Consider the following 144,179-nt stretch of genomic DNA (forward strand, 5'->3'; position numbering starts at 1 on the left):
TCAAGCCAAAGGTACAGTACCTGGGACACATCGTGAGTTCGGAGGGAGTAGCACCAGATCCCGAGAAAATAAGCGCCATAAGGGATTGGCCAAGACCTACCAGCGCAAAAGAAGTGAGACAATTCCTGGGATTGGTGGGTTACTATCGCAGATTTATAAAAGGATTTACCAAGTTGGCAGCACCCTTGCAAGACACCTTGGTAGGGCAGAGGAAGAAACCTTCAAACCAAAACCCTCCTTTTCAGTGGAACGACGAAAGGGAAGACTCCTTTGAACAACTAAAGAAGGCACTAACCGGAGAAGAGGTTCTGGCATACCCAGATTACCATCAACCTTTCATCCTCTACACCGATGCCAGTAATGTGGGACTAGGAGCGGTGCTGTCACAAAAGCAAGAAGGTCGGGAGAAAGTCATCGCCTTTGCAAGTAGAAAGCTCCGGCCTACTGAAAGAAATCCAGAAAATTATAGCTCCTTCAAATTGGAACTACTGGCAGTAGTTTGGGCTGTGACTGAACGTTTCAAACACTATCTGGCCGCTGCAGAATTTATTGTCTATACTGACAACAATCCGTTGACCCACCTGGACACAGCCAAATTAGGTGCGTTAGAACAGCGATGGATAGCCCGGTTATCTAATTACAACTTCAAGATCAAGTATCGAGCAGGTCGCAAGAATGGAAATGCCGATGCCCTATCCCGGATGCCACACTTGAGAGATGTAGAAGAAGAAACGGAGGAGCTTGAAGAAATTGAACTACCAGCCTTCCATCATCCCAAGGCAAAACATCATCAGTCAAGTACCTATCAGAAACAACAAGAGGTGAATTTTAATCCGTTAGCACACCATAGATGGGCTGACACCCAAGACAGCAATCCGGCTGTGAAGTTGGTGAAGGAACTGTTAACTGAGCAAAGTGCATATCCCGATGAGGATGCCCCAGAAGAGACGCATCAACTCTGGAAAGAGAGAGGCAAAATGTTCCTGTATCAAGGGAAGCTCTGTAGAAGGTACACCAATCCGAAAACACATGAATTGGTTTGGCAGATTATCGTGCCTAAACAAGATGTCAAGATGGTCCTCGAAGCTTACCATAATGGTGCTGGTCACTTTGGTTGGAAAAAGTTAGAAGTACTTCTAAGAGAAAGATTTTATTGGGTCGGGATGAGAAAATCAATCGAACAGTGGTGCAGAAATTGTGGCCCGTGCAACCTCAGAAGAAACGATCAAAAGAACCAAAGAGCACCACTGCAGCCCATAATCACCAAACAACCACTTGAACTTGTAGCCATAGACCACGTGAAGTTGACACCAAGCCGGTCCGGCTATGTCTATGCCTTGACCATCGTGGACCATTATTCACGCTTCTTGGTAGTAGTACCCGTAAAAGATCTGACAGCAAAAATAGCAGCCAAAGCGTTCCAAACATACTTTTGTAGACCCCATGGATATCCGGAACAGGTTCTCACCGACCAAGGTACAGCCTTTGAATCAGAGATCTTCAGAGAATTCTGTAATATGTATGGTTGCAAAAAGATCCGGACGACGGCCTATCATCCACAAACAAACGGCTTATGCGAGAAGATGAACCATATTGTAATAGAACTACTAAAGACTTTACCTGAGACAGAAAGGAATCAATGGCCAGAGAAATTGCCTGACTTGGTGGATCTGTATAATCATGTCCCTGTGAGCTCCACCAATTGCACCCCAGCTTACCTTATGCGTGCAAGACCCGGCCAATTACCAATCGATCTAGAAATGGGAATTCTGAAACCAGACGCAGAAGTTCAAGACTCCAATTGGGATATCATACGGCAAAAGCAGTATCGCCAAGTGCAAGAGAGTGTGGAAAGAAGCCTTCAGCAAACTAGAGAAAGACAAGAGCGAATTTTCAACCAGAATGCTCTAGCGACCCCATTAAGACCGGGTGACCAAGTGCTCAAGAGAAATCGTCGAACCAATAAACTAGACAATCAGTGGGAAACCGTACCCTACACAATTTTACCAACAAGAATGGATAATCCTAAAATGTGTCTCATTAGCAAAAACGGGGGCTTAACATCTGTACTAGTGTCAAGAGACAATCTTAAATTATGTCCAGAAGCATTGAAAGAGCCAGAAGTTGTCCAGCCAGAACCAGAAGTTATTCAACCCATACAGGTTCAACTAGTAAAGGAAAAAGAAGAGGAAATGTATCACACCTGTATAGGAGACTTTCCCAGAACCCTACTAACATACCATGGTGCAGTAGTGGTTCCCATGGTGGCCTTTTACCCAACACCGAACCCAATACCAGAAGTCCCAAGACAGGAAGAGGCTGACCCCGTACTACAGGAGATTCCAGGCCAGGAAGAACAGATTCCTGATCAGAGTGATCCCATTCACGGTGGACTTGCCAACTCCATAGTCGTGGAATTATCTTTAGCAGAGCGGGCAGATACTACATCCGCAGTAGACAGTAGTACACCACATGAAGAGATACCGCTATTACGTAGATCACAGCGTAGTACCCAGGGCCAATTACCGGCCAGGTATGCAGATTACCAACTATAAAGCTCATAATGTGAATTGTATATATGTTATGCCATATATAGTTAAACAGAAAATGTAGTATAGTCATTGTTATCAGTCTGCAACGTTTAAGCCCAGTACCTACAGAGACTTGTCTGTATGGACTTCTTGCATATTCTTGAACTTGTTATCAGCCCGGAGGCACTAAATCAAAGCTCCGGAAAGACTGCTTTTTGAACTTTGCTTTTTGCTTTTTTTGAACTTTCTTTAGACTTTCTATTGAGTACCTTCAAGGGTAGAACTGTATTAATGGACGCTATTTGAAGTGACTTTTTACAGAACTCTATTTTTGTTTCCTTGAGTGGTTTTTGTAACTTTTCATTTTTAAGACTCTGTACATATTAATTGTTATTTCGAAATGTTATCGTCCCACAGTCCCGGAGTACTGTTCTTAACTAAGGGGGAATGTGGCACCCCTAGGGGTATTTGCCACAAAAATAGTTACTGACACTAGACACAAATACTAAAATAGCAAGACTGCACTACCTCCTCCGGCCAGAAGGGGGAGCTCCAGAGACTCCCCTTAATCCATTCTGGTCTGAGAGAAGAAATGGCAGTTGGGCTAAGGAGCTGATAGTGAGAGGTCATACAGCTGAATTTCTAACAGCCCTATGACGGTTTCCAGGCCCAAATCACCGGCCTGAGGAGAAGAGGGACAGAGAAAAGGGACATTGTGAGAACCGGGTAGCATTAATCACTACCCAGAACAGGCGCAAAGACGGATACCGGATCCGTGGCTGTATTCATTATATATAATACAGCAACCGGAAAAACGTGAGGTGATATCAGCTTCACTAGGGCCGGACGCAGCAACAGACACAGAGTTCAGCGGTACTCCCGGAGGGGGTAAGCCGATAAAAGGACTCGGGTTGCCCGTCGAACCAGGACCCGGAGGGGACAGATTGGGCCGGCAGCCAGTTCACATACAGCAGCAGGGCCACACAGAAATTGCGCACAATAAGAGGCGAAGACCCCGGCAGGGTCAAAGTAACTCAGAGTTCCCATACAGACTCCGGTGACAGGACTGGTTGTAAATCCTTTTATGTTAAAGTAAACTGGTTAAACGTTTCAGTGCCTCAGTCTTTCATTTGGACAATAGCCATCTATCCAGGATCGGGATCGTCACCGCTGGGAGAACCTGCTGCTGATCAAGTAAGTGCCTGTCCCCTCACGATACCCCTTACACTGTGCATTGCCTGAGGCCACAGCACCGGGTCAAGCCACCTGTGACATCCCCCTCAAGAGACAGACCCCATTGGTCCGGTGCTGGGTATCCCGGTCTCCTGGGCGTCACACATGCATCACCCAGAAAGCGGTGGACGGGTGATTTAGCAGCATTGGAAAGTAGTTATTTTCCCAAAGGGGCATTTCAGCTATAATATCTGTATATCCAACAACTTTTTTTATTTGTCTCCAGATTAATCTTGCCAGTCGAAGCATGGGCAGCGGATGAGGGGTGGTCATCCTCTCCAATTCTAGAAAACTCAATGGACATTCCACCCGAGCAGAATGAAGCAGATGATGTTCAGAATTAGGAAGATAACCACCAGGCATCCACGTGGCCAATGTCTTAGCCTGCCCGGCCAGATAATATAGAAAAAAATCCGGTAACGCCGCTCCACCCCCCTGCTTAGGTCTCTGCAAAACAGAAAGTTTAAGTTTGGGCCTAGATTTTCCCCATACAAAAGAAGTTATTTGGGAGTTTAAATTAGTGAAGAGGGACTTAGGTACTGGTACTGCGCTATGTTGAAAACAATAACTAAGTTTAGGAAGCAGAATCATTTTAATTAGGTTGATACGGCCCGCAACAGATAGTGTGAGTTTGCTCCATGATGCAAATTTGGATTTGACTAGTTCTAACAATGGATAAATATTAAGTTGTAGATCATAATTGCTACTTTGGGACATATAGACACCTAAATACTTAAAATTGGATACGACCGGCAGTGAGGACAGAGTTTCAAGATTTAGCATGGGGGCACAAGAGAGAGGCAATAGAGCAGATTTGTCCCAGTTTATATACAGGCCAGAGTATTTACTAAAGACGTCTATAATAGCAATCACTTTGGGCAGTGTTTCCTTTGCCTTGTCCATGAATATTACCATATCGTCGGCATATAAGCCGATGGTATCCACCCGACCCGCTATATCTATGCCCCTGATATCCGGGGAGGATCTCATACGTATTGCCAGTGCCTCTATTGCGAGAGCGAAGAGAGCCGGCGAGAGGGGGCATCCCTGACGGGTTCCCCTAGACAATGAGAGGGACTTAGAGATGGAATTATTTATAATTATGCGCGCCTTAGGTTTCATATATAATACACTGATCCACCTTAGAAATTTATCTCCAAAGCCATATCTCTGTAGGCATGCTGACAGGAAGGGCCATTCAAGAGAATCGAAGGCCTTGGCCGCATCCAGGGATGCTACTGCCCAATTGTTATCTGACACCAAAGAACTATATTGAATTATGGATTGAACTCGTCTAATGTTAATGGAGGTATTTTTACCAGGCATAAAGCCAGTCTGATCTGGATGAATAAGGTCCAATATGATGGAATTCAGTCTAATGGCCAGAATTTTAGTGAAGATTTTATAATCTACATCAACTAACGATATGGGCCGATAGGAGCCACATTCCAGAAGGTCCTTCCCCTCTTTTTTAAGTATAACAATATTTGCCTCATAAAAAGTGTCAGGCATACATCCTCCCTCCCATATGCCCTGGAACACTTTCAATAGGAGTGGCGCTAGTATACCCCGATATCTCTTGTATAGCTCAACAGGAAACCCGTCCGGCCCAGGAGCTTTCCCAGAGGACATGTCCATTATGGCATATTCTACCTTTTCCAATGTGAATGCAGCATCCATAAGTTCTCGCTGAGTGGGATTCAATGTGGGGAATATTACATCTGATAAATAATCCAGACATTGTGAAACGCCAAGGCCACTTTTGGAGCTATATAATGATTCATAGTAGTCATAAAAACATTGAAGTATTTCTTCTGTCGTGGACACTAATGAGCCGTCTGGCGCACGAATCTGCAATACTGTATTAGATGTATTATGCTGACGCACCAGATAGGCTAGAAATTTACCGGTTTGATTTCCCAATTCAAAGTATGACTGACGTGCGAAGAACAGCTTACGTTTAGATTTGGTGTCCATGTGCTGAGTGTACAATCTCTGTGAGGTCAACCATTCAATTCTATTGCCATTAGTTTGGCTAGCTATGTATGCGGCCTCCGCATCTTTCAGTCTCTGTTCCACCCCATCATCCTCCCTCAAGGTCACCCTTTTTATGTATGTAATCGTGGAGGACAAACATCCCCTCAAGTATGCTTTGAGGGTATCCCAGAATAAATTAGTGTTCTGGGGCTCTGGGTGAGACGATATGAAACAATTTAACTGATCCTCTGTTCTGTCGTTATTATCCATTAGTTTTAGCCAAAAGGGGTTCAGCTTCCAGACCATGCCACTCCTTGGTTGTCCATATTTGAGTTTAAGTATAATCGGGCTATGGTCCGATATCCCCCTATTACCGTGTTCCACACTATCCACCCACGTTGCCAGCCCACTAGAACCGAATATGTAATCTATGCGGGATAGAGATTGTTTAGTAGATGAGTGACAGGTATACCCCCGCACTCCAGGGTGACGTATCCGCCATAGATCAAGCCATCCACTACCCTCTATAAATGATGCCAACTGGGTCGGGGCCGAAGAAAGGGGCTCCCCGTATCTCCCGTCGTCCAATCTCAATTTATCAAGGCTATTATCCATGACTAAGTTAAAGTCTCCCATACAAATGACTTGTGCGTCCGGATAATTTAGAGCAAAGCTCATTGCCATCCGGAGAATTGACATGCTAGCTGGGGGAGGGTTATAGACACATAAAATCACATATTCGCTAGAATTAATTAGTGCATGCACAAAAACAAATCGGCCATCAGGGTCCCTTCGAGCCTCCTTAGCTTCCCATCTAACATCTCTATGTATTAACAATGAAACTCCTCTCAAGTAACTGGTATGGAAAGCATGTATGTACCATTGTACCCACGGCTTCTGTACACATCGGGCTGTATCTCTGGTCAGATGAGTCTCTACTAGGGCTATTATATGGGGGTGGTGCCTGATTTGCGAAAAAACCTTAATTTTCTTTCGGGGGGATTTAATACCTCGTACATTCCATGTCATGCATACTATTTCAGACCCCATGTTTACTTATCCAAATATGATACATGCTATTACTCAGGCAAAGGTCAAGGGTGGTACATAGGAAGCAAGAGCATTGTCGGCGGCAGTTTCTACTTAAATAACAGAGAAAACCAATAAAAGAAGAAAAATTGAACAAGAACCAAACAGTATAGGAGCAACGTTCTGTGCTCCCATTGTTAAAGAGGTAAGGGGATACCCCCGCTGGATTCAGCGTCCGGTATAATTGGTAATCTGGACTTCTCCAGAGAGAGCTCCTTATTTAGTAATCCAAAGAATTCTACTTGACTAGACATATTCAGGATTCCTTTACTCAAGACTCCCCATGAGATCGTAACCATTCGGTCACCTCCGCTGGATCCATGAAGAACTCAGAAGAACCCTTATAGACAACACGGAGCCGGGCCGGGAAGATCATTGAATAGATGATATTTCTGTCCCTGAGTTGCCTCTTGATCTCCATAAATCTGGCCCTTTGCTTTTGAAGTTCCACAGAAAAGTCCGGGAAGATCGAGATTACAGCATTATCGAATTTAATGGGGCTTGTCTGTCGCGCCAGCCGTAAAATAGTATCTCTATCCTTGCAATTGAGGATCCGTGCCAGAAAAGGTCTAGGTGGGACCCCGGGAGGAAGAGGTTTTGTGGGTACTCGATGGGCTCTTTCCACAGCAAACGTCGATGAAAATTCATCTCCCAAAGAAGATTTGAGCCACCCCTCTAGGAATACCTCAGGTTGTTGACCCTCTGAGCGCTCCGGCAGTCCAATAATACGGATATTATTCCGGCGTAATCTGTTTTCTAGGTCATCTGCCTTTTGTTTCCAGGCATTTATAGAGCCAGCTACTTTTGTCAACTTGGCCTCCATGGGTGTGATGGTATCTTCTACATGTGATACCCTCGTCTCCACTTCTGTAATGCGTCCCTTCATATTCTGCATGTCTTGACGGAGGCGCCCCACCTCAGTGTGTACATCCTCTATCTTTTCGGTGAGAGATGTTCTGGTTAGGGAAATAGCTTGCATTAACTGGTCCGACGCTTGTTTAAGCGTCAGTTCCTCCTGTTCGCCTCCCTCAGTACCATCAGAGGGACGATTTTTGCGTTGCACTTGAGAGGAGTTATTTCTAAGATTACGTGTGTTATCAGAGGGATCAATTCTGGCAAATTCCTTCAGTTTGTCAGCTGCCCCTGAGCCCTTAGTGCGCTGCATGATTAGCAAGGTCAGAGTCACAATATATATATATATATAAGCCCAGCAGAGCTATCACAGGGTGGCGTCCGCAGCGAACTGAAAAGTTATAAATGGGACAATCTCAAAGCTCCACTAGGGTGCCGTGCACCAGGGAAGGTTCACCGTGCCCGCAGTGTCAGCAGCCAAAAGAGGGATCCAGAGCCCTCAGGAGTAATGGCACCGATAAGTGGAGTGTCTTAGATATGAGGAGCGCAGGGCCCAATTTTCCAGGGCACACACCGCGCGTCCTCCCAGTGTGTCCAGGGTATGTGCTCGCTCCCCCACTTCTACAGCGCTGCAGAGATGTTAAGATGGCGCCGCGTCTTCAACTGCCGAAGCGCGCGCTCTGAGGGTGACAGCCGCTCCACACAGGCACCGCTTCCGTCCCAGTCTCTCACTCACCCGGTGCACCACAAACCTACAGCACCTACCGCAGGCGTCGGCAACCGCCTGGGGATCAAAGTGGGGTCCCGTCCTGGCTCAGAGCAGCACCGCGTCTCTTCCAGCAAAGCGTGCTCTGCCCAAGATGGCCGCTTCCCAGCCGCAGGTCCGTCCTGAGATCTTCAATCTCCGCGGCTCCCCGGTCACAGCGATCCCCCGACAGGGTCCCGGAGAGTCGCCTGAGGTCAAGGGGGTCCAGCGGTGGTGAGTATATCACCGTATACAGGGGTCTTGGTGCAGGATATTAAAAAGGATTTGGGAGCTCTCTCACAGTGCGTCCTCTCTCCTTCACTACATAGCCACGCCCCCCTGTGTCCAGCATATTGCCCCTAGTTTAAAAAGCATTCTGCCCCAGTGTCTCCAGCATATTGCCCCCAGTGTGTCCAACATCCTGCCCCCAGTGTGTCCAGCATATTGCCCCCAGTGTGTCCAGCACATTGCCCCCAGTGTCTCCAGCATATTGCCCCCAGTTTGTCCAGCATTCTGCCCCAGTGTCTCCAGCAATCTGCCCCAGTGTCTCCAGCATATTGCCCCTAGTTTAAAAAGCATTCTGCCCCAGTGTGCCCAGCATCCTGCCCCCAGTATGTCTAGCATATTGCCCCCAGTGTGTCCAGCATCTCGGCCCCCAGTGTCCAGCATACTGGCCCGGGCCCCCCCCCCGGATTGCCGTTCGCAATAATAAGAAAAAGTTCTCCTCACCTGTCCGCGCTCCAGCGGCGAAGCTCTCTCCTCACAGCTGAAGCGTGCACTCGTCGATGACTGACAATGACATCAGACGCCAGCGACGTGCGCGCTGCGGCTGATGTCAGCTGCCAGCCTCCGATTGGCTGGCAGCTGTTAACTATTGACGTGCGGTCGCGCGCCCGCACCTCAATAGCGTTTAACTTCCGCAGCGCCGGTAGGAGCAGCTGAGACGGGGCCCGATGCAGGCCCCCTCTGCCCACCGGCCCATACGCCAGTCAGGGAAGTAATTATTATTATTTATTTACATAGCACCATTAATTCCATGGTGCTGTACATGTGAAAAGGGGTTACATACAGGGTTGTAGATATCGTTATCAGTAAACAAATTTACAGTGACAGACTGGTACAGAGGGGAGAGGACCCTGTCCTTGCGCACTTACATTCTTCAGGATAGTGGGGAAGAGACAGGAGGTTGGTGTGCTGCAGCACTGGTGAGGCGGCAGCTCGGGTGGTCGTGGCAGCTATGGTAACATAGTAACATAGTAACATAGTTAGTAACATAGTAACATAGTAACATAGTTAGTAAGGCCGAAAAAAGACATTTGTCCATCCAGTTCAGCCTATATTCCATCATAATAAATCCCCAGATCTACGTCCTTCTACAGAACCTAATTGTATGATACAATATTGTTCTGCTCCAGGAAGACATCCAGGCCTCTCTTGAACCCCCCGACTGAGTTCGCCATCACCACCTCCTCAGGCAAGCAATTCCAGATTCTCACTGCCCTAACAGTAAAGAATCCTCTTCTATGTTGGTGGAAAAACCTTCTCTCCTCCAGACGCAAAGAATGCCCCCTTGTGCCCGTCACCTTCCTTGGTATAAACAGATCCTCAGCGAGATATTTGTATTGTCCCCTTATATACTTATACATGGTTATTAGATCGCCCCTCAGTCGTCTTTTTTCTAGACTAAATAATCCTAATTTCGCTAATCTATCTGGGTATTGTAGTTCTCCCATCCCCTTTATTAATTTTGTTGCCCTCCTTTGTACTCTCTCTAGTTCCATTATATCCTTCCTGAGCACCGGTGCCCAAAACTGGACACAGTACTCCATGTGCGGTCTAACTAGGGATTTGTACAGAGGCAGTATAATGCTCTCATCATGTGTATCCAGACCTCTTTTAATGCACCCCATGATCCTGTTTGCCTTGGCAGCTGCTGCCTGGCACTGGCTGCTCCAGGTAAGTTTATCATTAACTTGGTGATAAGTGGTCAGTGACATGGCAGCAGCTCGGGTGGTCGGTGACATGGCGGCAGCTCGGGTGGTCAGTGACGTGGCGGCAGCTCGGGTAGTCGGTGACATGGCGGCAGCTCGGGTGGTCGGTGACGTGGCGGCAGCTCGGGTGGTCAGTGACATGGCGGCAGCTCGGGTGGTCGGTGACATGGCGGCAGCTCGGGTGGTCAGTGACGTGGTGGCAGCTCGGGTGGTCGGTGACATGTCGGCAGCTCGGGTGGTCGGTGACGTGGCGGCAGCTCGGGCAGTTGGTGAGGAGGCAGAATGGTTATTGCAGGCTGTAGGCTTTCCTGAAGAGATGGGTTTTCAGGTTCCGTCTGAAGGATCCGAGGGTGGTGGATAATCGGATGTGTTGAGGCGTGGAATTCCAGAGGATGGGGGATATTTGGGAGAAATCTTGGAGGCGGTTGTGTGAGGAACGAATAAGTGTGAGCAGAGAAGGAGGTCTTGGGAGGATCGAAGATTACGTGAGGGAAGATATTGGGAGATTGCGGGCTGAGGAAGGGACGGATTCTGGCAATATTTTTGAGTTGGAGGCGACAGGAGGTGGCCAGGGTTTGGACGTGCGGTTTGAAGGACAGGGCAGAATCGAGAGATACCCCGAGGCAGCGGATTTCAGGTGCGGGAGAGAGTGTGATATTGTTTACTATAATAGATAGTTCAGGTAGGGGGGATACGCGAGATGGGGGAAAGATGATGAGTCCGGTTTTGTCTACATTGAGTTTTAGGAAGCAAGAGTTGAAGAAGGAGGATATGTCTGACAGACACTCCGGGATTCTGGAAAGAAGAGAGGTGACATCTGAGCCAGAGAGGTAGATCTGAGTGTCGTCCGCGTATAGGTGGTACTGGAAGCCATGGGACTTTATGAGTTGTCCTAGGCCAAGGGTATAAATGGAAAAAAGAAGAGGCCCTAGGACAGAGCCTTGAGGGACTCCAACAGAGAGGGGGCGGGGTGAGGTGGTAGTGTGTGAGTGGGAAACGCTAAATGTGCGGTCGGAAAGGTATGAGGCATTCCAGGACAGGGCAAGGCCTTTGATGCTGAGGGAAGAAAGAATCTGTAGCAGTAGGAGGTGGTCTACTGTGTCCAAAGAAGAGGACAGATCGAGAAGGAGGAGGATGGAGAACTGTGTTAGCTTTGTCTTGTCATTAGTAATTTGACTATCAGTAACATCATAACATAACATCAGTAATGCCCTGATGGCGGTGGGCAATCTGAGCAGTAGCCCAGGGTTCCCCCACACCACTGGGCCCTGGGCTACCACCCAGATTGACCCTATTATAATCCGCCCCTGGTTACACCAAAATAATCTGTATACGTCTCTTCAGTTTAGGGCTCATACTTGCGAGCAAAACGGACGACTGCAATCCGATAAAAAAAATCAATAACCAATGTTATTCAATAGGTGACATCTCATTTGCGTTTTTTTTTTCAGCCGAAATCGGACTGAGAAAAAAAATTGCAGCATGCTGCATGCATGCGTATTAAAAACTGAACTCCTTGTGTTTTCCCCCTCTACTAACCTACCTTTGCCTGACCTTGCCATCTCCGTGTGCGGTTCCACCATTACTCCAAAGCAACATGCCCGCTGCCTTGGGGTCATACTTGATTCCGAGCTTTCATTCACCCCCCACATCCGATCACTGGCTCGCTCTTCTTATCTGCATCTCAAAAACATTTCTAGAATTCGCCCTTTTCTTACTTTCGACTCTGCAAAAACTCTTACTGTTTTACTTATTCATTGTCGTCTGGACTATTGTAACTCTCTACTAATCGGCCTCCCTCTTACCAAACTCTCCCCTCTCCAATCTGTCCTGAATGCTGCTGCCAGGATTATATTCCTCACCAACCGTTACACCGATGCCTCTACCTTGTGCCAGTCATTACACTGGCTACCCATCCACTCCAGAATCCAGTACAAAACTACTACCCTCATCCACAAAGCTCTCCATGGCTCAGCACCACCCTACATCTCCTCCCTGGTATCAATCTACCACCCTACCCGTGCCGTCCGCTCCACAAATGACCTCAGGTTAGCATCCTCAATAATCAGAACCTCCCACTCCTGTCTCCAAGATTTTACACGTGCTGCGCCGATTCTTTGGAATGCACTACCCAGGTTAATACGATTAATCCCCAATCCCCACAGTTTTAAGCGTGCCCTAAAAACTCATTTGTTCAGATTGGCCTACCGCCTCAATGCATTAACCTAACTATCCCTGTGTGGCCCATTCAAAAAAAAAAAAAACCATAATCAGGTTCCTTGGATCATGCTCTCATACACTTCATGCAGTTAATAGCCCTTTGTGTCTATACTGCTACACACTTAGGCAGTTAACTGGTTCATGCAGCTTTACATGAACACCCGAGCCTTACACTATGGCCGGTCCGAATAACTAAAGCAATTGTTACCATCCACCTCTCGTGTCTCCCCTTTTCCTCATAGTTTGTGAGCTTGCGAGCAGGGCCCTCATTCCTCCTGGTATCTATTTTGAACTGTGATTTCTGTTATGCTGTAAAGTCTATTGTCTGTACAAGTCCCCTCTATAAATTGTAAAGTGCTGCGGAATATGTTGGCGCTATATTAATAAAATTATTATTATTATTATTGCTGCGAGTCTCAGAGTCGCCATGCAAGTCAATGGGTGCGAGAAAAAAATGGACGGAATACGGACCATCTGTTTTTTACAGATACCTTACCATTCTGTGGCATAGAACACTGTATGGCTACGTTCACATTAGCGTCATGCGACGCAGCGTCGCCGACGCAACGCACGACGCATCGGAAACGCACGCAAAAACGCACCTTTTTTGACGCAAGCGTCGGACGGATGCGTCGTAAAACGCAGCGTTTTTGGTGCGTTTTTACAAAAAACGCAGCGTTTTACGACGCATGCGTTGTCAAACACTGATTAGATCTTTACACACAATTTAGTGTCTAGACACTAGATAACACCACCAATGAATAGAAGAGGGTGGGTTTAGTGTCTAGACAATCGATAATGCCACCAATGGGTAGATGGGGGTGGGTATTAATGTAATAGTGGTATATATACCCCGGCATACATTATTTCCAACCATAGAGCATCAAGATGGATCGTCCCATGGAGAGTATCTACCTCACTTTTCAGCTGGAATTAGCCCTTGCTATAGCTTATGCTTTTGCCTGTCATGAACAGAGGAGAAGAGACAAACTACGGAGAATGCTTCGTCGGCATTTTTGGCTACACCCTATAGTGGAAGTCCGAGAGAGTCGTGGAGCCTACCATTGTCTGTTTGGCGAATTAAATGAGAACCAGGACAAATACTTCGAATACACCAGGATGTCAAAAGACAGCTTCGGATATCTGCTGCGTCTGGTGGAAGGAACCATTTCCAGGCAGGACACGCAGCTCTGTAAATCGATTTCCCCTGAGGAACGTCTGCTGGTGACTCTACGGTACGTAATGGAATGTGAAGGATTTATATGTTCTTGCCATTTTTTAAAGTAACGTGTTTTGTTTTTGTGGGGTGGGGGATTGTAATTAAAAATGAAAAATGTTTTCATACCAATTTAATTAATTATATTTATTTATTTATCTTCTTGTCAGTTTCCTGGCTACCGGAGAGACATTGAGATCACTGCATTTCCAGTTTCGGATTGGAGTCTCCACACTGTCTGGGATTATTGCCGACACTTGCCGCGCATTGTGGGACAACCTCCGGGAGGAATTTTTACCCATCCCTACAAGAGAAATCTGGCTTGCCAACGCCCAAAAATTTGAACAATTGTGTTCTTTCCCTAACTGTATTGGAGCCGTGGACGGGAAGCACATTAGGATTACCAAGCCTTCCAGAAGTGGATCTCTTTTTTTTAATTATAAAAAATACTTTTCCACCGTGCTGATGGCAATTGCAGGTGCGGACTGCAGGTTTATCGCTGTGGACATTGGAGCTTTTGGTCGTGCAAATGATTCACGGACATTTAAGGAGTCTGATATGGGCCGAAGATTGTACAATAACAATTTTAATTTCCCCCAGCCACGACCTCTTCCCAACACCGACGGCCCGGCCCTGCCATTTGTTGTTGTTGGTGATGAGGCTTTTCAAATGAGTGGCAACCTACTTAAACCTTACTCAAGTCGTGGGTTGGACTGCACCAAAACTATATTTAATTACAGACTGTCCAGGGCCAGAAGAACTGTGGAGTGCGCCTTTGGCATCCTGGTCTCCAAATGGCGTATCTTAGGATCCGCCATAAATTTGAAAATTGAGACAGTGGATGAGGTGGTGAAGGCGTGTGTGGTTCTCCACAATTTTATTATTGATAAAGAGAGAGTCAACGTGGAACTTGATGAACCCATTCCAAATCCATTGCCTGATTACCAAGCTCATCCTCTGCGGACAACTGTGGAGATTGCTCATATGAGGGACCATTTTGCTGCATACTTTGTTTCAGATGTTGGCCGTGTTTCATGGCAAGATCAAATGGTTTAATTCTTCGTGTTTTATGATGTCATGTAAACACCGTGTAGTCCATGTCATTTAACCATCCTATGTTTGGTTATTGTTATAATGTCCCCTGATTTTCTAATGCGTTGTGTTTTGAAATAAAGTTCTTGTGCCTTTCCGTTTTCACCAAACAAATCTCCTATACGTTTTTTCATAGTAATAATAGAATTGTAAAATCCAATATTGAAAGTAATGTGTGTCACACAAAATTTGTGTGTTCCATAGTTTTGACGTATAATAACATGATCGGCTCCCACCTTGTCAAGCATTTTTAATCCTGCAGACTATTTGCATATGGAACCTGGCTTGACAAGGAGGGAGACGATCATGTTTGCAAAACTCTACAGAGTTAACACTATTGTACTCAGGATGGTAGAAATCGTCCTGAGTCAAATAGTGGCGACACTGTGAACATTGCTTCCACCTCACCTGACCAATAATCTTAAGGTACATTAATAAAAGTATTATCCAACGATACCGACCAGTGATACGACTGGATCGAGATCGTTGTTTAGTTGTCGCGTGGTTGCTGGAGAGCTGTCACACAGACAGCTCTCCAGCGACCAAAAAAGAGCAAGTCCCGTGTAATCTGGGTAAAAGCGCTTTGCCACACTCATGATGTTTACCATTGTAAATGTAATTTTAAAAATTACAAAAAAACCTTACACTCCGGTGTGTGAAACGTCCGTCGCCGTCAACTTCCCGTACTGTGGCAGCCCTAAAGCACAGCACAGCGTTTATTATTAAGTCAACGGTGTGCTCAGCTTTACGGGCGTTAATCACAGTGTCAGTGCGGAAAGATGACGGCGAGGGACGTGGTAGACACCTTTTTATATTTGTGGGGTATTGTTCACTTTTTATTTGAGTGTTTAAAACAGTGCGCTAGTAACCCAATATTCCCTTGTTTAAAACAAAGACATCGCTGGATCGGTCTAAACTCGCCGATCCAACAATGACAGCGTCTGATCAGTTACCCAAAAAAAATTCCAAATCATTCGCTGACACCAAAAAACTCACAGCAGGGGCTCGATCGTTTTACGATTTCAGAAAAGATAACGTTGGTTACACAGAAGAAACCAACTTTATCTATACTGAAATCGTTGTGTGATGGTACATTGTTAAAAACTTGACATATTGAGCAATGCTGTTTGTGTTTGTAACATCTGAGTACAATGAGCGACAGCCCTATAAAAAAAGGAAATAACAAAGTGATACAATATTGTCACACATTGCACATCAGGTGTTACAAAGACAAGATTTGTGTGTACGGCGCAAGGTGTGATTTGGTGCAAACTTTATTTGAGACAATAAAAACCAAATTTTTTTTGAAAAAATATAACAAATTTATTTAGGGTACAGAAATAAAATTGGGGAAAATGTTTTTATGGGGTACCAATATCCGCAACTAAAGGGGATTCATATCCCACAGTTTTTTGGGGTGTAAAGGAGACCGAGGAGGAGGAGGACGAGGGGGAGGAAGCAGCATACTCTATCACACTAGACGGGATGCCGACATCAATCCAGGAAGTGGATGGTGGTGAGACGTGGAAAGTAGCAGGTGAGGGAGGAGGAGGGACGACCAGTGTCCTTGGCTGGCTACTCCGGCTCCGGGTCGACCCAGGCTGTGTTGATGGTGTACTCCTCGTTGACCCAGGCTGGGTACTGGGTGTGCTCCGTGTAGACCCAGCCTGGGTACTTGGTGTGCTCCGGGTCGACCCGGGGTGTTTTCTGGTGGTACTTAGGGGAGCAGCCATAGCCAAGGACGTACTGGTTGTTGTTGTCGTCGTTCGCTTCTTCTTCTTTTTCCTCCTCTCTCCCTCTGGGTGTGGGTCGGCACCCCGTCTGTGTCCCCTTGAAGGCCTGTCAGGCTCAGAACTTTGGGGCTCTGTTCTGTGGTGGCGGTGGCCCTCAGCACGCGGAGCTCTGTGGTGGTGCTCTGCAGCAGGAGTCGGAGTCATGGCAGCCAGCGATGGTACTGCGGGCATATTTGTCGCTGACTGCATGACCCGAGCCTGCTGCAGAGCACTGACATATAAATTGTTGCAGCCCTGCATGAACGAAATCTGGAATTCCGGCGTAAGATGTTCAACCATGCCGTTGTGAATGGCACTAAAAAAATGTTTGGCCGGCCTCGAGAGATCCGTTTCGATGTTTTCAAGACGCCGTTCGATATTGCACATTTTATCGCACAGCGCCTTGAAACCATTCTGAAATACGGTGCTCAGATGTAAAAATTCGGACATGGGGCGCCCTGTCCGAGGCCCGCTGATGCTGTCGGGAAGACCCGAAGGAAGGAACGCCAGAGGCCTCGGCCAGGGGAACATCTGATGGACCGGCTGCCGGTTCGCCAGATTGTGTTGGTGCAGACCTGCTCTCGCTGTGGGATGGCTGCGACAGTTCAGATGGCGCTTCACAAAGGACCGCTCCAGAGGGTCGGACAGTCTCGCGGGTGCTGCTGTGTGTTCTGTGAAAACATAAGGAAGCCATTAGTATACAAAATATCACATTTCACATGCGTCATTAAACTTTACCGCCAGGTATCCATTGCCGCCATAAATATTAAACTATTTTTAATATTGACACTGCATATGCACCATCAAGATTAAAAAAAAGGTATTTCTAAATAGTCAACCAAGGTTGTGGTTTGCAACGCCAGACAATTATGCTTACGTTGGAACTGCCATGACGTCACGGTCATGTGACCGAGACGTCATCACAGGTCCTGCGAGCTGAGCAACCATGGGAACATAACCTGCCTTGCAGTAGAATGTATGCCGTATCTATTATATTTTACTTTTTTGTGTATAAAAAATCGTGGATACACCTGGATGGGCAATATACTACTCCACTATGAAATATTGGCTGGGCTTGGACAATCTACTATTTTTATGTATACTTCAGATTTTAGTGAAATTGCTAAAAGTCAAGCTCACCATTGCAGGAATCGAAGAAGGGAGCCGCTGTGTCAAGTGTGAGAAGACCAGAAATGAATTAAAGGTCAACGAGGTGTGAAAAGTAAAAACAAAATTCACTTTAATCAAAAGCAGAGGATGAAACATCTGCACAATACAATAAAAACACTATCTACGCGTTTCAGGGCTGATGTTCCCTGTCACCTGAAACGCGTAGATAGTGTCTATTGCATTGTGCTGATGTTTCATCCTCTGCTTATGATTGAAGTGGATAAAAGTATGTATTTTTTACTTTTCACACCTCGGTGAACTTGCCTTTTTTTCTTCATTTCTATACTTGGGACTTGCCAAAATAAATGGCTGGGCAATAAGCTACGTGGCTGGAATGTAGTATGTGAATATGCATGTTGTAAAAACTAGGTGTGTGCATAGGTACTATACTTACTCTCTGCTTTCAAGGACCGGTCGCAAGAACTGCAGTATACGGTTATACTTGTACACCGAGGTCCTTGAAGCGGCAGCACCACTACGAGTCTGTCCCTCCTTTTTCAGGCCCCTCCGGAAGCGGTCCTTCATGGAGCGCCATCTGGTCTTCAATTGTTTAACTGTGTATAAAGATAAAAAATAAAAAAGGTTTTAGATAATATATTGAAAACGATTACGCAACCGTGTGCAATCCCAATAGAAGACATCACAGACGGTTGTGTAATCCTGGCATGATGGGTCACAGCAGCATTTTGGAAATACTTACGGAAACTAGCTTTAGCCTTGGAGGAAGCGCTGTCGAAGCCATCCCACAGCAATTGTGCCACCTCCAACCACAGACGCCGCAATATGCCCTGGTCCGCGTGCTGGGGGTCACGGCTGTCCCACAACGGGCCCCGTGCTTCTATTGATGCCACCATAAGGTCGATATTAAGTGGCTCATCCAGGGCCCGTTGTGAAACCTAAAAAAAAATAGAAAATATTAATGTTTGAAAGATAAAAAAAATTGTCCCTACCTCCTCCACCGCCACCTACTACACACAACACCACAACCTCCCACCACCCCCCATACCCGCAAAAAATAAAAAAATCAAAAATTATAGGTTTGAAAGAAATACTTACGCTCCGTCCTGCAACCACAGCTTGGCCCCGTGGTCCCTGCTGCTGCTCCCTCTCTTCCTCCTGGTTCTCCTCCTCACTTGAAGAAGCCTGCAAAATAGTTTACCAAAAAGTTGAGTGACCCATCTACAAATGACGGGGAATATAGTAAGCAATAGTAGATCATGTACTCACCGGACTCCTCAGCGGTGGGGTATTGCTGGAATCAGTGCCGCTGGCCATGACTAATAATGCAAATCTGAAATAAAGAACAAAATAACATTGATACTATCCTCCTATGCACACTCCAGCAATAAATAAAAAAAACCCAAAAAAGTCATTTAAACCACAAAGAACATTGCACTCCAACTGAACTAACGCTGAGCAAACAACACTGCCACATTGATTAAATTAAAGAAACAATGGCAGAGACAACCCAATGGCAGAGTACAAAAGCCTAAAGATAAGAAAACTAATCTACAACAGACCCAATGTAGTAATCACAAAAAAGGTTTTTTTTTTTTTTAAAAGTACAGAATGAACGGAGCAACACAAAAAACACCATATTTTTTAAAAAAGTAACAACACACAAAAAGTAAGGGCATAAACATTAATAACACACCGTACTTTACAATAAAACCGACAGGGACGGAGACAATAAAAGGCCATACAACGCCATACATCGCAACCAGAAAACATACAACAATGTCTTTACACAACCACAGTGCTGAACATAATACACATCTTGCAATAAAAAATTTATAAATGTAATAAAAGGGCGCAGAATCATTCTATACTACCATACTTAACAATAAAACCGACAGGGCCGGAGACTATTAAACGCCATCATATAACGCAAGAAAACATCACAACTGAATTCAAAAAACACCACCAAACCAAAAAATGGAAACGAAAAATCTATCCTAGAAAGAACAATAATCTAGGCCGCAGACAATGAAACGCCATCCTTTACAACGCCATACATCACAACCAGACTAAAAATACCACAATATCTTTAACCACAGTGCAGAATATAAAACACAACTTGCAAAAATAATTTTAAAAAACATGTAGAAAATGCAGAGAATCATTCTATACTTACATCTCTGGACAGCAGATTCTGGTGTTCTGGTGTGATGTGTTGCCTCTAGATGCTACAGTAGAAGTGACCAACAATCCAACATTTTCTTTATATATGGGGGATGTTTTTATCACTGTTTGCACTGTCTAGACACTGTCTAGACTCTTTTTTGTTTCTTTTTATCTAACGACGCATGCGTCGCACAACGCACGCAAAACGAACACCCGCGACGCAAGTGCGTCGTCAATACGTTTCAATGGGAAATTGTAACGCATTGACGACGCACGAGCGACGCAAGTGCGACGCGCGCGTTTTTTTGACGCTACAAAAATGCTACATGTAGCGTCTCCGACGCCACCCAGGTGCGGTGAAACGACGCATGCGTCGTGCGTTTTACCGAAAACGCACGACAACGCAACGCATGCGTCCCCAATGATAGAGATAGGGGCGCATGACGCATGCGTTGCCGTGCGTCGACAACGCAGCGTCGTATGACGCTAATGTGAACGTAGCCTAAATGGTCCTGTAAATGATTGAAAAAAAAATTGTTGGACAAAAAAACGCAATGCCTACGGATGTAAAATGGATGGTGATCGCATTGAACTCGCATGACAATCGCATAGTTTGCATCCTATTTGGGTCCAGATCACGGACCGTTTTTTTCTCGCAAGTATGAGCCCTTAAAAAAACGACAGACACCGTAAAATTGTGTAGGCGCAGGACAAGGGCAGCATTTTTCGGGACTGTCCTGGAATTTGTGAACAGTTGGCAGCCCTGAGCATGTCACGGACCCCTACAGCCACTTGCGACCATGTGAGCGATGTCCGTCTCACTGATCGGGCAGTCGATAGAGGTTGCAGAGTACAGACTGGTTGCAGAGTACAGACTGCTGGAGCCGGCGCACCTGCGCAGTGCGGGGTAGCCCGGCTCCCTCAGTTTCCCGCCCTCCTCCCGCCTTTCCTGACGCTGCCAGCTGCATAGCCAATCACAAATCAGCACGGAGTCACGCGCGTCTGAGCCGACACAGCCGGCTATGAGGAGGCAGCTCAGCACCGGTCGCCTGACATGTGACTGTACCGTGTAACCTGCGTTACGCCATACTGCACTAGTCACCAGTGACTGGCGGCTCGGACTATCTCATAAGGGGCCTACTGCACATTTCTGCGCATGCGTCCTAGTGTCAGTCATAGTACTAGAGGAACACAGACTAAGCAGTAATGAATAAGGAAAGGTCATTCCCCTGCCCCTCGTAAGATGGCGTCCGTACGTCTGCGTGCCGATACAGGTGACGTCATTAGCCAGGGGGCGGGGTTCAAATCCTCCTTTTCAACCTTGTCCCGGCTCCGGCCTTCCAGGCGCCTTCAGCTCAGCCGTCCCTTGTCAGACGTTGCCAGTGCTCCGGGCCCAGACACGGCCACCGCCTTCCCCGGGAAAAGCTCCAAACGCCCGCCGCCCTCACAATGTCTCTCATCACCGCCGGACGCCTGTGCGCTCGTATTCTCGGGGCTAAGGTGAGTATAATAGTCCTGGCTACAGCCGCCATAATCACACAGTGACCGGGAGTCCCGTAGTTTGTGCGGCCGCCCTCCCCCTGTGCGAGCATTACAGCCGCGAGCTGTCACCACGGGGCACGTCCGTTACCGAGCACTGGTGGCGGCTCTGAGCATGGAGGTCACACAGGGCGGCTCCGCAGGTGTGAGGAGGTCGCCCTGTAACTGAGGCTCCTGCAGCCCCCCGAGTGCACTGTGTGGGGAGTCATTGGAAATTCAGAAAATCATCATTTTGCTCAGCACATAAAGTTATGAAGCTCTGCCATCTGCTTTATTGGGGGCTTGTGTAATTCATGCAGAATTCCCCAGTCTGTGCCTGTAGTGAGGTGAGGGTCTCCTTTGGAGCCCAGATGATGGCAGTGAGGGTCCGCACCTGTGCCCATATAACTGATAGCAGGAGACAGGCGCGGACCCATCACTGCCATCATCTGTGCTCTAAAGTGTATGTACTTTGTGGAAAAGCTGCATCTTTTCTTAAAGGGAACCTGTCACCCCCGTTTTTTGAGATTGAGCTATAAATACTGTTAAATAGGGCCTGCGCTGTGTGTTCCTATAGTGTATCCCGATTCCCCATGTATGCTGAGAAATAACTTACCAAAGTCGCCGTTTTCGCCTGTCAATCAGGCTGGTCAGGTCGGGAGGGCGTGGTGACATCGCTGGTTCTTCCTCAGCTTTACGTTGGTGGCGTAGTGGTGAACAAGCAGCGCGCGATCTGCGCTGTAATCCCTTGCATCGGTGGGGGTGGCCATCTTCCTGGGGCCGCGCGTGCACAGATCGAGTGCTCTGCTGCACGGGGCTTCAGGAAAATGGCCGCGGGATGCCGCGCGTGCGCATTAGAGATCGCGGCGGCCATTTTCCCAAAGCAGAGTTTGCATCTCGGCTTTGGGAAAATGGCCGCCGCGATCTCTAATGCGCACGCGCGGCATCCCGCGGCCATTTTCCTGAAGCCCCGTGCAGCAGAGCACTCGATCTGCGCACGCGCGGCCCCAGGAAGATGGCCGCCCCCACAGATGCAAGGGATTACAGCGCAGATCGCGCGCTGCTTGTTCACCACTACGCCACCAACGTAAAGCTGAGGAAGAACCAGCGATGTCACCACGCCCTCCCGACCTGACCAGCCTGATTGACAGGCGAAAACGGCGACTTTGGTAAGTTATTTCTCAGCATACATGGGGAATCGGGGTACACTACATACACTATAGGAACACACAGCGCAGGCCCTATTTAACAGTATTTATAGCTCAATCTCAAAAAACGGGGTGACAGGTTCCCTTTAAGGTACCGTCACACTAAGCGACGCTGCAGCGATACCGACAACGATCCGGATCGCTGCAGCGTCGCTGTTTGATCGCTGGAGAGCTGTCACACAGACAGCTCTCCAGCGACCAACGATCCCGAGATCCCTGGTAACCAGGGTAAATATCGGGTTACTAAGCGCAGGGCCGCGCTTAGTAACCCGATGTTTACCCTGGTTACCATCCTAAAAGTAAAAAAAACAAACACTACATACTTACCTACCGCTGTCTGTCCCCGGCGCTGTGCTCTGCTTCTCTGCTCTGGCTGTGAGCGCCGGGCAGCCGTAAAGCAGAGCGGTGACGTCACGGCTCTGCTTTCCGGCCGCTGTGCTCACAGCCAGAGCAGAGAAGCAGAGCACAGCGCCGGGGACAGACAGCGGTAGGTAAGTATGTAGTGTTTGTTTTTTTTACTTTTAGGATGGTAACCAGGGTAAACATCGGGTTACTAAGCGCGGCCCTGCGCTTAGTAACCCGATGTTTACCCTGGTTACCAGCGAAGACATCGCTGAATCGGTGTCACACACGCCGATTCAGCGATGTCAGCGGGAGATCCAGCGACGAAACAAAGTTCTGGACTTTCTTCCCCGACCAGCGACAGCACAGCAGGGGCCTGATCGCTGCTGCGTGTCACACTGGACGATATCGCTAGCGAGGACGCTGCAACGTCACGGATCGCTAGCGATATCGTCTAGTGTGACGGTACCTTTACATGAATGAAGACAAATCCTCTAAAAAAGCAATTGTGCCTAACTTTACAAATCACTTATAATGAAGGTTTAGTTACTCTCTAAATGGAGTCTGTCCCTCACAAAACTATTTTTAAACTAGTTATATGGAGGGCTGTGGTCTCGTGGAGAGCTTGTTCCCTGTAAAGACATGTATGAAGTCCAACTTTCTTTTTTTGCTCGGAAAACGCTCTTCATTCCATATACTAATTAGCGTTCTCAACGCCCCGTTCTGCCTCCTGTTACTTCGCTTTGTGGCTGTCTGGTGAGCAGCCATAGCTGACGGGAGACAGGGGTGATTGTGCTCGGCTCCTGCACTGCCCGTGTTGTTGTATGCACTCTAGGCCGAGGAGCCGATACAGGCAACGCTCACCCAGGGCAGTGTGAAGAGGCGCTAAGGACTAGGAGTGCTCTGCATAAGATCGGCTTCTGGATAACGGTCATGGAGGGCTTGACTAAGGGTACCTTCACACATAACGATTTCGTTAACGATATCGTTGCAACGTCACACTTTTTGTGACGTAGCAAGGATCCCGCTAACGATCTCGTTATGTGTGACAGCGACCAACGATCAGGCCCCTGCTGGGAGATCGTTGGTCGCTGGGGAATGATCAGGACCTTTTTTTGGTCGCTGATCACCCGCTGTCATCGCTGGATCGGCGTGTGTGACGCCGATCTAGCGATGTGTTCACTGGTAACCAGGGTAAATATCGGGTTACTAAGCGTAGGTCAGATGGACAGTATTGGACTGTTGGAGGTTACTATACCTGCCCGCTATGTTCTCAGGGGAGATGAGCACCCGACATGTCTGGCAGCGCCTGTTTGCTCTCTCCCAAGCCAAGTATGGGTTTGGGCATTGTGTGGTCTAGATGAAGGCTATATAATCTGTACCACCATCTTTCCACTGCTGCTGGGCACATGAGGTTTTGCAGACCCTCCAGCAGAACGGTTACATGCGATTCCTTCACTCCGTAGGTCAGATGTCACCTGATTAGTCATAGTGTACTCAGTGCACTTTAACAGTGGAGTCTCTGCTTGGTATAAAGATAAAAATGAAGAGTCCTGAGCAGCTGATACCTTTTAATGGTTAACTGATATCATAAGGACAAATTGTAAACTTTCCAGAAGGCTGTGGATTTCTTCATCTGCTTTGGTTTAGGCGAGAACAATAAAGCCTCAAGAAAACATTTGCTTTACTGCATAGTGTATTTGGCCTTCATAGGTCAGTAGAGGTGAGGTAGCCGTGTGCAGTGCGACCTTTCCAAGGGGACAGGATCCTACAGGTTATCCTATGAAATGGCTATGGTCAGCACATGATGCATGTCCACAGCTGGGCAGCTCATACATGGGTTATAAATACTGACATGTAATATCCTGAGCTGCCCATGTCCTGGCAGCGGTGTCCCGAGTGTTCCCGGGCAGAAGCAGCCGCTCCTTCCATCTGTCAGGTTTGATGCCACAGGGTCTGATCAGTCCCACTCTGATCAGTCCCACTCTGTACAGCATTCCTAAGGGAAGTATTGGCATCTTGTGACACTCTTGCTGATATCTTGTGTATTCCATATACCATTAATTATCCTAACCATACAAGAAGCGTTAGATAGGTCCCCACTGCAAATCTGCAGCAATGTACAGTACAATACAGGTAAATGGGGTTTTAAAAAATCCCATTTATACATTGAGGAAAATGAAAGTATGGTGCGGATTTGAAATCTAATTATTAAGGCCCATATTCATCTGCATTTAAATCAGACTAGTGTAATCTGATAAGTAGTATTGCACTCTGACTAATGTTACTCACTGAATCAGTGCTCATCTGCAGTTATTTTTCTCAGATCATAGTAAGAAAAAAATCTCAGCATGCTGCAATTGTCCTTGTACCTTGGATGAGACTCGCCAGTGCACGTCAGTGGGAGCGAGAAAAAAATCACGTATGCCACGCAGACCATCCATATCCCGTCTGATATTTTCAGATAAATTACCATTCTGTAGCATAGAGCACTGTAAATGATTGTAGAGTAATAGTTGCAGATAAAAAAACGCATTGCACTGTGATGCTGTCAGTCAGGGCCAGGGATGCTGTCTGTATTCTCAGCGGTGAATGAACCCACGCCCTGACTGACAGCCAGCCTTAATGCAGAGCCAGTGTCCGTGCCGGGTGTGCTGTTTCAGTTATGGGGGCCAGCGTAATAACACTATTGGGATATGTGCACACGTAGAAAGATCCTCTGCGGATTTTTCCGCAGCGGTTTTGATAAATCCGCATTGGAAAACTGCTGCGGTTTTTACTGCGGATTTATTGCGGTTTCTGCTGCGGATTCCGCAGCGGTTTTACATCTGTGGTTTTCTATTATGGAGCAGGTGTAAAACTGCTACGGATTCCGCACAAAGAATTGACATGCTGCGGAAAATAATCCGCTGCATTTCCGCGCATTTTTTTCCGCAGCACGTGCACAGCGTTTTTTTTGTTGCCCATAGGCTTACATTGTACTGTAAACTCATGGGAAACTGCTGCGGATCCGCAGCTGCGGAAATGCTGCGGATCTGCAGCAAAATCTGCATCGTGTGCACATAGCCTTAACCTGCAGGATAACAGCGTTTTTTTTTTCTTGTGAAAGGCTCTCTTTAAATGGAGTGGGGTAAAATCCACAGCCTACCACATGCAAATTCATTGTGGATTTCTAACCAAATTCGTAGCGAAAACGTTCTGCAACATAACTTTACATCTGTAGCATGTAGCAAGAGACTTCTTTCTCTGCTGAATTGATCAGTCGTCATAGAAATTTTGGATTTTGAGGTAAAATCTGTGCTCTGTGAAGACTGTTACATTACTGACATGGGTGATGGCGGCTGCTACTGAAGAGATTTCTATGTAGTTGGGAGTGAGGAGCTATTTAGATAGAATCTCATCAGTAGCCGCTGGCATCACCTATCTCTGTAAGGCTACATTCACATGTCCAGTAATTATCAGGTAGAACGGATCCAGCAGCAAGCCATCAACAACTAGTTGATGGCTTGCTGCTGGATCTGTTCTACTTAATGATTGCTGGACATATGAACGCAGCCTAATGGGAGAGTCTGTCTGGTCTGAATACAGATTTTTTACCCCAGAATTGTAATATGCAAATTACCTCTTCAGAGAGGAAGTGGGCTAGAACTCTGTAGCGCCACCTGTTGGAAGCAGCAATCCTACAAGTCGTTACCGACCCTTTAATATGACTTCGGATAAAAGCCAAATCAGAATTTCAATTTGCATCCACGATGTTTCGGGGTAATACCCCTCATCAGTGCAAAGTATGAATTGAGAATTTTGATAATGACCAATACTGTCAGAGAGAAGCAGATCTTCTCTGATAAGGCATCTTACAAAGTTGCTTATTTACACTTGTACTATTGATTCATGAAATAAAAAGTAAAACAACGGTTACACTTTAAGGTATCTTACCCCATATGACCCTCCTGCTACGTGCCCTCACTCATGCTGTGCAGCCAACAGAGGTCACTTTCCGGCACATGGCTCCTAACAGGAAGTGTCAACTTGCTTTAGGTGTGGTGGGGGGATGGGCAATGGGGCTTTTGCACAAAGGAAATCAACACTGCTAGATGGCAAAAATGGCCAAATATATACTGGGTTACATATATGACCTGTAGAGAAGAATAAAGCTGCTAGACCTTGATGCAGAGCTCCAGATGAGACTTGTTTATGGGGAAAATCCAGTTCTGGAACACATGCAGCCATTCACATGGCTTCCATACATAACCTACTCATGAAAAGTGAAGGCTGAAATAGAATTCATGTAGGTAATTGTGACTTATTTTGTAGAATAGTTTTGATGCACATGGCTCTTGCTATAATGGGTGTAGGGTGAGCTTGGCCCGTTGACAACTGAGCAGAAGGCATTGCCGTGCTGCGTCATGTCCCCTAGGAGCCGTCACTGGAGATATAACACAAGGGTGCAGTGGTAGAGAGGGGTCAGGAATATGCGGTGATCAGTTTGTGACTAGCTCTGTGATTAGAGTCCTCAGTAACTGGGCATATCCAACACTGTAAAAAGGCAAATTACAGATGGTAGGGAGTATAAGTTATGAGCTGACTGGTGGTGAGGATGGATGTTCCCTATAAGTCAATAGCCCCTTTGTAGTGTCCTCTGGTCAGACTAGTCTCAGCCGGACATGGTCTCTGGCAAACAATAGACTGAATATATCCATTTAATTTTTTAATCTGCAGAGAAACTTTCACGCATTTCCATTTCTCTGCAGACACGGAGATGTTCATGACCTAACTGTTGCAGCCTTATTTTTGGACTTTTTTTGCTGACAGCATAAACAAATCTTTTCATAGGGTTTGCTTGAAGCCTTTTTGTTAGCGGTCTGATGTATGAAACCTTTTTCTACCGAATACTATAATTTATTTTGATTCCTTCTCATTTTTTTTTTTTTAAAGATTTATAAGTGAAAAAAAAATTGGGCTATGTGATGAATCGTATGACAGAGTTTACAAGGATGCATTGCGACATTGCAAGTGATGATTGTAACTGTTGCAAAATGTGACTGCGATGCAATAGCTCCAAAAATGTCAAATCTGCTTGGGTGGTGCAAACTGATTGTGACTGCTCAGGTATGGATTTAAAGGGAATTTGTCAGCAGCAGTTTAACCCACAAACTATTTTTCTGCACATGTACGGTAATTCCACCAATACCTTTACATGGCCGGTGCTTTCTTCCTGAGAAATCTGCATTTGATGTGTAAACAAGTCCATAGATCTGAAACCTGTCGCTCCAGCTTTATTTCCTGCCCAGTGCCGCTGCCTCCTGCTTGCTTGACATGACACAGCATAGAGGCTGTCAGTCTCACACTGGAAACTCCTCCTTTTAATTTAAAATAACCTCTGGAGGCAAATTATTGGGGAGATCTATGTCCCGCCCATAGATTTTTAACAGCTCATTTTCATGTTAAGAAAAACATGAATTTCTTTGGAATAAGACAGCACATTGCAGATATTGAGGTATCATTTTATCGAGCTTCCTACGACCCGCATGCCCACATAGTCAGTTTAGGAGGGATGATCCTGCTGACTGATTCCCTTATAAAGAGGTTGTTTGAGACCAAACAATCGCTGACCTATTTTCTGCTTTGGCATTAGCCCAATGTAAGCGGTGTATGGAGCAGAACCCTGCAGTTACATACATTCAGGCACTGCTGAGTACAGCAGTTTGTTTCCATCTGTCCACTGCCGGAGCCGATTTCAGATGATTATTGCGGTTCTGGGCATTAGGTCATCGACATAAGATTGTGGGGTTTATCGGGTCCATTTTTTAGACCAGGACATTTCCTTTAACTGTGCAGCAGCATCATTTAGGCTATGTGCACACGTTGCGGATTAGCCTTAGGAATTTCTGGTGCGGATACTGCCTCTCCGGGCAGAAAACGCACCTGCGGATTTGTCGCTTTTTTTGTGCGGATCCGCAGGGTTTTTTGTGCATCTTTTTTTTTTTTTTTTTGCAGATTTTCAGCGTTTTTTTACCCCTGCGGTTTTCTATAATGGAATGGGTACAAAAACGCTGCAGATCCGCAAAAAAGTGACATGCTACTTCTTTTAATCCGCAGCGTTTCCGCACTGGATTTTCCGCAACATGTGCACATCTTTTTTTTTTTTTTCTCATTGATTTACATTGTACTGTAAATCAATTGCAGATCTGCAGCGTTTCTGCACCGCAAAAAAACGTTGCGGATCTGCAGAGAATCCGCAACGTGTGCACATACCCTTAAAGTCCGTGGAACTATAGACGATGAACACATTGCCTCCATGTAAAATCCTCCACACTGCAGCAGTGTTTTTCCAGGAGGGATAGGTGGCTAAAGACTCTGGCCCAGATGACTGCTAAGCACAGCATACAGACATTTACTCTTTCCTATGGATAGATAATAAATTGCAGTTTTGGGAAACCCTTTTTGGATGTTTTCACATATTGCAGAAAATTCTCCTTCTGAAAATTGGTTACATTCGTTTGCATGGAGTTGTTTCAGATAAATAGGACAGTCTGAAAACAAATCATTCTGTTGGCAGTGATCGCTCCCATACACAAAAGCACTTGTTCAGTTGAGCTCTGCTATGTTATCTGTCTGGTGGCAGTTTATCTTTGGCTGCTGGATTGAAAGTGCGCCTACCGGGAGGAAACTAACTTTATTTCTCCCAGGAGCCTCCGGCTTCAGTCATAAAGGCATGCTGGTGAGGCTACAGCCCAGCACTGGAATCATACACTGGCACTGTGCATTGATGCAGAGCTGGCTGTCAGTGCTGTAAGCGGTACCTACCGTAGTCGCCTGTACACCTCTATGACTGAAAGCTGGCGCCTCCAGGGCGGAATGAAGTTCATTTTCTGATTGCCACATTTTCAGTTTAGCGTATGGGCACGTAATGATAGTAACCTGTCGATTAACCCTACACCTGCAGTTAATAGCTTTATCAGATGTAACAAATGCAGTGACATAGAAAATGTTATAATGGCAATATACAACAGTGTGACAGTGCACAACTACTGAACGTCATAATGGAGTCTCATGGTTTGCACCAATGTTATACACAAATGTTGATTGTATGTTTTTTGGTAGCAAACAAGATTTGAGTATTTTTTTTTTTTTTTGTATGCAGTAAGTGTGCTAGGGTCGTACCAGACGTGACTCGCTATGCTGCATATTCACCTGGTTACTCAAGATGCTAGAAAAAAAGAAGAAATTCCAGCTCGACGAGGCGTGAAAAGTAAAAACTTGATACTTTATTCACTTCATATCAGAAGCAGAGGATGAAACATCAGCACAATACAATAAAAACACTATCTACGCGTTTCAGGTGACAGGGCACCCTTAATCATGATATCATCCTCTGCTTCTGATATGAAGTGAATAAAGTATCAAGTTTTTACTTTTCACGCCTCGTCGAGCTGGAATTTCTTTTTTTTTTTCTTTTTTTCTGGTCTCTTCACGCCTGACACAGCGTCTCCGTGCTCCGAGCTTTCTGGGATTACTACTATGGTGAGCTGGACTTTCCCTTTTTTTTCCTGTACTCAAGATGCTACAGCTTATTTGAGTGATGTGCCCTAAGGGTATGTGCACACGTCAGGATTTCTTGCAGAAATTTCCTGACGAAAACCGGAAATTTTCTGCAAGAAATCCGCATTTTTTTCGCGTTTTTTTTTTTAGCATTTTGCAAGCGAAATTAGCTTGCAGAATGCTAAAGTTTTCCAAGCGATCTGTAGCATCGCTTGGAAAACTGACTGACAGGTTGGTCACACTTGTCAAACATAGTGTTTGACAAGTGTGACCAACTTTTTACTATAGATGCTGCCTGAGCAGCATCTATAGTAAAAGATAGAATGTTTAAAAATAATAATTTTTTTTTTAAAAAAATGGTTATACTTACCTGCAGACAGCCGATCTCCTCAGCGGCGTCCGTTTCGATAGATGGTGTGTGTGTGCAGGACCTTCGATGATGTCGCGGTCACGCGACCAATCACAAGACAGCGACGTCATCGCAGGTCCTTCACACAAAGCATCTATAGGAACAGCACCGCTGAGAGGCGGGAAGACTCCGGGGCCATCAGAGGGTGAGTATATGACTATTTTTTATTTTAATTCTTTTTTTTTTTTTTTACCAATTATATGGTGCCCAGTCCGTGGAGGAGAGTCTCCTCTCCTCCACCCTGGGTACCAACCGCACATAATCTGCTTACTTCCAGCATGGTGTGCACAGCCCCAAGCGGAAAATAAGCAGATCAATGCACTCCTAGGTGTGCGGAATCCCCGCAATTCCGCAAATTTAATGAACATGTTGCTTTTTTTTCCCGCAATGCGATTTTTTTTTTTTCGCGGAAAAAAAATGCAACATTTGCACTAGAAATGCGGAATACACTGTAAATAATAGGAGGCATATGTAAGCGGTTTTTATCACGTTTTTATAGCGAAAAAACGTGAAAAAAACGCGAAAAATACTGAAGGCACATGGCTTTAAGGTCAGGCTGCAGATCAATCAGTGTGTTGTTAGATAAGGGAGTCATATGGCTCATTTGTTGTCATGTGGCTCATTTGTTACGTAACACAAGGGCATTGTCGGCATCTCCGCAGTGATAATTGAACACTTAGCTCCTGTGCACGTATCCAGTATTCACTTCTGCAGGTTACAGTAATACAGCAGTCGTGTTGATATGAGGACCTTGGCCGCGTACATTACATATGGTCAGAATATACAGTGGGGCAAAAAAGTATTTAGTCAGTCAGCAATAGTGCAAGTTCCACCACTTAAAAAGATGAGAGGCGTCTGTAATTTACATCATAGGTAGACCTCAACTATGGGAGACAAACTGAGAAAAAAAAATCCAGAAAATCACATTGCCTGTTTTTTTAACATTTTATTTGCATATTATGGTGGAAAATAAGTATTTGGTCAGAAACAAACAATCAAGATTTCTGGCTCTCACAGACCTGTAACTTCTTCTTTAAGAGTCTCCTCTTTCCTCCACTCATTACCTGTTGTAATGGCACCTGTTTAAACTTGTTATCAGTATAAAAAGACACCTGTGCACACCCTCAAACAGTCTGACTCCAAACTCCACTATGGTGAAGACCAAAGAGCTGTCAAAGGACACCAGAAACAAAATTGTAGCCCTGCACCAGGCTGGGAAGACTGAATCTGCAATAGCCAACCAGCTTGGAGTGAAGAAATCAACAGTGGGAGCAATAATTAGAAAATGGAAGACATACAAGACCACTGATAATCTCCCTCGATCTGGGGCTCCACGCAAAATCCCACCCTGTGGGGTCAGAATGATCACAAGAACGGTGAGCAAAAATCCCAGAACCACGCGGGGGGACCTAGTGAATGAACTGCAGAGAGCTGGGACCAATGTAACAAGGCCTACCATAAGTAACACACTACGCCACCATGGACTCAGATCCTGCAGTGCCAGACGTGTCCCACTGCTTAAGCCAGTACATGTCCGGGCCCGTCTGAAGTTTGCTAGAGAGCATTTGGATGATCCAGAGGAGTTTTGGGAGAATGTCCTATGGTTTGATGAAACCAAACTGGAACTGTTTGGTAGAAACACAACTTGTCGTGTTTGGAGGAAAAAGAATATTGAGTTGCATCCATCAAACACCATACCTACTGTAAAGCATGGTGGTGGAAACATCATGCTTTGGGGCTGTTTCTCTGCAAAGGGGCCAGGACGACTGATCCGGGTACATGAAAGAATGAATGGGGCCATGTATCGTGAGATTTTGAGTGCAAACCTCCTTCCATCAGCAAGGGCATTGAAGATGAAACGTGGCTGGGTCTTTCAACATGACAATGATCCAAAGCACACCGCCAGGGCAACGAAGGAGTGGCTTCGTAAGAAGCATTTCAAGGTCCTGGAGTGGCCTAGCCAGTCTCCAGATCTCAACCCTATAGAAAACCTTTGGAGGGAGTTGAAAGTCTGTGTTGCCAAGTGAAAAGCCAAAAACATCACTGCTCTAGAGGAGATCTGCATGGAGGAATGGGCCAACATACCAACAACAGTGTGTGGCAACCTTGTGAAGACTTACAGAAAACGTTTGACCTCTGTCATTGCCAACAAAGGATATATTACAAAGTATTGAGATGAAATTTTGTTTCTGACCAAATACTTATTTTCCACCATAATATGCAAATAAAATGTTAAAAAAACAGGCAATGTGATTTTCTGGATTTTTTTTTCTCAGTTTGTCTCCCATAGTTGAGGTCTACCTATGATGTAAATTACAGACGCCTCTCATCTTTTTAAGTGGTGGAACTTGCACTATTGCTGACTGACTAAATACTTTTTTGCCCCACTGTATACTGACATTTCCCGGGAGCACTCCTGGTCATATGATGCTAAGGAGCATGTGTAAATGTTGTAAGACCCCTCTCTTCTCGGTGTTGCATAATATAGAATAACAGGTAATATACAGTTATATGAAAAAGTTTGGGCACCCCTATTAATCTTAAGCTTAAAGGGAACCTGTCACCCCGGTTTTTCAGTACGAGATAAAAATACTGTTAAATAGCTGAGCTGTGCGTTACTATAGTGTATTTTGTGTACCCTGATTCCACCCCTAAGCTGCCGAAATAACTTGCCAAAGTCGCCGTTTTCGCCTGTCAATCAGCTGGTCAGGTCAGCTGGGAGTGGCGACATCGCTGTATCTTCCCCCAGATCTTGCATATATTTCCGTTGGTGGCGTAGTGGTTTGCGCATGCCCATCTTCTGAATCCACTGGGCAGGAGAAGAAAAAACGCGCGATCGGTGCTATTTCCCTGGTGATCTGTGGGGGCGGCCATCTTCCTGAGGCCGCGCGTGCGCATATGGAGTCCTCTGCTGCCCGGGGCTTCAGGAAAATGGCCGTGGTATGTCGCACGTGCGCAGATGGAGATCGCGGCGGCCATTTTCCTGAAGTTGAGATGCGAACTCGGGCTATTTCAGTTTCATATATCTAATAACTGTTGGACACAGTAATGTTTCTGCCTTGAAATGAGGTTTATTGTACTAACTGAAAATGTGCAATCTGCATTCAAACAAAATTTGACAGGTGCATAAGTATGGGCACCCTTATCATTTTCTTGTTTTAAATACTCCTACCTACTTTTACTGATTTACTAAAGCACTTTTTTTGGTTTTCTAACCTCATTGAGCTTTGAACTTCATAGCCAGGTGTATGCAATCATGAGAAAAACTACTTAAAGTGGTCACTTGCAAGTTGTTCTCCTGTTTGAATCTCCTCTGAAGAGTGGCATCATGGGCTCCTCAAAACAACTGTCTAATGATCTGAAAACAAAGATTATTCAACATAGTTGTTCAGGGGAAGGATACAAAAAGCTGTCTCAGAGATTTAACCTGTCAATTTCCACTGTGAGGAACATAGTAAGGAAATGGAAGAACACAGGTACAGTTGAGGCCAGAAGTGGCAGGCCAAGAAAAACATCAGAAAGGCAAAGAAGAAGAATGGTGAGATCAGTCAAGGACAATCCTCAGACCACCTCCAGAGAGCTGCAGCATCAACTTGCTGCAGATGGTGTCACTGTGCATCGGTCAACTATGCAACGCACTTTGCACAAGGAGAAGCTGTATGGGAGAGTGATGCGAAAGAAGCCGTTTCTGCAAGCACGCCACAAACCGAGTCGGCTGAGGTATGCAAAAGCACATTTGGAGAAGCCAATTTCTTTTTGGAAGAAGGTCCTATGGACTGATGAAACCAAGATTGAGAGGTTTGGTCATACAAAAAGGCGTTATGCATGGTGGCCAAAAAACACAGCATTCCAAGAAAAACACTTGCTACCCACAGTAAAATTTGGTGGAGGTTCCATCATGCTTTGAGGCTGTGTGGCCAATGCCGGCACCGAGAATCTTGTTAAAGTTGAGGGACGCATGGATTCCTCTCAGTATCAGCAGATTCTTGACAATAATGTTCATGAATCAGTGACAAAGTTGAAGTTACGCAGGGGATGGATCTTTCAGCAAGACAATGATCCAAAACACCGCTCCAAATCTTTTCAGACATTCATGCAGAGGAACAATTACACTGTTCTGGAATGGCCATCCCAGTCCCCAGACCTGAATATCATTGAACATCTGTGGGATCATTTGAAGAGGGCTGTCCATCAAACTTAACTGAACTGGAATTGTTTTGTAAAGAGGAATGGTCAAAAATACCTTTATCCATGATCCAGGAACTCATTAAAAGCTACAGGAAGCGACTAGAGGCTGTTATTTTTGCAAAAGGAGGATCTACTAAATATTAATGTCACTTTTCTGGTGGGGTGCCCATACTTATGCACCTGTCAAATTTTGTTTGAATGCAGATTGCACATTTTCTGTTAGTACAATAAACCTCATTTCAAGGCAGAAACATTACTGTGTCCAACAGTTATTAGATATATGAAACTGAAATGGCTGTTGCAAAAAACCCAATTTTTATAAAACATTAAGCTTAAGATTAATAGGGGTGCCCTAACTTTTTCATATAACTGTAGAGTACAGAGAAGACTTTTCCACTACAAATTCCATGTTGGCTTTTGCCTCAAATCTGAAAAATTCTAGTGACCCCCTTCACCCCAGTAAGGCAGGTCGGGTTGTGTGGATGCTGGATTATTGGGATTGTACGGTAATTTCTATTAAACCCATGTAACCTCTTGTGCTCGGATGACCAGGAGGTTGAGCGAGGTCGCTCTGAGCAGATTAACTGTGTGAAGTTGGCTATTCTGAGCGTTAGAGGTGCGAGTGATTGGAAATGTTATAGTTCTGTCTGAACTAGTTAGTAAGTGTATTGGATGGGTGTTGTCTTGTGCCGCCTTTGTTACAAACCTTTAGTTTCTAGGTCAGTGGGTGTGTGCGCGAATAACGTGTTGCATTTGTCACCACTTTGATTTGGGGAATGTTAACAACCAGTATAAAGCCTCTGCTGCTGAGCGAGTCACTTCTAGTTACACAATTTTACATTTGGCTATTTTTTTTTTACATTTTCTAAATGATTTCCTGTGTACATGGGTATAACGAGTGAGGATTGGTACCTTTATACTATGCCTTATGCTAGTTCTGTAGTGCAGTTGTACACACCCAATCTAAACTGGCAGAGATGGTCAGTGTTCCCCTACAGCAGCCCTCTGTATGCCAGTGCTTAATTGGAGGTAAAGTTTCGCAACAGCTTGAGAGCCCCAGGGTTGGGAACGGTGCCCTAAAGCTCCTTGTGTACACACAGATATCAATTCATGGTCACTTTTTTACATACAGATATCAATTCATGGTCACTTTTTTACTTGGTGACATCCTTAATTGGTTTATGTGTGTAGTAAAATGATTATCTGCTTCTCTTACTTCCTGATAGTTTTTTTTTTTTTGCTCATTTTATAATCTAGAAGCGGCATTGTAAAGAGAAATTATACAGGGGGCCATGCACCTTGGATAGCTGGTAGCTGTTACACCTTCTCCTCCCATCCATCCAAACTTGTAAATAACTGCTGCCAGACTCCTCAGGTACCAATTTATTTTCCTTGTAGAACCAGAGATCGGGCATAGTGAAATCCAACATGCCCAACCCCTCTTTTCTCCCAACAGCTGTTAGGAAAGAGTCTGCACCCTCCCATACAATGTAGATGTGGCCGACATTCTTGTGGGACCACCTTATTGATGGTCGAGATGGGAAGAACTCGTGACATGGCGGCAGGATTCTGGAAATGGTCAATCAGTTTGCACTAATGTGCCCAAAGCTCCTGTTAAAGTGAATGAGCTACTCTTTCCTATAGCGTTCTATGGAAGTTACAGAACTGGCATAGCACAGTCCTGACTGTTGTCCCAGAGCCACCCTTCTGTGGCTGATGTAGGGAGACGGAGGTAAAAGGCTGAGATGGGAAGAACTATGGTCCTGTTACTACATTAGCGCACATCAGCTGCCATAGTATGAATACGGCATGTATATGTGTGTGTGTGTGTACAGGTGAGCATGTTTCCTATTCGTAGTATATGGGCTGATGAGAAAATAATGGCTATCTAGGAACTAACATTACTTTGTCGTTGTTGTGAAATATCTAAAGGTTGTGCTGACCGAATGTACTTTGGAAGATGAAACTGTAAAGTGACAGGTTCGGTTTCAGACCTGCACGCTGCTGCAGCCATTTAGTGGTCAGGGACCGGGTCAGTTGGATGGAGGAGGAATGTTATTTTTCTAGCACACTCAGCCCATACGTACAATAGAAGGAAAGGGTGGAAAACACCTTTGTTGGGGTGTTCAAAGAAAGCATTTTCCACCATGAATTGGCACCAGTGTGCAGTAAAATCTGTATTGCAGGCGGATTCGTCCTGGATATGTTTACCACATATTTTATCGTCTGCATTGCAAAAAAAAAGTGAAATCTGCAGTGAATATTTACTGCATAAATTGATTTTCTGCAGAATGAAAATTTAGCACTGAAATTCACCTTTTGCTGCATGGTTTGTTTCCAATATGTAGGTGAGATTTGGTGAATTGCAAATTGGTAAATCCACATGCCAATCCATTTGGAAAATGTACAGTGCATCCTTCCTGTGTTATGTACCTTAAGGCTGTGTGCACACGTTGCGTTTTTTTCACGGTTTTTCCCGATAAAAACGCAATAAAACCGCAAAAAAAACCCCGCATACAATAAGCATCCCATCATTTAGAATGAATTCCGCATGTTTTGTGCAAATGATGCGTTTTTTTTCCGCGAAAAAAACGCATCGCGGTAAAAACCCGCAGCATGTTCATTAATTTTGCGTTTTTTTTTTTTTGCGGATTTCCCACTACTAAATGCATTGGGAAATGTCCGGAAAAAACTACGGCAAAACCGCATGCAGATTTCTCAGGAATTTTCTGCAAGAAATCCTGAACGTGTGCACATAGCCTAAATGTTAGCTAATGTATAGGGAAACTACAATGTTCTGTTCCTGGGACTCGAATGCTTGATAATGAGAAGTGCGGCCTTTCCTACCTCTTATTTACATGTGCTGTAGTAGCCATTAAAGCATAAAGCCTACAAATGGACAGATACCTCTACTGTACGAGATGCTCCCACTCTGTGTGCCAGGCAAGTTTCTTCATTTTACACATTAGTGCATCAGCCCTAAGGCTAGGTTCACGTTGCGTTAGGGCAATCCGTTAAGCGCATAGTGCTAGCGGATTGCGCTAACGCAATGTTTATTTTGGATCCGCGTTCGCCGTCCCCGCTAGTGCAGATCCCCGATCTGCGCTAGTGAGGGACGGACCTCAGACGCATCTCGAACGCTGCAAGCAGCATCCGAGCTCCGTCACAAAAGAATGGCACATCGCTAGCACGTGCCGAAAATGGCATGCGCTAGCGATGCGCTACAGGCACAAATCACATTGCTGTCAATGGGTGCGCTAACGGACCCGTTGCACGGCGTTAATTGCAACATTTTCGCCGTGCAACGCAGTCCGTTAGCGTTAACCCATTAATGCAATGTGTACCTAGCCTAACACACAAATGTATAGACGGGGCCCTCGTCCAAAATCCTAAATTTGCTCTGTGTATAGGTCAATTGTCATAGTATATGTAGAAACCAATCTGTGATATTTAAGTGACTTTTTTTTAATTACTATTCATCTTATTCATCAGATTTATAATAACATTTTTAGCTGTAAATGTCCTAAGAAGAAAATAAAAAATCTCTAGATGATATAAAGGGTTGCCCTATACTATAAAATATATTACTATTCATTGTAGAGATTATTCTCGGCTTCCAGACAGGGAAGGAGACTGATTCTGGCCAGAGCCCAGGCCTAGTCACAAAGGTTTGCAATAGCGCAAATAAAATGATGTTAGAAGCCCAGCAAATTATTTTCTTTATGAAATTGCTCATCTATAAATATGAAGTTGTCTTTTACACTGCCATAATACTGGTGTGCTGTGAGACTGTGTAATGCACTGTGTGCTGAGGTCATCTCTTGGCTGCACTGCGCTGATTTCTGACACCACATATTATGTCTGCAGATATGTTATACATCTCGTACTAATCCTGGAATCACCGAAAGAGGCCATAGTCACTGATATGACGAGCGGTACATCCACCACCCCCAGCAGTGACTATGGCCTATGTGTATATGTATATATGTGTGTCCCAGTGTTCTATAATGCTGTCATGTTGGTATGGTACATAACAAGTGTCTGGATATGTGGCAGCTCTGGGTGTGCGATCAGATAAAGCTGCCGTACTCCTGCTCCCATGCTGGCTATTGCGGATAAAACCAGATTGGCTTTTACTAAGCCAGTTTTTTTTTTTCTCTAGGAAAAACATGTGATATTTCAGGTACTCAATATCCAGTCCTTGCTAGGCAGCGTCGCTGTTTGGTCGCTGGAGAGCTGTCACACAGACCGCTCTCCAGCGACCAACGATGCCGGTAACCAGGGTAAACATCGGGTAACTAAGCGCAGGGCCGCGCTTAGTAACCCGATGTTTACCCTGGTTACCATGCTAAAAGTAAAAAAAAACAAACACTACATACTTACCTACCGCCGTCTGTCCTCCAGCGCTGCGCTCTGCTTCTCTGCTCTCCTCCTGTATTGTCTGTGAGCCGGAAAGCAGAGCGGTGACGTCACCGCTCTGCTTTCCGGCTCACAGACAGTACAGGAGGAGTGCAGAGCACAGCGCTGGAGGACAGACGGCTGTAGGTAAGTATGTAGTGTTTGTTTTTTTTTTACTTTTAGGATGGTAACCAGGGTAAACATCGGGTTACTAAGCGCGGCCCTGCGCTTAGTTACCCAATGTTTACCCTGGTTACCAGTGAAGACATCGCTGGATCGGTGTCACACACGCCGATCCAGCGATGTCTCCAGGGAGTCCAGCGACGAAATAAAGTTCTGGACTTTGTTCAGCGACCAACGATCTCCCAGCAGGGGCCTGATCGTTGGTCGCTGTCACACAGAACGATTTCATTAACGATATCGTTGCTACGTCACAAATAGCAACGATATCGTTAACAATATCGTTATGTGTGAAGGTACCTTAATGGTATGTTGGTTTGAGGAAAAAGACCCAATTACTGCAATATGCTGTTTGTCAGGGTATGTTCCCATGGTCAGTAAATTCTGCAGGTTGGGCGCTGCATACATCCGCAGCGTCCAGATGTTACAGCATAGTTTATGGGATTTCAAGAAATTCCATGTCCACTATGCGTGCACCGATGCCTGCGGCTTACCTGCAGAGACGGACATGCGGCGTGTCTTTTCAGACTGCAGCATATCAATGTATCTTGCGCAGACTCGCGTCACCCATAGAATGTATTGGACACGGTGATTCCGCACTGTTCAATGAGCACACGTGGAATCGCCTGCGCTGAAAAGCCGGCAACGCTTTGGATGCAGAGGACATGTGCTGCGTCCAAAATGCTGCCAATTACTGACCATGCACCCGGCCCCTCATGCTGGAAATGGGCTGTCCCTGTCCAGAATAGTTTCTTTCATAGACTTGCACCTATAAAAAAAAAAAAAAAAGGATTTCATACTCTTCCCAGGACCAGCGTTGGTTCTCCGCTGCTGCCCAGGTTTCAACAACAGTGCTGCTGTCTAAGCTCAGCAGCCTTGCCTGTGTAAACAACATGGACTACTGTTCTCACTGACTGGCTGCATCAACGCGACATCAGTGATGGAATCTCCGCACTGGACCCAGGGGGGGGGGGGGAAAGGTTTAAGAAATACTTTTTCCTTCTAGCCCGTTTGCTGTTAATTTGCTGTTTGTCACTATGACAGCACTGCAGACAGTCAGTGAGCTCAGTGGCTTGTGCGGTCTACAGAGGGAGTGTGGCTGAATTCATGAACTTCAGAGACCTACGCAATGGAGGAGGGTAAGAAATACTTGTGGTGGGCTTTGTGTTTTTTTTTTTTTTTTTTTAATAGGCAAAACCGCCTATGTGAATGTTTTCTAAAGAGACAGCACACTAGTATCACAGTGCTGTCCTATAGAAGATTTTCACCAAGGGCTTTTACCACTGTTAGAAATGATGGCATCTTACTCGGCCACATAATACCTTCCTAAGGGCTCATATTTTTTTTTTTTTTTTTATATGCATTTTTGTCCTGTGTCTGTTTTTGCCATCAATGTGAGATCCATTTTTATAGTATTCAAAACAAAAAAATCAATCTTCTGTCCATTGTGGCTCCTTCAGACATTTATGAATCACGTACGCGCATGGAAATCATTAATGAAACTGATAATGATGTGGCTAATTCATGCCTGCCCATCAACAAACGTCAAGGTGGTCTCAAAACTGATGGATCCCTACATAGGTAGGATCCTGCTATAATTAAAACAATCACATGTTGAAGGGCGCAGTGCTCGGACAGAGAGTGAACATAGATTTTACATTGACATGCTTTAGCACCATAGAGTGCAACTTTTTTGTATATTTTATATGGAGGTGGCTGCTCCTAGAATGCACCTATTCACACTAGCTTGGATGTGCCAGTCAGTCTTTTGTTATGTCTTGTGAATGAGGCATTAATCCACTTTTTTTTTTTTTCCACGAGTTCCTTGATCTCAGTAGTTTGATCCTTGACTATTGTATACTCAGTCCATATAGAAAGATGTATATATGAACATGGCCATAGACCATAGTCTGTATATGGCTGTGTGCACATGTTCAGGATTTTTCACTTTTTTTTGCGTTTTTTCGCTATGAAAACGCATACATAAGCATCCCATCAATTATAATGCATTCTGCAATTTTTGTGCACATGATGCTTTTTTCCCGCAAAAAAAAGCATTGCGGTAACAAAACGCATCATGTTCATTCATTTTGTGGATTTTTCGCTTTTTTGCCGCTGTTTAATGCATTGGGAAGCTCCGGAAAAAAAGCGGACAAAAACGCATGTGGATTTCTTGCAGAAAATGTCCAGTTTTGTTCAGGAAATTTCTGCAAGAAATCCTGACGTGTGCACGTAGCCTATATGTTATATCTCTCCAAATCTTGGTCATCCTCACCACATCCCCACAGTCAGCTCTACCTCCCATACACGCTCTATCACAAATTTCTGTAACCTCTCTAACCTTATACCCATTCGCCCAGCCCCCACTTCCCCAGTCCCACTATCGGGAGCTCTGTGGAACGCTCGCTCTGTCTGCAACAAGCTTTCCTATATCCACGATCTTTTTGTTACTACCAAACTTTCCTTCCTCGCCATCACCGAAACCTGGCTCACCCCTTCTGACACAGCCTCTCCTGCTGCACTTTCCTATGGTGGCTTCCACCTTTCTCACACACCCCGCCCCAGCAGCAAGCATGGTGGAGGAGTTGGTTTTCTCCTGTCAGATAACTGCTCCTTCACCCCAATCCCACTGCCACCCTCTGTTACCCTCCCTTCCTTTGAGGTGCACTCTGTGTGCATCTATGTCCCCACCAACCTCCAACTGGCTGTCATTTACCGCCCCCCAGAGCCAGCCACCAACTCCTTTGACCACTTCACCACCTGGATACTTCATTTCCTTTCTGCGGACATCCTCATTATCATCATGGGCGACTTCAACATACCCATTGACACTTCCCTCTCAGCTGCCACTAAACTTCTATCTCTCACTTCCTCCTTCGGCCTCACTCAGTGGTCTTCTGCAGCCACTCACAAAGATGGTTACACATTGGACCTCATCTTCACCCGCCTCTGCTCCCTATCTAACCTCTCTAACTCGCCTCTTCCTCTTTCTGACCACAATCTACTCACATTCTCTTCCCTCTCCACTCCTTGTCTACAGTCCCCACCCCACAAACTTGCACACCCTCGCAGAAATCTTAAACACATTGATCTACATTCACTCTCTGAATCCCTCCTCCCTCTCACAGACATAATTTCCCTACACAATGCGGATGACGCTGCCGCTCTATATAACACCACAATAGCTGCAGCTTTGGAAACTCTTGCCCCTCTCACACATATCAAAGCTAGCAAAATCAACAGACAGCCCTGGCTCACCAGCCTGACCAAAGAACTGAGGCGAACTTCCAGGGCTGCAGAGCGTAGATGGAAAAGATCCCACTCCAATGAGCACTTTATCGCATTCAAACAGTCCCTCACTACTTTCAAGACCACACTTGCCACAGCTAAACAAACCTACTTCTCATCTCATATCCTCCCTGTCTCACAACCCTAAACAGTTATTCAACACCTTCAACTCTCTCCCCCGTCCCCCAGCACCTCCTCCCTCCCCACTCATGTCAGCTGAAAACTTTGCCTCATTTTTCAAGCAGAAGATTGAGAACATCAGAGACAGTTTTAGTCGACAACCCCCAAAGCCCTTCCTCCCAACTACCCAGCCCTCCACCTCCAAAACCAACTTCTCCACTATTACAGAAGATCGACTCTACTCTCTAGATCGCATCTCACCACCTGTGCACTTGATCCGATCCCTCCCCACTTCATCCCAAACCTCGCCACAGTCTTCATCCCAACTCTAACCCATCTCTTCAACCTATCACTAACTGGTGTTTTCCCCTCAAGCTTTAAACATGCCTCAATCACACCTATCCTCAAAAAGCCCTCTCTTGACCCATCTTCTGTATCTAGCTATCACCCTATATCACCTCTCCCCTATGCCTCAAAACTACTGGAACAACACGTCCATCTTGAACTGTCCTCCCATCTATCTTCCTGCTCCCTTTTCGACCGCTTACAATCAGGCTTCCGGTCACACCACTCCACTGAAACTGCCCTAACTAAGGTCACCAATGACCTATTAAGCGCTAAGAGCAAGCGACACTACTCTGCTCCTCCTCCTGCTGGACCTGTCCTCTGCCTTTGACACAGTGGACCATTCCCTATTATTACAGACCCTCTCATCCCTTGGCATCACAGACTTGGCCCTATCCTGGATCTCGTCATACCTAACTGACCGAACATTCAGCGTCTCCCATTCACACACCACCTCCTCACCTCGCCCCCTATCTGTCGGAGTCCCGCAAGGTTCAGTTCTAGCGCCCGTGCTCTTCTCCATTTACACTTTTGGCCTGGGACAGTTCATAGAATATCACGGTTTTCAGTATCATCTCTATGCTGATGACACACAGATCTACATCTCAGGACCAGATATCACCACCCTACTAACCAGAATCCCTCAGTCTATCCGCTATTTCATCCTTCTCCGCTAGATTTCTAAAACTTAACATGGACAAAACAGAATTCATTGTCTTCCCCCAAAACAAACCCATCCATTACAGTAAACGGCTGCCCACTCTCCCCAGTCCCACAAGCTCGCTGTCTCGGGGTAATCCTTGACACTGATCTCTCCTTCAAACCGCATATCCAATCCCTTTCCACTTCCTGCCGCCTTCAACTCAAAAATATTTCACGGATCTGTACATTCCAAAAACCCTAGTCCATGCCCTCATCTCCCACCTCGACTACTGTAACTTCCCCCCCCCCCCCCCACTATTCCCCGGCTTCTCCCCTCTGTCAATCCCTTCACTGGCTCCCCTTTACCCAGAGACTCCAGTACAAAAGCCTAACCATGACCTACAAAGCCATCCACAACCTATCTCCTCCATACATCTGTGACCTCGTCTCCCGGTACTTACCTACACGCAACCTCCGATCCTCACAAGATCTCCTTCTCTACTCCCCTCTTATCCCCTCTTCCCACAATCGCATACAAGATTTCTCTTGCGCATCACCCCTACTCTGGAACTCTCTACCACAACATATCACTTTCACCTACCATCGAAACCTTCAAAAAGAACCTGAAGACCTACCTCTTCTGGCAAGCCTACAACCCACAGTAATCACCGATCGACCAAACCACTGCACGACCAGCTCTATCCTTACCTACTGTATCCTCACTCATCCCTTGTAGATTGTGAGCCCTCGCGGGCAGGGTCCTCTCTCCTCCTGTACCAGTTGTGACTTGTATTGTTCAAGATTATTGTATCTGTTTTTATGTATACCCCTCTTCACATGTAAAGCACCATGGAATAAATGGCGCTATAATAATAATAATCTCATGACCTTCAGTTAGACTGTTGTTCTACTCTACATACTCCTACATACTCTGGGTCGTGGGTCACACAGGCACTGACATTAGATTGGCGTGCTTAAGGTACCTTCACACTGACCAACTTCACAACGATATCGCTAGCGATTCGTGACGTTTTTTTTTACATTAGCACTGGTAACCAGGGTAAACATCGGGTTACTAAGCGCGGCCCTGCGCTTAGTAACCCGATGTTTACCCTGGTTACCAGGGGACTTCGCATAGTTGGTCGCTGGAGAGCTGTCTGTGTGACAGCTCTCCAGCGACCACACAGCGACGCTGCAGCGATCGGGATCGTTGTCTAGATCGCTGCAGCGTCGCTAAATGTGACGGTACCTTAACTCTAAAAGTCAGTTTTAGATGCATACCTGGATGTTCTGCACCCTCCCCTAGCCTCCACTTCCAGCATTTGTATGTAGCAAGTTTAACAAGTTGTCTTCTGGTTTCATATGTGGTGCTGGGTGAAACCTACAGGTGTCTTCCATGGTTACCTGTGTTGCCTTCAGCTCAGGTTTCCTTCTATGAACACCAAAGCAGATGGGAGGTGGCTTTTTAGGTCCATATTGTGTGAATGAAATTAGAGGCTTGGAAGTGCTGCAGTTGAGCTGCAGGTATTGCGAACACCTCAGAGAATGGTTACGTATTTGTGTATGGAGGCTATTCCATCCCTTGGGTTTCCTAGACTGCTTTTTATAATCACATTGGCAGGCAACAGCATGTTATTTTCATTCTCCGCTGTCCAAACAGCAGAATAATGGGCACAATCTCTTCATTCTTCTCCAAACAGAAATCCCCTTGTGTTTTGGTTGCTGCTCGCCATGCCAGCTCTTCCACGGTAAGCTCTGGGTCTCTTGTTTCCTTGTTGGGTTGATCTTGGGCACATTATTTAGTGTGATTGGTAACTCGCATTTGGTAAACTGCCAAGATTTCCTGCTTGGTTTCTTTTAACTTTTGTTTCTTGTTTCCATAAAGAATCTTAAAGATGTCCTGTCAGACCTCATTCCAAAAGAGCAAGCAAGAATTAAGAACTTTAGGCAACAACATGGGAAGACCGTCATCGGCCAAATCACCGTTGACATGGTAAGCCAGAAAAGTATTTGCACAGATTTTAATTTGGGCTAATGGGGACAGAACCATTGGGGGCAGATTTATGCAACTCATTTTATTTTCTTTTTTTTTTGTGATAACCCACTTAGTGCAAAACTTTACGGTGTGCCTGTCATCAGGTATTCCTTTTTTAATCTATAACCTGTCACCACATTATTTGCATCTTAATGCACATCCGTTTGTCCTCTTTATATCGGAACAGGAGCACAGAATACCTTTTCAAAGGGGCAAATATTAAGATGCAGGTAAGGTGGTTTCAGCTGTTTATAAAGGGGGATACCTTTTACATGGGACATGCATTTGCCATGTACTTTGTGGTTCTTTTATAGTATAGAGTGGGCCCTGTTCACATCACATTTACAGCCCACACTGGAGGCATCTGTTGGAAGTATTTCTTGACATATTCTTGCGACAGAAGACTGTGACATATTCACCGTGAAACATAAGAAAACTTGGCACTAAAAATATGCAATCCAACAGTAAACGTTCACAACCTTTCTGTTCTACATTGGTCCTTTCTCAGTGTGCTTATTATTGAAACTATATAAGATTGTTTGGGTTGTTTTGTTTGTTTTTTTTATCCCCTGGGCCAGGGGTGGCAGTGGAGCAGGGTCACAGGAAGCAGAAGTAGGGTCACATTTGTGTAATTTGACAGCAGGAAGGTGGGGTCTCCCAGCGATGTACGGCAGGAGCTGCGCACATTGATCTCCCAGTAGTCTTCAGTAAAATGGCGAAGGCGGTGCATGCACAGATTGAGATCTCATTATTGAGCGGAGATCTAAATCGGTGTATGTGCAGACAACTGGTGTGTGCATTGGGTACTAGTCTCCTGCCTCTCGCCAACAGGATACCCCTTCTAGCCCAGGGCTCGCAGCATCGCCCCACTCCTGCCGTCGCCAGCTTCCTACTGTGGCTACCCTACTCCTGCCTCATGTGACCCCGCTTCACCACCGCCCTCCCGGTAAGCTACATTTTGATTATAAGACACCCCCCTCCATTCTCCTCCAAAATTTATGGGGGGGAGAAGTGGGTCTTGTAATTTGAAAAATATGGTATGTTTTGCCCTATTACACTGTTCTTAGTTTACACTGTCAGTTTTTAGGGTGATAGACTCTACTTATAAGGGAACCTGTTACCATGAAAATGCTTTCTCATATGCAGGCACCATGTTATAGGGTAGGGGAGCCAAGCAGATTGATATATACCATATTTTTCCGACCATAAGACGCACTTTTTTCCCTCCAAATTTGGGAGGAAAGTGTGGGTGCGTCTTATGGTCGGAATGTAGCATGTGGGGAGGGGGCAGCAGTGAGTGGTATCACACTGTGATCCCACTTGCAGGAAGCAGAAAAATGGCCCAGCTGCTGGAATCCAGTGCTGGGGAAACCATGTGGTCCCCATGATTAAAGTGCAGTGAATATTCATTAGCCGCTTCCCCGCCCACCTGTCAGCTGAGCAGTGAGTGAGGAGCAGCACATGAATACTCCTTCACTGAAACACACATGGTTTCCCCAGCGCTGGATTCCTGCAGCAGCTGGGAAAATGTGTATCCAGTCAGTGAACAAGGGGGCAGCAGCAGGGGCCAGAGGGGACAAGATCGCTGCATACCTGCCTGGCTGTGCTGGATGCTGAGGCATAAGGACCTGTGTGATGTCATGAAGGAAGGGGGGGGGGGCTGGAGCATCACATGACAGCACAGAGCCCTCCCTCTTCTGATGTCATCACAGGTCCTTTAGATTCCCCACTAGAATCTGCTGGCTTCCTCTCCACCTGTGCTGTGGAGAGGCAGGGAGAGCTCTGTGTGTGCAGTCATGGGATGCTCCATTTGGCTGGCTGGCACAATTAAAAGGTTAGTCTTTACAACACACAATAAAGCACTCTGCCACTCCTGTGGTGAGCTATAAATCCTAGCAAGCCATAGGATCTGCAGGACATGATGGGAAATATAGTTCTCCCAATGGGATCTTAAAGCAGCACTGGAGTGCTGCTTTAAGATCCCATTGGGAGAACTATATTTCCCATCATGTCCTGATCTTAAAGGGATCTTAAAGCAGCACTCCAGTGTTATTTTTCAGCGCTGGAGTGGTGCTTTAAATATAAGCCCTGTGCCCCCATTCTTATACTCACCCTCCAGCGTCTTCATATCGTACTTTACAGACACCACACTGGTCCCGCAGCACAATCTTCTACCCGCAGCTTCCAACATAACATACTATTATGTATAATAACACCACATATAATAGTATGTTATTAAATTTTACCACATTTTTTTTTTTTTTTTGCTTCAAATATTTTTTCCCTATTTTCCACCTCTAAAACCTGGGTGCGTCTTATAGTCCGGTGCGTCTTATAGTCCGAAAAATACGGTAGTTTTGTGAGTAAATATTCAGTATAACGTTTTTAATACTTTATCCTTTGCTCTTTCAGGGATTTTCAGTCACTGATGGGCCCGCTCACTGGACTGAAAATCCCTGAAACTGCAAAGGATAAAATGATGGAAATACAAGTTATAAACAGTATCTTTTCTCACAAAACTATATCCATCTACTCCCCCCCCCCCCCCCCTCTCCCCTTCCTTGCTCTATAACAGGGTGTCTACAGATTAAATTGCACTTTCATGGTGACAGGTTCCCTTTAACTCTTTTCCTCCTCAGCAATTTTTAATTTATTTTTTTTTACAGCCATAACTTTTTTTTTTTTTAACACTGAACTAGACATGAGGACTTGATTTTTGCAGACTCCTAAAATATTTAACAAATTGGGTGCAGTAGTTCAGTGCAGGATGTGCTGTAAATGTTTCCATAAGAATTTGGGAAAGTTATGAAATGTCCTATAAATGTCTGTTCTGTTCCTGATCTAAGGATCTCGACTTTCAGTTGAAATGAATCTGTGCTGCACTTTATGTCCATTCTCAGTAGTGACTAGTGCTGTGGGGTCGGAGTCAGGGAAATTGAGGAGTCAGAGGTTTGGCTTACCGACTCTACAGCCCTGCTATATACAGCTGTGAAAATTAGTCTCCTGTGATGCCCAAACACAGGCTGGATGTCAAGGAAAAAAAATCACATGACCGATACAAGGGGCATTCAGCCAGCCCCATTTGTCATGGCAACCTATCAGTGATCACGCTGCAGGGGGAGTTGATGGGCCACTGCCGGTGATTGACAGAGCATTTTAATAGGTTGACAGCAGCAATCATTGGGAGCGCAGGTCGCTGCTGTTAAAGGCAGATGCTAGCTACTTACTACAACCCCTGGCAAAGATGATGGAATCACCGGCCCTGGAGGATGTTCATTCAGTTGTTTAATTTTGTAGAAAAAAAGCAGATCACAGACAGGGCGCAAAACTAAAGTCATTTCAAATGGCAACTTTCTGGCTTTAAAAAACATTAAAAGAAATCAAGAACAAAAAATGTGGTAGTCAGTAATGGTTACTTTTTTTAACCAAGCATAGGGAAAAAATTATGGAATCACTCAAATCTGAGGGAAAAATTATGGAATCGTGAAAAACAAATAAAAACCAATCCAACACATCACAAGTATTTTGTTGCACCACCTCTGGCTTTTATAACAGCTTGCAGTCTGAGGCATGGACTTAATGAGTGTCAAACAGTACTCTTCATTAGTGATGAGTGAGTATACTTGGTACTCGAGATTTCTCGAGCACGCTCGGGTGTCCTCCGTGTATTTTTTTTTTTAGTGCTTGGAGATTTCGTTTTCATCGCCACAGCTGAATGATTTACATCTGTTAGCCAGCATAAGTACATGTGGGGGTTGCCTGGTTGCTAGGGAATCCCCACATGTAATCAAGCTGGCTAACAGATGTAAATCATAATTCAAGGAGAAAAATAGAGAGCATCGATGAACATTTCATTAACCCCTTAATCCCATATGACGTACTATCCCGTCCAGGTGACCTGGGACTTAATTCTCAGTGACGGGATAGTACGTCATATGCGATCGGCCGCGCTCACGGGGGGAGCGCGGCCGATCGCGGCCGGGTGTCAGCTGACTATCGCAGCTGACATCCGGCACTATGTGCTAGGAGCGGTCACGGACCGCTCCCGGCACATTAACCCCCGGCACACCGCGATCAAACATGATCGCGATGTGCCGGCGGTACAGGGAAGCATCGCGCAGGGAGGGGGCTCCCTGCGTGCTTCTCTGAGACGATCGGTACAAGGTGATGTGCTCACCTTGTACCGAACGTCTTCTCCCTGCAGGCCCCGGATCCAAAATGGCCGCGGGGCTGCATCCGGGTCCTGCAGGGAGCACTTCCGGGTCGCCTGCAGGTGCTGGTAAGCCTGCAGCGATGTCAGTGAGATCGCCGATCTTAGAGTGCTGTGCAAACTATAAGATCAGCGATCTGTGATGTCACCCCTTGGGACAAAGTAAAAAAGTAAAAGAAAATTTTTCCACATGTGTAAAAAAAAAAAAAAAAAAAAAAAAAAAAAAATTACTAAATAAATAAAAATATTATTCCCATAAATACATTTCTTTATCTAAAAAAAAAAACAAAACAAAAAAAAATCAATAAATGTACACATTTAGTATCGCCGCGTCCGTAACGACCCGACCTATAAAACTGTCCCACTAGTTAACCTCTTCAGTGAACGTAAGAGAAAAAAAGAGCCAAAAAACAACGCTTTATTATCATACCGCCGAACAAAAAGTGGAATAACACGCAATCAAAAAGACGGATATAAATAACCATGATACCGCTGAAAACGTCATCTTGTCCCGCAAAAAACGAGCCGCCACAAAGCATAATAAGCAAAATAATAAAAAAGTTATAGTCCTGAGAATAAAGCGATGCCAAAATAATAATTTTTTTCTATAAAATAGCTTTTATCGTATAAAAGCGCCAAAACATAAAAAATGATATAAATGAGGTATCACTGTAATTGTACTGACCCGACGAATAAAACTGCTTCATCCACTTTACCAAACGCGGAACGGTATACACGCCTTCCCCAAAAGAAATTCATGAATAGCTGGTTTTTGGTCATTCTGCCTCACAAAAATCGGAATAAAAAGTGATCAAAAACTGTCACGTGTCCACAAATGTTACCAATAAAAACGTCAACTCGTCCTGCAAAAAATAAGACCTCACATGACTCTGTGGACCAAAATATGGAAAAATTATAGGTCTCAAAATGCAGCCAATCCATCTAAGTCTGTATTCCAAATGGCGCTCCTTTCCTTCCGAGCTCTGCCATGCGCCCAAACAGTGCTTCCCCCCCCACATATGGGGTATCAGCGTACTCAGGACAAATTGGACAACAACTTTTGGGGTCCAATTTATCCTGTTACCCTTGTGAAAATACAAAACTGGGGACTAAAAAATCATTTTTGTGAAAAAAAAAAAAAAAAAAAAAAGAATTTTTATTTTCACGGCTCTGCGTTATAAACTGTAGTGAAACACTTGGGGGCTCAAAGCTCTCAAAACACATCTAGATAAGTTCCTTAGGGGGTCTACTTTCCAAAATGGTGTCACTTTTGGGTGGTTTCAATGTTTAGGCACATCAGGGGCTCTCCAAACGCAACATGGCGTCCCATCTCAATTCCAGTCAATTTTGCATTGAAAAGTCAAATGGCGCTCCTTTCCTTCCGAGCTCTGCCATGCGCCCAAACAGTGGTTTATCCCCACATATGGGGTATCAACGTACTCAGGACAAATTGCACAACAACTTTTGGGGTCCATTTTCTCCTGTTACCCTTGGTAAAATAAAACAAATTGGAGCTGAAATAAATTTTGTGGGAAAAAAAGTTACCGTAAATGTTCATTTTTATTTAAACATTCCAAAAATTCCTGTAAAACACCTGAAGGGATAATAAACTTCTTGAATGTGGTTTTGATCACCTTGAGGGGTGTAGTTTTTAGAAGGGTGTCACACTTGGTATTTTCTATCATATAGACCCCTCAAAATGACTTCAAATGAGATGTGGTCCCTAAAAAAAAAAAATGGTGTTGCAAAAATGAGAAATTGCTGGTCAACTTTTAACCCTTATAACTCCCTAACAAAAAAAAATTTTGGTTCCAAAATTGTGCTGATGTAAAGTAGACATGTGGGAAATGTTACTTATTAAGTATTTTGCATGACATATCTCTGTGATTTAAGGGTATAAAAATTCAAAGTTGGAAAATTGCAAAATTTTCGCCAAATTTCCGTTTTTTTCACAAATAAACGCAAGTTATATCGAATACATTTTACCACTAACATGAAGTACAATACGTCACGAGAAAACAATGTCAGAATCGCCAAGATCCGTTGAAGCGTTTCAGAGTTATAACCTCATAAAGGGACAGTGGTCAGAATTGTAAAAATTGGCCCGGTCATTAACGTGCAAACCACCCTCGGGGCTTTAGGGGTTAAACAAAGTTTTTTACCCTTCGCCACGACAGCACCCCACATGAGAGAGAGGGATCCGCCCATAGGAACAGGAAACCTACAGAATAAAAGGAGGCGGTCCCCTCTCCTCAGTTTAGGTTTCCTGTTCCTACAGGGACCCGGCTTACCTACAGATGAAGAGGATCCCTGGGCCATGCACCCGCCTGCGCCGGTTTCTGTGGGAACGGCAGGGGCTGCGGTACCAGAAGCAGCGGCGGGGGAGCCCCTGCTTGCAGCCTCCCCCCTCGTCTGGCCAAACATCCACGGTCCGGGTCCGGTCACCGTAGGTCCGGCCGGCACTGTGAGGACGCGCGCGCTGCAGCGGCCGGCTTAATAGCCTCTGGCGGCCGCATGGTGAGTGAGAGCGGCGCGTCTAACCCGGAAGTCGCGGGAGCACTTCCGGGTTGGTCCGGGGAGGCAGGAGAATGGGCGGCAAGTTTAAAAATGCAGCGCTAGCGTCGGGCCGGTGTGTGTGAAATGGCTTCACCGGCCGACGAAGCGCACCTGCCCGCAGTGCAACAGCGCTCTCCCAGCAGGGAGAGAAGCACGAGGAGCAGCACAAAGAGTGGTGGCCGACCTCCAGAGAAGAGTTCTACCACCAAACGAATTCCGCCTCCAGAACCGGTACCTGTCAGCTTCACTGGGTGAGTTTTGAAAGAGTCTCTTCCTATATGCTGATATATGTTCCTCCTGTATCCTTCCTCTAGACTAAGAAAAGGACACACAAATCTAAGCATAAAGAGTGTGCTTTATGTACGCAGCCCCTCCTGGATGATTATGCCAAAAAACTGTGTGCAGAGTGTATCATGCAAACTCTACGGCAGGAAAATATCATGACTCCCTCAGATGTCAGAGCTATTATCCGAGAAGAGATGCAGGGTTTGGCGCAGACAAGTAGCGCCAGTACCCGTCAGCCTAGCAGGTCCCGGTCTCCGGTTAGTTCGGAGTCAGAGGGTGTATGTATTTCTTCAGACGAAGAGGGATCTCAGCCGAGCTCATCCGAGACTGAAGGGGGACTTTGTCTTCCCAACAGTAATGTGGACAATTTAATAAAATCTGTCAGGAGCACGATGGGGTGCCCAGATGGAAAAGAAAAGAAATCAGCACAGGACATAATGTTTGCGGGGTTAGGACAGAAGAAACGTAGGTCCTTCCCCGTCATACAAACCATCAAAGATATTGTCAAAAAGGAGTGGGACAAGCAGAATAGAGGGTTTTTACCATCATCCTCTAAAAGGCGCTATCCCTTCAGCGATGAAGACCTAAACACCTGGTCAAAGGTGCCAAAAGTTGATGCTGCGGTAGCCTCCACAACCAAACAGTCGGTCCTACCAGTGGAGGATTCAGGGGTCCTAACAGACCCGCTGGACCGTAAAGCAGAAGCTTTACTAAAGAGGTCATGGGAAGTCAATACGGGGGCGTTCAGGCCCGCCATATCTAGTACCTGTACTGCAAGATCTCTACTAGTATGGACGGAGCAATTGGAGGAACAGATTAGAGGCAAAACTTCGAGGGAATCTATCCTGCTGAAATTGCCTCAAATTAAAGAAGCAGTAGCATTCCTAGCTGATGCCTCAGTGGACTCGCTACGTCTTGCAGCCAGGTCAGCCGGCCTAGTCAACACAGCCCGGCGTGCACTCTGGCTAAAGAATTGGAAGGGGGACGCACAAGCTAAAGCAAAACTTTGTGCGATTCCCTGTCAGGGTGAGTTCCTTTTTTGGGAAGACGCTGGATGAACTCCTGAATAAAGCAGGTGAAAGGAAGAAAGGCTTCCCTAACCAGTATCTTCCATCCTACAGGAGAGCCTTCAGGAGACGCCCCTTTACTAGGAACAAGCCGCTTGAACAAAGAGAGCGATGGGAGTCGAAGGACCCAAAGCAAAAAGGTGCCTTTTTTAGCGGGTCCCATAATCCGAGACGTAAATACCGCTAACCAGGAAGTAGGCGGCAGATTAAAATTTTTTCTTCCCCAATGGGAACAGATAACATCCAGCCAGTGGATTCTGGACATTGTGCAATACGGCCTTAAATTAGAATTTGATCGAATCCCTTGGGATTCCTTCATAATAACATCTCCAAAAGGTCAGGACCAACAGAGGGCTCTAGAAATAGAGATCCTATCTCTTCTATCTAAGAAAGTCCTGATTGAAGTTCCCCAGGATCAAAAAGGGAAAGGGTTCTACTCCCCTTTATTCCTGATTAATAAACCAGATGGTTCATTTAGAACCATCATAAATCTTAAAAAATTAAATTCTTTCCTGCGTAATCATACCTTCAAAATGGAATCCATTAGTTCTACCATAAAACTCTTATTCCCTAGGTGTGTCATGGCCGGAATAGACTTAAAGGACGCCTATTACCATCTTCCCATACATGCCGAACATCAGCAGTACCTAAGGGTAGCAGTCACCCTGGAGGGAAAGGTTCGTCACTTTCAATATGTTGCAATGCCATTTGGGCTTTCTATGGCTCCCCGCGTCTTCACTAAGGTGATACTAGAAGTGATGGCTCATCTACGCCAACGAGATACCTTGATAATACCCTACCTAGATGACTTTCTAGTGGTAGGAAGCTCTGCACTTCAATGTAAAACTCGTTTATCTAATACGATCTCGTCCCTACAGGAGTTAGGTTGGATCGTCAACTTCGAAAAATCTCGGCTGAATCCAGAAACCGTTCAGACATTTCTAGGAATCCAGCTAGACTCCGTAAGTCAGAAATGCTTTCTTCCTCAGTCAAAGAGGTTGACTATACAATCAAAAGTATCAGACGCAATACGCAAACCCTACATGACACTAAGAAAGGCCATGTCCTTACTGGGGTCATTATCATCATGTATCCCTGCTGTACCTTGGGCACAATTCCATACCCGTCAATTGCAGTACGAAGTATTGTCGGCTCAGGGGAAAGACGGTTATCTAGAAAGTAGAATAACTCTTTCCAGTAATGTCTTAGAATCGCTATCCTGGTGGCTAGACATGGACCACCTATCACGGGGTGTGCCATGGATAATAGTCCCGTCTAAAATAATTACCACCGACGCCAGCCCTATTGGGTGGGGAGCACATATGGAAGACAATCTGGCCCAAAATACTTGGGATCAGACAGAATTAATATGTTCCTCCAACTGGAAGGAGTTAAAAGCAATAGAATGTGCCTTATATCATTTTCTTCCGCAGATTCATGGAACAAATGTAAGAATTTACTCAGACAATTCCACCGCAGTGGCATACTTGAACCGTCAGGGTGGTACAAAGTCAGGAAGTCTGATGACCATAGCTGCAAACATCTTTCAGCTGGCAGAGGCTCATCTAACATCCTTAACAGCCCTGCACATCAAAGGTGTAGAGAACATCAGGGCAGACTACCTCAGCAGAAACGAGTTGCGTCAAGGAGAATGGACCTTAAACAAATCCATATTCAGAAGGATAACAGAAGCATGGGGGATACCACAAATCGACCTATTTGCCACAAGAGACAACCGGCAAGTACAAAGGTTCGCTTCCCTGAACACCAGGGATCACCCAGATATGTTGGACTCTCTCCACCATCCTTGGCGGTTCAGACTGGCATATGCCTTTCCTCCAATGTCTCTGATTCCTCTAGTGATCAGAAAGATCAGGAGGGAACAGGCAAGAGTAATCCTCATTGCACCATTCTGGCCGAAAAGACCATGGTTCTCTTGTCTCCAGACCATGTGCCTATGCGATCCTTGGATCCTCCCATCAGACAAGGAGCTGCTGTACCAAGGCCCCTTTTTCCACCCGCAAGTGAAAGGTCTTCACTTGACGGCGTGGAATTTGAGAGGCAACTATTAAGTTCCAGAGGGTTCTCAACAGAACTAGTAAACACCCTCTTATTGAGCAGGAAAAGATCTACCACCCTAATATATAGTAGGGTATGGAATAAATTTTTAGACTTCTACACGGTACCGTTCACTAAGCAAGTTCCACTCACACCTATCCTAGAGTTCTTGCAAAAAGGCCGAGAGTTAGGACTATCTGTAAATACCTTAAGAGTTCAGGTCTCGGCATTAGGAGCCCTATATGGATGCAATATAGCAGCTAATAGGTGGATCTCCAGATTCATAAAATCTTGTGAACGTAGTAAACCGGTCCATATTCCCCGTCTACCTCCGTGGGATTTAAATCTAGTATTGGAGGCCTTAACAAGCTCTCCATTTGAACCATTAGATTCAATACCTTTAAAAATCCTAACATATAAAGTAGCCTTACTAGTAGCCCTAACCTCAGCTAGACAGGTTAGTGACATCCAGGCCCTATCAGTAGACCCACCTTTCTTACTGATATTTCATGATCGGATAGTCCTGAAACCAGACCCCTCATACCTCCCTAAGGTAGCGTCCACCTACCACAGGTCACAAGAAATATTTCTCCCTTCCTTTTTTGATTCACCTGTAACTCCAGAACATCATAAGTTCCACACCTTAGATGTCAGAAGAGCCATCCTGACTTATATAGAAAGGTGTCAGACATGGAGGGAGAGTAGGGCTCTGTTTATCTCCTTTCAGGGCCACAAGAAAGGACATGGGGTCACGAGAGCTACCATATCTCGGTGGATCAGAGAGGCTATCTGCTTGGCCTATACGTCAAAAGGCGAGATTCCTCCAGTGGGTATAAAAGCGCACTCAACACGAGCCATGGCTTCCTCCTGGGCGGAACAAGCAGATGTACCGATCCATTTAATATGTAAGGCTGCAACTTGGTCTACACCTTCTACCTTCTACAACCATTATAGACTTGATCTGTCCACGTCTTCTGATCTGACCTTTGGTAGAGCTGTTCTTAATACAGTAATCCCACCCAAATAATGACTCTCTGAAAATCTCTCATGTGGGGTGCTGTCGTGGCGAAGGGTAAAAAGCCGGATTACGTACCGGTAATGCTCTTTTAATGAGTCCACGACAGCACCCATGTATTACCCTCCCTAAATTATGCACAGCTCTTTCCTTTAAGGTCACAAATAATGGTTGTATAGAGTTAAGAAATTTATGTGACTGAATAAGAATGAATACTAACACTTTTGCGGTTCCCCTTTTTATACTCTGTAACTAAACTGAGGAGAGGGGACCGCCTCCTTTTATTCTGTAGGTTTCCTGTTCCTATGGGCGGATCCCTCTCTCTCATGTGGGGTGCTGTCGTGGACTCATTAAAAGAGCATTACCGGTACGTAATCCGGCTTATTCCATAAATAGTACAAAAACATGTAATTTAATAGCAAGTATCATTAATTAGTAACAAGAGCAAAAATGAATGCCTGAAATATGCTGAGGAAGCGGCACCGTGCGGCCGGGAAACGCGCGTCGGGGACCACCTCCCGGCTGTCTCCCCACCCTGCCCCCGCTCTTGGTAAGTTATGCTCCTATGTCAGCCACCACGACTAATGGTGTTACCATGGAGTCCTATTATGGACATTTCTGCTGAACACATGGGTGCTTTCCTTTAGGCTGGGCACACTGTTGCTTCTGTCTGCCTATAACATAGTATCTGGCTACATACGATCTTCCCCTTTTCTCTGGGGGGGGGGGAGGGGTCTCTTGTGTGCTCCACTATTGGTAGCAACACTTGGGGGGTTGTGGGGACGGGGGCTTTTTCACAGCATATTTCAGGCATTCATTTCTCCTTCGCCACATTGGGGGACACAGGACCATGGGTGTTATGCTGCTGTCACTAGGAGGCTGACACTAAGCTGAGACAAAAAAAAGGTTAGCTCCTCCCCTGCAGTATACACCCTCATGCTGGCTTCCAGAGACCCAGTTCAAGCTTAGTGTCCGTAAGAGGAATTAATCCTTTCCCTTTTTTCTATCGGACGAATGGGGCGACGGAACCTTTCAAGGCTCCGATCTCCCCGAACCAACAACAGGCGAGCACGGGAGTTCTCCTCTCCGTACCTTCTCCTGCGACGTGGGAAGCCACTGCCTGAGCTGTTTTTTGGGGGCGACGAGCCTTTTCTAGGGACCGATCACCCCCACCCCCCTTACAGACGAGCACATGGAGGTCCTCCATGTATCCTCTTCTGCAGCCAGGCCTATTGCCGGACATCTGCCCTGCCCACCAGGTTTACCCTCGGCTGATCAGAGGCACTCTACGTTGTGGCGTCCGTGCAGCCCCCACTGCATCACCACTGAATATGCGGCTGATGGCAGGTGGTGGTAAGTGCCCCGGGGGGGGGGGGGGGGGACTCCAGGCGTTTGGCGGTCCGGAGGGCTCCCCTTTTAGCAGCTGCACATCTTTCTCTGGGCCCCATAGCTTCCGTTACTCAGCGGCTGCGTGCCGGCCGAAGCCGCAAATTTAGTCCCCGGCTTCAGCCCAGCTGCAGGCCACATCAAGTTAGGCTCCGCCCCCTTTTTCGCGTCATCTTGCGGTGGCGCCCCCCGGTCCTGGCACTTCTCGCTGTGTGCGAGATCTCTCACCCTGATCTCGGCAGCCATCTTGGATTCTTCACTGCACGCCGCAGCTCCAGCTCTCCCAGCCGCAGCTTCCTCCATGTGCAGCGCTGTGCACTCCGGCTGTCGCCTACTCCACCTGCCGTCTCCCTCTTCCTCTGCGGGACACAGGACCACGGGTAAGGAGACCACGTCAGCTCTCCCCCGCAGCCCTGCCCTCGCTTCCTTAGGTTATAGACCCTGGGGTCTATCTTGCATTAGTGTACACCATGTCCCAGTCAAAGACTAAAAAATCCTCTAAGGTGCATACGACCTTTTTTTCTGCGTGTACCACCTGCCAGGCTCCACTTTCTCGGCCTCAAAGTTCCCCGCTCTGCTCAGCCTGAGATGCCCCATGTGCCCAGGAGCCCTCCACCGCCACCGACCCTGGCGTATCTAGTCCCCCCGTGTGGGTCGCTTCACTTTCGCAGTCCGTGGATTTTTTTAGCCAATACCATCAAATCCATTCAGAACCCGCCTGGGGAGCGGGGCAATCCTTTGCAAGTGTTAAGAGATCCCTCCGTAACAGGGGAATCGTCGGCCAGCAGGGGCCGCTCTCTCCGGAAAGAGGCACGGTCATCCAGAAAACGGATCCGCACTACCTCTCCTGAGCGCTCACCACGCCAGTCAGCTTCTGACAGTTCCACCTCTCGCTCACCCTCTTTGGGGGCTCGTAGCGTTCACGACTCTGAATATGAGTCTGATGTATCCTTAGACCCGGATGCTCCGGAGTTTAGATCTACGGTGGACTCCCTCATTGAGGCAGTCAATCACGCCCTCAAGGTGGACGATGACCCTAATTCGGCTCCGGACCACTCAGTCTCTTTTACTAGTGCCAAGCGTTCTCATAAGACGTTCGCCTCTCATCCAGATTTCCTGGATATAGTCAGGCGACACAGGGAGCATCCGGATAAGCGTTTCACGGGCAAAAAGGCCCTGGAATCGAAGTATCCCTTTTCCGAAGATCTCGTTAAAGACTGGACGGAGTCCCCCTTGGTAGATCCTCCGGTTTCGCGCCTTGCCTCCAAAACTCTTATCCGTTCCAGAGGGCGCTTCAATTAAGAACCCCACAGAACGCCAGCTAGATTCCCTAGCTCGCTCAGTGTACGAAGCCTCGCGTTCTTCCCTTTCTCCCTCCTTCGCCGCAGCTTGGGTGGCCAAGGCGATGGTTTCCTGGGCAGATGCCCTAGCAATATCGGTTCGGGAGCAGGATCTTCTGTCAGAGGTGGCGGACATTGCCAAACAGATTGCAATGGCTGGTAATTGTGATGTACGCATCCCTCGATGCAGCAAACTGTGCAGCAACGGTGGCTTCAAATGCCATTACCATCAGAAGAGCCATTTGGCTCAGAGAGTGGCGTGCAGATTCCTCCTCTAAAAAGTCTCTGATTTCCCTTCCTTTTCAGTGCGGGCGTCTTTTTGGAGAAAAGCTACACCAGCTTATTTCTGACGCTACAGGGGGAAAGAGCAAGTTCCTTCCCCAACAGAGGCCCAAGGCTGCTTTCCAGCGCCAACCGTATTTTCGCTTTCGGCCCTTTCATAGCAGTCCAGCCTGGTCCAGTCCTGCCGCCTCTTCCAGATCGGACCGATCCGCTCGCTCAGACAGAGACGTTCGTCCCTCTTTCAGGCCGAATCGGTCCTGGCGAGGAAAGCCTAGGCAACCCAGAACCAGAAGGTCCAGGCCTGCCAGATTCCCTTCGCAATGACTTGGGAACTTTTCCAGTTGAAACCACCAAAGTACTTCTTTTTCAGCACGTCTGGCTCTCCGTCATCCACGACGAATGGGTCAGGGATCTGGTATCGTCTGGCTACAAAATAGAGTTCTCTGCCTCCCCTCCAGCTCGGTTTTTTCCCTCTCGTCTCCCAAATTCGGGGGCTCAGTCTCGCGCCCTTCTTTGCGCCATTCGTTCACTCCGTCAGAGCGGGGTCATTGTTCCGGTCCCGGAACACGAGAGGTTCAGATGTTTTTACTCAAACCTCTTCGTCGTGCCCAAAAAGGAAGGGGAAGTGCGCCCCATTTTGGACCTGAAGCTCCTGAACAAGTGCGTAAAAGTTCGGCACTTCAGGATGGAATCGCTCCGGTCGGTCATCTCCTCGTTGGAGAGAGGGGAATACCTGGCATCGATAGACATCAAGGATGCCTATCTTCACATTCCAATATTCCCGCCACATCAAAGGTTCCTCCGCTTTGTCATCCTAGAGGACCATTTCCAATTCGCGGCCTTACCCTTCGGTCTTGCCACGGCGCCCAGGGTATTCATGAGTCATGGCGGCCGTTATGGCCATTCTTCACTCTCGAGGAGTGGTCGTGTTACCTTACTTAGACGACCTCCTCATCAAGGGTCCGTCTTTTCAGGCCTGCGAGGCAAGCGTCCGCATTACCTTGGATTCTCTTTCGCGCCTGGGCTGGTTGATCAACTTGGACAAGTCCTCCCCCGTTCCTGCCCGTCTGATCTCCTTTCTGGGAATGATCCTGGACACCTCAAGGGGACGGGTCTTGCTTCCTCGGTCCAAGGCCCAAGAACTTCAGCAAGGAGTCCGGAAGCTCTGCCATCTTCGCCCGCGACCCATTCGGTTCGCCATGAAGATCCTGGGAAAAATGGTAGCCGCAATAGAAGCGGTCCCCTTTGCTCAACTCCACCTCCGCCCCCTACAACGGGCTCTGCTGGACAACTGGGACAGGAGTCCCTTCTCCCTCGATCGTCCTTGCCCTTTGTCTCCGCGGATCAGACAATCCCTTGTATGGTGGACCCTGGGTCCATCCTCTCCTCCAGGGGAAGTCTTTTCTCCCGATCCACTGGTTAGTGGTAACGACCGACGCCAGTCTCCTCGGCTGGGGTGCGGTGTTCCTTCACCACTCTGCCCAAGGTCGTTGGACAGTGCGGGAGTCGAGGCTTCCTATCAACATCCTGGAGATTCGTGCGATCAGCCTCGCCCTGAGACGCTTTCACTCCCTGCTCGCGGGTCACTCAATCCGAGTCCAATCGGACAATGTCACAGCGGTGGCATACATAAACAACCAAGGGGGTACCCGCAGCAGGGCGGCGATGCAGTAAGTCTCCCACATTCTTCACTGGGCCGAAGCCAACCATTCCACCATTTCCGCGGTGCACATTCTGGGCGGCGGACTTTCTGAGCCGTCAGGGCCTTGCCTCGAGGGAGTGGGAACTCCATCCAGAGATTTTTCAGCAGATCTGCCTTCGCTGGGGGACCCCGGATGTGGATCTGATGGCGTCCAGATTGAATGCCAAGGTTCACAATTTCATTGCTCGTTCTCGGGACCCCCAGGCTATCGGAGTGGACGTGCTGATATCCCCGTGGCATCAGTTCCAACTCCCATACGTGTTTCCTCCGCTTCCCTTACTGCCGAAGGTGATCCGGAAAATCAAGACAGAGGGGGTTCCGGTCATTCTGGTCGCTCCGGATTGGCCTCGTCGCGCTTGGTACGCGGAGCTCGTTCAGCTCGTAGCCGACGTCCCCTGGCGGTTACCAGACCGCCCAGATCTGCTTCGCCAAGGGCCGATCTGCCACCAGAGCTCAGGGGCCCTACGTTTAACGGCGTGGCTGTTGAAACCTGGATTCTAACTCGAGCTGGTTTCTCTCAGCAGGTCATTCCCACCATGATAAGCGCGCGCAAGGCGTCTTCCGCTTCTATCTACCACCGCACCTGGAAAGCCTTCTTCTCATGGTGCAGACTCCGTGGTCGTCCTCCACTCGTTTTCTCAATCCCTTGTATTTTGGATTTCCTTCAGTCCGGTTTGGATTCCGGCTTGGCACTGAGTTCCCTCAAAGGTCAGATCTCAGCTTTATCCGTGTTATTCCAACGTAGGATCGCTGCCAACCTTCAAGTCAAGACTTTCATTCAGGGGGTCTCCCATGTGGTACCCCCCTACAGAATGCCGTTGGAGACCTGGGATCTCAACTTGGTCCTGGGGGTTCTTCAGGAACCTCCGTTTGAGCCTCTCCAGGACGTTCCACTTTCGGTCCTCTCCTGGAAGGTTGCCTTCCTTGTAGCTGTGACGTCCATCAGACGAGTATCAGAATTGGCCGCTTTGTCCTGCCGGGCTCCTTTTCTTGCCTTCCACCAGGACAAGGTGGTCCTTCGCCCATCTCCGGCCTTTCTTCCTAAGGTGGTCTCAACTTTTCACCTTAATGAGGACATCATTCTTCCTTCTTTTTGCCCGCAGCCAAAACACAGGGTTGAAAGGGCCCTTCACACCCTGGACGTGGTACGGGCCCTTAGGAGGTACATTTCCAGAACGGCTCCTTTCAGGAAATCGGATTCTCTCTTTGTTCTCCCGGAGGGTCACAGAAAGGGTTTGGCGGCGTCTAAAGCCACGATAGCCAGATGGATTCGATCTGCTATCCAGGAATCCTATCGGGTCAGGGGCAGACCTATCCCGGCGGGGATTAGGGCACACTCTACTCGGTCGATGGGTGCTTCCTGGGCCATCCGGCACCAGGCAACAGCGGAGCAGGTTTGCAAGGCCGCAACGTGGTCCAGCCTGCATACTTTCACAAAGCACTACAATGTCCACATTCACTCCTCGGCGGACGCGGCCTTTGGCAGACATATTCTGCAAGCGGCCGTTGCGCATTTGTAGTCAGATGGTACACGGAGTTATTCGGTTGTATTGTTTCCCTCCCAGGGACTGCTTTTGGACGTCCCATGGTCCTGTGTCCCCCAATGTGGCGAAGGAGAAATAGGGATTTTTGTGTGTACTCACCGTAAAATCCTTTTCTCCGAGCCACTCATTGGGGGACACAGCACCCACCCTGTTAGCCTGTTTGGCTTGTTACCTTTTTTAGTTTTTGACTGTTGTTTTTTGGACTTGTTATACTCTGTTACTTGATATATTGTTGTTATTCTCCTACTGCTTTTGCACTGAACTGGGTCTTTGGAAGCCAGCATGAGGGTGTATACTGCAGGGGAGGAGCTAACCTTTTTTTGTCTCAGCTTAGTGCCTCCTAGTGACAGCAGCATAACACTCATGGTCCTGTGTCCTTCAATGAGTGGCTCGGAGAAAAGGATTTTACGGGGAGTACACACAAAAATCCCTATTTTTGCTCTTGTTACTAATTAATGATACTTGCTATTAAATTACATGTTTTTGTACTATTTATGGAATAAACTTTGTTTAATGAAATGTTCATCGATGCTCTGTATTTTTCTCCTTGAATTATGGTATGTTTAGAGCAGATTTAGTGAGTCCGGGGGTGGTTGGCGGTATTCTTGCCAGACCTCGTTTTCTCACAATATGCAGTTGGGATTTTGGTTCTCAGATGTAAATCATTCAGCTGAGGCGATGAAAACTAAATCTCCGAGTACTTACAAATACTCGGAGGACACCTGAGCATGCTTGGGAAATCTCAAGTATCTAGTATTCTCGCTCACCACTACTCTTCATCAATCTGGCTCCAACTTTCTCTGATTGCTGTTGCCAGATCAGCTTTGCAGGTTGGAGCCTGGTCATGGACCATTTTCTACAACTTCCACCAAAGATTTTCAATTGGATTGAGACCTGGACTATTGGCAGGCCATGACATTGACCTTATGTGTCTTTTTTTCATGGAATGTTTTCACATAATAAGTGTTCAAAATATCAACATAAACTTGTGCATTTATTGAAGATGTAACGACAGCCATCTCCCCAGTGCCTCTATCTGACATGCAGCCCCATATCATCAATGACTGTGGAAATTTGCATGTTGTCTTCAGGCAGTCATCTTTTATAAATCTCATTGGAATGGCACCAAACAAAAGTTCCAGCATCATCACCTTGCCTAATGCAGATTCGCGATTCATCACTGAATATGACTTTCATCCTGTCATCCACAGTCCACGAATGCTTTTCCTTAGCCCATTGTAACCTTGTTTTCTGTTTAGGTGTTAATGATGGCTTTCGTTTAGCTTTTCTGTATGTAAATCCCATTTCCTTTAGGTGGTTTCTTACAGTTCAGTCACAGACGTTGACTTCAGTTTCCACCCATTCGTTCCTCATTTGTTTTGTTGTGCTTTTCCTTGTTTTGGAGACATATTGCTTTAAGTTTCCGGTCTTGACACTTTGATGTCTTCCTTGATAAACCAGTATGTTTGCCTTTAACAACCTTCCCATGTTGTTTGTATTTGGTCCAGTTTTTAGACACAGCTGACTGTGAACAACCAACATCTTTTGCAACATTGCGTGGTGATTTACCCTCTTTTAAAGAGTTTGATAATCCTCTCCTTTGTTTCAATTGACATCTCTTGTGTTTGAGTCATGATTCATGTCAGTCCACTTGGTGCAACAGCTCTCCGTGTGATCACTCCTTTTTAGATGCAGACTAAGGAGCAGATGTAATTTGATCCAGGTGTTATTTTTTTGGAATGGAAACTTAGTGTGATTCCATAATCTTTTTTTTTTTTTTTTTCCCTCAGAATTGAGTGACTTCGTAATTTTTCACATATGGTTGGTAACCATTACTGACTACAACATTTCTTGTTCTTGATGTCTTTTAGTGTTTCTTAAAGCCAGAAAGTTGCCATTTGAAATGACTAGTGATGAGCGAATATATTCGTTACTCGAGATTTCCCGAGCATGCTCGGGGGTCCTCCGAGTATTTTTTAGTGCTCGGAGATTTAGTTTTTCTTGCCGCAGCTGAATGATTTACATCTGTTAGCCAGCATAAGTACATGTGGGGGTTGCCTGGTTGTTAGGGAATCCCCACATGTACTTATGCTGGCTAACAGATGTAAATCATTCAGCTGCGGCGATGAAAACTAAATCTCCGAGCACTAAAAAATACTCGGACACCCGAGCGTGCTCGGGAAATCTCGAGTAACGAGTATATTCGCTCATCAATAGAAATGACTTTAGTTTTGTGCCATATCTGTGATCTGCTTTTTTTCTACAAAATTAAACAACTGAATGAATATCCTCCAAGGCCGGTGATTCAGGCCTGTGTGCAGCTGACATTTTTTCTGTTCAGTGTTCAAATTCCATGGGCGTTAAGAAGTTAAATTAAATCGTAAAAAAATTCTTTGAATAAGCTTATTCAATGTTTGTCTTTGTGTCTCTTCTCTAGGTATATGGAGGCATGAGAGGCATGAAAGGATTAGTGTACGAAACATCTGTGCTTGATGCTGATGAGGTAAGATCTACAGACAAAGCGAGTTACACCATTGTGCTTCATTCCTATAACTCAGAACCCCATATTTGTTTCTAGGGCATCCGCTTCCGTGGTTACAGTATCCCTGAATGCCAGAAGCTGCTGCCCAAGGCACCTGGAGGCGAGGAGCCCCTACCTGAGGGACTTTTCTGGCTCCTGGTCACCGGGGAGGTTCCCTCACAGGAACAGGTGAGCTTCTTGTAGAAACCTTCCTGTAATCTGCTGATAGTGCCATTAATGAGAGCTTCACATATGTGACAATACTAGAGCTCCAGCCTGCGCATGCTTTACTGCGATTTGTCACTGTCGGGTATTTTCTGATTGACAGGTTAACTGGCTATCTAAAGAGTGGGCAAAGAGAGCTGCTCTCCCCTCACACGTCGTAACCATGTTGGACAACTTTCCCACCAATCTGCACCCCATGTCCCAGTTCAGCGCTGCAATCACCGCCCTAAACAGTGAGAGCAACTTTGCTCGGGCTTATGCTGAAGGTGTTAACAAGGCCAAGTACTGGGAGGTAAGAATCTGGCCAGACATGGCTGAATGCCGTGCACGCAGACCATCGTGTTCCCGCCACTCTTATGCTGTGCACATACTGCATTTTACACTTTAATACAGATTTTGGCTTTAATTTCAAGGAAACTGTCAGCCATTTATAGAGTATAATTATGTTTAAAACGATGATATTTTGTAGCGTTATTGGACTATTAAATTCTATCTTTGGAGTCAATATGATTAAAATTGTGTTGAAAGCATGTTGTATCTCGAACAACCTTTAGGGGGCAGCATGTTCCTAAATGAAGGGTATAGTCTTCATGCCATTTCTGCTAAACTTTCCCACATATACACTATTAGCCAATGGGGAGAATTTTATTACAGCCCTCATCTTTTAGCATAAAAAAGTTTAGATCAGCGGGATATACTTGTGGCCAAAAGCTTTAAGATTGTGAAAACCAATGTTTGTGTCAGTTTGGTGCTTCAGTGTTCGTACAGCTTTAGATGCTTCTGTAGTTATTGTAAGGCTATGTGCACACGTTTAGGATTTCTTGCAGAAATTTCCTGAGAAAAACCTGAAATTTTCTGCAGGAAATCTGCATGCGTTTTTACCGCGTTTCGGTGCGTTTTTTTTTGCGGATTTTTCCGGACATCTCTCAATGCACTATATAGTGGGAAATCCGCAAAATTAATGAACATGCTGCGTTTTTTACCGCGATGCGGTTTTTTCACTGAAAAAAAACATGTGCACAAAAATTGCGGACTTCATTCTAAATGATGGGATGCATAATGTATGCTTTTTTTTTTTGCGGTTTTATAGTGTTTTTATAGCGAAAAAAACATGAAAAATCAGCAACGTGTGCACACAGCCTAAGGGTTTCAGACGTTTTTAGACTTCTATTGAGAAATAGATGAAGTTCACGTAGAGACTGAATATTTCCAGTGCTGACACTTATTCTTAAAGCATTCTGCAGCTCACCCTGACAGCTGGATATCTGTTTCTAGGTCAAATCCTGATTGATGGCAACCCATTCTTGACAAATCAGTGCTTAGTCTTATTAATTTTTGTGTATTTTTTTCCATCTGGTTTTTGAGGATTAACCACAGGTTCTCAACTGAATTAGTTATCTAGCCAGTTAGTGATCCCTTTTTCCTTGTGATATCGTATCATCATGCTGGAAAAAGCATCGTTCATCACCAAATTGTTCCTGGATCATAAGGACAGGTTGCTCTTAGAGGATGTGTAGATCTCATTATTTATTCGTGGCAGTGTTTTTAGGCAAAATTGTGAATGAGCACACGGTCTTGGATGAAAAGCCCCCGCACATGAATGGTTGCTTTACTGTTAGTATGACACAGGATTTACAGTAGAGCTCACAATTATTTCTCCTGATATTCTTCCAGATGTCCCAAACAGCCTTAGGGGGGCTTCATCAGTCCTGTACTACCTGCAAAGTTACTTTTTCTCATGAAGCTCTCGTCTGACTGGGACATCTAGAAGTTTGCAGAAGTCCTCACGGGTCTACACTGTAAATATTGAGTCTTTGCATAAATCTTAAGAATTTGTCAAAGTATAAACCTTATGAAATGCTTACAATTGTACTTCAGTAACCACAGGAACATCTGACTAAAGCTCTACAAACACTGAAGCCGCAAATTTTGCAACAGATAAATTTTGGTTTTCACAATTCCTTGCCACAACTGTAGTTCGCAGGGCATGTGTCCTGTAATTGGATTGCACACTTCAGTTCGGAAAAATCACTTGGTGAACGTGAAAATGGAATAATGTGTATGGGGGAGTTGGGCAAGAAAGTTGCTGGCCAAACGATAGACTGAACAATTGTTTGGCTGACCGCTGTATAATTTACCAGAAAGTGTCTGAAAATCATTATTACCAAGACAGTTCTAAAGTGCCCAATTCCTGCCATTACAGGGGTTCCCTGTACCAGTTTTGTGCATGAATGACATGTAGCACATTCTCCAACATTTGTTTCTTTACCAGATATGGTGGGTTGTGAATGCATCCTGGTTATCACACCGACATTGTAATGTTTAGATTAAAACCTAGCAGGCCATTGGATTTAGGGAAGCTGTTGTGGCTGGACTCTTTCATCCGTCTTATGCCCACAGGTCCAGCCTGAGCACTGTGCTCCGAATCGGTGGCAATATGAAGTATGTTTGTTTGGGTAATGAGTAGTGATGAGCGAACGTGCTCAGATATTGTCAGTCCCCCCCAGCCGCATGATTCGTGGCGGCAACACATGCAGGGATTACCTGACATATAGTTGATCCCTGCTTGTGTTGCGGCTAACAGCAACTAAACATGTAGCCAAACGGACTGTGACATATTATCCGAGCACCCCCAAGATACTTGGATAGCATGCTATTTATCCGAGCACGCTCCCTCATCACTGGTAATGAGATCTGCTACCATGTCTGGAATTGCACATATAATTCTAGTGAGAAAGCACAGCCACTGTAATATTTTTTTAATCAAATATTTTTATTAAACAATAAGAAAAATATATAAAGATTACATTGCTGCAAATATTACACATATATATTTTACATTTTAATAAACTTTTTAAACCCAAACCAACCTCCCGCCCCCCCCCTCGCACCCTTCCTCTAGAGACCTAACAAAAACCGCTCCGATCTACCACATCGCCCATCGTTAAACAGAAGAAAGAAGATGTCACATCAATAATGCTTCCACGGGGGCAAAGGACCCAAGAACAGGAACAAAGTCTCTCAAATCATGTTGACTCGAACCAGGGATTCCACAGCCTGTTAAAAAGGTCCATCTTGTTTCTTTTAGAATAGATACTCCTCTCCAAGGCAACAATATGATCCACTTGCATCATGAAATCTCTTCTCGTTGGTGGCTCTTCCCTAATCCAAAACTTAGCGATCAACTTTCGCGCGATAAACAGCAATCTATCAATAACCGTTTTGTACACATTATCAGTTACAATCTCCTCTACATAACCCAATACACATACCAGAGGATCCCGTGGCATCGAACATTTGTATGTCAGTCCCACTTTATTTAGCACCACAATCCAAAACGAGGACAACCTGGGGCACTGCCACATCATATGGAGGATACCAGCCTCGGACTGCGAACACCTAGGGCATTCAGAATTAGGTCTCAGACCGGCTTTGAATAACATGTCCGGAGTTCTATAAGCCCTATGAATAACAAATAGTTGTGACAGCCTCCCAGGCTCGCTCATCGAGATCCTGGGTACGTATTCCAATATTGAGTCCCAATGATCGTTGTCAGTCACCCCCAAGTCAGCCTCCCACTTCGCCCTGGCTCTAATAGGGTGCCCCTCTAAGAAAGAGAATAGAAGAAATTCATATATTCCCGAGATCACCCCCTTCGTGCCTTCCCCCATAAGGATAAAATCTAACATTAAGTCCACCTGAATCTTTACTGGCCCTCTCCTACACTGTGCCCGATACGCGTGAGAGATGCGGCTATGCTGATACAGCTCAGAGTTTGGCAGTAGAAATTCTTCCTGCAGTGCTTCGAAATTCCTAATTCTACCTTGATGTAAGACTTGGCTCATCCGAGAGATGCCTGCTTCCTTCCAAACATGAAATCCCTCCATCTGTCTAAACTCCTGTAAGAAACAATTATTCCAAATGGGTGAGAACCTAGTAAGTGCCCTCACTCCCCTAATTCCCTTAACTTTGTCTCAAACCTTATGAATAAGCCTAATAGTGCAGAATTTAGAACCTTTCTCTCGGAAATGCCCACCCTCCAGGCCCTCACTCAGTACCTTTGACCCAATCAATGTCCTCAGGCTACAGGGTGTCCGCTCCCAGCCCGACTCCACACCCCATCCCCTAAAATGCTGACACTGTGAAGCCAAAAAGTATAACCACGGGTTAGGTAGTGCCACCCCACCCTCCGTCTTTGGTCTTTGTAGAATTTCCTGTTTAAATCTAGGACTTTTCCCACCCCAAATCAGCTCGCCAAACAAGGATTTAATCCGCTGAAATCTATTCTGCGATATCCATATAGGGGAGTTGTGCAACACATAAAGAAGTTGCGGCATCACAATCATCTTTATAAGATTTATTCTACCGATTACCGATAAATGTAACTTTTTCCACGCCTGAACTTTAATGCGTATCTTTCGCAAAAGTGGTGCCAAATTCAGTTCCTCAAAACTCGTCAAAGGTAACGCGATCTGGATCCCCAGATACTTAAATTTATCAACTAACCTCAACTTTGTAGAAGAGTCCCTCATTTCACTATCTTCATAATCCCCATCTATCAACATCATATTGGATTTGTCCCAATTGATTCTCAGGCCCGAATAACTCCCAAATTCTTCAATAATGGCCTCCGCCCTGACCAGGGTCTCCCCAGAATCTTCCAAGAAGAGCAAAATATCATCAGCGTATAACGCAACCTTCTCTTCTGAGTCCCCGTACATAAATCCTCTCACCTCCCGGGATCCTCTAATTTTTGCAGCAAGGGGCTCCACCGCCAAAGCAAAAAGCAGCGGGGACAAAGGACAACCCTGTCTAGTTCCCCTAGACAGAGAGAAAGTCTCGGAGAGCGCATTATTCACTCTAATTTTAGCCACTGGAGAGGAGTACAGCAGTCGCACCCATGAGATGAATTTAGGTCCAATCCCCAAACGCTCCAGCACTGACCACAAATAGCTCCACTCCACACAATCAAAGGCCTTGTGGGCGTCTAAGGATACCACAACCCGTTTGCCGACATTGTCGGAAGGGATTTGCAAATTTAAAAACAACCTTCTCAGATTGAGTGCCGTTGGTTTATTGGGCATGAAGCCTGATTGATCGGGGTGTACCAATTTGTCTATCACCCTATTCAACCTATTTGCCAAGGCTTTTGCCAAAATCTTAATGTCGGCAGTCAAGAGTGAAATTGGTCTATAGGATTCTGGTAACTGGATCCTTGTCGGCCTTAGGGATAACCACCACAATGGCCTCTCTCATTGACAAAGGTAACTCCCCTCTTTCCAACGAACTATTGTACACCCCTGCCAGTTTGGCCAACAGAGTTTCTTTCAAGGTCTTATAGATCTCAGCTGGAATACCGTCCGCTCCCGGAGCCTTACCCCCAGCAATGCCCGCCAAGGCAGCCCCCAATTCTTCCTCCCCAATCGGCTCCTCCAACAATTCACAATCCTCTCTACTCAACCGAGGCAGATCAATCTCCTCCAAATACCCTGCCATATCTTCGGATCCCCTCCCCACGCTGGACGTATATAACTTATCATAGAATTTCCTAAACACTTCCAGAATCTGCTCCCCCCGAGTAACCAGCGTCCCTTCCTCCGTCTTAATAGAGTAGACATGTGAAGAGCCTCTTTGTGCGGACGCCACCACCGAAAGCAAGTGCCCCACCTTCTCCCCCTTTGAATAGAAAGTTTCTCTTTGAAAGGCCCGCAACCTCTCCGCTTTTTTCAAATACAACTGGTCAACCTCCCGCTGAGCCGCCCTCATACGACTCTGAGATTCCTTAGTGCGATGGTCCCCCAATGCCGCCTCAGCTGCCTTCAGTTCCTCCAGGACAGCTTGATCCCGCACTCTAGTCCTTGTCTTATGTCTTGAGATGTCCCGAAACAAAATTCCCCTTAAATACGCCTTCATAGTGTCCCATACTACATGGCATTCTGCGCTACCTTCATTGATCTTAAAAAAACTCCTCTATCTCTGCCCCCACCTTTTCCATATCCAAAAGTTGTAGCCAGACGGGGTGAATTTTCCAGCCCGCCCTCCCCGAACCATCCTGACCTGACAGCTTCAGAGAAACCTGAACAGGGCTATGGTCTGATAAAATCCTGGGATTATATTCCACCCCGCTTAACAGTTTGTTCATCCCATCGTTACCCAAGGCGACATCAATTCGTGACATAGAGCCATATGTAGTCGAGTAACAGGAGTAAGAATATGTATTAACATTGCGAACCCGCCATAGATCAAGCCAACCTATTTCTCTGAGATAGTTACCAAAAGGAGTGTCATTGCCGTCCCTACGCAATGGAGCGTGATTACTCTTGTCCCAGTGGTCATTTGCTATATTGTTCACATCGCCCACCACTAGAAGGGGAACCCCATCCCAACCTCTTATAGACTCCAATATGTCCTGAGTTTTCCTACCAGAGTATGGCGGAGGTATATATAATGAAACAATGCACATTAAACGATTAAAGATTTTACACACCAGCAAGACATATTGACCATCCGTATCGATTTTAACCTCAATTTCTTCAAATGGGGTATTAGTGTGGACTAAGACTGACACTCCCCTTGCATAGTTAGAGAACGTCGAATGATACGCCTTGCGCACCCACCGTTTCTGTAACATCAACTTTTTCCTCCACTAGATGGGTTTCTTGCAGGCAGATCACCGAGGGCCTCTGTTTCAGTAAATACTGAAATATTGCCGCACGTTTAGTAGCGTCCGCTAACCCCCTAACATTCCAACTTATAATATTAACATCCCCTCCATTTCCTTGAAAAAAATTAAGAAGTTAGAGCAGTCTCCTTCAGGTCTCCCCCGATACCCGCCATCCCCCTCCCGTCCCCCATCCCCAACTCTCCCATCTAAAACTCAATAAAATTCAAATAAAACAAACTTTCTTTCTCTATATGAGAACTGAGAGCTCTTGATACAACCTAGAACTAAGCCCTTTACAGTCCGTCTCTCCCCTACCCACCGCGACTAAACTGAATTATTCATTGCGCCGCCGAACACAATATTTTAAACTTTTGAGTGCATTCTGTCTGAAAACACAAAGCAAGTTCAAAAATCACAACAAGGGGGTAAAACCAGAAGAGTAACGAAGCCTCAGCATCAGTCTCATCGGCTCCAATCCGCGCCAATTTTTTTGGCATTAATATCTAGCCAGTGCGTAGCCTCCTGGGTTTTGGAAAAAATGGACACGTTCCAACGCCACCACCCTGAGCTTAGCCGGATATAGCATTGAATATTTTAGGTCCAGTTCTCGGAGCCGTCGCTTAACTTCACCAAACTTCATTCTCAGTTTTTGCACCGATGCCGAATAATCCGGATAAATGGAGATCCGATTTCCGTTTATACTCAGGCCCTCACTGATCCTGGCCTTCCTTAGTAGGGTTTCCCGATCCCGATAGTCCAAAATTGTTGCCAGTAGGGCTCGAGGGGCAGACCCAGGCGGCAGGGGCCGAGTAGGGACTCTATGAGCCCTTTCCACAGAAAAGTGGTTGGTAAGATCAGCTCCCCCCACCGAATTTTTAAGCCATGCCTCAATATATTCAGTAGGATTATTCCCCTCCACCTTCTCCGGCACCCCAATTATTCTTAAATTGTTCCTTCGGGAACGGTTTTCCCGGTCGTCTGTTTTAAATTCCAGTTCTGCAATGCGTTGAATGTATTTCTTTTCTCTTTTTAACAGTTCATTTGTCTGATCCTCCACGCTGCCTATGCGTTCCTCCACCACCTCAACTCTTTTCTCCACCTTGCGCATAGCAGAGTTAAGGGACTTCATTTCAACTGTTAAATCATCCACCCTTAGATTCAGCGCGGCCAGGGCAGATTTGCAGTGTATAACAACTGAAAAAATGTTCTGCAGTGTAGGTTCCCCCATGTTTAGTTACTGCACATCATCAGTCATTAGCCTGCACTGGGCTAGCAGCAGGTGTCATATTGTCTGCACTGTGCACTTCCTGCATCTTCCCTGGGGAAAGCTGTTCCTCCACCACACTGAGGGTGTCTTCCTCTCCTCTCTTCTGCCTCTGTGGGACTTCCTTCTCATCAAGCCCCTCAGGACCCAGCAGCAGAGCACCCCCCTCCTCCGTGCGGGCAAACCTCTCCAGCCGGGCGATTACCTCCAGCCTCCGGCGGTATGAAGTGCTGGCTCTGGCCGCCGCCTCCTCTGCCTCGGCGCCATCTTGGATTTTCGCGCCAGCCGCAGGTGCCGACTGTCTTTGGCGTGGCATGTCCGCTCCTCACCGCTCGTTATCTCCGGTGCTTTCCTCCGTACACAGGGGTCCTGCGGAGCGTCTCTGCCCAGTTTTCGGCGTTCGGCGGCGCCTTCAAGGGTGAGTATTAGGAGCGGTGCGGGGAGAGAGATCCTTCGCACGTCCGCTCACATCGCTCGCTAGGCCACGCCCCCTCCAGCCACCGTAATTTAGAGACACTACTTAGAGATTTCAGCCCCCCACACTGCAGACGATCTCTCTCAGAGGAAATGCACACATTGCAGATTCACATTTGGGAAACCTGAAGCCTAATACAGCACAGGTCAGTAGATGCGGGAGACCCCGTGTGTTACTGATTATGGATTTGCACAGTGATGTGCCAGGTAAATCTACAGCTAATATGCCTGGGTACATTTACCCTTAAAGTCTGCACTGATCAGATTTCTTGCAAGATTTTTTTTTCTGTAGGATGCATGACTCTTCCCCATTCATCTGAAAGAGCTGCAGAAGCAAACCTATCTAGAGCTGATCTTCAGTTGTATAGCTTCATGATAATGTAGGCCTAGGCTTTCTTTTCCTCTAACGCTTTACGTGTTCACTCCACAAGGTCACACGTGTGTCCTTGCATTACCTTCTACAACCCTGTAATGTTTATGAAGGAGGTGCTTGAAGTTTCCATGAGCGTCTCCTCTCCACCCATCAATGTCCTTGGCTTTGTGACAATCTGTGATGCATTTACACAGAGCTGTGTGGTTCTAGGACAGTAGCACCCTTCCTGAATAGGTGGAGATCCCTGTGCTCCGCTTGCTTTGGCTTTCTGTACTATAAATGCAGAGCTGAGTTGGCAGAGGAAACCCTTTGTTAGGTGAACCAGCTCTGGAGCTCATGTGACTTCTCAATGTCAGCCAGCCCTTGGAGTCTGGGACAGAGGCCCTGCCATCAGCTTGTATGTGCACGCTCCATAGGGGGCATGCAGAGTATTTCATGTATGCTCTGGGCACGAGGGCTGACGTACTTAGCGCTGAACTCCTTGACGCTGTTCTATAAAGGACACATGGAAATTTCTCTGGACGCCTATGATAAATATGCCGCCTGTGTTCAGGAAAAGACAGCTTCTTCTACAGTCAGTGCTGCCTCGATCTCCCTGTGTAAATGGCTTCTATTTCATAGGCCACAATTTGTTAATTTTTAATGCAATGACTGCTGCAGTGTGAGCCCGATCATGCCTCTAAAGGTAAATGCACATGTAGCAGATGTTCTGCAGAACTGCTGCTGTTTCTGTAGCAGCATGAACTTGTCACCATTCATTGCCAAGTGAGACGTCCACAATTAATTTTTCACAAAAATCACCAACATGGGATCACACATCAATAGCTGTTGTTGATTTTTTTCACACAAAATACAGAAGAGAAATTGCTATGCAGTAGCAGGATTGTTTATTAAAGGCAAGCTGCGGTGCCAATGCTTTTTTCGCAGGACAAGACTGAAATTAATATATATTTTTTTTTGTAGTTGAGATGACGTCAGTTTTCTCATACGTAAAAATATTATACACTGTTTATCAGTGCGGTTTATCTGATTTTCATCATTTGGTCAGTGTCCGTTTTTACCATCAGTGATTTTCTCATAAAATAAAATAAATTGTGAGTCATATTTGATGTTAATCACAGACAGCACGTGGACTGCCATGTGATTTTCATTCGTACGTTTTATCTGACTCTGATTAATTGCAAACCTCTTCTTGGTCTGCAGAAAAGCAGGGTCATGTGAACACTGTAATGGGTTTATGTTTTAGTCATTATTATTATTATTATTTATTGTTATAGCTCCATTTATTCCATAGCGCTTTACATGTGAGGAGGGGTATACATAATAAAAAACAGGTACAATAATCTTAATCAATACAAGTCACGACTGGTACATGGGGAGAGAGGACCCAGCCCGCGAGGGTTCACAATCTATGAAAAATACCACAACACATACATGACTCACGGATGTCTGAATGAGGCCTTAGTTGGTGTCAGTTTTGCATAATTGAACTTGGAATATGCCGGTTATTGAGCATGGTGCCTAAGATGGGGTAAAAGCCATAACGATGGTGCAAAGCTAGAAGAATTGAAAATGCGTTTGAGTATTTGGACAATGGATTATATCAGCTGCGCATTTGACCTTCATCTACAGTGTGCAGAATTATTAGGCAAGTTGTATTTTGATAACATGATACTTTTTATACATGTTGTCCTACTCCAAGCTGTTCAGGCTTGAGAGCCAACTACCAATTAAGTAAATCAGGTGATGTGCATCTCTATAATGAGGAGGGGTGTTGTCTAATGACATCAAAACCCTTATATAAGGTGTGCTTAATTATTTGGCAACTTCCTTTCCTTTGGCAAAATGGGTCAGAAGAGAGATTTGATGAGCTCTGAAAAGTCCAAAATTGTGAGAGGTCTTTCAGAGGGATGCAGCAGTCTTGAAATTGCCAAACTTCTGAAGCGTGATCACCGAACAATCAAGCGTTTCATGGCAAATAGCCAACAGGGTCGCAAGAAGCGTGTTGGGCAAAAAAGGCGCAAAATAACTGCCCATGAATTGAGGAAAATCAAGCGTGAAGCTGCCAAGATGCCATTTGCCACCAGTTTTGCCATATTTCAGAACTGGAAAGAGAAGGAGATCCAGCTCAACGAAATAGTGAAAAATCCATAATCTTGATTAAGGGTGCTTAGTCACCGGAAACGCGTTGACCTTGGTTTTAATTTTTTTGTATGCTGATGTTTTGTCCTTTCACTATATTTTAAGTGAAATAAATTATGGATTTTTCACTATTTCGTTGAGCTGGATCTCCTTCTCTTTCCTGTTCGTCCACGCCCTGACACAGCGGTTCCGTGCTCCGAGCTCTTGGGAATGTCGGTATGGTGAGCTGGATTTTGTTTTTTCCCATATTTCAGAACTGCAACGTTACTAGAGTAACAAAAAGCACAAGGTGTGCGATACTCAGGGACATGGCCAAGGTAAGGAAGGCTGAAAAAAGACCATCTTTGAACAAGAAACATCTTAAGACTGACTTCTCAAAGGTTTTATGGACTGATGAAATGAGTGACTCTTGATGGACCAGATGGATGGGCCAGAGGCTGGATCAGTATGGAGTGAAGCTCAACTCCCAGACCTACTGCCAGTTTCTGGAAGACCACTTCTTCAAGCAGTGGTACAGGAAGAAGTTGGTATCATTCAAGAAAAACCTGATTTTCATGCAGGTCAGTGCTCCATCACATGCCTCCCAACTACTTCACAGCATGGCTGGCCAGTAAAGGTCTCAAAGAAGAAAAAATGACATGGCTCCCTTGTTCACCTGATCTGAACCCCATAGAGGACCTGTGGTCCCTCATAAAATGTGAGATCTACAGGGAGGGAAAACAGGACACCTCTCGGAACAGTGTCTGGGAGGCTGTGGTGGCTGCTGCACGCAATGTTGATCATAAACAGATCAAGCAACTGACAGAATCTATGGATGGAAGGCTGCTGAGTGTCATCATAAAGAAAGGTGGCTATATTGGTCACTAATTTTGGGGGGGGTTTTGTTTCTGCATGTCAGAAATGTTTGTTTCTAAATTTTGTGCAGTTATATTGTTTTACCTGGTGAAAATAAACAAGTCCTAATTCTGCACCCGTGCGCCCAAACAGGGGTTTACCCCAACATGGGGTATCAGCATGCTCGGGACAAATTAGACAACAACTTCTGTTGTCCAATTTCTCTTGTTACCCTTGGGAAAATAAAAATTTGGGGGGCTAAAAAAAAACAAAAAACCTTTTTGTAGGAAAAAAATGATTTTTTATTTTCACGGCTCTGCGTTATAAACTGTAGTGAAATACTTGGGGCTTCAAAGTTCTCACAGCACATCTAGATAAGATCCTTAGGGGGTCTACTTTCCAAAATGGTGTCACTTGTGGGGGCTTTCAATGTTTAGGCACATCAGGGGTTCCCCAACGCAACATGGCGTCCCATCTCAATTCCAGCCAATTTTGCATTGAAAAGTCAAACGGCGCTCCTTCCCTTCCGAGCTCTACCATGCACCCAAACAGTGGTTTACCCCCACATATGGAGTATCGGGGTACTCGGGACAAATTGTCCAACAACTTTTGGGGTCCATTTTCTCCTTTTACCCTTGGTAAAATAAAACAAATTGGAGCTGAAGTAATTTTTTTTTTTTAAACATTCCAAAAATTCCTGTGAAGCACCAGAAGGGTTAATAAACTTTTTGAATGTGGTTTTGAGCACCTTGAGGGGTGCAGTTTTTAGAATGGTGTCACACTTGGTTATTTTCTATCATATAGACCTCTCAAAATGACTTCAAATGTGAGGTGGTCCCTAAAAAAAAAAAAAAAAATGGTGTTGTGAAAATGAGAAAATGCTGGTCAACTTTGAACCCTTATAAGGCTGGGGTCACATTGCGTTTTGGTCAGAGCGCTAACGGACAGCATTGCACGGCGAAATTAACGCCATGCATCGCGTCCGTTAGCGCTCCCATTGCCCGCAATGTACCAGCGCATTGCTAGCGCGTGTCATTTTCGGCACGCGCTAGCGACGCGCCGGTCTTTTGTAGCGCGCCTCGGACGCTGCTTGCAGCGTCCGCGGCGCGCCCGAGGTCCGTTCCCCGCTCTCGCAGATCGGGGATCTGCGAGAGCGGGGACGTTAACGCGACCCCGAAACGCGACCCTTTAAAAACATTGCGTTAGCGCAATCCGCTAGCGCTAAACGGATTGCACTAACGCAATGTGACCCCAGCCTAACTCCCTAACAAAAAAAATTTGTTTCCAAAATTGTGCTGATGTAAAGTACATGTGGGAAACGTTACTTATCTATTTTGTATGATATATCTGTGATTTAAGGGCATAAAAATTCAGTTGGAAAATTGCAGAAACTATAGGTTTCAGAAAATGGCACTTTTTTTTTAATACAAAGTTTGGGTTTCTTTTTTTACCACTTAAATAAAAAAGAACCTATGCATGTTTGGTGTCTGTGAACTCGTAATGACCTGGAGAATCGCAATTGCAGGTCAGTTTTACCATTTAGTGAACATGGTAAAAACGAAACTGTAGAATTGCACTTATTTTTGCAATTTCACCGCACTTTGAATTTTTTCCTGGTTTTTACTATGTGGTAAAACCAATGGTGGTGTTCAAAAGGACAACTTGTCCCGCAAGAAAACAAGGCCTCACATGGCCTTATTGACAAAAAATAAGTTATGGCTCTGGGAAGTAAGGGACCAAAAAGCTGAAATTCAAAAACTGAAATACCCTGAAATGGTTAAGGTGTTAGTTTGCTCAACAACATTTAGATAAGCCTGCAAAATATTGGGAGACTGTAGTCTGGTCATATGAGACCGAAATTGAACTCGTTGAATACCATAATACACACTGTTTGGAGGCCAAAAGGCACTGCCTATCACTGCAAGAACCGCATACCAACAGTGAAGTTTGGAGGTGGGAACATAATCGTACGGGGCTGTTTTTCAACATGCGCCACTGGCCAACTTCATATAATAGAAGGAAGGATGAATGGACAAATATATACAAAGACATTCTTGATAAAAATCTGCCATCTACCAGGATGATGATGAAATATGTGGACATTTCAGCAAGACAATGATACCAAACACATAGCAAACGAAGCTCTGTTGGTTTCAAAGAAAGAGAAAATAAAGCTGCTATAATGGCCAAGCCAGTCACCTGACCTGAATCCAATAGACAATTTATGGAAGGATCTAAAGCTCAGAGTTCATAGAAGTCGCTCATGGGACCTTCAGGATATGAAGTTTTTGTGTGGAAGAATGGGCCAAATTATACCTGAGCAATGCCTGCCACTAGTTTCTCCATACAGGAGACGTCTTGAAGCTGTCATCACAAACAAAGGCTTTTGTGCACGGTGGCTCAGTGGTTTGTACTGTAGCCTTGCAGCTCTGGAGTCCTAGATTCAACTGCCACCAGGACAACATCTGCAAGGAGTGTTTATGTTCTCTTTGGGTTTGAGTGGGGGTCCTCCGGTTCCCTCCCACATTGCAAAAACTGTAAATCACTGCGGAATATGTTGGCGCTATATAAATAAAGATTATTAATAATGATGATAATTTTCCGTGTCATTTCTCATTATTTCACATCTTAATTTATGGACATCTATAGATTGATTTCTTTCCCTGTGTGGATTGGATGGATTGTTACCGACATCTGGTGAGAATTTCAGATCAATATCAACTTTAGGAATATATTTACTTAGAAAATTGGTGACGTGTGCAACACTTATTTCACCCACTGTGTGTACATTTCTGTATTGTAGTAATGTAAACATTTTTTTTTCTTTAAAGCTGATTTATGAAGACTCAATGGATCTGATTGCAAAACTCCCATGCATTGCAGCCAAGATCTACCGTAATCTTTACCGAGAGGGAAGTAGCATTGGAGCCATAGATTCCAACCTGGACTGGTCCTACAACTTCGCCAATATGCTGGGATACACAGACCTCGAGTTCACAGAGCTCATGAGACTTTATCTCACCATCCACAGGTACTTCGGATTTCTACTCCCAGTGCAGGAGTTTTCATTTGTCTTAACTACCTAGCGACCTACAGCGTATATTTTCGTCAAAGGTTTACATGTAATGTATGTAGCAGGCTCGGGAGCTGCGGTGGCTGTTATAGCTGGCAGCTGCTATACATTAACCTTTTAAATACCGTTCTCAATCACGGACACTGGCATTTTAGTAATGGTGGTCCCGCTGTGCATGTGCACCACCTTTCATTGGCCCTCTGACACGACCACTGGATACCAATGAATATCCTAGTACTTTAAGTGGTTTTGCTGTAATCGTACTGACCTGGACAATCATGTTTTCTGTGCCCTCTGTGACACAACCACTGGATACCAATGAATATCATAGTACTTTAAGTGGTTTTGCTGTAATCGTACTGACCTGGACAATCATGTTTTCAGGCCATTTTTGCCACACTATGAACACCAAAAAAAAAACTAAACCACAGCATTATGGGTTTTATTTCACAATTTCGACACTTGGATTTTTTTTCCTGTTTTTCCATATATTATGTGGTAAAACAAATGGAGTTATTCAAAAATACTGCTTGTCATGCAAAATAACAAGCGCTCCTACAGGGGCCTGTCAATGGATAAGTTAATAAAACATCCTAGGCCTTTAAGGGGATAAAGATGACCCCTCGTGGTCAAGTGTCCAGTTTTTGCTTTTATTGTATTTCCACCAGACTAGTCATTTTTTTTGTTTTTTTAAATTTGCAATTGAGATGTATGAATTGCCCTAGAAAAACAATCGTAGCTAGTGAACTGCAGCCATTAACTCCAGTGGCTATTTTCCCAAGCCCAATGTAGTGAAACCAATGAGAAAAGGAGTGCTCATCAGCGCCGGCGTCTTCTGAGAGCACAGGCACCATAGCATTGTCCTTCTCCTGCCACCGGCCTCCTGAATAAGCAACCCTGTGACCTTCCTCCACGGTGTAATGAAAAGGAAAATCAACTGCTAGAATTACATTTTTTGGGCCGCAGCAACATTGCAATAAGAGGCAATCAAAACACCGTATCTACCCCAAAATGGTATCAATAAAAATGTCAGCTCAGGATGCAAAAAAGTATGCCCTCACAAAGTCCCATTACCCAAACAACAAAAACATTATGAGTGTCGAAAAATAGTGACAAAAGCAAAAAAAATTTCTTATAAATTTCCCCCCAAAATTTTCACCATGTATTGCCAGGTCAGTTTTACCATATAGTAAACATGGTAAATTTGGGGTTTTTTACTGACCCCCCGGGTTGCAACCGCCGGTAATTAAGTTTACCGGCGGCCGCAAAAAAAAAAAAAAAAGTGATTTCCCATTTAATTTCTCTGTCCTCCGATGTGATCGCATATCAGAGGACAGAGAAATGGGGTTCGCGATAGCCTCCCGATACTCATCCGTCTCCCCCGATGCTCCCAATGGGCGCCGCCATCTTTTTCCAGGGGAAAAATGGCAGGCGCAGTGCACCACCCGGCAGATCTTTGGGGTCTCGGCAGATCTTTGGGGATCGGCGATCGCAAAACAGGGGTCGGTAAAAACCGAACCCGATCGCCGGTAATTAACCGTTTACTGGCGAACGCAAAAAAAAAAAAAAAGCGGCGTGTCATTCCCTGTCCTCTGATGTGATCGCACATCAGAGGACAGAGAAATAGGGGGATTTGGGGACCCTATCATACTTACCGGTGTCCCTGGGTCCTCCTGCGTCCCCTCCTGGCCACTGGCTTCTTCCTCCGGGAAGAAAATGGCAGGCGCATGCGCCGTGTGCCTGCCGTGATTGTTTTATTTTGGTCAATGTGAGATCCTATCACCATGATAACAAAAAAAGTAAATAAACCCCCCCCCTTATCACCCCCTTAGTTAGGAAAAAATGATAAAATAAAAGAAATGTATCTCTTTTCCAATTAGGGCTAGGGTTGGGGCTAAAGTTAAGCCCCCGTCACACACAGCGAGATCGCTAGCGAGATCGCTGAGTTTTGTGACGCAACAGCGATCTCAGTAGCGATCTCGCTATGTGTGACACGTACCAGCGATCAGGCCCCTGCTGTGAGATCGCTGGTCGTGTCGGAATGGCCTGGGCCATTTTTTGATCGTTGAGGTCCCGCTGACATCGCTGAATCGGCGTGTGTGACGCCGATTCAGCGATGTCTTCGCTGGTAACCAGGGTAAACATCGGGTAACTAAGCGCAGGGCCGCGCTTAGTAACCCGATGTTTACCCTGGTTACCAGCGTAAAAAAACAAACAGTACATACTTACATTCAGCTGTCTGTCCCTTGCCGTCTGCTCCTGCACTGACTGCTGGCCGTAAAGTGAAAGTGAAAGCACAGCACAGCGGTGAGTCACACAGCGGTGAGTCACCGCTGTGGCTGTGCTCTGCTTTCACTTTACGGCCAGCAGTCAGTGCAGGAGCAGACGGCAAGGGACAGACAGCTGAATGTAAGTATGTACTGTTTGTTTTTTTACGCTGGTAACCAGGGTAAACATCGGGTTACTAAGCGCGGCCCTGCGCTTAGTTACCCGATGTTTACCCTGGTTACCGGGGACCTCGGGATCGTTGGTCGCTGGAGAGCTGTCTGTGTGACAGCTCCCCAGCGACCAAACAGCGACGCTGCAGCGATCCGGATCGTTGTCGGTATCGCTGCAGCGTCGCTAAAGTGTGCCGGTACCTTTAGGGTTGGGGTTATGATTAGGGATGTGTTGGGCTTGGTGATTTGGTTATGGTTAGGGTTGGGATTAGGGTTAGGGATGTTTTGGGGTTAGGGTTTTGATTGGGATTATGGATTGGGCTGGGATTAGCGTTAGGGGTGTGTTGGGGTTAGGGTTGATGTTAGAATTGGGAGGTTTCCACTGTTTAGGTATATCAGGGGGTCTCCAAAACGCGACAGCCAGTTTTGCGTTCAAAAAGTCAATTGGTGCTCGCTCCCTTCTGAGCTCTGCCGTGCGCCCAAACTGGTTTACCCCCACATATGGGGTATCAGCGTACTTGGGACTGATTGGACAACAACTTTTGGGGTCCAGTTTCTCCTGTTACCCTTGCGGGAAAAAAATTGGAGGCTAAAAAAATCATTTTTGTGGGGAAAAAAATATTTTTTATTTTCATGGCTCTGCGTCAAACTTCTGTGAAGCACTTGGGCTTTCAAAATGCTCACCACATATCTAGAGAAGTTCCTTGGGGGGGGGGGTCTAGTTTCCAAAATGGTGTCACTTGTGGGGGGTTTCTACTGTTTAGGTGTATCATGGGCTCTGCAAACGCAACATAGCGCCCGCAGAGCATTCCATCTACGTCTGCATTCCAAATGGCGCTCCTTCCCTTCCGAGCTCTCCCATGCGCCCAAACAGTGGTCCCCCCCTCCCCCACATATGAGGTATCAGCATACTCAGGATAAATTGCACAATAAATTTTGGAATCCAATGTCTCCTGTTACCCTTGTGAAAGCAAAAATCTGGGGGTGAAAAGATCAATTTTGTTGAGAAATTTTTTTTTTATTTTCATGGCTCTACATTATAAACTTCTGTGAAGCAGAAGCAGTTTGGGGGTTCACAGTGCTCACCACACATCTAGATAAGCTCTTTGGGGGTCTAGTTTCCAAAATGGGGTCACTTGTGGGGGGGTTCTACTGTTTAGGTACCTCAGGAGCTCTGCAAATGCAACATGACGCCCGCAGACCATTCCATCAAAGTTTCTCATTTTAAAACGTCACTACTTCCCTTCTGAGCCCAAACAGTGGTCCCCCCCCCCACATATGGGGTATCAGCGTACTTAAAACACACTGGACAACAAATTTCACCTGTTGCCCTTAAGAAAATAACAAATTGCGAGCTAAATCATTTTGAGGAAAAAAAAAGGATTTTTTTATTTTCAAGGCTCTACGTTATAAACTTCTGTGAAGCACCTAGGGGTTTAAAGTGCTCACCACACATCTAGACAAGTTCCTTTTAAAGGGTCTAGTTTCCAAAATGGGGTCACGTGTGGGGGTTTCCACTGTTTAGGCACATCAGGGGATCTCCAAACGCGACATGGCGTCCGATCTCAATTCCAGCCAATTCTGCATTTAAAAGGTCAAACGGAACTCCTTCTCTTCCAAGCTCTGCCATGCGCCCAAACTATGGTTTACCCCCACATATGGGGTATCGGCGTACTCAGGACAAATTGCACAACAACTTTTGGGGTTGATTTTCTCTTTTTACCTTTGTGAAAATAGAAAAAATTGGTTCTGAAGTAAAATGTTTGCAAAAAAAAGTTAAATGTTTATTTTTTCCTTCCACATTGTTTCAGTTGCTGTGAAGCACGTGAAGGGTTGATAAACTTCTTGAATGTGGTTTTGAGAACATTGAGGGGTGTAATTTTTAGAATGGTGTCAAGTTTGGGTATTTTCTGTCATATACACCCCTCAAAGTGACTTTAAATGTGAGATGGTCCCTAAAAAAAAAAAAAAAAAAAAAATGGTTTTGTAAATTTTGTTGTAAAAATGAGAAATCGATGGTCAACTTTTAACTCTCTGATTTAAGGGCATAAAAATTCAAAGTTTGAAAATTGCAAACATTTTTAAATTTTCACCATATTTCTATTTTTTTTCATAAATATTCGCAAGTAATATCAAAGAAATGTTACCACTAACATGAAGTACAATATGTCACGAATAAACAGTCTCAGAATAAGCGGGATCCATTAAAGCGTTCAAGTTATAACCTCATAAAGTGACAGTGGTCAGAATTGTAAAAATTGGCTCGGTCATTAACCCCTTTCTGACATTAGACGTACTATCCCGTCGAGGTGCGGTGGGCCCTTATGACCACCGACGGGATAGTACGTCATACGCAATCGGCCGCGCTCACAGGGGGATCGCGGCCGGGTGTCAGCTGCCTATCGCAGCTGACATCCGGCACTATGTGCCAGGAGCGGTCACGGACCGCTCCCAGCACATTAACCCCCGGCACACCGCGATCAAACATGATCGCGATGTGCCGGCGGTACAGAGAAGCATCGTGCAGGGAGGGGGCTCCCTGCGGGCTTCCCTGAGCCCCCCGCAGCAACGCGATGTGATCGCGTTGCTGCGAGTGTCTCCCTACCTCCCTCCCTGTAGCAGGCCCAGATCCAAGATGGCCGCGACATCCGGGTCCTGCAGGGAGGGAGGTGGCTTCACAGAGCCTGCTCAGAGCAGGCGCTTGGTAAGCCTGCAGTGCTCTGAGACAGATCGGTGATCTGACAGAGTGCTGTGTAAACTTGTCAGATCACCGTTCTGTGATGTCCCCCCGCCCCGGGACAAAGTAAAAAAGTTAAAAAAAAATTTTTCCAAATGTGTAAAAAAAAAAAAAAAATCCTAAATAATGAAAAAAAAAAATACATCTCTTTATCTAAATAAAAAAACAAACAATAAAAGTACACATATTTAGTATCGCCGCGTCCGTAACGGCCCGACCTATAAAACTGGCCCACTAGTTAACCCCTTCAGTAAACACCGTAAGAAAAAGAGGCAAAAAATAACGCTTTATTATCATACCGCCGAACAAAAAGTGGAATAACACGCGATCAAAAAGAGATATAAATAACCATGGTACCGCTGAAAGCGTCTTGTCCCGCAAAAAACGAGCCGCCATACAGCATCATCAGCAAAATAAAAAAGTTATAGTCCTGAGAATAAAGCGATGCAAAAATAATTTTTCTATAAAATAGTTTTTATCGTATAAAAGCGCCAAAACACAAAAAAATGATATAAATGAGGTGTCGCTGTAATCGTACTGACCCAAAGAATAAAACTGCTTTATCAATTTTTCCAAACGCGGAACGGTATAAACGCCTCCCCCAAAAGAAATTCATGAATGGCTGGTTTTTGGTCATTCTGCCTCACAAAAATCGGAATAAAAAGCGATCAAAAAATCTCACGTGCCCGAAAATGTTTCCAATAAAAAAAATTATAGCTCTCAAAATGTGGTAACGCAAAAAATATTTTTTGCAATAAAGTGTCTTTCAGTGTGTGACGGCTGCCAATCATAAAAATCCGCTAAATAACCCGCTATAAAAGTAAATCAAACCCCCCTTCATCACCCCCTTAGTTAGGGAAAAATTAAAAAAATGTATTTGCGGTATTTCCATTTTCCCGTTAGGGCTAGGGTTAGGGCTAGGGTTAGGGTTAGGGCTAGGGTTAGGGCTACAGTTAGGGTTGGGGCTAAAGTTAGGGTTGGGGCTAAAGTTAGGGTTGGGGCTAAAGTTAGGGTTGGGGCTAAAGTTAGGGTTGGGGCTAAAGTTAGGGTTGGGGCTAAAGTTAGGGTTGGGGCTAAAGTTAGGGTTGGGGCTAAAGTTAGGGTTGGGGCTAAAGTTAGGGTTGGGGCTAAAGTTAGGGTTGGGGCTAAGATTACATTTACAGTTGGGAATAGGGTTGGGATTAGGGGTGTGTCAGGGTTAGAGGTGTGGTTAGGGTTACTGTTGGGATTAGGGTTAGGGGTGTGTTTGGATTAGGGTTTCAGTTATAATTGGGGGGTTTCCACTGTTTAGGCACATCAGGGGCTCTCCAAACGTGACATGGCATCCGATCTCCGTTTCAGCCAATTCTGCGTTGAAAAAGTAAAAGTGCTCCTTCCCTTCCGAGCTCTCCCGTGTGCCCAAACAGGGGTTTACCCCAACATATGGGGTATCAGCGTACTCAGGAGAAATTGGACCCCAAAAGTTGTTGTCCTATTTGTCCTGTTACCCTTGGGGAAAATACAAAACTGGGGGTTAAAAAATAATTTTTGTGGGGAAAAAAAGATTTTTTATTTTCACGGCTCTGCGTTATAAACTCTAGTGAAACACTTGGGGGTTCAAAGTTCTCACAACACATCTAGATAAGTTCTTTGGGGGGTCAAGTTTCCAATATGGGGTCACTTGTGGGGGGTTTCTACTGTTTAGGTACATTAGGGGCTCTGCAAACGCAACGTGACGCCTGCAGACTATTCCATCTAAGTCTGCATTCCAAATGGCACTCCTTCCATTCCGAGCCCTCCCATGCGCCCAAACGGTGGTTCCCCCCCCCCCACCCCTTCCACATATGGGGTATCAGCGTACTTGGGACAAATTGGACAACAACTTTTGGGGTCCAATTTCTCCTCTTACCCTCGGGAAAATACAAAACTGGGGGCTAAAAAATTTTTGTGGGAAAAATGTTTGTTTTATTTTTACGGCTCTGCATTATAAACTTCTGTGAAGCCCTTGGTGGGTCAAAGCGCTCACCACACCTCTAGATAAGTACCTTAGGGGGTCTACTTTCCAAAATGGTGTCACTTGTGGGGGGTTTCAATGTTTAGGCACATCAGTGGCTCTCCAAACGCAACATGGCGTCCCATCTGAATTCCTGTCAATTTTGCATTGAAAAGTCAAACGCCGCTCCTTCCCTTCCGAGCTCTCCCATGCGCCCAAACAGTGGTTTACCCCCACATATGGGTTATCAGCGTACTCAGGACAAATTGTACAACAACTTTGGGGTCAAATTTCTTCTCTTACCCTTGGGAAAATAAAACAAATTGGAGATGAAGTAAATTTTTTGTGAAAAAAAGTTAAATGTTCATTTTTATTTAAACATTCCAAAAATTCCTGTGAAGCACCAGAAGGGTTAATAAACTTCTTGAATATGGTTTTGAGCACCTTGAGGGGTGCAGTTTTTAGAATGGTGTCACACTTGGGTATTTTCTATCATATAGACAATACCTCAAATGAGATGTGGTCCCTAAAAAAAAAAATGGTGTTGTAAAAATGAGAAATTGCTGGTCAACTTTTAACCCATTAATTGTGCTGATGTAAAGTAGACATGTGGGAAATGTTACTTAAGTATTTTGTGACATATCTCTGTGATTTAATTGCATAAAAATTCAAAGTTGGAAAATTGTGAAATTTTCATAATTTTTGCCAAATTTCCGTTTTTTTCACAAATAAACGCAGGTACTATCAAAGAATTTTTACTACTATCAAGAAGTACAATATGTCACGAGAAAACAATGTCAGAATCACCAGGATCCGTTGAAGCGTTCGAGTTATAACCTCATAAAGGGACAGTGGTCAGAATTGTAAAAATTGGCCTGGTCATTAACGTGCAAACCACCCTTGGGGTAAAGGGGTTAAGTACCAAATTGGCTCTGTCACTAAGGGGTTAATGGTGCCTATAGATGTGGCTGTTTTGGCCAATTAACAAGCGGATTGACCATGTGCAAGTTGATCAGTGCTGGTTTTCTGGCCTGATAATACAAACTGACGAGTACGGATAGGAACAGAACAATGATTCCGCTCTTTCTCACTACACCGCATCATGTTGTCTGCTGCACACTGCTCTCTGTAAATGATGTTGATGCGATTTATTCCAGCATAATAGACTGGATCCCCAGTTACCCAGTGTTTTGCCAGTTTGTCGGATACTCTGCTTTTTTTACACTGGTCGATGGTTATCATTGATAGTTCTTGTGAACATTCATTTACAGAATTTCGGCCTGTTTAAATACTCCTTAAACTCCATTTTTCTTACTGATCAGAAAGTTTGAGAACTGATAAAGCAGTGTAAGGCGAGTGCAGAATTGACAGATTCTCACTGTCATTAGGCAGTGTGGCATCTGCTGATGATTATTATGTGGGCAACATCTGTGTGCTGCCAACATGATCTCCATTAGAAAACCTCTTGGCTTTTAGTTGTATATAGCAAAGAAAAATAACACTGATCAGCACCTCCGGGCAGAATACTACAAGTGTGAACAGCTGCAAGCTTCTATGATTGTATATAATCCAGTAATAAAATACAGCAGCATTCTGTAAGTGACAAGATATATGAAAATGTGTCTGAATTACTGCTAAATAGAATATTACTCGGTACAGAAAATGGCCAAGTGCCCACCAGCCGTAACAAGACGACCTCTTTCTGGTAGGATCCTAGCCCTGCTGTTTAATAAACATGCTTTTGGATTAAAGCCTCCAAATTTGAAGGCACGTAGGATCCATTACTACTTAAATCGGTCTTGGTTTACAAAAAATGAAGCAGACCAACACGGCCTAACAGGAAAAAAAAACAATTGTGAACAGGTGCAAGCTGCTATTACTGCATAACATACATACAAAAGAATACACTAAGATGTATGCAACCATGCTCCCCTCCCATCACCAGAAGGCTTTATTTGGTGGTGGGTCCTACCTTTCCTTCAGATTTCAGCTTCTAGCTATGTTCTACGAGGTTTCATATGTTCAGTGTTTGCATACACCTTAGTGCTTACATAGTGCTGCTGTATTCTTTAGTTTTTAGCTTTATGCTGTGAGGCAGTTTAACTCAGGGCTGTGGAGCCGGTACACCAAAACTCACTCCTCAATTTCCCTGAGGTCGCCACTCTGACCTCACAGCATCGGTCACTACTGAGCATGTGCATAAAGTGCATCACAGATTCATATCTGCTAGAAGCTTAGATCCTTGGATCAGGAACAGAACAGACGTTTATAGGACATTTCATAACTTTCCCAAATTATTATAAAAAAAAGTACATCACATCCTGTATTGTACTACTGAACCCAATTCATTATATGTTTTTAGAAGTCTGTCCATTTTATGCCAACTACAACTCCACAGCCTTGATTTTACTTCCCCTTATTCCCCTGTATAGCTGGTGACCAATGGGAATTTTACATTTGTTTTTTTTTTTTTTTTTTCTGGATTTAGACTGACTGTTTTGTTTTCTTTTCATTCCAGTGACCATGAAGGAGGAAATGTAAGTGCACACACCAGTCACTTGGTTGGCAGCGCTCTGTCTGATCCTTACCTTTCTTTTTCTGCTGCCATGAATGGACTTGCTGGTCCTCTCCATGGTTTGGCCAATCAGGTATGTAAGTTATCGTACATCTAGATTTACACTTGGGGAAACTTTTTTTTTTTTTGTATAGTTTTTAAAAAGTTTCTTACTTACAGGAGGTACTAGTTTGGTTAACAAGTCTCCAGAAGGATTTGGGTGGTGAAGTGTCAGATGAACAGCTCAGAGACTACATCTGGAACACCCTGAATTCTGGCAGGGTATGTAAAGTCTGTCTTAATGTATAAAGTCTTAAATGGCCAGTTTCCATCTAGTTGCTTTTCTAATTAAGGTCTTCTATGACAGGTGGTCCCTGGCTATGGTCATGCAGTCCTCAGAAAAACTGATCCTCGCTACACATGTCAAAGAGAATTTGCTCTAAAACATCTTCCCAATGATCCAATGTTTAGGCTGGTGGCTCAGCTTTACAAGATTGTACCTAATGTGTTACTGGAGCAGGGAAAAGCCCAAAACCCCTGGCCCAATGTAGACGCTCACAGCGGTGTCCTCCTACAGGTAAGAACAAGACTAACCTAAAACGGTTATTCTCCTGTGCCACATTTGTTGCAGTCTCCCATCTTTGTTTGGTTTACAGGAAGTAAATATATAGGAAGAAATGGTTATAATGGCTGACCTGTAACGATCTGGTCCGGCTCTAGTTCTGCATTTTCTTTAGCTAAGGTGGTAGGTCTGTTGCAGCAGATAACTGAATAGTATTTTTCCTGATAATGGAGTATTGCGATAATTTATAAAAAACACAGGATGATTATAGTGGTAGCGCAATGTATGTTAAAAATTGGTTTGTCATTTATCAAGTGATAGTATTACCTGAGCATAGTGTTAGTGCACAGATTGCTCATGGTCGGGGTTCTCAATTGCTGTCAGATTGTAGGGGACTGTGTATAATGTGATGACTTGGTTTAATTTAGCCCATGCCACCAGAACCACTATCCCTATATGGGACACATTATTCTGTATGGAGGACTATGTGGTGCCCATAATAGTGTATGGAGGATTATGTGATGCCCATTATACTGTATGGAGGATTATGTGGGGCCCATTATACTGTATGGAGGATTATGTGGGGCCCATTATACTGTATGGAGGATTATGTGGGGCTCATTATACTGTATGGAGGATTATGTGGGGACCATTAAACTGTATGGAGGGGTATGTGGGGCCCATTATACTGTGTGGAGGGCTATAAACCAACAGCGAAAAAGAACCCGAACACATATCCAAAATTCAAATAAAGAAAAATATTTATTCAAGGATACATATACCATAAGGAGGGGTGGGAAAATACCAAAGGGCGGGTAACATAGGGGACAATGATCATTCGAACGCCATACAATGTGGCCGAAGCATCATATCATAGTATAGTTATCAAGAAAATCCAATCAAATGGTCATTATGCCACAGAAATGCAAGTATCATAAGATCTAATCAAAGAGAAAGTATAAAGATGTGTGCAGGCATTTTTGGAGTTAATGTGAGATGCACAAAAACAATCATACAAGGGGGCTGGAGTGGGACCAATTGTCTCAAAGCATATGTATGCATCCATCACTAGAATAAAGTACGGTAAATACATTAGATGGCCACCCAATAAATTACCTTGTTGCCTGTATGTCCAGTGTCACCCAGAATGCACCCTGCCCCGACGCGCTTTTCGGCGACTGCCTTCGTCAGGGGTGGCCTAAACGCGCATTGGGGCAGGGCGCATTCTGGGTGACTCTGGACATACAGGCAACAAGGTAATTTACTGGGTAGCCATCTAATGTATTTACTTTATTCTAGTGATGGATGCATACATATTCTTTGAGACAATTGGTCCCATTTCAGCCCCCTTGTATGATTGTTTTTGTGCATCTCACATTAACTCCAAAAATGCCTGCACACATCTTTATACTTACTTTCTCTTTGATTAGATCTTATGATACTTGCATTTCTGTGGCATAATGACCATTTGATTGGATTTTCTTGATAACTATACTATATGATGCTTCGGCCATATTGTATGGAGTTCGAATAATCATTGTCCCCCTATGTTGCCCGCCCTTTGGTATTTTCCCACCCCTTCTTATGGTATATGTATCCTTGAATAAATATTTTTCTTTATTTGAATTTTGGATATGTGTTCGGGTTCTTTTTCGTTGTTAGTTTGTTCTATTTCAGAGTTGTCCATTCCATTGTCCATTGGTACACTTAGTATATCACGATGTGGTATTTTTCTATTTATTTAATTTTTTTCCTTTGTGCACTTTGCCTTGGAATTTTGTATTTAATTGTTTGTAGGGCTATGTGGGGCCCATTATACTGTATGGAGGGCTATGTGGGGCCCATTATACTGTATATTGGTTGGCCCGCGACTTTGCCCAAGGTTTTCATTTTGGCCCTCTGTGTGAGTTTGACAGAGCGGCCATTAACTAAAGTAACAAATTTTTCATGTGTTTAACCGCTGCAACTGTTAGATTAATCTTAGAATAAATGTGATGCATGACTTTTTTTTTTCTTTCTCCAGTATTATGGCATGAAGGAGATGAATTACTATACAGTCCTCTTTGGTGTGTCAAGAGCATTGGGCGTCCTGTCTCAGCTTATCTGGAGCCGTGCACTTGGATTCCCTCTGGAGAGACCTAAATCCATGAGCACAGATGGCCTCATGCAGCTAGTCGGAAAAAAATCTGGTTAAAAATGAAAAAAAAAAAATGGAATACGGAAAGCTGCACCCTTTCTGGGTGAAAAGCCAAGTTAAAGACAGTACACCTTTCGTTTCAACAGACTGCTTTGCACCCCATTGTTTTCTGAGCGCTGGCAAGGAAACAATTCTGATTATTTATGCTGAAATCCGTTCTTTTCACAACATATTCTGTTCATCTTCCTTCAATGCTGGAGAGATTCAGATCTCCGCCAGGAAAGGTTTATGTGCTGCCGGTAGGGATCAAACATGTGATTCAGTGGTTACCTGTACCCTCCATTTCCTTATTTATAACCAGCTGTGCAGATGTATAGCCTTCGGGACCTATGCACACCATGCACCTTTCTCTGCTCACTCATGCTGTGAAAATGCAGTGGCCTTAGCAATTGCTCTAATGGAGGGTTTCCTCTTCACAGAAGTAATATGATCATCACACATCACAAAGTTGGTGTTGTACCTTATATACTTTACCCAGGTCACCTCTTAGCATCTTTAAGGCCCTCTCAGACGGGGTTACGGGAAGTGCACACAAGCCTGACAGTGCTGCTACTCATGTGCATGGGAGACATATCAGTGCTGGACAATTGACTCCCAGCTTGGCTGCTTGGTCTATGATTGTTTTTTTTTTTTTATGTCTGAGAACGTTCCCCTCTCTTTTCACCAGAAAGAAAACTGTCCCACAGCCATTTTTTTTGCGGGGATGTGCAGATCTTATTCCTGGTTCAGGTCTTTTCTTAAATTAAGTTAAGCTTTTAATTTGCTGTTTTTTATGTTTAGATTCCTGCTTTATAAGGTTATCGGTCATGAATGTGGGCATGTTGTTTTTTGTTTTTTTTTCCTTGTGTGTGCGCTAAGAGGTAAAACCACTGCGATGGAGATGATCCGGGTCTTTTACAGTTCTGTCAAAGTCTGGATTAAGTCATTGCTTCCTTATTAGACTCCCAGCAATATAGTTTGAGCTTGCATAAGCTGCTGCTGATTTACTTTTTTCTTCTACGCTGCATCTTCAACTAGTATTTCTAACAAAAGAAAAAAAACTGGTGGACTCATTCAGACATCCATGGAACATGGTGCGAGCACAGAACACAATGCATAGACCTGACTGGTCGCCCAACAGAAAATCAACAGCTTTATATTTGCCTATAAATTAAAGTCAGGAAATCCGCGGCAAGTCCGTGCATCACGGTCCGCACACAGACCATGTTTTATGGTCGTCTCAATGTGGCTTTACTATGTCAATAAGAAAGCGGATGAGAAGAGAAAAAAAAAACCAGTGCAGCAGAAAGTTATTTGGCATTATCTAGCATTACTTTATGCTGCTATCATCTTTTGCAATCAAACTGCAATAGCTCCAAACCTGGTAAAAATGGTCTGGTAAAGACAGCATCCTCGGCAGCACTGGACATATCCCATAAGCATCTAAAGAAAGGGAATCAGTGCGACTTAGCTATATAATACACTCCTCCACCTCCCTCTAACTGTGTGATATTCCTGCCCCTGTTGTCCGTGCAGGCAGACATGCCAGCGAATGCTGTGCAAATTACAGACAGATGTTCAGATTCACAATAGACTTAAGGTTGTTCTGTATAAATGCAAAATAAATGTTTTTATGAACTACATCATATCTGTGTTGGCTTGCCATTTTGAAGCAGTTTCCTTTTTAATGACTTTCATTGTGTTTGTCTGAACTCAACCTTCGTGCAACTGACACCTGTAAAATCATCTATTTTTCACCCAGGGAAAAAAAACAGTATATCAACGCCAACCTGACAGTGCTTGTAGTTTACTTTGCAAAATCCTGCTCACAGGTTCTCTTTAAGGCTATGTGCGCACGTTGCGGATTTGCTTGCGGAAATTTCTGCGTGGTTTCTGCATCTCTTGGCAGAAAACTGTGGAAATTCCGCACGTTTTTGTGCGGATTTTATGCGTTTTACATGAGGATTTGTTTGCGGATTTGTTGGCTAAATAAAGATATAGTATTTAAAAAAAGTGATGCAATTTCCTTGTCCAACCTCCATGGTTGATGTGCTTCAACCAAGATGGGCACTATTCTATATTTTCCACCCATACTCTTCCTCATTCAGACATCATTTCTTTTGACAAATATGCTGTGTTTTTGGCACCAAATCCGCAAACCTTTTTACTTCTGCGTTTTTTGCTGCAGATTTGAGTGACTCAATGGGTGGAAAACGCTGCCGATCCGCAAAAAGAATTGACATGCTGCAGAAAATAAAACGCTGCAAATAAGGACGGAAATTTCCGCATCATGTGCACAGCAATTCAGGATTGTCAAAGATTAATCTTGCTCTAGTAATCCTTTGCGTTTTTGGTGCATATCCGTGCAGAAAAAAATAGCTGCCGAAATACAACAAATCCGCATCGTGTGCACATAGCCTAAAGACTTTTGCTTGGAAAACTGACAATTTGGGCCACCTAAAAAGTGTGCACATACCCTTAGGTGGATCCTTCAAATATTAGTACATTAGTGAAATACTGTGCAATATCCATGACTATTTATTATTTATTATTATAGCGCCATTTATTCCATGGCACTTTACATGTGAGAAGGGGTATACATAATAAAAACAGGTACAATAATCTTGAACAATACAAGTCACAACTGGTACAGGAGGAGAGAGGACCCTGCCCACGAAGGCTCACAATCTACAAGGGATGGGTGAGGATACAGTAGGTGAGGATAGAGCTGGTCGATCGGTGGTTACTGAAGGTTGTAGGCTTGCCGAAAGAGGTAGGGTTCTTTTTGAAGGTTTCGATGGTAGGTGAGAGTCTGATATGTTGTGGTAGAGAGTTCCAGAGTAGGGGTGATGCGCGAGAGAAATCTGGTATGCGATTGTGGGAAGAGGAGATAAGAGGGGAGTAGAGAAGGAGATCTTGTGAGGATCGGAGGTTGCATGCAGGAAAGTACCTGGAGACGAGGTCACAGATGTATGGAGGCAACAAGTTGTGGATGGCCTTGTTTGTCATGGTTAGGCTTTTGTACTGGAGTCTCTGGGTAATGGGGAGCCAGTGAAGGGATTGACAGAGGGGAGAGGCCGGGGAATAGCGGGGGGGACAGGTGGATTAGTCGGGCAGCTTAGTTTAGAATAGATTGGAGGGGTGTGAGTGTGTTTGAGGGGAGGCCACAGAGCAGGAGGTTACAGTAGTCGAGGCGGGAGATGATGAGGGCATGGACTAGGGTTTTTGCAGATTCATGGCTTAGGAATGTACGGATCCGTGAAATATTTTTGAGTTGAAGGCGGCAGGAAGTGGAAAGGGATTGGATATGCGGTTTGAAGGAGAGATCAGTGTCAAGACTTACCCCGAGACAGCGAGCTTGTGGGACTGAGGAGAGTGGGCAGCCGTTTACTGTAATGGATGGGTTCGTTGGGGGGGGAGCGTGAGATGGGGAAAGACAATGAATTCTGTTTTGTCCATGTTAAGTTTTGGAAATCTAGCGGAGAAGGATGAAATAGCGGATAGACATTGAGGGATTCTGGTTAGTAGGGTGGTGATATCTGGTCCTGAGATGTAGATCTGTGTGTCATCAGCATAGAGATGATACTGAAAACCGTGAGATTCTATGAACTGTCCCCAGGCCAAAAGTGTAAATGGAGAAGAGCAGGGGCCCTAGAACTGAACCTTGCGGGACTCCGACAGATAGGGGGCGAGGTGAGGAGGTGGTGTGTGAATGGGAGATGCTGAATGTTCGGTCAGTTAGGTATGACGAGATCCAGGATAGGGCCAAGTCTGTGATGCCAAGGGATGGGAGGGTCTGTAATAATAGGGAATGGTCCACTGTGTCAAAGGCAGAGGACAGGTCCAGGAGGAGGAGGATAGAGTAGTGTCGCTTTCTCTTGGCAGTTAATAGGTCATTGGTGACCTTAGTTAGGGCAGTTTCAGTGGAGTGGTGTGACCGGAAGCCAGATTGTAAGCAGTCGAAAAGGGAGCAGGAAGATAGATGGAAGGAAAGTTCAAGATGGACGTGTTCCAGTAGTTTTGAGGCATAGGGGAAAAGTGATATAGGGTGATCGATACAGAGGATGGGTCAAAAGAGGGCTTTTGAGGATAGGTGTGATTGAGGCATGTTTAAAGCTTGAGGGGAAAACACCAGTTAGTGATAGGTTGAAGAGATGGGTTAGAGTTGGGATGAAGACTGTGGCGAGGTTTGGGATGAAGTGGGGAGGGATCGGATCAAGTGCACAGGTGGTGAGATGCGATCTAGAGAGTAGAGTGGAGAGTCAATCTTCTGTAATGGTGGAGAAGTTGGTTTTGGAGGTGGAGGGCTGGGTAGTTGGGAGGAAGGTCTCTGGGGGTTGTCAACTAAAACTGTCTCTGATGTTATCAATCTTCTGCTTGAAAAATGAGGCAAAGTCTTCAGCTGAGATGAGTGGGGAGGGAGGAGGTGCTGGGGGACGGAGGAGAGAGTTGAAGGTGTTGAATAACTGTTTAGGGATGTGAGACAGGGAGGATATGAGAGATGAGAAGTAGGTTTGTTTAGCTGTCGCGAGTGTGGTCTTGAAAGTAGTGAGGGACTGTTTGAATGCGATGAAGTGCTCCTTGGAGTGGGATCTTTTCCATCTGCGCTCAGCAGCCCTGGAAGTTCGCCTCAGTTCTTTGGTCAGGCTGGTGTGCCAGGGCTGTCTGTTGATTTTGCGAGCTTTGGTATATGTGAGGGCCAAGAGATTCCAAAGCTGCAGCTATTGTGGTGTTATATAGAGCGGCAGCATCATCCGCATTGTGTAGGGAAATTATGTCTGAGAGGGAGGAGGGATTCAGAGAGTGAATGTAGATCAATGTGTTTAAGATTTCTGCGAGGGTGTGCAAGTTTGTGGGGTGGGGACTGTAGACAAGGAGTGAAAAGGGAAGAGAATGTGAGTAGATTGTGGTCAGAGAGGGGAAGAGGTGAGTTAGAGAGGTTAGATAGGAAGCAGAGGCGGATGAAAATGAGGTCCAATGTGTGACCATCTTTGTGAGTGGCTGCAGAAGACCACTGAGTGAGGCCGAAGGAGGAAGTGAGAGATAGAAGTTTAGTGGCAGCTGAGAGGGAAGTGTCAATGGGTATGTTGAAGTCTCCCATGATGATGGTGAGGATGTCCGCAGAAAGGAAATGAAGTATCCAGGTGGTGAAGTGGTCAAAGAAGGTGGTGGCTGGCCCTGGGGGGCAGTAAATGACAGCCATTTGGAGGTTGGTGAGGGCATAGATGCGCACAGAGTGCACCTCAAAGGGAGGGTAACAGAGGGTGGCAGTGGGATTGGGGTGAAGGAGCAGGTATCTGACAGGAGAAAACCAACTCCTGCCATGTTTGCTGCTGGGGCGGGGTGTATGAGAAAGGTGGAAGCCACCATAGGAATGTGCAGCAGGAGAGGCTGTGACAGAAGGGGTGAGCAAGGTTTCAGTGATGGCGAGGAAGGAAAGTTTAATATTTAATAATGGACTATAACTAATAATGGATTTTTCCCATTCTTGTGTCCTAATGCTCATCCTGCAAACCTACTAGATTTTTCAAATTTGAACAAATGCAGTCACTTGTTGATTATAGTGTTGGCTCGTCTGTTACAACACAACAAAATATAAATGGGACCTGCTCCTGTTTTTTGGGCAAATATATATGGTCTAAAATGAAACAAAAATAGTCGTTTGAATATACGACATATCCTGCATGAAACCTGACCTTTCCCAGCGCCTGCGCTCTGCAGTATTTTCCTCTGCCCTCAATTGGGCAGATAAGTAACTGCTCAGAAGCGCGATGTCGGGGAGCTATGAAGAAGCAGGAGGGCGGTGTCGCAAGAAGATGGGAGGTGCCAGACCCAGATCGCCCCCCAGGGTGAGTATATTAAGTTATTATTTTTTCACTTGTAGGTCGGACCGGGGGCTTATCTGCAGCATTATAGAATACCCTTCTTCCAAGAGCCGTAACATTTTTATTTTTCTAGCCATATGAGGGCTTGTTTTTTTGGGGGGGAGGACGAGTTGTGCCTACCTGCTGAATCATTTTTGTTCTTTTTAACCCTCAACTGGTGGGGTTTTTGTCACGCAACTGGTGATGTGGGTTTCCTATACCCCAGTGTTTAGAAATCTCGTTTATTTTTACAGAAGATGCAAAGATCACGTTTGTTTTAATCATTTTCTTTTTGGCGATTGATTACACATGAGTATAACAAATTTTTGACACCCACAAGTAACGGAAAATGTAGTACTTTGATAAAAATAAAGAAGTTTTCAAAATTTGAAAATGTATAAAAAAGAATAACATAAGTGGTGATGTGGGATTCGGCAAGGCCAAGACAGCACTTAGCGACAGCTAGCTCTGTTATGCGTGGCCAGAAGAGAGAGGCCTTGACATCCTGTTGACAATGAAATGGATGGAAGCTAGTGAGACACGTATCCTCATGCCAGCATTTTCCAATGAATGGCAGCCGAACAAAAATTCCCTGGGGTGTGGCAAACCCCACCTCACCAGTTGAGGGTTAAAAACGCCATAAAAACAAAAGCAAAACTACAGTGGTGGAATAGTAGGATTTTTTTTCCCACTTGAAAGTTTTGGGGGTTTTTTTTCCCCTCTTTTAGTCCATTTTAGGTTAAACTGAATGTAACCATTCAAAATTACAACTCATCCTGCTAAAAAACCTCACAAAGTTATAGGTCTTGGGAGGGTGGGGGAATCAAAAAAGGAAAACTTTATGGGTCCTTAAAGGGAATCTGTCATGTCACCCGTACCCACAGAAACATTATCAGTTGTAGCCAAATTCCCTGCCTAACAGTCCCTTTCTTGCATTATATACAAATCGATCTTTAGAAAAATAATTTCTAACGTCCGTTTGATATGTAAATGATGGTTTTGACTATTCAATTGGACGTTGGCATCCTCAGACTATCATTGGATGATGTTCATGGGAGGGCTGGGTGTCTTGATCCTGAGCAATCTTATTTTATTGAACCATCCTATCCATAGGTGGATCAATATGTTAGTCCTGCACAAACTCCTTTAGGCTATCTGCACACGTATTCTGGTCTACTGCGGATTTTTCTGCAGCAGATTTGATAAATCCGCAGTGTAAAACCGCTGCGGATTTCACTGCGGTTTTACAACTGCGGATTTCTATTGGAGCAGTTGTAAAATCGCTGTGGAATCCGCAGAAAGAAGTGACATGTTGCCGAATGTAAACCGCTGCGTTTCCACGCGTTTTTTTTTCCGCAGCATGTGCACAGCGTTTTTGGTTTCCCATAGGTTTACATTGATCTGTAAACTCATGGGAAACGGCTGCGGATCCGCAGCAAAATCCGCATCGTGTGCACATACCATTAAGCCAAACCTCTGACTCCTCTGTTTTCCCCGACCCCACAGCACTGGTCACTACTGAACATCTACATAAAGTGCAGCACAGATTCATCTCAGCTAAAAGCACAGATCCTTAGATCAGGAACAGGACAGTTATAAGACATTTCATAACGTTCCCAAATTCTTATGGAGACATTTACAGCACATCTTGCATTGTACTACTGTACCCATTTATTATATATTTTAGGAGTCGGAGTTGGTCCATTTTATACTGACTCCACCAAAATGGACACTAACTCCACGACTCCAACTTCACAACCCTGCTTCAAGCACTACAAAACTCAAGAAATTCAAAAATGAAAAAAAAAAAAAAAAGTGGCCTCTCTCAATAGACTGAGTGAATAGTTTCAACCTATCAGCGTAGAGACATACGAAGCTGCTGCTGTCTGCCCGAAACTGCACAAGTCTCTTATTTTAAGAACCGTTAAAATTTCTGGTAAAATGACATGTTGACACTGTGTATGGCTGCTACATGTTTACGCTTATGGAGTCTTCTACTACTCGCAACACCTGGGCGAAATGAATGAATTACTGGTACCACAGCAAAAAAGAGGGGACAGACTATTAAAATGTGCACTTTTTGTTTTAGATTAACTAATTAGTATCACATCTGTAACTACTATTAAAAAAAACAACACACATTTATCCTATTTGGGTAATGCTGCAAAAATGTCTCTAACAAAAATATGGAAAATAAAGAAATGTTTTCATCCACCCTTTAAAAAAAAAAAAAGTGTGTGTAAAATATATATGTATGTATGTGCAGCGCCCCAGGGTCCTGGTCGTTGCAGTAATATCGTTCTCTAGGGGGGCGTGATGTTACATCTGATGGCAATAAAGGAGATTACTTTACCAGGTATCACAAACCATACACCACACTTCACACTCCAGTCCGCCAGGGGAGCTATGCTCCTATTTAGTAGGGCACTCCTCACAATTAGGTAAAACTGGTGGGCTGGATAGGAAGTTAGGCAGAAGCTGACTGGGCTTCACCCACGCAGCACCTGTCAGGCAGACAGGGGAAGGAGGAACATCAAAGGCTAGGGTCACATTGCGTTAGCGCAATCCGCTAGCGCTAAATGGATTGCACTAACGCAATGTTTTCTATGGGGCTGCGGTCGGGGTCGCGGCGGGGGGTGCTTGCAGCGTCCGCGGCGCGCCAGGAAACACCGGCGCGTCGCTAGCGCGTGCCGAACATGGCACGCGCTAGTGAAGCGCGTTCCCATTGCCTTCAATGGGCGCGTTAACGGACGCGTTGCACGGCGTTAATTTCGCCGTGCAACGCTGTCCGTTAAACGCGGTCCCATAACGCAATGGGAACCCAGCCTAAGAGCTGCAGACAGAGTGGTCCCTGACGGGTGGGATCCTGTCAGAGGCCTAGATAGAAGGCCACGGAGCTGCGCCTGCCCGACGTGCCTCGGCATCCTAAGAAAGGACTCAAAGAGAATTGTGTTGTAGCAGGTGAGAAACAGTCATAGCAAAAGGAGAGGAAACCAGAAGGAGTTCTGCCCTGTAAAAGGCTGCCTCCTTTCTGAGGCGCAGAAGCCGGTAGCCAGAACACGGGGAGTAAGGACCTCTACACTTTACTTCAGAGACTGGCAGGATCGTTAATTCCACGTTGGCTGCCCAACCTTATACCCAGGAGGCACGGTGGCAACTTGTGGGGGCTGGGGCGTGATAGGGTCCCTGTAAAAAGCCTCAGGCCATCAGTCATATGGGTTTGTCCTATCCTTACCATCAGGGGACAGAGAGAAAGACTTAACATCTAGAGCACCAACAAGAGTTGTGAGGACCTCACTGAGAAGCTCTGCAGCGAAGGACTACAACACTCAGGTGCTAGAGGAAGGCTACTGATTTCCACCTGGATAAGGGGACTCTGGATGTGCCTTCAGACTGGCCGGACTCTGTCTGCCCTGTGATCTGGTGCTCAGGACTGAGGACGCTGAAGTCTTCAGTAAAGGTAAAGAGACTGCAACCTTGTGTCCTCGCTCTTCACTGCGCCTTACATCATCCAATGAAAAAACACAAAAAGAATTGTCCTAAAGCCAAATTGGATATAATTCCACACCAAACATAAAAAAGGGGGTGGACAAAAGTATTGGCACTGTTCGAAAAATCATGTGATGCTTCTCTAATTTGTGTAAGAAATCCAACAAAAGATGGACACGAGCTAAAATAAACAATTGTATTAAAGACAAAATTCTAAAAAAGTATATAAATACAACAATACAGACAACAATAAAACAGATGCAATGAAAAAAGAAAGGCAACACTAGTGCCACGCACAAACCCAATAATCAAGTAAGCCGTACAAGGGACACATGTATATACCAGTGAATACCTATGAATGACCCAAATAGGTGAGCTGGTTACTCCGCATGCAATCAGATCATATTGAATAATTGTGCCAATAAATAATAGGGCATAGGAGCAGCCACACCAACAATAAAAGGCTCCAAGACGTCATATATCTATGAGGAGGTTCAAAGTGTGGACGTACAAGCAAAAGATGTAATACAATCCTAGTACCATGAGGAACCCCATACAGCCTATTAGCAACAATATATGTTCCAATATTACCCGGGACGTCCCATATATATATAGTGGGTAAGGCCAGAATTATTCCTCCATGATAGCAGAGAATAGAGGTGAAAGGTAAAATAGAGCTAAAAGCGATGAACCAACCTGCTGCTTGTGCGTGCAAAGAGGGGCCCCGACGTGCGTTTCGCACACGTTGCTTCCTCGGGGGGTGCTCCAAGGAAGCAACTCACCCTTGTACGGCTTACTTGATTATTGTGTTTGTGCGTGGCACTAGTGTTGCCTTTCTTTTTTCATTGCATCTGTTTTATTGTTGTCTGTATTGTTGTATTTATATACTTTTTTAGAATTTTGTCTTTAATAAAATTGTTTATTTTAGCTCTTGTGTCCATCTTTTGTTGGTTTTCTTATATATACATTATGGCGGAGTATTTATTTTGACTGCCCTCCTTATAGGTTTATTATTCTAATTTGTGTAATTAACAGCACCTGTAACTTACCTGTGGCACCTAACAGGTGTTGGCAATAACTAAATCACACTTACAGCTAGTTGACATGGATTAAAGTTGACTCAACCTCTGTCCTGTGTCCTTGTGTGTACCACATTGAGCATGGAGAAAAGAAAGAAGACCAAAGAACTGTCTGTGGACTTGAGAAAGCAAATTGTGAGGAAGCATGAGCAATCTCAAGGCTACAAGTTCATCTCCAAAGACCTGAATGTTCCTGTGTCTACCGTGCGCAGTGTCATCAAGAAGTTTAAAGCCCATGGCACTGTGGCTAACCTCTCTAGATGTGGACGGAAAAGAAAAATTGACAAGAAATTTCAACGCAAGATTGTGCGGATGTTGGATAAAGAACCTCGACTAACATGCAAACAAGTTCAAGCTGCCCTGCAGTCTGAGGGTACAACAGTGTCAACCCGTACTATCCGTTGGCATCTGAATGAAAAGGGACTGTATGGTAGGAGACCCAGGAAGACCCCACTTATTACCCCGATACATAAAAAAGCCAGGCTGGAGTTTGCCAAAACTTACCTGAAAAAGCCTAAAACATTTTGGAAGAATGTTCTCTGGTCAAATGAGACAAAAGTAGAGCTTTTTGGGCAAAGGCATCAACATAGAGTTTACAGGAGAAAAAAATAGGCATTCAAAGAAAAGAACACGGTCCCTACAGTCAAACATGGCAGAGGTTCCCTGATGTTTTGGGGTTGCTTTACTGCCTCTGGCACTGGACTGCTTGACAGTGTGCATGGCATTATGAAGTCTGAAGACTACCAACAAATTTTGCAGCATAATGTAGGGCCCAGTGTGAGAAAGCTGGGTCTCCCTCAGAGGTCATGGGTCTTCCAGTAGGACAATGACCCAAAACACTTCAAGAAGCACTAGAAAATGGTTTGAGAGAAAGCACTGGAGACTTCTAAGGTGGTCAGCAATGAGTCCAGACCTGAATCCCATAGAACACTTGTGGAGAGATCTAAGAATGGCAGTTTGGAGAAGGCACCCTTCAAATATCAGGGACCTGGAGCAGTTTGCCAAAGAAGAATGGTCTAAAATTCCAGCAGAGCATTGTAAGAAACTCATTGATGGTTACCGGAAGCGGTTGGTCGCAGTTATTTTGGCTAAAGGTTGTGCAACCAAGTATTAGGCTGAGGGTGCCGACACTTTTGTCTGGCCCATTTTTGGAGTTTTGTGTGAAATGATCAATGTTTTGCTCTTTGCTTCATTCTCTTTTGTGTTTTTTTTTCATTTAAAACAAATGAAATGAAGGTAATAATACCAAAGAATTTGTGATTGCAATCATTTTCAGGAAGAAAATGAATATTATCTGACAGAATTGCAGGGGTGGCAATACTTTTGGCCATGACTGTATATACATTTTTTTTTAAAAGGGTGGATGAAAAAAAGATTAGTATGAAATAACATGTATCCCAAAATGTTATAGCTTTCAAAATGTAATGATTAAAGGAATCCCTGAATGGAGCTGCAAAGATGAAGCTCTATAGAACATGCTTCCCAGGGAATGTTGTGCACTGTTAGTATACACAAAAAATGTAAGAGATGGGAGGACAATTTTTATAACATCATTTGAATAATAATTATTCACACTCTTATGCATGAATGACGGAGCGAGGAGATTGCACAACACAGATGTAAAGTTCAGTATGGTCTTGGCTGCTGCATGGTTCTGTCCTGAAGCTGACTGATATCATGTTTCTGTACAGTATGTCCTTCAGCAAAAAATGTATTTGAGGTCTAAGTTTAGTCCATACCCTCCCTTTGCAAGAACTACAGCTATAATACAAAATGCTATTTTATGAGAAAAAAAAACATACCAAAAATCATTTCATAACTTTTATGTCACACATAATCTGCACAAATACAAAAAAAAAATCCTTCAGGTGGAAAAAAAATAAAATGGCTATATAAATATGCACGCCCTTAAAAATTACTATTGCTCTTTAAACTTTAAACTCTTTAAACTTATGACAAACTTCTACCCAAAAATACTAACCATTGGTATGACACACCTAGAATTGGCAATCTTTGTCCAATCTTCCTTGCAGCAGGTTGTGAGGGCATTCCCTGTGCATAGCGCCCTCTTCAGGTCATCCCATAGATTTTCAATAGGATACAGGTCTGGGCCACTCCAAAACTTTAGTCGTCTTTTGAGGAATGCTTTCCTTGTTGTCCTGAAAGGTGACAGCTTTTTAGCAGAGATCTGGAGATTTTGTTGCAGAATTGATGGATGTTTGAAACTGTTGCTTTTGTAATTATAGCCAAAAAGGTCAACATTTGTCTCAACAGATCAGAACACATGTTCTACCATGCTATTGGCAGACTTGATCTGCAGTATACAACCAATAATTGCCAGAAATTCCTGCAGCTCCTTTAATGTTGCTGTATGCCTCTTGGCAGCCTCCTGGACCAATTTCCTTCTTGTTCTTCTCTTTTTTTTTTTAAGGATGTCAAATTTTAGAGATCCCTTTGCTTTGTTGTAGGATGTTTTCAGACCATGACTTTTACTGTACAATGCAACGAAGAAAACTTTAGGAAAATCCCACTACTGTAGAACAGCCAAATGGAGTTGATCAAAATCCCTGTAAATGATGGCAGCGGTGCACAGATTATTAATCTTGAATTTAAATGTGCTTGGCTAATTCTGAATACATCTGCATCCTCATTATTATAGGTTAATTTTTATTCTCCTCTCCAAATTATTTTAGTTTTTCTCAATGGATTTTTACTCAATATGGGTGACCGTAAAGGAGAAAAAAAGCTCTGAAATCATTGTTCTTTAAAATTACATTATGTAAAATCATTTTAACTTGGGTGTGTAGACATTTTATATCTACTGTATATTTCCAATGTGTTGTCACTATCACCTACTTGGTTCAGGGATTATTACAGGACTAAAGCCTCCTTCACATCTAGGATTTGATACTTGCACCATATAGACAAAAGTATTGACACTTCTTTATGACTCGGCCAGATTTGGTGTGCGACCAAGCCCCAGTTATCAATTCTGACATTTGTCACTTTATGGGAGATTCTGAGATTGTTTGTTAGTGACACATTTGTTCTTTGTTAGGGCATGTGTGCTCAGTATCTTCAGGAGCGTGTGCTTGTGTAACCTGCCTCAGAAGGCACAACATAATCACTCAAAACAATGAACTTGCACATTGCAATGGAAAAACAACTTACTGTTTGTATGTTCAGTCCGTGGAGCTTCTCTTAACCACTTCAGGTTTCCAAAAACAGAACGCTGTTAAAAGAAGTGACCTGAAAACATTCTTCACGTCTTTTACTTGGAAGTGGCTACTATTTTATATGTATAAATATAAAAAAGTGTAAGTTGCATTGCCACAACAAGGAATGACTGCAACACTATTAAAAATTAGGCTTCAGAAAAAACAAAACACTTTTCCTGACACGTCTTCTGCTTGAAAACCTGGCCGCGGTGGTAAATTTTGCATTTGTTTATGAAAATATCTGAAATCTGACAATTAGAGAACCTAGTAATCTTCAAATTTAGAATTTTTATATCATTGAAGGGGTTGTCTACTATTCAGACATCTTCTCAATTGCCATATTTCTCCATGTAAAATAAAAACGGCTTATACTCAGAATAGTGGACAACCCATTTAAGTCTCATAGCACACAAGTTAAAGGGAACCTGTCAGGTCGAATAACACTATTAATCTGCAGATGTAGGCTTAAGCTAGAAGTTAATTTTATTATGAAAGTGCAGCACCCGAAAGAAAGTTCATTTTATTTCTCCCTGCAGCCACCAGCTTTCAGTCATGCAGGCGTCCTGGAGCAATTACAGTTAATGCAAAGTAAAAATTACATTTTTTTTCCACTAAAATGATGCTTTAGTTCCAAATTTTTCATTTTCACAAGGGCCAGTAGGATAAAACAAACCCCTCAATGTTACACAATTTCTCCCATATGAAGCAATACTTTTTGTAATCGAAAACAGTCTTTTGGGCACATGGTAAGTTTTGCAAGTGAAGGAGCTCTAAGTGATATTTGGAGTCCAAATTTGTATGGAATAGATTGCAGACCTCATGTAGTATTTGCAGAACCCTTGAGATTCCAAAACAAAAAAGGCTTTTTTTTCCCACAAAAATATTATTTTAACCCCAAATGTTTCATTTTCACAAGGGTTAATAGGAGAAAATGGACCCCATAAATTATTATGCAGTTTCTCCCAAATGTGACAATACTGCATGGTTGGTCAGATGGCTAGGCGCGGAAGGGAAGGAATATTATTTGACTTTTGTAGTGTAGATTTTGCTGGAATTGTTTCCAAGTGCCAGAACAGCATAAAATACTCACGTGACCCCATTTTGGAAAATGCACAAATTGGAATTGATCTTTATGATTATTTGCACCCCATGGGCAGTTTAGTTCGCAATACATTGTGCCCAGCTTGTGCTTCTATAGAGACACTGTCACGATGATGTAAAAATGCCATGGTCTGAGTGATTTTGCAGAAGGTTCCATGGTTCCAGACACGCTGCGGTTTCACTCCCCCTCCCCCCTGCTACACAGCTGTAGCGAGAGACCAGCATGCCAGCAACCTTCACTGAGGAGTTTTATGGCCCTAAAGTGAAAGTACCAGTAGAAGCACATGGAAAACCAGGGTTCCTTTGTCCTTGCAAATGTAAATATCATAGCCCTGATTAATGATAGAAGTGGGACAAATACATTTTTGACATGTGCCTCGGTAGAACTACCAGCCAGTGAATTTAATTTTCTATGTTCCAGAACCATAATTGAGAAAAAGAACTACTACGTAACTGGGTCACCCAGCTACCCCATGTCTATACTTAAATGAACCCCTATGTCACGCTGAGCATAACAACATGGGTGTCGTCTTTCTGCGAGGTTTGTACGCCGAGATATGCGGCATGATGGTTTTTCATATACTCAAGAAAGAGGAGTGCATTCCATAGCTCTGCCCACCCCATGAGGTCATCCAGGATGGGAGACCCTTAGTTTTGGGCAAATGTATAAAACTCAGAGGCCCAGACAAGGGGGGGTCGTTTGCGGGGGGATTCAGCTAGGACAGGCTGTGCAATCTTATCTGAAGATTTTGGGGAAGGTCCCCTCCCCAGCCACCGCATGGAGTACCAATGAATGATCTGGAAGAACTGCAAGTCAATATTTTTTTTCTTTTTTAATATAAAATTTTATTGAATATTTACAGTAACAACATAAAACAACAACTTGTCAGCATAGGTAGCATCAATCATGGCTACTAGACATCACAATTATTATCCTGACGGCTAATGTAAGTTAAAGTTTTGGGTTGAGAGTGCCACCTATCAAAAGTAGCAAAGATAACTTTAGTTATGTTATATGATCTATGAGAGATAGCCAATAAGATTATCGATATTATAAAAATGAGCAATAAAACAAATAGAAGAGGGAAGGGGGCTCTGCCAAGCCGCCTCATACGTCCAAACCAGCGGTCTAGTCTGTGTTTCCTCCAAACAGCAAAACGCACAGCCACAATCATGTCTATGACATTCCTCTGGTAATTGAAGTGGACCTAAAGTTAAAGGGGCCGAATAATGTTGCACGCCCCACTTTTCAGTTTTTGATTTTCCACAAAAATTTAAAATAACCAATACATTTCCAGGGAGGAGTTCCTTCCAGGAAAAGTTCCAGGGAGCCGAATACTTTTGCAAGGCACTGTAGATTGCTTCAGTTTTTCCATAAGATACCATCTAGTGGAGGAAAAAGGATTTACCATGTTTCGCCTCTCATCATTGCTACAAAATTTTCCAATAAATTTACTCCATTTTTTGAGAAATTTGCCTGCTTGCGCCTCCTTATTTCTAAGTGCGTCTCCTTGCTCAATTGCCATGTAATGATGTAATTGGGCTATCAAATCTGACAAGAATTAACTTTATAGCTAAAATCAGTATAGTGTGTATTGGGGGGGCCTCTCTCTCCGCAGCCCTCACCATTCAAATTCTCCCAATAATGTAAGATCGCCATTGGCAGAGAAAGCGATGTCACATTGCTCCATAAGTTGCCGAGCAATGCAGGAACTAAGTCCCAAAATGGGATTATGTTACTGCAGGACCACAGGCCGTGCAATAAATCAGAGCTAGGTCGCTGAAATCTAGGGCAGGCCATAAGTCTGTTAGGTCTAGCATCTGGTTTATGGATGTTAAAAGAGTAGATTGCTCCGTGCATGATTTTCAATTGAGTTTCCGTCCAATTCTTGTTAATTTCGTCTTTCTACGAGGTTCGTACGCCGAGATATGCGGGATGATGGTTTTTCATATACTCCAGAAAGAGGAGTGCATTTCATAGCTCTGCCCACCCTATGAGGTCATCCGGGGGGGGGGAGGGGGAAACCTTAGTTTGGGGCAAAGGTATAAAACTCAGAGGCCCAGACAAAGGGGGGGTCTTTTGCTGGGGGATTCAGCTAGGACAGGCTGTGCAATGTGATCTGTAGATTTTGGGGAAGGTCCCCTCCCCAGCCACCTCATGGCGTACCATTGAATGATATGAAAGAACCTTAAGTCAACATTATTCTGTTAATCCCTTTTTATTTGCAATTGTTTGTACATACGATACTTGTCTACTTTTATAATATGTTTTTGTACTTTTGTAAACACTTTTTGGAGTAAACTATATAAAATTACTAGCTTTGTTTCTCCTTGCTCTATAACGTACTGTCACATCCTCTGAAGCAGGGGTGTCAAACTGCATTCCTCGAGGGCTGCAAACAGGTCATGTTTTCAGGATTTCCTTGTACTGCACAGGTGATAATTTAATCACCTACACACATAATGATTGCAGCACCTTGTGCAATGCTAAGGAAATCTTGAGAACACGCATGGTTTGCGGCCCTCGAGGAATGCAGTTTGACACCCCTGCTCTGAAGTGAATCACACTACTAATTTGGGTTCCCGCCTGAGTGGGGGTAGTTATATCGCCCTCGCTGCAGTGTGCCCATTAGCCAGTACAAAGTAAGGCAGCCTTTCTGGTGACTAATTATCCTAGGTGCAGTACCCTGTCTGACCTGAGGGTAAGGGGGGCACCGGAGAGCTGCAAGTTCCAAACCTGGAGCGGGATATAGATAAATCCCCTTCAGAAAGAACTGGGGTAACCAAACAACCCTGTTTCATTACATTAGTGTGAGCGATGAGGATGATAAAGATATCCTCCCTGTGATTCGTGACATATTGGTGGCAGCGCGGTGGGATCATAGAGCATTAGTGATCTGGTTTGAGCAATCATTCCTCTCACTAAAACCTTGCACAGTTCTTGTGGGGACTCTGCGCAAAAAGTTTTGGAGAACGAGCTCAGCGTTTACTAGTCCTGAGATGATACCGTTTGTACTTTCGATTACTCCCTCCCTTTCTCTTTGTTTTTCTATCCTATTTTTTATTTGGCAATGATGGCCGCAAAGGGAGAAGGCTGGTATAAGCAGCATACCAATGACACTCTTATTGCCCTTTGCGGGTTGAGGCAGATTGACACCATGGGCAAAAACAAAAGCCAACTGGTTGTGGCTCTGGTGCAACTGAAAATCGCTCAGAGCCCAGTGGGTGCAGAAGCCGGCCCAAGCCAGAAAAATGTTGCTGCATCAGAGGTCCAACCACTGAATGCCGGCCCTACTTGCAATCAGGGTGGATTGAACACCCACCTGCTGGTGGCCTTGGAACAACTAACCGCCGACGACCATGATGGATATCTGCAGCTGATCCAGCAATACCAAGAGAGAGCGGAGAAGCGGGAGGAGGAGAGAGCCGAGCGGCAAGCAGAGCAGGAGCACCAGCTGGAGTTAGCCCGACTCCAGGGGCTGAGGTCATCCCAATCCAGAAGCGAGCCTAACAGTGCTCAGATCCCTAAACCCCAGCCCGAGCACTTTCCTGTGATGGAAAAGGACAGGGACTTGGACACTTTTCTGAGGGCCTTTGAGAAGGCCTGCAGACAGTACCGGCTGCCTGAGAACCAATGGGCCCAATACCTGACCCCATGGCTAAAAGGCAAAGCTATGGAGGCATTTGCTTCTGCCCCACCAGACCAAGATGAAGACTATGAGGCCATGAGTACCAGCTTACACCTAAGGTTTAAGGTAGAAAGTGCCAAAACCTCCAACGTGGCCCACACCACAGTTACAGCGATGTGGCGCCTCGGGACCCACTTTGACCAGTGGACCCAAGGACTGTCAGTGACCACCTTTGCACAGCTGCGGGACCTGATGATCAAAGACCAGTTCTTACATTTTTGCCCAGCTGAGGTGCGACAGTTCATGATGGACCAAGAGACCAAAGACGTGACTAAAATAGAGCAGATTGCTGATGCCTATGAGGCCAACTGCAAATCGGAAGTGTGGAAGCCAGTCACTGCCAGCTGGAGAGGGGGTAAGCCTGCAACCAACCTCAGTGCCCCTGCCAGCCAACTCACCAGAGGCCCTGTCCCCATTGCCAACAGCTCCAGACCTAACACCGACCTTCGCCAGTGTTTTTCCTGCAAACAGACTGGTCATATCAGTGCCAACTGTCCGGAGAAGCAGAGGAACCCCCCAGCCAAGGCCCCAGGGCCTAATGTAGCAGTTCTTTTGGTGGGTGGGGCAGTTGGGAGGGTCTATGACAACGTGCAGCACGTCACCGTGAGGGGCCATGTCACTAAAGCCCTCAAAGACACCGAGGCTGAACCCTCATCTGACCCGAATTGGCGGCCCCTGAAGAGAGTATTCAGGGGAAAACCCTGACTGTCACTGGGATTGGGGGCATCCGCTGTCCCTTGCCAATGGCCTGAGTGTATATAAATTGGGGTGAAGGAAGTAGGGCTGTCCGATAACTTGCCCACTGATCTTTTAATGGGGACTGATTTGGGGCGGATGGTTGTTTATTATGTCCCTGACTCCTCTCCCCAATCTAATTGCATGTGTTACCCATGCAAATTGTATGTGTTACCCAACAATGCTTTACCGTTTAATGATTTACCTGATAACCATTTTTCTGAAAATGCCAAAGGTAATACTGATGACGCTGATGATGAAAATGTGTATGTGTTACCTGCTAACCATTTATTTCCTAAGAATGATGTGTTCATAGGTGCAGGAGTGCTCAGCCACATCACTCTGTGGGGTGGGATGGCTGAGAAACCCCTAACAGGAGCAAGCAATGGTGCTAAGAGAAATGAGGAGATGCATGGGAACCGTGAGGAAGGTGATGCCGTGCAACTGACCAGTGCCACAGAGAAAGGTAACTGCCCCATAAGTAGCACTGCTCCTGAGATATTGGGGGTAGATGGGGAGGTAGTACGCATAGCAGCGCCGGCTGATGCGTCTGTGGAAATCCCCGGGGAGACAGCCTATGCAGTTGCTGTCACCCGCAGTCAGTGCCCGGAACGCAGATAATGTTCTGCCTTCTGGACCCTCCTCAGTCACAGGGGTGACTAAATCAGAAATGGACCCAAAGAAGGTCACAGAGGGTTCCCGTGGGGAAGGGACCCTGATGTTGCTTCTGGCTGCTCCTAGCTAGGAGTTCCAGGCTGCTCTGCGCGCATATGCGAGCCTGGAGAATTTGAGACACCTCACCGAGATGCCCACATCCGTATCTGATAAGGAGAGGGTGTTCTGGGGACGAGGGAGGTTGTACCGGGAGACAGTACCCGGAAAATCCCAAAAGGAGTGGTTGAGGGAAAGACAGCTGGTCGTCCCATACCAATACCGGGGCGAGTTGTTGATTGGCCATGAGATCCTACTCGCCGGACACTTGGAGATCAGCAAAACTAAAGACCGGCTGTCTCAACACTTCTATTGGCCCAAGATGGGGACAGATGTGACAAAACACGGTGCCGTGCTACTGGCAGCCCATTGCAGCAGCAGCTACTCTTTTGTCTCTGTATGTTGTCTGTTCTTTTGGACTTTCTTTTGAACTTTCTACTGGCTTTGGTACCTTTATGGACTCCTAAATTGTAACCACGGATTGATGGATGGTTTATACTCTGTGGATCGCACTGTTCCTGTATGACAGACCATTGTGGGATGGCGGAAACCATTCACCCATACAACCAATTGCCTCTGGACACGCAGCGCTGGATCAGCACCTGGATCTGCCACTACTACGTACATCCCCTGTTCTGTCTTCCTCCACGTAGGATGCTGTGTGGATTCCAACATACGGCTAAACCTTCATCCACATCCCAGTAAACAGACTGTGTTGATGTTTAAGTCTTATTTATTAGGGTGATGATAACCAAAACTATAACGTTGAACAACAATGGTGGACAGTATTCATAGTAGATGATCAAATAGTGAATGATGTTGATGTACAAAGTGGATGTTCAGTGAATAATCATAGTGGATGACTGATCATAGTGGATGACTGATCATAGTGGATGACTGATCATAGTGGATGACTGGTGAAAAACTGTAAAGAATAACAGCATTTCAGTATATGCACATACAGGGTGCAATCACATAAATAACTGGGACATAACAGCAAGAATTATACAGAGTGCATTACACAGTAATTCTAACAGCACTGCCCTATTCTATACAAGAATGCATCTATCTAAATGCAGAGTACACATTAACCTAACTGCAAGCTGCAAAGCACATCTGCCTAACTATATCTGACTATAGGAGCTGCATAAGGCTTAAATACTAACACAAACATAAGATGCATTAAACCTTTATAAACGTACTGAGATTCGTTAGGACAGGGGTAAGAAAGTAAGCGAGACAGGAGCACGTGTGCCTCTCTGCAGATCTGAGGAAAAATGGCTACTGAAGCTTGTCTTCACAAGAAGAATGTGGGCGGAACTAACCCATAAGACATTGCTCTTAGGAGGGAAAGGTTGGTAAACAACATGAAAAGTAGGCAACTGATGACCTCCAGTGGCCACAACTTGAATAACATGATAATTAACTCTCTGCACATTAAGATGGGCAGAACACTCCCCGCTTGGCGTCAACAGATGCCACAATTAGGTTCTTTTGGGGAAAATAATAATACAAGCTCGGTAACGGGTCTGAGGAACAGTTTGTTTTCTCCAAGCTTGCACACTCTGACCTCTACTTTCCGCACTTTCCCATCTTTACTGGGCAGGGTCTTAATGACTAGGCCGAGTGGCCACTCGTTCCGATGTGACTGACTGTCTTTGACGAGTACAACATCGCCAGATTGAATGTTTGGGCGGTCTTTCTGCCACTTTGTCCTGCTTTGCAGAGTGGAAAGATACTGTTTCCTCCATCTATTCCAGAAGACGTTGGACACGCTTTGTACTTGCCTCCATTGTCGTCTGTAGAGGTCTTTGTCATTGAATTCTCCGAGTGGAGCTTTCGGGACACAGGTTTTCTGTGTGAGTAACATTGCAGGAATAACGATGGATGGATCTCCAGAATCACTAGAAAGTGCTGTCTTGTAGGACTGGGTTACAAGAAATAGACAAGCTATAGCTCGAACAAGTGACTTCCAGGTGGAGAACCTGCTGAACCGGTGAGATTCGAGGTGGCAGCTTGAAATCTCTGTATGTAGAGCAGACACTTGAGGTCGGATCTCTTCGTCTGCGTCTGGACCCACTAGTTCGAAAGTTTCAGGCCTGCTGATGTGGGACATCGAACGGTACAAAGAGGTAGGGCCTGTGAACCATGAAGTGTCCTTCAGATGACTGGGTGCAACGGATCTAGTCGCGTGGTCCGCAGGATTGTGGTTAGTAGGTACGTAGTGCCACTGATTAGGGTTGGTGGATCTTCTTATCCGAAGTACCCGGTTGCTGACATAGACGTAGAAGCGTTGTGTCTAGTTACAGATGTACCCCAGTACCACCTTGCTATCGGTGTAGAACTCTGCATCCCCGATCTTCAGGCCCATCGCATCCGAGACCAGCTCGGCCAACTCAACTGCGAAGACAGCAGCACAGAGTTCCAGTCTGGGTATCGTGTGTTCATGAAGCGGCGCCAATTTCGTCCGGCTCATAACGAACCCGATATGGCATTGTCCGCTTACGTCTGTGGATTTGAGGTACGCTACTGCTGCAATCGCTTTGACTGATGCATCACAGAAAATACAAAGTGTTTGCGTTTTGACCTCTGTGGATGGCACAGGAGCATACGGTCGTTTCACACGAAGGTTGGTCAGGGCTTCAAGAGACTTCCTCCACTCTGCCCACAGGTCAGCCTTTCCCGCTGGAAGTGGATCATCCCAATCAGTAGTGTCTTGGGTGAAGTCCCTGAGCATCAGCTTTCCTTGGATGGTTACTGGAGCTACGAACCCCAAGGGGTCGTATATACTATTCACGAAGGAAAGAACTCCTCTGCGCGTGAAGGGTTTCTCATCCTTGCTGATCTGAAAGGTGAAGGTATCTGTCTTCAGGTCCCACAGCAATCCAAGGCTCCGCTGCATAGGAAGGGGGTCGATGCTAAATCCTTTAGATCGCTGGAATAGTCTTCAGAGGGAAAGGCTTCCATCAACTCTCGGCTGTTGGAAGAAATCTTGTGTAACCTTAGGTTAGACTGAGCGAGCATGTCACGAGTCCTCTTTAGTAGACTGATTGCGGCCTCACTTGTCGGTGTGGACTTCAAACAGTCATCCACGTAAAAATCCTTTTCCACAAAGGACCTGACGTCCGAGCCATACTCTTCTTCACCCTTTTTGGCAGAATGTCGGAGGCCGTAGATTGCGACCGCTGGGGAAGGACTGTTCCCAAAGATGTGTACCCGCATCCGGTACTCTGCGATGTCTTCGTCCGGGTCGTTGTCACGGTACCAGAAGAACCTCAGGTAGTTTCTGTGTTCCTCTTTGACAAGAAAACAGTGGAACATCTGTTGTATGTCGGCCATAAATGCCACTGAATCTCTATGGAATTAGAGTAATACTTCCAGAAGTCTGTTGTTGAGGTCTGGGCCCGACAGTAAGACATCATTCAATGACACGTCTTCGCATTTGGCACTTGAGTCGAATACCACTCTAATTTGACCTGGCTTCTTAGGATGGTACACTCCGAAGATGGGCAGGTACCAACACTCCTCTCCGTGTCGAAGTGCAGGTGCAATCTCTGCGTGGTTGTTCTGGAATATCTTTCCCATGAAGGTAAAGAAATGTTCCTTCGTCTCAGGTGACTTCTGAAGCTTGTGTCTTAGGGAGATGAATCTGCTGTAGACCAATTCCTTGTTGTTGGGTAGGCGTCTCCTCTGAGGTCGAAATGGTAGAGGTGCGACCCAACTATTCGCCGTATCCTTGACTATTTGTTCGTCCATGATGTCCAGGAATATCTTGTCTTCTATAGACATCGCTACCTTGTTGTCTTCCTTCGTCCTGTGGAAGACTGTACATCCTATGTGGTCTTGTTCACCTTCACAGGCGTGGTCTTCGTTGATAGGAACTGAGAAAGGGCAAGGTAGGGGAGTGCTGCTCGGTAGTTCCTTTACCAGCAGACTATTGTGACACGGCTGGAAGAGAGATGGACGTCCATTTTCTAGTGTGCTGGTAAGCATACTGTTGACTGAGACCGGCTTGTGTGCTCCTCCTAGACAGACATCTCCTACAATGACCCATCCAAGGTCTTGCCTCTGCGCGTATGGAGCATTCAGTGAGCCATTGATATATTCTCTAGTCTTGTGGACTGGTAGTATATCTCTTCCCAGAAGTAAAGCTATTGGCGCTTCTGGTTCCAACTTAGGTATCAGGTGGGCTATACGCTTCAGGTGGGGGTGATACGTTGCCACCTCTGGTGAAGGTATCTCAGACCTATTGTCAGGAATCTGGTTGCACTCCAGGATGGTCGGTAGTGACAGACAGGTCTGGCCATCCATGGACTCCACTTTGTATCCGGTTGCTTTCCTCCCCGCCGTCTCGATGGTACCTGAACATGTCCTAAGGGAGTAGGGAGAACTGGGGCCTACAATGCTGAAGTTGTCAAAGAAGATGGACCTGGCTAAAGACCTATTACTTTGGTCATCTAGGATTGCATATATCTTGAGCGCTTTGTCTCTGTGGCCTGTTGGATAGACTCGGACAAGGCAGATTTTTGAGCAGGATCTTCCTCCCTTGAGTCCCTTACAGATCTCCGTACATTGAGAGGTGACCGCAGGGGTGTCTTCGTCGGTGTTCTTCTGTTTCTCATCGTGCTCCTCTGCTTGTGACAACACTCCTGGAGGTTGTCCAGGATGCAAGGCTGTATTGTGATCCGTGCTGCTGCATTCTGCACATTTCACGCTAGCTCCACAGTTCCTGGCGAAGTGAGAGGTCGTAGCACAGCATTTGAAGCAGATGTTGTTTTCCTTGAGGAAACCTTTGCGATCCTCTAAAGTCTTCTCCCTGAAGGCTCTGCACTTTAGTAGAGGATGTGGTTTCCTGTGTAGAGGACACTGCTTACTGACATCCTGAGGTTTGCTCTCTTCCGTAGGGGGCTTAGTTGTCTTGTGTGGAGGACCTGTGGAATCAATATCAGTTTTATGGACTGCCACGGGTGTCTTACTGGGTTTGACACCAGGGGTAGTGGAACATGACAGAGTGAAATCAAAACTAGGGTCATTTCTGATCTTGGCTTGCTGGGTGACAAACTCAGCAAATACAGCAAAAGGAGGGAATGGTACGTTATGAATTTGTTTATACCGTGAACCATGTATAATCCACCTTTCTTGAAGATTGTAAGGAAGTTTTTGTACTATTGGATTGACACCCCTAGCAGTGTCTAAGAATGCCAATCCAGCCAAGTGACCTTCCTTCTGGGCGACCTGTAACTCTATCAATAAATCATTAAATTCTCTAAGTCTTTGATAACCCTTGGGCCCTATCTTAGGGAAATCATCAATTCTTTTGAATAAAGCATTCTCTATTACTTCTACGGACCCATAGCATTCGTCAAGTCTTTCCCACACTTTACGTAAACCTATGTGTGGGTATTCTATGTTAATGTCTCTTAGTCTTTTAGCATGCTCGACCGATTCAGTTCCAAGCCACTTTACCAGGAGATCTAACTCCTCACTACTAGAAAGGTCCAGTCCCTGAATGGCGTTCTGGAACGAAGCTCGCCACGACCTGTAGTTTTCGGCTTTGTCAGTGAACTTTACAAGTCCTTTTGTTACCAGTTCTCGGCGGGCAAAGAACTTTGCCAAATCTATGGTGGCTTGATCAGTGTTGGTACGAGCCGGTATGTTATAGCCATGTCTAGTGTGTGGTGCGTCACCATACCTGTGAGACGCTCTTGGCTTCGGACAGTCTGCATAGTACCTTTCTGGTGAAGAAGATGTCTCTTTAAGGTGAGGTGGGAGCTGTACCTTCTTCTCAGTGGAACGGTAGCTGTGGTCGACTCCTCTGTGTTGGACGTCTTCTTGTTTGTAGTAGTGAAGTTCGGGGTTGGATCGATGATAATCGGCGTAGGCTGATCGTTGTAGTCTGTCGAGGGTGTTGTCCATGCTGGAGTGTCGATGAACGTACTCTGCGACGCGCTGAGCTGGATCTTGCTGCTCTAGATCTGTTCCAAGAACGTTGCTGCGTCTCTCATAATCAGGATCCTTCATGGCTTCCAAGTACTCTGCCTTAGCTATTGCAGCTGCTGCCTCTTTGTCTACCATAAGTCTTTCTAGAGACACTTGCAGGCGCGCACCTTCTGCTTCTTGCTCTGCCCGCAAACGTGCGGTTTCAGCCTGCAAACGTGCATTTTCTGCTTCATGCTCTGCCCGCAAACGTGCGGTTTCGGCTTGCAGGCGTGCAGTTTATTCTGCCTGCAAACGTACCTTTTCTGCCTCATGCTCTGCTTGTCTCAGCTTTTGATGCATTTCTTTCTCGGCAAAGGAGGACCTTGCTTTGGCTGCTTCAGCTTCAGCATGAGCGACAGCAGCCAGCTCTGCTAATGATGACCTGTTAGAGCTTGCTCGTGACCTCGTCTTGAGTGAGGATGTGCTGTTTCGAGACATTGTGCGCTTAGCTGCGTACTGCTGAGTGTTTTGGCGGGAAACTGAGTCTAGGTGCGGTGAGCTTTCGCGTGGCGGGAATGATGTAGCTCCTCTTGGCGGGCTGCAGTATAGTCCCGCGGCTGTATGGCGGCTGCTGTGATACCCGAATGCGGAGCAGTGTGGGTGTTAGCGGTTCAGTACAGTCTGAACAACTACAGGCTGCGACCGGCTATCAGTTTCACTGAAGGCAGCTAATCTGTTCTTACTTTACAATCATCGCCTGCGACTGGCGGTCTCGCTTTTCACTATTCTGTCTTCCTCCACGTAGGATGCTGTGTGGATTCCAACATACGGCTAAACCTTCATCCACATCCCAGTAAACAGACTGTGTTGATGCTTAAGTCTTATTTATTAGGGTGATGATAACCAAAACTATAACGTTGAACAACAATGGTGGACAGTATTCATAGTAGATGATCAAATAGTGAATGATGTTGATGTACAAAGTGGATGTTCAGTGAATAATCATAGTGGATGACTGATCATAGTGGATGACTGATCATAGTGGATGACTGGTGAAAAACTGTAAAGAATAACAGCATTTCAGTATATGCACATACAGGGTGCAATCACATAAATAACTGGGACATAACAGCAAGAATTATACAGAGTGCATTACACAGTAATTCTAACAGCACTGCCCTATTCTATACAAGAATGCATCTATCTAAATGCAGAGTACACATTAACCTAACTGCAAGCTGCAAAGCACATCTGCCTAACTATATCTGACTATAGGAGCTGCATAAGGCTTAAATACTAACACAAACATAAGATGCATTAAACCTTTATAAACGTACCGAGATCCGTTAGGACAGGGGTAAGAAAGTAAGCGAGACAGGAGCACGTGTGCCTCTCTGCAGATCTGAGGAAAAATGGCTACTGAAGCTTGTCTTCACAAGAAGAATGTGGGCGGAACTAACCCATAAGACATTGCTCCTAGGAGGGAAAGGTTGGTAAACAACATGAAAAGTAGGCAACTGATGACCTCCAGTGGCCACAACTTGAATAACATGATAATTAACTCTCTGCACATTAAGATGGGCAGAACATCCCCCCTACAGGTACATGCAACTCCTAAATGGATACCAGTGATGCGATGCACCCATAGACATGAATCTAATGCAAACACTACCAGCCACAGTTCCACAATACACACAGCTTCTACCTTGTTGGTTACTGATGCAGCCATCCGTGTACAGAGGAGAACATTGGAAGCAGTCAGATACAGCGCAGACTGGAGCAAAGGACGGGGACACTGATCTGCCCCTAAGTCTGTCACTAAACGTGTTGTGTATTCAAGCGATCGACTTCTGGAGCAGAGCAGGATGAAGGCTACTCCAGCTGTGGCCATACCACTTGCTCCCCGTGAAGTGTGGAGACCTGTCAGAGGTTACAGAGCAGGAAAAAAGGTGAAGTCCAGGAGAAGAAGGTTTAAACCAGCAGTCCCATCCATTATCATGGGTAATGTAAGCTCGCTGGGAAATTAGACGGATGAACTGCTAGCCCTGTGTAAAACCCAGATGGAATTCAAGGAATGCAGTCTCATGTGCTTTACAGAAACCTGATTACATGGGGAGGTCCCTGATTCAAGTATCTCGATTCCAGGGTTTCACATGGTTTAAGCTGATAGAGACAAAGCTATGTGTGTTAAGAAGAAGGGGTGGGGTGATATTATGCATTAATAACAGATGGTGCAATCAGCGGCACGTAACTGTGAAGGAAAGTCATTGCTGTCAAAACATTGAACTCTAAAGGTACCGTTACACTAAACGACTTACCAATGATCACGACCAGCGATACGACCTGGCCGTGATCGTTGGTAAGTCGTTGTGTGGTCGCTGGGGAGCTGTCACACAGACAGCTCTCTCCAGCGACCAACGATCCGGGGAAAGACTTCCGACATCGTTGAAACTGTCTTCAACGATGCCGAAGTCCCCAGGTAACCAGGGTAAACATCGGGTTACTAAGTGCAGGGCCGCGCTTAGTAACCCGATATTTACCCTGGTTACCATTGTAAAAGTAAAAAAAAAAAAACACTACATACTTACATTCCGATGTCTGTTACGTCCCCCGCCGTCAGCTTCCCTGCACTGACTGTGTTAGCGTCGGCCGTAAAGCAGAGCACAGCGGTGACGTCACCGCTGTGCTCTGCTTTACGGCCGGCGGCGCTGACAGTCAGTGCAGGGAAGCTGAGGGCGGGGGACGTGACAGACATCGGAATGTAAGTATGTACTGTTTTTTTTTTTACTTTTACAATGGTAACCAGGGTAAATATTGGGTTACTAAGCGCGGCCCTGCACTTAGTAACCCGATGTTTACCCTGGTTACAAGTGAACACATCGCTGGATCGGCATCACACACGCCGATCCAGCGATGACAGCGGGTGATCAGCGACCAAAAAAAGGTCCTGATCATTCCCCACGACCAACGATCTCCCAGCAGGGGCCTGATCGTTGGTCGCTGTCACACATAAGGAGATCGTTAGCGAGATTGTTGCTACGTCACAAAAAAGTGTGATGTTGCAACGATATCATTAACGATATCGTTATGTGTGAAGGTACCTTTAGCAGTTGACTTCAGGCCCTGCTATCTACCTAAAGAATTCTCCATTTGCATTACAGTAGTCATGTATGTACCTACATCTGCAAACCAAGAGGCAGCTGGGGAAGTATTTTCAGGGGTGTTAGATCGCCTCCAGACAAAGCAACCAAACTTGTTAACTGTAATTTCTAGGAACTTTAACAGAGCCATGATCTCAAAGGCTCTTTCAAAGTTCTATCAATACAGTATGTAAAATGTGCCACATGGGACAACAGTATATTGGATCTCCTCTATGTGAATTTTAAAGACTCCTATTCATCGTCTGTCCTGCCCTCCTGGGGAAATCAGACCACAACCTCATACTATTGTTTCTATCATACCAACCTGTTGTTGGCAAACAACCAGCAACAAGAAAACTAATCAGAAAGTGGACTCCAGCGGTGGAGGAGGCTCTACAAGATTGCATTGACCTCACAGACTGGGAGGTGATATGCGACAGGGGAGAGCATGATGATGTAAATGATACTGTCGGGCGAGTTAAGGTACCGTCACACTCAGCAACTTTGCAATGAGAACGACAACAATCTGTGACGTTGCAGCGTCCTGGATAGCGATCTCGTTGTGTTTGACACGCAGCAGCGATCTGGATCCCGCTGTGCCATCGCTGGTCGGAGCTAGAAGTCCAGAACTTTATTTCGTCACCAGGTCGGCGTGTATCGTCATGTTTGACATCAAAAGCAACGACGCCAGCAACGTTTTACATGGAGCTAACAACCAGCAAGAACGATAAGTGAGTCGCCGTTACGTCACTGGATCGCTCCTGCATCGTTCTGGAGTTGCTGTGTTTGACGTCTCTACAGCGACCTAAACAGCGACGCTCCAGCGATCTAGTTTAGGTCGGCTCGTTGTCTATATCGCTGCAGCGTCGCTGAGTGTGACGGTACCTTAACTGATTATATAAATTTTTGTACTGACACTGTTGAACTTGTACTAGCTAAAAAGATTTGATTCTAGGCAAATAAACAAGCCTTGGATTACAAAAGAATTGATACTTACTAAACAAGAAAAAACTGGCATTTAAAATGAAGGATACAAAGAAACTGATATTGATACAAAGGGATTTAAAGGGGAACATTAAGAATGCCCGTGAGGCGTTTCCGAATTAAATTAGAAAATAAATTGTCACACAACAATTCCATGGAGGTATGGTCGGCATGAAACAGGTAACTGGGTTTAAGGCAAAGCCGGAGCATGGGGAAGTGGATCTGCCCTTGGCTAATGAAATGAGTGAGTTTTTCAACAGATTCACCAACACAAGCACAGCGTCATCAGGAATAGGGGATGGAGCTGGGAAACGATCAGCAGCATTGACATTGGGGGATAAACTGCCTGCTTTCACTGTCTCCCAAAGCGACTAGAGAAAACAGTTTAGTAGACTAGTTATTGACAAAGCAGCTGGGCCCGATGGCCTCAGTCCACATGTCCTCAGAGCATGTGCAAACCAACTGTGTACCGTCTTCCAGCACCTGTTTAACTGAAGCCTTCAATCACAGGGTGTACCAGAACTGTGGAAGACCACCTGCCTGGTGCCGGTTCCGAAGACCACTTCCAACTTCCCTACAAGACTATCATCCAGTGGCCTTAACATCACATGCTATGAAGTTTTTGGAGAGAATAACACTCGCCTACTTGTGTCCGAGGGTGAAGGCTTTTACTGACCCCTACAGTTTGCGTACCAGCAGAGATTGGGGGTGGATGATGCTGTAGTGTCTCTGCTACATACAGTACATTCATTCTTCACAATAATGGAACTGTAGTGCGCGCCATGTTCTTTGACTTCTCAAGTGCTTTCAATACCTTACAGCCGCTCTTACTACGTAATAAGCTGACTGATATGGCGGTAGATGAGGGGATGGTGAACTGGATAAGTGACTACCTGACGGACAGGCTGCAGTTTGGGGGAGGTGGTATCTGGCAGTGTATGGAGCAGTGTTGGAGCCCCTCAGGGCACAGTGTTGTTGCCCTTCCTCTTCACATTGCATACAGCTGACTTTCAGTATAAATCAGATTTTTGTCACCTCCAAAAATTTTCAGATGACTCAGTGATTGTAGGGGGCATTGTGTTGGGCCGGGGGGAGGAGGAATATAGAAGGGTGGTTTCTGACTTTGTGGATTGGTGCCGGACTAACTTGTCTAGAACTGAATGTAAAGAAAACCAAGTAGTTGGTGGTGAGTTATAGAAGGAAAAAGGAGGATTACTTACAGATCAATATTGCTGGCCAGGAGGTTGAGATTGTTGAGAGCTACAAATATTTGGGGGTTCACCTTGACAGTAAACGCGATTAAAGGTGTTATACAGAAAAGGTTTACAATAAGGGAATGAGCAGCCTCTGCTTTCTTAAGAAGCTCAGGTCATTTCAATGTGTGCAGTAAAATGCTGGAAATGTTCTACCAGTCCGTTGTGGCAAGCGCCATTTTTTTGCTATCATATGCTGGGGCAGTAGTGTGCGAGTATCTGATGCTAATAAGCTCATCAAATTTATCAAGAAGGCAAGCGCAGCTGTTGACCTCCATCTGGACTCTTTTGAGAAGGTATTGGAGGACAGAATTCAGAAGAAATATAGGACTGTAATGATCAATAATACGCACCTGCTATACGAGTTGTTCTTGAAGCAGAAGAGCACATTCAGCAGCCGTCTAATATTACTAAGGTGTAAGGAGAAATTCAGGAAATCATTTGCACCTACTGCTATGGGGATGTATAATAATTTCTTAAGGGTGGTAGACAACAATGACTGATTGCAGGTGTACTAATGTCAATTAACAGTGACTTATATACCTGAACTACCCATATTTATTTGTTATGTAATGTTGGTATACTTGTGCAAGATTTGTGTCCTAATATTTTATGTACTGCTGTTTGTATTGCTGCTGTAATACCGTAATTTCCCCCAGGATCAATAAAGTGTATTGTATCGTATTGTAAACCACTGCCGCTCCTGTATCACCTGCCAAAGAGTGGGAAAGGCGGGGCCTGCTCTTAAGGCTCCCCTGATCCTTTTGCCAGTGATAGAGGAGCCTTTCCAGAGGATCAGGGTGGACATTGTGGGCCCGCTGGCCGTCCCCAGCAGCTCTGGAAAGCAATACGTCCTCACTGTGGTAGACTATGCTACCGGGTACACAGAGGCAGTGGCTTTGTCCTCAACCAGGGCGAATAAGGTGGCAGATGCACTGTTGGCCATCTTTTCACGGGTAGGATTTCCTAGGGAGATGCTTACCGATCAAGGGACCCAATTCATGTCTCGCCTAATGGAGGCTCTCTGTAAGAGAATGCAGGTGAAGCGTCTGGTATTGAGTGTGAATCACCCACAGACCAATGGCTTGTGTGAGTGCTTCAACAGGACCCTCAGATGCTACGCATGCTGATTGACACCCAAGGACGCGACTGGGAGTGGTACCTCCCACATCTGCTATTCGCTTACCGAGAGGTTCCGCAGGCCTCGACAAGGGTTCTCCCCCTTCAAGCTTCTGTACGGCAGGTGAGTCCGGGGACCCCTTGGGTTGGTAAGGGAATCCTGGGAAGAGGAGACGAACCCTTCTGAAGTGTCCATAGTGGGCCAGGCACTGACACCTGCTGGTACACTGGCCAGCAGCTGCCTAGGGCCCCCACTGCTTCAGGGGCCCCCAGCCAGTGGCTATACGTTCCCTGAGTCAAGGGGGTCCGCCCTGTGCCAGCGTAGCAGCAGCTGGAGACAGGATACTGTCTCCGCTGCTAAAGCAAAATGAATATTCACGCTTACCCATGCCATCTGTCATCATCCAGAGCGCTGTCTCAGACAGAAAGCTGCCTGCCAGCGAGGAAGAGGCTGCCGGGATGTGAGGCTGCTGCGGGGAGGTGAGCTGTGCTGTGTGTCTCTGTGTGTGCACGCGTGCGTGTGTGTGTGCACGCACGCGTGTGTGTGTGTGTGTGCACATGTGTGCGCGAGCGAGATCTGCTGCTGCTGAGGTTAGGTGTGTGTGTGTGTGGTGAAGGACAATGATATTGGCGGGGGGAGACAATGAAGGAGGTGATGGGCAATGATGGTGGTGGGGGGAGACAATGATGGAGATGATGGGCAATGATGGTGGTCGGGGAGGCAATGATGGAGGTGAGGCAATGATGGAAGTGATGGGAAATTATAGTGGGGGAGACAATGATGGAGGTGATGAGCAATGATGGTGTGGGAGGCAATGATGGAGGTGATGGGCAATGATGGTAGGGGAGGCAACGATGGAGGTGATGGGCAATGATGGTGGGGGAGGCAATGATGGAGGTGATAGGCAATGATGGTGGTGAGGTAATGATGGAGGTGATCGGCAATGATGGTGGGGAGGCAATGATAGAGGTGATGTGCAATAATGGTAGTGGTGGGAGGCAATGATGGAGGTGATAAAATGGGCAATGATGGTGGTGGGGGAGGCAATGATGGAGGTGATTAAATGGGCAATGATGGTGGTGGGGGGAGGCATTGATGGAGGTGATGAAATGGACAATGAGGGTGGGTAGGAGGCAATGATGGAGGTGGTGGAATGGGCAGTGATGGGGTGGAGGGGAAGAATGATAGGGGTGGTGGGGGAGAAGGCAATGATGGAAGTGGTGATGAGGATAATGATGGGGTGGAGAGGGGCTGCATTACACTTTATGAGGGGGCTACATTATATTACATAGTAACATAGTAACATAGTTAGTAAGGCCGAAAAAAGACATTTGTCCATCCAGTTCAGCCTATATTCCATCATAATAAATACCCAGATCTACGTCCTTCTACAGAACCTAATAATTGTATGATACAATATTGTTCTGCTCCAGGAAGACATCCAGGCCTCTCTTGAACCCCTCGACTGAGTTCGCCATCACCACCTCCTCAGGCAAGCGATTCCAGATTCTCACTGCCCTAACAGTAAAGAATCCTCTTCTATGTTGGTGGAAAAACCTTCTCTCCTCCAGACACAAAGAATGCCCCCTTGTGCCCGTCACCTTCCTTGGTATAAACAGATCCTCAGCGAGATATTTGTATTGTCCCCTTATATACTTATACATGGTTATTAGATCGCCCCTCAGTCGTCTTTTTTCTAGACTAAATAATCCTAATTTCGCTAATCTATCTGGGTATTGTAGTTCTCCCATCCCCTTTATTAATTTTGTTGCCCTCCTTTGTACTCTCTCTAGTTCCATTATATCCTTCCTGAGCACCGGTGCCCAAAACTGGACACAGTACTCCATGTGCGGTCTAACTAGGGATTTGTACAGAGGCAGTATAATGCTCTCATCATGTGTATCCAGACCTCTTTTAATGCACCCCATGATCCTGTTTGCCTTGGCAGCTGCTGCCTGGCACTGGCTGCTCCAGGTAAGTTTATCATTAACTAGGATCCCCAAGTCCTTCTCCCTGTCAGATTTACCCAGTGGTTTCCCGTTCAGTGTGTAATGGTGATATTGATTCCCTCTTCCCATGTGTATAACCTTACATTTATCATTGTTAAACCTCATCTGCCACCTTTCAGCCCAAGTTTCCAACTTATCCAGATCCATCTGTAGCAGAATACTATCTTCTCTTGTATTAACTGCTTTACATAGTTTTGTATCATCTGCAAATATCGATATTTTACTGTGTAAACCTTCTACCAGATCATTAATGAATATGTTGAAGAGAACAGGTCCCAATACTGACCCCTGCGGTACCCCACTGGTCACAGCGACCCAGTTACAGACTATACCATTTATAACCACCCTCTGCTTTCTATCACTAAGCCAGTTACTAACCCATTTACACACATTTTCCCCCAGACCAAGCATTCTCATTTTGTGTACCAACCTCTTGTGCGGCACGGTATCAAACGCTTTGGAAAAATCGAGATATACCACGTCCAATGACTCACCGTGGTCCAGCCTATAGCTTACCTCTTCATAAAAACTGATTAGATTGGTTTGACAGGAGCGATTTCTCATAAACCCATGCTGATATGGAGTTAAACAGTTATTCTCATTGAGATAATCCAGAATAACATCCCTCAGAAACCCTTCAAATATTTTACCAACAATAGAGGTTAGACTTACTGGCCTATAATTTCCAGGTTCACTTTTAGAGCCCTTTTTGAATATTGGCACCACATTTGCTATGCGCCAGTCCTGCGGAACAGACCCTGTCGCTATAGAGTCACTAAAAATAAGAAATAATGGTTTATCTATTACATTACTTAGTTCTCTTAGTACTCGTGGGTGTATGCCATCCGGACCCGGAGATTTATCTATTTTAATCTTATTTAGCCGGTTTCGCACCTCTTCTTGGGTTAGATTGGTGACCCTTAATATAGGGTTTTCATTGTTTCTTGGGATTTCACCTAGCATTTCATTTTCCACCGTGAATACCGTGGAGAAGAAGGTGTTTAATATGTTAGCTTTTTCCTCGTCATCTACAACCATTCTTTCCTCACTATTTTTTAAGGGGCCTACATTTTCAGTTTTTATTCTTTTACTATTGATATAGTTGAAGAACAGTTTGGGATTAGTTTTACTCTCCTTAGCAATGTGCTTCTCTGTTTCCTTTTTGGCAGCTTTAATTAGTTTTTTAGATAAAGTATTTTTCTCCCTATAGTTTTTTAGAGCTTCAATGGTGCCATCCTGCTTTAGTAGTGCAAATGCTTTCTTTTTACTGTTAATTGCCTGTCTTACTTCTTTGTTTAGCCACATTGGGTTTTTCCTATTTCTAGTCCTTTTATTCCCACAAGGTATAAACCGCTTACACTGCCTATTTAGGATGTTCTTAAACATTTCCCATTTATTATCTGTATTCTCATTTCTGAGGATATTGTCCCAGTCTACCAGATTAAGGGCATCTCTAAGCTGTTCAAACTTTGCCTTCCTAAAGTTCAATGTTTTTGTGACTCCCTGACAAGTCCCCCTAGTGAAAGACAGGTGAAACTGCATATTCTGTGGGGGGACTGCATTATTCTCAGGGGACTACATTATATTATGGGGGCTAAATCATACTATATGAGGAGGCTACAGTATACTCTATGGGGGCTGCATTATTCTCTCAGGAGTACATTATATTCTGGGGGGGCTACATATTACTATATGAGGGGACTACAGTATACTCTAAGGGGGGCTCCATTATATTCTGTGGTGGGGCTGCATTATTCTCTCAGGGGACTACATTATATTCTGGGGGGCTACATATTACTATATGACGGGGCTACATTATACTCTCTGGTGGGGCTCCATTATTTTCTGTAGTGGGGCTGCATTCTCTCTGGGGACTACATTATATTCTGGGGGGCTACATCATACTATATGAGGGGGGCAGCATTATGCCCTATGAGAGGGTTACAGTATACTCTATGGGGGGCTGCATTATATTCTGTGGTGGGCTGCATTATACTATATGAGGGGGCTGCATTATACCCTATGAGGGTGCTACATTATATTCTATGCTGGGGACTGCATTATACTTGAGGGGGTTGCATTATATTTTGTGGGGTGCTGCATTATATTCTATGATTCTATCGCAAGTGGGGGTGCACGCTAGCGTCCCATAAGCAAAGCGTCACAGAAGATAAGCGTCGTCATACCGCAGTTATTCCATGGCAGTTAGTCAGGGCAGGAGTCAGGTAACTCACACTCTGCTCTCAATTCTATCCATGTGCTTTATTCCTATCCTCCTATGTTCCCTTGCAATCCACATTCACCGCCCAATCCCCCCTCCATCACGACTCATATACATCAGCTCCTCTCTCCTTCCCTCTCCCATGTACAGCTCCCATGCACTTCTCACCTTCCTGAAAAACCTCAGTCCATCTTACCCAAACAGACTGCATAAAAAAACGTCATACAATCCCAAAAGCTACTTGCTTTTTATCTTCCTACTCCTGCTGATATCAGGAGACATCTCCCCAAACCCCGGTCCACCATCCACCAACCTCAACCCCTACCGTACCTCACATCGAAACCTTAATAATCTTACTAATATTATTTGCACTCCCTCATCTCCTCCTTCTTTTAATTGTGCCCTTTGGAATCCACGGTCTGTATGTAACAAGCTTCCTTTCCTGCACAATTACTTTCTGAAAAACTCTCTGAATCTGCTGGCCCTCACGGAAACTTGGATTCAGGATTCTGACACTGTCTCTCCTGCTGCCATTACCCATGGTGGCTTACAATTCTCACATTCCCCGAGACCAACAAACAGACCTGGTGGTGGAGTTGGCATACTCCTGTCCCCACAATGCACTTTCCAGGTCATCCCCTCAGTTCCATCACTCTCATTCCCTTCTTTTGAGGTCCACACAATCAGGCTCTTTCGTCCCCTCTCCCTCAGAGTAGCGGTCATATACCGGCCCCCAGGCTCACCCACCCGCTTCCTGGACCATTTCTCTGCCTGGCTGCCGCACTTCATGTCCTCAGAACTACCAACCCTTATCCTGGGAGACTTCAACATCCCCATTAACAGCCCCACTTCCACATCTGCATCCCAGCTTCTGTCACTAACCACTTCTCTCGGCCTCTCACAGCTCTCAACCTCTGAAACACACAAAGATGGTAACACCCTGGACCTGGTTTTTGCCCGGCTCTGCTCAATCTCCTACCTAGATAACTCACCGCTTCCCCTCTCTGACCACAACATTCTCTCCTTCACACTCACACATCCTCGCTCACCCGAGCACCCTCCTACACACCATTCAGTCTGAAATCTACAAGCCATTAACCCTCTTACACTTTCAGACTCCCTACGCTCATCATTGTCCCCAATCTCTTCCTTTTCCTGTCCTGATCTGGCTGTACATCACTTCAATGACACTCTTAGAAGCACCCTTGACCATGTAGCTCCCCTCACCCTCAGAACCTCCAAACACAGAATAAAACAGCCCTGGCTTACATCGCAAACCCGATTTCTCCAGCGATGCTCTAGGTGTGCTAATCGCTTATGGAGGAAAACACGCACACCAGAAGACTTCATACACTTCAAATTTATGTTAAGGACCTATAACTTTGCCCTTCACTTCGCTAAACAGACCTACTTTACCACTCTGATCTCCTCACTATCCAACAACCCCAAGAAACTTTTTGACACCTTTCACTCCCTCCTCAGGCCAAAAGCACAAGCCCCTATCACAGATATTTGTGCTGGTGACCTGGCCTCCCACTTTATAGAGAAAATAGACAATATCCGTCAGGAAATCCGCTCCCAACAAGTAAGTTCAGTGACTCCCATCCCTCCCCTCATTGCCCCTGGCTCACTCTCCACATTCGATCCCATCACAGAAGAAGAAGTCTCCAAGCTCCTCTCCTCTTCTCGTCCGACTACATGCACTACTGACCCCATTCCCTCACATCTCCTCCAGTCTCTCTCTCCAGTTGTCACAAGTCACCTAACTACAATCTTTAATCTCTCCCTCTCCTCTGGCATTTTCCCCTCCTCCTTCAAACACTCTATCATTACTCCATTACTAAAGAAACCCACCCTCGACCCATCCTGCACAAACAACTACAGACCGGTCTCCAATCTCCCCTTCATCTCTAAACTCTTGGAGCGCCTGATATACTCCCACCTTACCGGTTACCTCTCCACTCACTCCCTCCTAGACCCTTCACAGTCCGGTTTCCGCACCCTACATTCGACAGAAACTGCACTCATCAAAGTGACCAATGACCTTCTGACAGCAAAACGTAATGGTGACCACTCTCTGCTCATTCTTCTCGACCTTTCTGCAGCTTTTGACACTGTTGACCACCCTCTCCTTCTCTCTAGGCTCCAGTCACTAGGCATTAAGGACACTGCTCTCTCCTGGTTCTCCTCCTACCTTTCTGACCGCTCCTTCAGTGTTCTGTTCTCTGGCTCCACTTCATCTCCTCTTCCTCTCGCTGTTGGGGTACCTCAGGGCTCAGTCCTTGGCCCCCTTCTGTTCTCTCTCTACACGGCCCCAATTGGGCAGACCATCAGCAGATTTGGCTTTCAGTACCATCTTTATGCCGACGACACACAACTATATACGTCATCCCCTGACCTTACCCCCGCTGTACTACAGAACGCCACTGACTGTCTGTCCGCAGTCTCCAACATCATGTCCGCTTTCTATCTGAAACTCAACCTCTCCAAAACTGAACTTCTTCTGCTCCCACCATCTACTAACCTCCCTAAATCTGACATTTCCCGCTCCGTGGGTGGCACCATAATAACACCCCGGCAGCAGGCGCGCTGTCTGGGTGTTATGTTTGACTCCGATCTCTCCTTCACCTCCCATATACAATCTCTTGCCCGCTCGTGCCGCTTACACCTAAAGAACATCTCTAGAATCCGCCCTTTTCTCACCATGGAGACAGCTAAAACCCTCACTGTCGCCCTGATCCACTCCTGCCTGGACTACTGTAACGCTCTATTAATTGGCCTCCCCCTTACTCGACTTTCCCCTCTCCAGTCCATCCTTAATGCAGCAGCCAGGGTCGTCCATCTGGCTAATCGTTACTCGGACGCGTCCGCTCTTCGCCAGTCGTTACACTGGTTACCCATTCATTACAGGATACAATTCAAAGTACTTGTTCTCACCCACAAAGCTCTCCACAGTGCGGCACCCCCTTACATCTCCTCCCTCATTTCTGTCTATCAGCCTAACAGACCACTGCGCTCTGCAAATGACTTTCGATTAACCTCTGCACTAATCCGTACCTCCCACTCCCGACTCCAAGACTTCTCCCGTGCTGCCCCAATCCTCTGGAATGCTCTACCCCAAGATATTAGGACCATCCATAATTTGCATAGTTTTAGGCGCTCGCTCAAAACACATTTGTTCAGAGCGGCCTATCACGTTCACTAATCAAAGTTATGTTATGTTTGTGTGTGTAGCCCATTCACTATCGCCATCTATTCCCCAACCCCTGAAGATGGCTGGACCATGATTGTAAATACACACCTGTACTTTGCATCTCCCCCTCCTCATTGTAGATTGTAAGCTCTTGCGAGCAGGGTCGTCTTATTTTGCTTTAATTATTGTATTGTTAACGTTGTTACTTATGACTTTTGTGTTTGAAACTGTTAAACTGTAAAGCGCTGCGGAATATGTTGGCGCTATATAAATAAAGATTATTATTATTATTATTATTATGAGAGGGGACAGCATTATGCTTTATGAGGGTGCTACATTATATTCTATGAGAGGGGCAACATTATATTCTATGAGGGGGCTACCCCAACCCTTGCTACATAATTAAGACGTGTACTACCTTATATTATACCCTGATATTAGCGCTTTTTACCGCACAATTGGTAGTCTTGTATCTATCTCTATGTAGCTACATAGTGGGCCGCAAGAATGATTTTCTCTGGTGGGCCCAAGGTGCTCCAGTCTGACGCTGATGGAGTATGTCATGTGCTTCCATGACAAAATGCAGACGTTAACACAGTTGGTGCATGACAACATGACGCAGGCTGATCAGAAGCACTGGTATGACCAGAATGCCCGGGTGCGGACCTACCAGGTGGGTCAAAAGGTGTGGGTACTGGTCCCCGAACCAAAGGATAACCTTCAGACAGCCTGGGAAGGCCCGTACGTCGTCCACCAACAGCTCATCCCAGTCACCCACGTGGTCATGCTTGACCACTCTCGGGGTAGGCGAAAGGCCTTTCACATCAATATGATGAAGGCTCTTCATGAACGTGAAGCCTACGTCCCAACGGTCTGCAGCCTGCCTGAAGACGGGAAGGAAGACCCCTTCCTGGACATGCTGGCCCAAGCCAAGGCCTGTGGGTCCATCGAGGACGTGAAGGTAAGCGCCTTGTTAACCCCAGCGGTCTCAATTGCAGACCACGCTGGAACCCTTCTGGATTGTGTTCTCCAACTGACCTGGAAGGACTGAGTTAGCGGTCCACAAGGTGGACACCAGGAATCATGCCCCACTATGGCGAACACCCAATCGGATCTTCGACGAGGTGCAGCAGGTTATGCACCAGGAGATCGATGAGATGTTACAGTTGGGGGTGATTCAACGGTCAAAAAGCGAGTGGGCCTCACCTGTAGTTCCCGTACCAAAAAAGGATCGGTCCACCTGGTTCTGCATGGACTACAGGGGACTCAACGCCATCACAGCCTCTGATGAGCACCCAATGCCGTGCATCGAGGAGCTGCTTGAGCGGTTGAGCTGGCACAAAATATCTGTCCATAATGGATCTGAGTCGGGGATACTGGCAGATTCCCCTGAGAGTCTGCCTTTATCACCCCCTTCTGACTGTAGTCCACGGGCATGCCCTTCGGCATGAAAAATGCTCCTGCCACTTTCCAGGGGATGGTCAACCACCTGCTTCAGGAACTGGAGAAGTGCGCCGTGGCATACCTGGATGACATTGCCGTTTTCAGTTCCTCCTGGGATGAATACCTGTAGAATCTACAGGAGGAGCTCAAGAGAATTCACCAAGCAGGTCTGACCATCAAGCCGGGAAAGTGCCAGATGGGCATGAGAGAGGTCCACTACCTGGGGCACCGGGTAGGCGGGAACTCCATGAGGCCAGAACCTGGGAAGTGGGCTCGATCGCATCCTGGCCCACCCCAGGACCAAGAAGCAGGTGATGTCCTTCCTGGGCACTGCAGGGTACTATAGGCGCTTTGCACAAAACTATAGTAGCCTGGCAAAACGCTTGACGGACCTTTACAGGAAGAAGCTACCTCAAACAGTCGACTGGACCGACGGCTGTGAGGGGGCCTTCCAGGCTTTGAAAACAGCCCTGTGCAACTCTCCCATGCTAAAAGCAGTTGACAGCATTCGACCGTTTCTGGTGCAGACCGATGCCAGCGAGTTTGGCCTCAGTGCTGTACTCAGCCAGGTCGACTCGGGGGAACCAAGAGCACCCAGTGTTGTACCTGAGCTGGAAGCTTCTACCGAGGAAAGTGGCCTATTCCACCATCAAGAAGGAGTGCCTGGGCATGGTCTGGGCCCTGCAACGTTTGCAGCCCTACCTGTGATGCACCTTCACTGTGGTGACTGACCACAACCCTCTGCGCTGGCTACAAGCCATGTGTGGAACCAATGGAAGGTTGCTACACTGGAGCCTTGCCCTCCAACAGTATGACTTTACTGTGAAACACAAAAAGGGCAGCGAGCATGGCAATGTAGATTGGTTGTCCCGCCGGGGCGAACCTACTGAAGTGCGCATGGAGGAGTACCGAGAGGTTCTGCGGCCATAGCGCCATCCAAAAGGGGGAAGTGTCACTGTTACAGAACCCCCCAGCACCAAGAATGTTATGCAGTATACAGTGGGGCAAAAAAGTATTTAGTCAGTCAGCAATAGTGCAAGTTCCACCACTTAAAAAGATGAGAGGCGTCTGTAATTTACATCATAGGTAGACCTCAACTATGGGAGACAAACTGAGAAAAAAAAATCCAGAAAATCACATTGTCTGTTTTTTTTATCATTTTTTTTGCATATTATGGTGGAAAATAAGTATTTGGTCAGAAACAAACAATCAAGATTTCTGGCTCTCACAGACCTGTAACTTCTTCTTTAAGAGTCTCCTCTTTCCTCCACTCATTACCTGTAGTAATGGCACCTGTTTAAACTTGTTATCAGTATAAAAAGACACCTGTGCATACTCTCAAACAGTCTGGCTCCAAACTCCACTATGGTGAAGACCAAAGAGCTGTCAAAGGACACCAGAAACAAAATTGTAGCCCTGCACCAGGCTGGGAAGACTGAATCTGCAATAGCCAACCAGCTTGGAGTGAAGAAATCAACAGTGGGAGCAATAATTAGAAAATGGAAGACATACAAGACCACTGATAATCTCCCTCGATCTGGGGCTCCACGCAAAATCCCACCCCGTGGGGTCAGAATGATCACAAGAACGGTGAGCAAAAATCCCAGAACCACGCGGGGGTACCTAGTGAATGAACTGCAGAGAGCTGGGACCAATGTAACAAGGCCTACCATAAGTAACACACTACGCCACCATGGACTCAGATCCTGCAGTGCCAGACGTGTCCCACTGCTTAAGCCAGTACATGTCCGGGCCCGTCTGAAGTTTGCTAGAGAGCATTTGGATGATCCAGAGGAGTTTGGGGAGAATGTCCTATGGTCTGATGAAACCAAACTGGAACTGTTTGGTAGAAACACAACTTGTCGTGTTTGGAGGAAAAAGAATACTGAGTTGCATCCATCAAACACCATACCTACTGTAAAGCATGGTGGTGGAAACATCATGCTTTGGGGCTGTTTCTCTGCAAAGGGGCCAGGACGACTGATCCGGGTACATGAAAGAATGAATGGGGCCATGTATCGTGAGATTTTGAGTGCAAACCTCCTTCCATCAGCAAGGGCATTGAAGATGAAACGTGGCTGGGTCTTTCAACATGACAATGATCCAAAGCACACCGCCAGGGCAACGAAGGAGTGGCTTCGTAAGAAGCATTTCAAGGTCCTGGAGTGGCCTAGCCAGTCTCCAGATCTCAACCCTATAGAAAACCTTTGGAGGGAGTTGAAAGTCCGTGTTGCCAAGCGAAAAGCCAAAAACATCACTGCTCTAGAGGAGATCTGCATGGAGGAATGGGCCAACATACCAACAACTGTGTGTGGCAACCTTGTGAAGACTTACAGAAAACGTTTGACCTCTGTCATTGCCAACAAAGGATATATTACAAAGTATTGAGATGAAATTTTGTTTCTGACCAAATACTTATTTTCCACCATAATATGCAAATAAAATGTTAAAAAAACAGACAATGTGATTTTCTGGATTTTTTTTTCTCAGTTTGTCTCCCATAGTTGAGGTCTACCTATGATGTAAATTACAGACGCCTCTCATCTTTTTAAGTGGTGGAACTTGCACTATTGCTGACTGACAAAATACTTTTTTGCCCCACTGTATGTATGTATAATAGTTTCCATGTGAAATGCATCAGTCCACAGGCTGCGCCCCTGGGCAGAGAGGACAAGATATCCCCCTTCTGTCCTCCCCACCTTTGTAATTCCCCCAGTAAATATCAGCAGGCTCCGGCCCCCTGCGGCTATTGTAAAGTATGTCTGGCCTGCTTTTTCTATTGGCCTGCCATGTGTATCTGTGTTATATATTCTGTGTGCTGTAAATAAAGTGAGTTCTTTTAGACTGGAAATACGTAGGGTAGCAGTCAGCTTTTATATGCTCTCACGTAACCAAGGAATTCCAGCCAGCGTCCTTCATTCAGAATCCAGCAAAAGCAAAGTGGACCTCCTGAAACACGGGGTGGTACTGAAAGAGGTACCCCAGCTTGTTAGACCCCGTCACACTGGTGGCAGACAGCGGGATCTGATACCCCTTCTACAGGAGGAAAGGAATGAATGGAAGACAACTACCAGAAGTTAAAGAGGACTACATTAAAAGATCTGGTGGAAGCCCGAGGGTTAATCGCCAGCAACAAAACAAAAGTGGATTTGATAGCAGCCATCATGGAACATGACAGTGCAGCGCCCCCCAATGTGAACGTGGAGGAGACTGAATTCCAGAGGGAGGTAAAGAACAGACTGGTGTTCTATGGCCCAAACCCTGCAGTAGAGATCATACGAGAGGTGATGGCTGATGTGCGTACTGATCTGAAGGAAAAGATGGCCGAGCGGACCAGGATAGAGCTAGCCAAGATGGAGATGGCAGAGCGGACCAAATTGGAGCTGGCCAAGATGGAGATGGCAGAGCGGAGAGAGGAGAGTCAGCGAGCAGGGGGAGCTCTGGCTTCCACCCAGGTACCTTCAACAGTAAGCCACAAAAAGATCCAGTATAATGCCTTCCGACAGTTCGGGGAGGCAGAGGAAGACATTGATGGCTTTCTGCAGGACTTTGAGCGGCAGTGTGCCCTTCATCAAGTGAAGCCGGTGGAACGGGTTCAGATTCTGGCCAGCAAGCTGACAGGCCGGGCAGCGGACGCCTATCGCACGGTACCTGATGAGGACTGTATGGACTATGAGCGGATCAAAGAAGTGATCTTGGCCTGGTATGCGCTGACACCAGAGGCATACCGCCAAAAGTTCCGTGGACTTATAAAACGAGTAACCGATACCCACGTTGAATGGGCCTGTAAATTACGGCGGTCACTGCTACAGTGGGTACAAGGGAGCCAAGCAACCACTAAGGAGGACGTCCTCCAGCTCTTCTTGTTAGAACGATTCTTTAATGGACTAAACCCCGAGACACAGGAATGGCTTCAGGACAGGCAGCCAATGACTCTTGAGGAAGCCGCTTGTCTGGCCGATGAACATCATGATGCCAGGAGGCTTCAGTTGTCAGGATCAAAGATGATCACTAGGGGTCCGCCAATGGACCTGGAGGGCCCCAAACCACCGAAGATTGTAGGGGGACCAGCTAGAAACCCGGCCTACCACAGTTCCCCTGGGGCGCGATGCCACACCTGCCGTCAGCTGGGCCACCTGCAAAGACAATGTCCCAACCGGACTCAGCATACCCAGTGGCCAAAGGCGGGAACAGCTACCTTCCGCCGGGCCGCTGTACACTGCTACCAAGGCGAAGCTGACCCGGCATTGGGGGCTACGACTAACCAAGGGGTGGAAGACATGGAGGAAGTGCTGCATGAAGTAGACCCCATGCAGGCAGGCCGGGCAGATAATCGGCAACAGCATCGACAGGTCGTGTGGGTTAATGGGAAACGCATGCAGGGACTAAGAGATTCCGGAGCAACTTTGACCCTTGTGAAGCCTCATCTCGTCCGGGACCAAGAGAAGACGGACCGGACAGTGGCAGTCCGTGTAGCAGGGGGAGCCATACATCGACTGCCCACTGCCAGGATTCACCTGAACTGGGGAGCTAGGGATGGCCTTGTTGAGGTCGGCTTGATGGAGGATTTGCCTGCAGACGTTTTGCTGGGAAATGACTTGGGGCCCATGTTGTCTGCCTTCTCGGTTGCCCCTCTGGCTGAGACATATCCTGTGACCACACGGAGACCAGCTCGAGCTGCGGATGTGGAATCACACTCAGAGGAGGCCCAGGTAAGACATCCCAGCCCTACACGTATTCCCATAGCCAGACACATTTCTTGGGCCACCCCAGATGAATTTAAGAGGGAGTTACTTGAGGATCCTTCATTGGAGGGATATCGTGGGAAGGCACAGGAGGGGAGAGGGGTACTGGAAGGGGAACAGTTTATATGGAAGCAGGGACTCCTCTATCGGATCACAGAGCAGCACCACACAGGGATGAGCCCCACTATAAAATGACAGCTGGTAGTTCCCAAGAAGTATAGGCAGGAGTTAGGCTATGTGCACACTTTGCAGATTCCACTGCGGCTTTTTCCGCAGCGGAATTCCCAAATCCGCAGGAAAACCCGTCGCGGTTTTTACTGCGGATTTATCGCGGTTTTTACTGCGATTTCTTATGCGGATTTTCATCTGCAGTTTCCTATTGGAGCAGGTGAAAATCCGCAGAAAAGAAGTGACATGCTGCGGAACGTAATCCGCAACGTTTCCGCGCGTTTTTTTCCGCAGCATGTGCACAGCGTTTTTTGTTTCCCATAGGTTTACATTGTACTGTAAACTCATGGGAAACTGCTGCGGATCCGCAGCGGTCAAATCCGCTGCGGATCCGCAGCAAAATCCGCAAAGTGTGAACATAGCCTAACTGTGAATCTCTCATGACATACCCTTGGCCGGGGACTTCGGCGTCAGTCGCACCAGGCATCGTCTGACACAAAACTTCTTTTGGCCGTGGGTAACCTATGATGTTCGTCAATACTGCCAGACCTGTGACAGTTGCCAGCGCATTGGCAAGAGGGGAGATCGATGCAAGGCCAAATTACGCCCCCTCCCCAATGTGGAGGAACCATTTAGCCGAGTAGCGGTCGATCTGATAGGGCCGTTAGCCAAACCCAGTCCGTCAGGGAAAAGGTATATATTGACAGTGGTAGATTATGCCACACGGTATCCAGAGGCGGTTGCGTTACCTAACATACTGGCAGAGACAGTGGCGGCTGCCCTGCTCCAGGTTTTCTCACGGGTTGGATTTCCCCGGGAGATTATCTCAGACCAGGGTACCCAGTTTACAGCAGAGGTGACCAACCAACTGTGGAAGCTGTGCGGCGTCAAGTCCATTAGAAGTGCCCCGTACCACCCGCAAACCAATGGGTTGTGTGAACGCTTTAACGGGACGTTAAAACAACTCATTGGGACTTTTACCAGGACCTACAGGGACTGGGAGAAATTCTTGCCTCACCTCCTGTTTGCCTATCGAGAGGTGCCCCAAGAATCTATGGGGTTCTCCCCATTCGAACTGGTATACGGGAGACGGGTAAGGGGACCCCTAGACTTAGTGCTAGAACACTGTGAAGGGGAGGGCATCATAGAAGGGGGACCTATTGTACCCTATGTGCTGGAATTCCAGGACCGCCTACAGGAGCTGACCCAGGCTGTACGTGGGAACATGCAGGTGGCCCAGCGGCGCCAGCGCGTATGGTACGATCGGAGGGCCAGAGAGCGCACCTTGGAAATAGGGCAGAAGGTCCTGGTGTTAGAGCCCACTAGGCAGAACAAGTTCCAAGCTGCATGGCAGGGGCCCTACCAGGTAGTGGGGAAAATAGCCGACACCACCTATAATGTCGCCGATTGTGACGACCCCAGGGTTATCCGCATGTTCCACGTGAATATGCTGAAGCCCTATCGGGAGCGCCCTGAAGAGGTAGTGGCCATCTGTGCACCTGAAGCAGAGGATTTAGCCGGACTTCCCTTGCCTGATGTCTTCGGGGAGAGGACTCAGTCTAAAACATGGGACCAGGTACACTGGGGTGAAGACTTAGGTCCCCGGGAGAGACAGCAAGCGGAGGAGTTGTTGAGGCAGCGACAGAGGATGTTTTCGGGGAAACCCGGGTACACTCACCTGGCACAACACAAGGTTGAGACCCAGGATCAGACCCCCTGCGACAACCCCCCTTCCGCGTCCCTGAGTCTGTACGAGAAGGGATGCGACAAGAGATACAAGAGATGTTGCGTTTAGGGGTCATTGAAGAGTCAGATAGTCCCTGGGCATCCCCCGTAGTGTTATTGCCCAAGAAGGATGGGAGTACATGGTTTTGTGTAGACTATCGTAAGCTCAATGAGAAAACAGTGACGGATGCGTATCCCATGCCGCGTGTGGATGACTTGTTAGACCGGCTGGCAAGGGCAAAGTATTTGACCACCATCGATCTATGCAAAGGCTACTGGCAGATTCCCCTTAGTCCTGATGCTATTCCCAAGTAGGCATTTGTCACCCCGTTTGGCTTATTCCAGTTTCGAGTTATGCCATTCGGGATGAAGACTGCCCCGGCGACCTTCCAGAGGCTGGCTGACCGGCTTCTGGATGGTCTCCAGGACTATGCGTGTGCCTACCTGGATGACATCGCCATCTACAGCGCGACATGGGAAGAGCATCTAAGTCACCTAGAGACAGTATTAGACAGGATCCACAAGGCCGGAATCACCCTGAACCCAAACAAGTGTCACGTGGGCAAAGCAGAGGTTCAGTATTTAGGGCATTGGGTGGGAAGTGGGAAACAGAGACCAGAGACCAGAAGCAGCCAAGATTGAGGCCATAGCCAAATGGCCCACCCCACGCACTAAAACCCAGGTCATGGCGCTTCTAGGGACAGCGGGGTATTACAGGAAATTCGTTCCCAATTACAGCAGCGTGGCCAAGCCCCTCACTGATCTGACCCATAAGAACCAACCCCGCTAGGTAACCTGGACCCCAGAGTGTGAGGAAGCCTTCCGCCAGCTAAAGGACGCCCTCACCAATACCCCTGTATTGGCCGCACCCGATCCAACTAAACATTTCCTTGTTCACACAGACGCTTCTATGTTTGGATTGGGGGCAGTACTAAGCCAAGTCGGGTAGCTTACCTGAGTCGGAAACTACTGCCCCATGAAGTGAGCTATGCGGCCATCGAGAAGGAGTGCCTGGCAATAGTATGGGCACTCAAAAAGTTACAACCATATTTGTATGGACGACAGTTTTCCCTCCTAACGGACCATAATCCCCTAGTCTGGCTTAATTGGGTCTCCAGAGACAATGCCAGATTACTGCGGTGGAGTTTAGCCCTACAACCTCTGGACTTCACCATCCACTACAGACCCAGCAAACAAAACGGTAATGCCGATGGACTAAGTCGACAAACGAAACTTGTACCAACCCCATAAACTTCGGTCATCCCCAAACCGATCCGTTAAGGATCAGACTGTGTATGCCGATCGCGTCGCTGAAAAGGGGAGCCGTGTTACGGAACCCCCCAGCACCAAGAATGTTATGCAGCATATGTATGTATAATAGTTTCCATGTTAAATGCATCAGTCCACAGGCTGCGCCCCTGGGCAGAGAGGACAAGATATCCCCCTTCTGTCCTCCCCCACCTTTGTAATTCCCCCAGTAAATATCAGCAGGCTCCGGCCCCCTGCGGCTATTGTAATGTATGTCTGGCCTGCTTTTTCTATTGGCCTGCCCTGTGTATCTGTGTTATATATTCTGTGTGCTGTAAATAAAGTGAGTTCTTTTAGACTGGAAATACGTGGGGTAGCAGTCAGCTTTTATATGCTCTCACGTAACCAAGGAATTCCAGCCAGCGTCCTTCATTCAGAATCCAGTAAAAGCAGAGTGGACCTCCTGAAACACGGGGTGGTACTGAAAGAGGTAGCCCAGCTTGTTAGACCCCGTTACAGTCACGATAATAGAAAAATGCCATGGTCTGATTGATTTTTCAGAAGGTCCCATGGTTCTAGACACATGCTGTGATTTCACTCCCCCTCCCTCCCCGCCTGCTACACAGCTGTAATGTGAGACCAGCGTGCCAGCAACCTTCACTGAGGAGTTTTATGGCCCTAAAGTGAAAGTACCAGTAGAAGTACATGGAAAAACCAGGGTTCCTTTGTCCATGCAAATGTAAATATCATAGCCCCGATTAATTATAGAATTGGGACAAATACATTTTTGACATGTGCCTCAGTAGAACTACCAGCCAGTGAATTTTCTAGGTACTTAAATGAACCCCTATGTCACGCTGAGCATAATGTCTATCTATGAGGTTCGTGCGCCGAGATATGCGGGATGATACAGGAGTGCATTCCATAACTCTGCCCACCCCATGAGGTCATCCAGGGGGGAGATCCTTAGTTTTGGGCAAAGGTAATACGTAATAAGCTGACTGATATGCGGTAGATGAGGGAATGGTGAACTGGATAAACGACTACCTGACGGACAGGCCGCAGCTTGTAAGGATGGGCGAGGTGATATCTGGCAGTGTACAGAGCAGTGTTGGAGCCCCTCAGGGTACAGTGCTGTTGCCCTTCCTCTTCACATTGTATACAGCTGATTTTCAGTATAAATCAGATTTTTGTCACCTCCAAAAATTCTCTGATGACTCAGTGATTGTAGGGGGCATTGTGAGGGGCCTGGGGGAGGAGGAATATAGAAGGGTGGTTTCTGACTTTGTGGATTGGTGCCGGACTAACTGTCTAGAACTAAATGTAAAGAAAACCAAGTAGTTGGTGGTGAGTTATAGAAAGAAAAAGGAGGATTACTTACCGATCAATATTGCTGGCCAGGAGGTTGAGATTGTTGAGAACTACAAATATTTGTGGGTTCACC

At 45.7% G+C, this 144,179-nt stretch overlaps 2 protein-coding genes across 2 annotated transcripts; one reads left to right on the forward strand and one right to left on the reverse strand.

Moving 5' to 3' along the window:
• Window positions 1-16,299: 16,299 nt before the first annotated feature.
• Window positions 16,300-19,197, reverse strand: LOC138670757 (uncharacterized). Its single transcript, XM_069758384.1, has 5 exons — window positions 19,116-19,197; window positions 18,945-19,031; window positions 18,589-18,784; window positions 18,283-18,442; window positions 16,300-17,389 (listed from the first exon to the last, which is right to left on the reverse strand). Exons 1-5 carry the CDS (start codon window positions 19,161-19,163, stop codon window positions 17,107-17,109), a joined length of 774 nt encoding a protein of 257 aa, XP_069614485.1. The 5' UTR covers window positions 19,164-19,197; the 3' UTR covers window positions 16,300-17,106.
• Window positions 19,198-20,963: 1,766 nt separating this feature from the next.
• Window positions 20,964-95,327, forward strand: CS (citrate synthase). Its single transcript, XM_069758385.1, has 11 exons — window positions 20,964-21,512; window positions 45,893-45,940; window positions 46,078-46,185; window positions 66,110-66,175; window positions 66,251-66,382; window positions 66,522-66,710; window positions 81,001-81,200; window positions 90,908-91,037; window positions 91,124-91,225; window positions 91,311-91,520; window positions 93,529-95,327. Exons 1-11 carry the CDS (start codon window positions 21,462-21,464, stop codon window positions 93,697-93,699), a joined length of 1,407 nt encoding a protein of 468 aa, XP_069614486.1. The 5' UTR covers window positions 20,964-21,461; the 3' UTR covers window positions 93,700-95,327.
• The last annotated feature ends 48,852 nt before the right edge of the window (window positions 95,328-144,179 follow it).

This window comes from Ranitomeya imitator, chromosome 3 (genome assembly GCF_032444005.1).
Source record: "Ranitomeya imitator isolate aRanImi1 chromosome 3, aRanImi1.pri, whole genome shotgun sequence".
In the NCBI taxonomy this organism is placed as follows: domain Eukaryota; kingdom Metazoa; phylum Chordata; class Amphibia; order Anura; family Dendrobatidae; genus Ranitomeya; species Ranitomeya imitator.

What these genes read in the sequence shown, in the direction of transcription:
- LOC138670757 (XM_069758384.1), bottom strand. Translation starts at nt 19,163, where the DNA reads ATGGCCAGCGGCACTGATTCCAGCAATACCCCACCGCTGAGGAGTCCG. An exon ending in CTGTGGTTGCAGGACGGAGC is followed by an intron (nt 18,785 to 18,944) that starts GTAAGTATTTCT and finishes ATTTTTTTTTAG; the next exon opens with GTTTCACAACGGGCCCTGGA. An exon ending in CCGGTCCTTGAAAGCAGAGA is followed by an intron (nt 17,390 to 18,282) that starts GTAAGTATAGTA and finishes ATGTTTTCACAG; the next exon opens with AACACACAGCAGCACCCGCG.
- CS (XM_069758385.1), top strand. Translation starts at nt 21,462, where the DNA reads ATGTCTCTCATCACCGCCGGACGCCTGTGCGCTCGTATTCTCGGGGCT. An exon ending in CTTTATCTCACCATCCACAG is followed by an intron (nt 81,201 to 90,907) that starts GTACTTCGGATT and finishes TTTTCATTCCAG; the next exon opens with TGACCATGAAGGAGGAAATG. An exon ending in ACAGCGGTGTCCTCCTACAG is followed by an intron (nt 91,521 to 93,528) that starts GTAAGAACAAGA and finishes TTCTTTCTCCAG; the next exon opens with TATTATGGCATGAAGGAGAT.